The 126373-nt window shown below is 41.5% G+C and overlaps 1 protein-coding gene across 2 annotated transcripts; it reads left to right on the top strand.

Annotated features, from left to right (window-relative positions):
• The first annotated feature begins 6606 nt into the window (after positions 1 to 6606).
• GAREM1 (GRB2 associated regulator of MAPK1 subtype 1) lies at positions 6607 to 108956 on the top strand. 2 transcript variants are annotated; one of them, XM_071418818.1, is made up of 6 exons: positions 6607 to 7138; positions 29627 to 29767; positions 84296 to 84426; positions 93769 to 94947; positions 99931 to 100097; positions 103492 to 108956. In XM_071418818.1, the coding sequence occupies exons 1-6, from the start codon at positions 7018 to 7020 to the stop codon at positions 104402 to 104404; spliced, it is 2652 nt and encodes an 883-aa protein (XP_071274919.1). In that variant the 5' UTR covers positions 6607 to 7017; the 3' UTR covers positions 104405 to 108956. The 2 variants fall into 2 exon arrangements, with proteins under 2 accessions (XP_071274919.1, XP_071274920.1); XM_071418819.1 differs by lacking the exons at positions 6607 to 7138; positions 84296 to 84426 and having other exon boundaries at positions 29638 to 29767.
• The last annotated feature ends 17417 nt before the right edge of the window (positions 108957 to 126373 follow it).

Genomic DNA, 126373 nt, shown 5'->3' with positions numbered 1-126373 from the left:
ACTCTGCAAAGGTGATGTCTGAAAGAAAGGGATAAACCATATAAAGGTTGGTGTTATAGAATGGTTTGGGTTGGAAGAGAGCTTGATCATCTAGTTCCAGCCTCCCTGATATGGACAGGGACACCTTCCACTAGAGTATGTTGCTGGACCTTCCTAAGAATTCTGAAAGCATGGAACAACAGAATACATCTGCATCAAGTAATAATAATAATGTTTCTGTTATTTAAATTTCATAATTCCTTAAAATAATTTACGTGTTAGCCGCATACCTGCATTTTCAAATGTTCTTTTTGTCACAAATGATCACAATGAAAGGCTTTCTTTGATATTGTGTTTATTGTATTTATGTTGTTTTCTCAAAGTGTAAATAGAGGAGGTATCTGATTCTGCTCACGTAGATTTGTTTTGTACAGACTTGTAATATCTTTAAAATCTGTAGAGAATATCTTATCTAATTTTAAACACGGGCAGAATTAGGATGCTGGTTACTTTTTCTTTAATCAAAAGCAAAGCAAGCACAACTCAAACCTGCAAGATAAGCAAAAAGCAAACATAGGTTAAAAAATCTAAAGAATTGTGGCGACTGTACTGTCTTCTTTTTTTCTCCTTGCATAGGAGATGTGGTTGTTTTATTATCATTTTAAAGGACTAATGCTGTTGTGCAGAATTGTGTTTTGATCCATCCCAGCACATCCAAAATAACTAGCCCCACTGGCTTACTGTTCTGAAATGCCACTAATCTTCTGAAATACTCTTGGTTCTTCTTGAGGGCTGTTTGCAGATTGTAATAATATCAAAATATTACTAAATTTGGTATTGAGAAAGGGAGCTCAAATGGAGCACGTGGGACCAAATGTGCCTGAGCATAGTGCCAGGTTTATATACCCCTAGCCCAGTTAGTGTGCCTGCAGAAATGTTACAAAAGGATGGGCTGGGCTCTGTATTTACAGCTGCTCCTGACTACTCATCATGGCCAGTCACTGAAGCTAGTGCTTTTCACAAAATATGAAAACAAGGAACAAAGGATAATCCCTGCCTTCATTAAAACCATAGCAGAGGGAGGAAATAGTGTTGGAAGGGATTTTGAGAGTCTGTCTGGGTTCTCATCATATCTCAACCTCTGATCAGCTGCCCCTGATGAAATGCAAGAAGCTGGTCAGAGACCTGCAGTGGTAGAGATTTCAGAGTGTCTCTGAGTGGCAACAGTCCTTACTTAACTGGTCTGGTAAGCCGGAAATTTCCTAATACCTAACCTAACTGGTACACATGGAAAGTAGGTTCTCCCTTTCCTCTTGATGCAGGCGAACACCTCTACCTGCTCTCTTCTCTTCTCTTCTCTTCTCTTCTCTTCTCTTCTCTTCTCTTCTCTTCTCTTCTCTTCTCTTCTCTTCTCTCTCTCAAGAATTCCCAACCTTCCTACCTTCCCTTGTAGTTTGGATTTTCAGAATTTTTGCCCTTTTTGTCTCCCTCCTCTTAGGGTTCTTCAGTTGGTTCTCAGCTATCCTGGATTGTAGACCTCAAATAGAGCCGACTATTCCAGTTTAAATAAAAATGGATAGATTTAAATTATGTTTTCATTATCTTACTTGTGATACTCCTATTTATGCATTACAGCATCAGCATAACGCTAGGTAGCCTAGCACCACTTGTGATCCATAGAACTGCTTTTTTTTATCCTGCTACATACTTGTGCAGTTGATTATTCCTTTGGATGTGTAAAACCTTCTGTTTCTCCTTGTTCAGTGGCATTTCAGTTGCTCCAGTCTGCCAAGATCCCTCTGAATTGTAATGTTGTGCTCCAAGATAGTTGGAGCCTCTTCCTATAAACACTGTCTCCAAATAGAAGTGCACTCTGTTCACTCATCAATGATGTTGATGAAGGTCCTGGATAGTTCTGGATCCAAGATAGATCTCAGTGAAATTCTGTTCAATGTATCCTTTCAGCTTTGTAGTATTAATTATTTCCAAATAATTTCATATTTATATTGCCTAGACTGTTCATTTGGAGTTTTTTTGTAATAGGAACACATTATAAGAAGCTCTTATGATCCTCAGTCTTTCTCCCCATCCACAAAGCCTGTTAAAACACCTTTATTTAGTAGAAATTCACTTGATCAGTTTGTATATTAGAGCAGTTTGGTATTTCCTTCCTTCCTTTGAGAGAGATGCAATTCCTTTTGTGTTTTCTGGAACCTCATTCTACTAATTCTTGGAAATAATCAGTAGCAATTTTAACATAATTTGAACATAAAGTAGTTTCACCAGGTTCAGTCTGTCCAAGAATCTTTAATTTGTCTATGTATTTTCCAGTTTATTTGTTCCTTTTTCTCACCTTAGACTTCTGTTGGTAGTGGTAGAGTGAAATCAATTTGCCTTCTAAAATTCAAGGATGAAGTTGAAAGTATCAGCATCACCAGTGATGATTAAATAGTTTCCCCTCTGTGGAATAAGAGACCATTTTTTCCTTAGTATTGTTACTATGCATCTTATCAACAGGCTTGCTATCTTTAAAATCCAATTTTCCAACTTTCTGGGAGCTTTCAGGGTTTGTCCATACATAATCTATATATTTATTAATAATTTAGTAATTTGACCTACTTTCTATTTTATTTCAGGTCATTGAAGATCTCATGGATCACCCAACTTAATCTTTATCTCACTTCCTTTCCCTCCTCTGTATAGATCAAATTCTGAAGTTTTGCCTTTCAACAGTAGTTCTGTGATAAACTTTCAGCTGTCCTAAACTCACAGTTCATCTACTGGTTTTCTAGGTTAAAGCTTCTTTTTCTAACAATGAAAATAGATTTAAAAGGGTCAGATTAACTTGTAATTTTGATTTCTTCTCTTTATAGCTAATGAGAATTTCAAGTTAGGAATTCCTTCAATGCATTTTTCCTTCCTGCAGAGTTTCCTACTACTTGTGCTTAGGTTTGATCCAGTCCCGCCTGAGGGGGGTGCAGATACTCAGGTTCCCATGGCAGGCTTTTGTAGGTGCTCTCCTTTTCACATCTCCTGGAGCAAAACAACTGCCTTTTTCCAAAGATACTCAATGTAGAGTACAAGAGTGTGCCAGTGGGGAATAAACACAACTCTAACTAGAAAGGGCCAACAAAGGTTCAGGTTGGGCATCAGGAAAAATTTCTTCATGGAAAGGGTTGTTAAGTATTGGAACAGGCTGCCCAGAGAGGAGGTAGAGACACCATCCCTGGAAGTGTTCCAAGAAATAACTTGTGGTACTTAGTGCTGTGGTTTAGTTGACAAAGTGGTGTTTGGTCAAAGGTTGTGCTCAATGATCTTGCTGGTCTGTTCCAACTGAAATAATTTTATAATTCTGAGATTCAGAGAAAGAAATTTAGGATCTCTGAAATGATCACTGCATCTTCTGTTATATCCCACTTTATTTGTAAATATTGGGAAAATTGGGCCTTTGGTATAAAAAAAAATATAGGAACAAGGAATGCAAATGATTGGGGTTTTTCTTAAAGAAATACCAAATATTATGGTTTCCCATGAAACTTACTGTATAAAGCTCAGTTTCATTTGATGTATGCACACAACACTGTAAAGCATGTTACCAGACTCATACTAAAATGAATTTGTTGTGAACAGTTCCTTTTCAGATGTTAACACATATATGAACTGAGGATGAAATGCTTTAAAATAATGTTACTGGCAATGGAATACATACATACTACAGATTTGACAGACTGTTGCATAAATGTGTTGTGAAATCAATGTAAAAGTCAATTCAAAATGCATTTAAGAATAATTTCAGGGATTATTCTGGGTCATTTTGCCACTGCTTATGGGGTTTTATGGCAAGAATTTTCTGTTGATTCATAAAGACTGTCCCTGAACACCACCTGAAAGGCACATAGACAAAAACTAAGATGTTGTGAAACTGAGGCCCTGGCCCTAGGGTAGATTTGCTCTTCAGGTCTGGTGGCTTCATTAGCATTTTACACCAGTAGGAGACTGCTAAGAGATCACACTAAGGCATTGCTAGACATCAGGAAAATTATCTCTAAAGTGTTAATTATACATAAGGCGCAGTTAGAACAAGAAATTTCTGTTATGTGCTGGTGATTTGAATGCCATTTATGTACTATTAGAATATATTCCAAGGAGGTGGAGCTGGAGTACAGTTAGGACACATATAACAAAGTGACTCCAAGAGCAAGACATTTAAATACTAGTGAGCATTATGAACTCTCTGCCTGGAGACAACTGAATGAAATTTAGATAGTATCTAGAAGTTACAATTTTTTTAAATGTACATTGTTCCAGTAAAATGGTTCAGAGTGGGCTGGTTTTTTCACGGGTTGGAGAGAGCACAAACACAGTTATAGGAAGACAGATTAAAGGCCCTAGGACATCTAGTACAGAAGAATGAAAAAATGTTTCAAGAAAAATCAACAGTAACTATTTCTGCATGAAAGATGCTTTTCTTCCCAGACAGCAGAAGTGCATGATGTCTGAGAGAGACACATGCTGTGAGATGGTATCTCTCCTGGAATTAATGGTACTCAAGATAGTGTTTAAGAACAATTCCTGACGGACTAGTGCTTCAAGTCCTGGTGAATCTCAGTCTGATCCGATCTGCTTCATTTTACATACTGCACCTGGAAACCTCATCAAACCTGAATGAGCTAAACCCATGCATTCCATATTTCAGCAATAATGCTCTTAGCAACAGTGCTCAAGTTCACTGATGACACAGAGATGTGTGGAGTGGCTGATACCTGCTGGGAAGCAGCTCTGAGGAGAAGGACCTGAGGGTCCTGGTGGACAACGAGCTGTCCATGAGCCAGCAGGGTGCCCTGATGGCCAGGAAGGCCAATGGTATCGTGGGGTGCATTAGGAACACCATTGCCAGCTGATCCAGGGGTGATCTTGCCCCTCTACTCAGCCCTGGTAAGGCCACATCTGGAGTGCCGTGTCCAGTTCTCAATACAAGAGAGACATGGAGCTTCTAGAGATGGTCCAGTGAAGGGCAACAAAGATGAATGAGGGGCTGGAGCATCTCTCTTATGAGGACAGGCTGAGGAAGCCAGGCCTGTTAGCCTTGAGAAGGGAGAAGAGATAACTGAGGGGACTTTAAAATGTTTATAAGTGCCTGAAGGGAGGCTGTCAAGAGGATGGAGCCAGGCTCTTCTGGGTGATGCCAAGCAAATAGGACAAGACGCAACAGGCAGAAACCGAGGCATGGGAAGTTCCCCCTGAATGTCAGGAAGGCCTTCTTTACTGTGTAAGTGACCATGGACTGGAACAGATTTCCCAGAGGAGTTGTGGAACCTCCCTCAATGGAGCTATTCTAGAACTGTCTGCATGCAATCCTGTGCCATGTCCTCTGGGATGACCCTGTTTGAGCACAGACGTTGGACCAGATGATCCAATGTGGTCCCTCCCAAACTGAGCCAGTCTGTGATATTGCTTTGCACTTCAATAGCTTGATTCACTGATGTTGCTGAAAAGCATTTGGTGAACTTGGTAACAGGAGAAATATTTTGAAAAGAAATATATTTTCAAGGTAAATTTTAAAAAATCTTAAAAGCCATCTATTCTGGTAGGTAGGATCTAACAGCAGAAAAACCTTCTTTGTAAAGAACGAAGGTTTTTCATAGTGTTGGGAAAATCCAGTGCCACACTTTAGAGCTAAACCATGGACCCTCAGTAGGATGAGCTTCAAGCCAACCTTGATCCACATAAAGCAAGAAAACTTGGGTTTTCTGTAATCTCCTATCTCGACTAGTTTCCACGGGCTTTGTTTCATCTTGGAGGCCATGGATAAAGTCCCAGTCTCTGCGGCAGAGCAGAACAAGAGCGCGTCTGTCTCAGCCCTCCTCGTGCTGGCAGTGCTGTGCCACCAGCAGTGACAAAGGCACGCAGCAGTGTCTGGCCCTTTACCCAGGCCATGAGGAAGGGTGAGCTGCGGGAGGGCTCTGGAGCCACAGCTCTTCCCGGAGCTCTGCCATCCCCGGTAGTCTCAAGGATAGATAGAGAAGCTGGAGCCTGGAGAGAGATGTTGGCTGTGGATGTTGTCAGTCGTTTTGCTAATCACTGCAAGGCACTTTTATGTCTCTAGTCAACAGTAAAGGCTTAAATGTAGCCAAGTTTGCTGCAATAAAATAAACAGTTTTGACACAGAAGGGAGCAAAATAAACTTGAACACAGTACAGTGCAACCACCCAGGAGTTTTGCTGGTTTCATTTCCCAGAGTTTTTGCAGTCTGGCAGCCTGGAGATCAAAATGCATAAAATAAAGGATAACATTAAATAAAATATCTTACGAAGATCATATAAGATTTCATCACAGAAGCCACTTTGAAGAACGAATATCTGCAAACCTTCCCATGGTGTGAAGACCTTTGAATACGCAATGTGTGTAATACCTGCGTGTGCAGTAACAGTGCACAGCCTGTATGCATGAACTCACACGTATATACATGACTCACAGGTGAAAACTAAAATAAGAGATGCATAGCCCAAGTGCGGGCTGCACGTCGGGCGAGCGGTCGGAGGGTGGAGTGAGAGGGACGGGCTGGGCGGCTCTGGCAGGCTCAGGCTCTGGCTCTGGCTCTGGCTGTGGCTCTCCGCGCCGGGCGGGCGGGCGGGCAGCCCGGCACTTTCCTTTTCGGCGCGGGGAGGAGCGGCAGCTGCGCAGGCGTTGCTCGCACCCTGTTGATTAGTCAGTGCTGGGATGGCGCTTCCTGGGCCAGGCGCGGCGGCGGCGGCGGGCGGCCCCAGCCGGTCCCGGGGGGCGGCGGGAGCAGCAGCAGCCGCAGAGGCAGCAGCAGCCGCCGCAGCAGCAGCAGCAGCGGGCGCCCGGCGGGCCTCCCTCTCTGCCTAGCCCCGCGCGTCCCGGGCGCCTGGCGCGGAGCGAGCCCCGCTCCCTCCCTCCTTCCCTCCCTCCCGGCGCCCCCTCCACCGCCCGCCCCGCTGGCAGCCGTCCCGCCGGGTGGGAGCACCCCGCCGGCGCTGCCTGTCTGGCTGCTCCCTCCCCTCCCGGGCCGGGAAGATGGACCCCGGCCCGCCGCTGGGCTGCAATCTCAAGGACGTGAAGTGGAGCGCGGTGGCCGTGCCCCTGGACCTGCTCGTCAGCACCTACCGGCTGCCCCAGATCGCCCGGCTGGACAGCGGTGCGTGGGGCGGGGAGCGGGGCCGGGAGGGCGCCGGGCTGCGGGCGGGCTGCCGGACGCGGTCCCGGGAGCGCCCCGTGCCTCCCGCGGCTCCCGGGAGCGCTCTCCCGGCGCTCCTCGCACTGGATCCGCCGCTGCCGGGGCTCGGTGCGTGGCTCCCGCTCGCCGCGGAATCCGCGTTGCTGTGTACCAGCATATCTGGGTAATGTGCCCCCGTGCCCCCTCCGCGGGTGCGGAGGGCAGCTCGGTGCAGCCGCTTTGCTGTCGGCAGCCTGCCCCACTGAGAGAGGTCCTCGCCCTCCCAAATTAAGCGTGGAAGGGCACTTTCAGCACTGGAGACCCGGGGTTTTGATGAAGTGATGCTACAACAAGGCCAAATAAGAAGGGATACAAAATAGCCAAGTGGGCTAAATCCCTTGTGTTACAAGTCCCTAAGAAGGCCACGGACCTGTAGAAAAAAAAAAAAAAAAAAAAAAGGAGTAACATATGAAGCCTTTGCAGTCTCCAGACAACTTTTTATTACAGTTCACTTGGGTGCTCACCTGCCGTTTCCAAGTGTGCAGCTTTTTGTTTACTCCAGGAAATATGAATCAGGTCTGACAGAACAGCTATGACAGCACCGTTTTACCGTTCCTAGATCCATGCCTTGAAAAGTAATGTGTCGGCACAGAGAACCAGGGAAATATGGGAATTTTTTTATAAAGGCTCAGACAGCTGCTTTGTAATAATGTGTATGTATGTGCATGGTAGCTCCATGAAAACTGTCCAGCACTCTAAAGGAATGCAGAAGATAACTCACAAATTGTAAAAAAAATCTAGGCTTTTTAATTCATTAGCTTATGAAGTCACCATGTACTTTTACAATATAATAGAACAGCTATTGATTTATCAAGTTTTGTATTGATTTGAAAAGTTAAAAATGAGCGCAGGCATTATCCTCTGTTACTTCCCAGTGTACAGGTCAAGACCAAGACTGTTTTATTACTTAACTGCAATTTCCATACTGCAGTGATGATTTTTGACTTTGCCCCTGGATTATGCAGTATTTTTCCTTTCACTCGTAGTACTTCCTCAGAGCTGGTACTCAGGAGCAGGTTAAAGAAAAGGGGGTTTTTGCTTTTTTTTAACTGCATCTGCCTGTTCATCATACTGTCAAATGTATGTTGTCCTGTGAGAATGGCAAAGCTGGTATGTTAAGGAGTTCCTCGTGGTAGTACCTCCTGTAACTAGGAACAGCTAAGATGGCCTCCAGTCACTGCACTTAAGGCTGTTAATTTACTTGAGGCTCCTGGCACTGACTCAGGCTGTAACAGGATGTATATATATTGATGACTTATTAATTTCCCTCTCTGTGTGTTGCACCTCCAAATCTCCCCGCTCCTCTTGTCTTTCTTCGTTGGAAGGTACCTGAAAAAGCTTTGTGGGTAGAGAAAGTTTATGGCTTTTGAAGCAGGCAGCTCTTGGGGTTTTTCTGGAGGGGAGTCCTTGTGTTGGAGCTGTTGATGGGAATATCCCATAATTGTTGGGGAGACAAAGATGTTGTGGCATTTGTGCAAAGGCTTCTTTGTCCTATGTGCCACATTTAAGAGCATATGCACAGGCAAGTGGATGTAAACAGACCCGAGCTCTTCTGCCCATGCCCTGAGATGGCCAGACAGGAGGCAGCTGTTGGTGTGGGTGTCCTGCTGTAGTGGTTCAGCCCTGCACTAAGCCCTGCCAGGAGGCAGGCTCAGGTGGGGCTCTGTGTGAAGGGCTTCTGGTTGGAGCTGATTTAGGGCTGCCTGGTTCAGCAGCTCGTGGGTCTGGTTTTACCTACTCAAATGCATGTACTTTTAACTTGGGGCACTACAGACAGCAGACAAATCAATATTTTATAAAGAACGCAGACGCCGTGGTCTTGGGGATAGGAAGAGATTGCTTTTCCTTTTTCCAGAGAAGCTTGTCTTGCAATAAGAGAAAGCAGCCATGAATCAGTGCATAGCCTTCTAAAAGGAGGAAAGTTGGGAATGTGCAATGCTTGTGGAATTGACCCGAGCATGGGCTGTTACGGGCTGGTTGCTCTGCATCCCAGTTCTTGTCTTGCAACGTTAACAAGTGGAGCTCTATTGGAAAATTTCTTGATGCAACGCTGAAGAAAATAAATGCAGAGGCCAATCCAAATGTGTGTCATCCAGTGCTTTGGAAGTTTAAGGCTACCTCTGTTAGCAAGGCAGTGTTGTCTGCCAGTTTTATCAGGGTGTGGCTCTTATCTTTGGGTCAGGGTTTGTTTGCACAGAAATGCCCTCGTGTCTTCTTCAGGTGCTGAATTCCTCTTCAGGTCAGTGGAAGCTGCATATGTTTCATGCTGTTGGAAATCAAACCACCTGTAGATGTCTGTCTTCAGTCACCTTTTGATTCTGTGGTTAGCCTCTGTCTGTAGCAGCAAGTTGTTTCTTGGCTGTTGTTTCATTTTTCACGAGGCTTTGTGAAAGCCAGAATCTGTTTCTTCTGGCAAACCAGGATGTAGGAGAGGATTGTAAAGCTGGAGCTGTATTCTCTACAGAAGATGCCAGTCTTACTGTGTTGTTTCTACATTTCTTCATGGAGTTTAGCACTTGGTGGATAATGTTCTTAGATGACACCACACAAGATGTCCAGTTTTGCACTGTTGCTTCACCTTCTGGCCTTTCAGTATGAAGCGGAAGAATGGGTATGATCAGTTCAGTTTTATTCTTCGAGCTTGGATGTGCAGCTCCTGGAAAATTGCCCTAAGTAATTCAGTTTGATTTCTTGACAGGATGAAGTTATGAAATATTTATGTGCACTAAATTTGGTCCTCTGCTGAGAAGGGAGGGTTTTTCTTGATGGTATGGGAGGAAGTAGTCTTTTGTTACATCAAGATATAGTTGGAAGTAGTTAGGCATTCATGCCTACCTTATCCATCTAAAAATGATAAATATATCAACTTCTGGTTTGGTTTTTTTTTTTCAGAGTTTGAAAACCTGAAAAACTTTTCAGTTTTTTTTTATTTTTAATTTTAAGACTAGTTGTGTTTCAGGTTATGCTTTTGGATGCTGTTAAGTCATAAATCAAATTTTTTTGGTTTCAATGTGTTCATGTGTTTTATTGTTTTCCTGGTGAACATTTTATATTAATTGAACAAATAGACCGAAAGAAACCCAAATTTGTCACTCTTGAAGGGAGCAAATGGTTTTGTATGCGTTTTTTTCCCAACCTCCATACCAACTTAAATATTTCTAGATGATAATTCAGATACAAAACTGCTAAAAAGTGCTTGAACACCCTACCAGAGAAAATGCATGGACTTGATCTCACACTGTGGAATTCACTGAGTGGGCTCTTTCAGATGAAAAGAAGCAAGACTTGAAGAGCAAGAGAGGAACGTGCTTTGTGCTGTGTTTTTCCTGTCCTCCCCACTGTGTGCCCCCTAGTCCCGATTTGCATTGTCACAGCTGAATACCACCCCAGTGAGAGACCTGTGGGTGGGTGCAGTGGGGGAAAGATTTTGCTCTGGGAACCCGAAGCAGAAAGAGATCTTATCACAGTGTGGTTTTTGCAACGGGGCAAAAGGTGAGCATGGCTGGCCTGTGAGAACCAGGGCTGCACGTGAGCCTGGGCTTGGCTCTCCTCAGACCATCAGGAGAAAAAGCTGATGGCGAAGCTGGGACTGTGTCTTGTTGCTAGTGCATAAATGATGTTGTGCCTGGTGATCTCAGGGCTTTAGATTTCTGGTAATTATTTTTCTAAGGATAATTTTGGAGGGTAAAAGAGAAATGCTATCAAGGTTAAGATTGAGAAAATATTGCTTTGCATAGAGCTGAGCTTTAGGCCAGGCTTTTTTTTTGTAAGCTTACTGCTCCCTTCAGACTCATAAGAGCCTGTCATTCTTTTTCTTAGTGGAACTCCCTTTTTCCCAGACAGTCTTGATATGTTTTCACAAGTAAAGATCAGCCTTTGCTTGTAGGTATTTTTTACCCATATACTGAATGTGAACTGGAAGAGTTCACAGAAATTCTCAGTTTGTGTACAAAGATTAAGGTTTATGGGATTAATAGGCCATGTGGTCCTGTGATTATTTTTATTTTTTTCCTAAGTGATATCTTGGAAAAAAAAAATGTCGTGGTGCTGTTGGGATCACATACAGTGGCACTTGACCTCAACTGACAGAGAAGTGATTCCCTACTGTGCATGGCAGTGAAAACATCCTGAACTTTACTGTGGAGGAGATGATGGATCTCAGTGAGCCACCAAGGCAGTGAAGGAAATTCTTCCTTACGCATTGTAAATGTACTGTAAGATGAAGTGGCAGAATTGGTGGCTATAAAGAAAAAATCTGTACAGGAAAAATCTGTAAAATGGGTAACATTTAAAAGGTGATTTTCTTCTTTCTTACCCTTAAGTGAACTCCTGTGCATATCAGTAGTGGGTGAATAGTGAGTTTGTACTGCTGTTGCTCCTGGGGACAAAGGGATTTTATTTAGTTGTATTTCAGGTTCTCTTTTTCTCTTCCATTTCAAAACTTTCTCATGGTGACAACTGTCTGCCCCAGTCTTGTTCAGGGGACTATTGTTCTGTTCAGCACATTACTGCAGAGCTGATTCCAGTTCTGGAAAATAAGCACCCTCACATCTTATCAAAGAAGATCATACTCAATAGAACAGCGTGGCCATGTACATAATGAAAATTTTGCATTGCGTCACTACACAAATGTGGGTTATCTGTGCAGCTGAACAATACTTTGAAACTACAAAGAGACTTATTCTTTAAAGGTCTGAATGCTGCTATCCGTGCTTTGATTGTCTTGAATGACCTCCTTCTTTTGCTAAGCTAGTGCAGCATGTCTCAGTAGTCTGCTATTGAAGAAATCTTTAAAAGGCATCATGTGGGAGTAGGGCAAAGCTTTTGAACGGACCAGAAAGAGGTTTCAGATATGCTCAGACCCTGGGTAATGGCCATGATCTGATTGCCAACTGTAGGTGTGGCTGCCTTGTCCACTGAGGTGTGGCAGGTGATAGTTCTTATGTATGGGGCAGACAAGACAAGTGTTTGATTTGGCAGCAAATATCCTCAAGATCCATTGTATCCACATGGCTTGATTTCTTCCTGAGGTGCTGAACAGCTTTGAAACTCTTGACTGTTTATACTGTGTGTTCTGCCATTCAAGAATAATTCCAGTAGCATCTCCTGCTTGCTTCCTCTTCTTTCTACCTTCACAGTGCGGTCTGCTCTTTCCATCAAGACAATTGAATGAAAAAAACAATTGACAGATTGCCACTAACCACTGCTCCTGGGTTTTTGTTTTGGTTGGATTGGTTTTTTCATTTTCCCCTGCTGGCAGAGATGTGTTCCAGAAACATTTTAGTGAAAAAGCTTTTAATTCATTTAAAACCTGCAGCTACTGAACGGTGTCTGTGAAAATTATCATGCCTTTCTGGAGATGGAAGCCAGTAGCTTGGCAAAACCTGCTCCCAGGAGTATCCTGGGAGAGGGTGAGATGAATAAAGAGTTCAGCATCATACCCATTTTAGTAGTGTGTATTGTGTGTTCTTAACCAGACATTTGAACCCTTGGTAGTGTGTTAGGGCTGCTAGGATGGAAAATAATTACATTGCTCTTACTTCTTGTGTGCTTAATAAATGTTCATATTCTTCTCTGTTATCCAAGGTGTGAAAGTACTAGCTCTTTGTTTCAATTTCTAAAGTTTTGACTTTGTGAGGTGAAGCCTTTGTGTACATAACTCGATAAACACTTCCTGGATAATTATGTAGTCCAGGTATTGGAAGGTGAAATACCATTAGTCTTTTCTTAACTGGAATTCAAGTGCTATAACTAAATTCTTCTCCACACACACACCCCCCCCCCCCCCCATTTAAATTACATCTAGCTTTCAAATAAAGCACAAGGTGCCCATAAAGTATAAGGTATTAAGGTGCTTCAAACAGTTAGTCAAACCCCTAAGCTTAAAACAAATGTAGTGTGATGAATCATATGCTGCTGTTGCAAGGAATGGTATAAGTCTAGCATAGGAAAGAAGGGCTTCGTTGTTTTCTGCTTTGTCTGTAAGTGCTGTTCTGGAACTAGGTGTTCCTGGCTTTGGTGATTACGTGAACTGGCACTCCCTGTAATGCCCCAGCAAAGGCAGCTATGCCAAGATGAAATGCTGGAGGATATTGGACAGCATGGTCTGGTGCAACAGGATTTGATGGAAGTTGTGGGAAGAGTTGCAGTGTGTTCCAGTCATTCCAGTGGTGGTTTGTCAGAAGCAAAGGGCATGGGTGTTGCTGTATTTCCTTTTGGCATTAGGAGTAACAAGTTGGTTGGATTAGGGCAGCTTAAGTCTCTCCCCTATAGGAAAATATTCATCATCTTAATGTGGATTGCATATGACTCAAAATCAACCTTCATAAAACTCAGTGAGCCAATATTTCAAGTCTGAAATTTTTTGCTTTTAATGGTGCTTCTCTTTGGAAAGAGTTTTACGTAGCATTTGTGGTCTGCGATTTTCATACCATTTGCAGTATGAAAAACCTGTGGAGCGAACTTCACTGTGCCTCCACCTGTAAGCCACGTCTGCTCATCTGAAGGGCTTTGCACAGAAATGCAAAATTGAGGTGTATAAGCAGATTGAAGAGTGTCTTTGCTGAGGATTAGAGCTACATCTGCACTGCAGTCTTTGAGGTGGTGTGCAAGTCGGCATAAAACGAATAAATCACAGCTTTGTCAGGGCACCTGCGTGCTTGGCTGAGGCTTTGCACCAGCAAGAATAGCTGCTGTGTGATGTACTGCCCTGCCAGGCTAGGTGCTGCATGCTGGTGGGGGGAGAAGGGTCTTCCTGGGGCTGGGGAGGCTGTGGAGTCCAGCCTCCTCATCCTTCAGGCTGCCTGTTATGTGGAGAGAGATGCTCCTGAGACTGCAAGGTGCACACTGAGTGGATCAAGCCACGATGAAGATGTGAAATGCCAACCAGTATCTGCCAGAGCTGTGTGTTTGGGGGTGTGGGGAGCCCTGTGCCAGGGATTGCAGCATCTGCATCCTCAGCAGAGGAGTGAATGGTGGTTTTCCCAGGAAAAGCAGCAAATCTTGTTGCTGTGGGGAAGGTCACTTGGAGCTTCCTGGAAGTGCAAACGTTCAAGTAATGCAAAATTACTTGAAAAGTGTCCTTTTTGGTTTGGGGGTTTTTCTTTTAGGATGTTGTAATCCTGTAATCACAGAGAACTTGGATGCGTGTGGATTTCCTTAGTCTGTAAGAATGTCCCTGGGCTTCTAAGAGAACCAAGAATAAAGATCTAAACATGGTCTCAGAGGCTGGAAGATGCCCAAGAGCTCAACCTGATTAAGTTGATACTGGAGTTGCTTCATAGCAGGGCTGAACCCTAGTGACTCAAATGTTATATAAAACACAACATGCTGCAATTCTGTTTGTGAAATGAGCAGGGAAAACATTGTGGTGGAGGCAAGGAAGTTGGGGCATTTCTCCTTACAGTCAGAGCTGGGGGAGTGGGAAGAAAAGCTGAGTAAAGAAGTAGAAACCCCTTTTGATGGGCCATTTTGTGCCATGTGCTAATTTGCTCTCTGTCTTGGTGCCCTCATGGCAAAACATCTACCTGACATGGGTAAAGATGTGTCTCTAAGGGTGACAGGTTTCCAGGGACAGGCTGGGAGACTGCAGCCACTGTTTAGAGGAGCAGCAGCTGCTGGCTGGGATACAGTGTGGGGGTGTGCACCCTCCAAAGGTGATGTGCTGGACAAGAGGCTGTGTGGGGACACTGTTCTGCTCTGCAAGGAGCATGTGGGCTAGGTGCACAGAGTACAGAGATTAACCACCCTGAATAGAGTGCATAAGCCTTCACTCTGTCCTGAAGGGACAGGCTGTGTGCCCGAGGCTGAGCCAAGGGCACAAGTGGAGGGAGGTCCCTGTGTCCAACCACAGCCATCATTTCAGAACTGCCCCCACTCGGTGTTGCACTGCCAGGGCTGCTGCTCAGCACTGCCTGACCTGGGCAGCCACAATGAAGCAGAGCAAGTTTGCCTTGCAGCTGGGTTTGTAAAAGCTATGCAGTCTAAATACTCGAGTTACTAACTTCCAGGAGCTATTTCCAAGTAGTCCACAAATGCTTGGATACCCCTTCTCCTGTGTTTGTGTTTCAGTTTGCAGCTTTTCTGTTGTTGTGGTTCCAACTGGCAGTTTTGCTTATTTGCCCCACTGAAAGCTAGTCTTGTTGCTTCCTGGCACCTCACCATTTTGGATATGAAGGAGGGAAGATTGGAGTGGAAAAATAAAGGAAACTTTTTCTTTAAGGAGGGGGAGGAAAATGGCATTTGTGCACAGATCTCTTTTTGTCCAGCTTTCCTGTTACATCTTTCGGTGTGTCCCTTTAGAGCATGGTGGGTTCAAGGAACCCTTGGTTCCAATCTGTGTCATTTGTTCCATGCCCTGTCCTGCACTTGTGGGCTTGCAGGAGGTGTTGCAAGGTTATCTTCAAGGTCACTGTCAGGTAGAACTCCCAGCAGTGGCAGAATGGAGCAGCAAAAGGAGCTGCTTCTCTTATCCTTTCTTTTCTTCACATAGGATAGTCCTTCCTCTTACCCCTTTCATCTGTTGTGCTGTTTTCTTCCATCACCTGTGCAAACTCTGCTTCTCCATCCCTCCATGCCCCTATCTTTTTGCTCTGCCCTCTTCTTTTTCCCTCAGCATGAGGGAAGTCAGGCTCTTTGTTGGACCAGAGAGCAGTGTGGTGCTTTGCTGTGTGTGTTCCAGGAGGGACAGCTGCCTGTGTGCTACCTTGTGGGAAAGCAAGCAAGCAAAGTAATTTTAGGCATTTCTAGAGACTTCAGTGTTTCTGGTCACTGGGAGCAGAAGCTGGAATTGCAGCTCATTGCTGTTAAAAGGAGCTGCAATTCCTTCCCTGCTGCAGAGGGGTGGCTGCTATCAGTGCAGAAAATGTGGCATCTCCCCCTGTGGAGTCCTGCACTGTGCTGCTGACATGATGTTTTCTTTCACTTTGGTGAAGGGAGTTTTGCTGGCAGGACTCAAATGTGAACTGATAGGCTTTGCATGTAATTCTTCCTTTTCTTAGCCCACATTGATTGCTGGCTTGACCTAGAGAATGAGAGTGGGCATGCTGTGTATTTGTAAGAATAATAGTAATCCTTGTCAATTTGTGGTATGATGTGATGAGCCAAAAGGAGAATCTTAGGTGTGTATCCTCGCTGAAAGACTGGCTTCCAAAGCACTTTATTATATTCCTGCTTCTTTCTTAACAGTTTTTGTTTAGGCTTCTATGTATTCCAAGGACAAACTGCCCTGTTTCCTCTTTGAAGGGGCCACAGGCACACACATAGAGTTAAATCTGAGATCTTACCCGAGGTGCACTCACATAATTTCATTATGGTCAGACATATTTTTTTTCCTATCTTAGTCTCTGAATGTAAAGCAGAAAACTCGTAGCAGGAAAATATAAAAAGCATCTGCATGTGTGTGACTCGGAGAGATGAGAGGGCTCAAAATACAAAATGTAGTAACCCACACATGCTGCTGCAGCCCCTGGACCCAGCAGCAGCAAAGCTGTGACAGCACTGCAGCCAAATGTAGGACAGGCTGGAGGAGAAGAGTTTTCTGTTGCATGTCTTATGGGTTGCAATGTCAAATATCATTTGGATTCCTGTCAATATATAATGAAATATCTTTAGACCAAATTGCCTGTGGGCAAAGATAAATGTGCCCTCAAGGGGAGAGTGAAGCATGATGGCCTTTTTTTATTCACTCTGTGTTCTGCATGCTGCTTACCAGAAGTAAAAGCTTTCCTTTCCACAGGAGGGTGGGTTGTTTTTTGGGTTTTATTTTTATGTGTGTCTTCTTAAGGTGATAGAAATATTATCAAAGAACTGTTAAGAGCTGTTATTCACTTGTCCCTTATGTTTCATTAAAAGCAAAATCCATTCTTCTTATACTTTACAACTGAAGTATAGATTTCTCTGAAACAATGGAAATAAGCTGCATTCAGGATTAAGACTGTTCTTATCAGAAAAGGTGTAGGGCTGGGAAGGTATAGGAACATTAAATATGTTCCTCCTGTTAGTATTCCTATATTACCAGGTACTGTTCCAGGATGTAAGCAGACCAAAGAAGTGCCTAATTAGAATTGAACATCCATACTTCTGTCCCTGGATGCAGTCAGCCCATGTTTGAAGAGGCATTACCTGTCTGTTAGTGACACTTGAATTTTTCCAGGTTGAGCAGAAGGGGTGGGGTGGGTGTAGCTAAAAAGCAGAGGCAATGGCAGCTCCAGCAATCAGGGGCCATGTGTGCACAAGCCATTAGTGCCTGCTTGGGCTGAGAGGGCACAGGGAGGTGGGCCAGGCCACTGGGCAAGCAGCCAGGTGGCAGCCCCACTTCAGAGCAGAGCTGAACTTCTGTTCACTTCCAGCTGTTTTTATTTCATCCTTAAACCCAGGCTGCAAGAAAGATGAGAGACAAATTAAATTGTAATGATGAGTTCTCTGAAAGCCAAAGAAAACTATGCTTGAGCAGCTCCTGCATTTGGGGTACTTATTTTTAATTGGGAACTTGTCCAAGATGCCCTAAGTTCAAGCAGGGATCACTGCTGTGCAACACAAAGTGCCATAGTGTCCCTTTAGGACTTGGGATAGATAATGAGAGGATAGAGCATGTTTACTTGGATGCTATTTTAAAATATCATCTAATTATAAATAACTGTCAATGAGAGCTCCGCAGCTCTCATGCTGTGCCCAGGAAAAGTCTGAATGAATAGACTGTTTCTCTGTCTGCCAGGGCAATCTGGAATCAAATTCTAGCTCTTAAATCCATGAGGTTGGTAGGGTTAACATTTTCTTCATTGGCATCCCAACTCTGGGGAGCTTTCCCCAGCCTTCCCTGACCTCACTGCACAAGACCTGTACAGCAGCCAAAGGTGTGCAGTTGCCTCTGGCTTGATCAGCTGAAACAACCACTCTGTATCTGTGCTTGGACATAAATAGGAAGTCAGTGACAGTGTGTTAAGTGCAATGCTAAATGCTGACCTCCCACCTATTAAGTATTAAGCTTCTCCAGCTGGGCACCTGATGCTAAACAGGCACTTGGAAGAGTGTCCTCCAGTGGACCTCTATTTTGTAGAGTATTTATAGACACATCTGAGCAGGAGCTCTCCAGAATGAGGAATGCCTGCCTCTAGTGAGAGAACCTCAGTTCTCTGAATGAAGTGTCTAAAGGAGCTTATTTGTATGGCAGCAAACTGCTCAGAGGTCTTGTTACTGCTGTGGTTTTCCTTTGGTCAGGTAGTGCTGTTGTTCTCTTTACCTATCAGACTGCTTTTGAAAGCTGCTCTTTGCATCCTTCATTTCCAGGCCTGGTGCCTTCATTGTAAAGGGCAGATCAATATTTTAACTTTTTTACCCCTTTGACTTTGGCCATGAGAATTCAACAACATATGGGATCAACACAGTTCCTTTCTCTCACTCCCTATGGTAACAATAAACTAAGTTGGAACCTCTCTTGCATGCAATGAAAAGTTATTTAGCTTTCTCCTCAATATTTCTAACCTGTGACCATTTTAAATGCAGTTAAACTTGTCATTCCTTGCTGTTTTTCTTAGCACTTCAGATTTGTGGTCTTAGGTGACTTCAAAACCAGAGAGGACTCTCCTGTAAGAATCTCATTTTTTTTTAAGGAATTGAGTGGTTGTATGATTTTTTTCCTTCCTTTTTTTACCATGACAAATAGTTGCCACTAATAGTTGGCAGACATTCAACATGTTGCAGAGTATCAGAATAGTTTAAAGAATTGCTGATATTTTCTAGGCTGTTGTAAGTAACCATGGTGTTTGACTGTTTTGTTTGATCAATCATAGAATTAAATCTGTCATGAGGATACAGCAAATCTGCAGTTACATCTGATGATGCTCAATATTAATAAGAAGAGTAATTATGGTAGCAATAGCAAGTTACTCTGTTTTGGAATGTGAATGTTAAGATGTTGTTGTACTGAGTGGTTTTTTCCCCCTGTGTGGGAGTGAAGAGCAGTCTGTGTTGAAAGATGTGTTTTGGCTTGTTTGGCTTGAATTCATAAAAAGTAAGGTTTCTCATTCTGGGATGTTAGTTCTGAAGGCTTGAAATAAACACAAACAAAGCTCAATGAAATCTGTGTTGTTACTGCTCTTTCTTTTTTTTTTCTCACTAGTTTTCTTATGAACACAAAGAAAGCAAGATGCCAAGGTTCAAACTGTGAGATTGCTGAAGTCAGCAGAGAGTTTACCATCAGCAGCAGTGGCACCAAAATTCCAGTTACTGCTAATTTAAAATATTTGTCCTTCTCTTCCCTGCAGTAGGTCAAAGAGGTTTTTTTGAAGACTCACTGAGATGCTGTCTCCGTATATTTGCAGCTAGGGAAAAGCTTGCCTTGGAACAAACTGGATTTTTCAGTGGATTAATCTGTCCCATAGCTTTGTAATGAGATTATGGTTTATGCTGATTTGTTGCAACAGTACTGGTATATCCAGTCATTCCAATAGCAAAATTCTAATCCTAGAGAAATAAATCTGTCTTCTTGCTGGCAGGCATAAAAAGAATAGGTGGCTGGGAGTCTCTGCTCTCTTGTTAGGTATTAGTGGGTGATAGCTTAAGTTCAGCATCAGTTGGATTGAAGCAATTTGATTTTATCAGGCTTTTGCAGAGGGATTGAAAATTGCAGAAATAAAGCCTTATCTGCTTTCTCTTGATTGTGAAATATTTAATGGCTGCCCAGAGCAAAGTCTGATCACAGTACTGTGAGGCTGAAGGATTACATCAATGCACAAAGTACCCCAGGTAGTAATACAAGGCACTCTGAGGGTGTTGCTGTCCTTGCTCCTTCCTTGCTGAGCAGGTAGGGTCAGTGAAGTAAGCTGCATTCCCTGTTCAGACAACTGAAAATTATTGCAGTGCAGCCAGCAGCAGTTGTGTTTCAGCCAAGGTGTACGGTGGCAAGAGGCTTCATCTGGGACAAACTATTTCTTGGGTAGATGCATCTTGCCCAGCTCTCCCTGAAGCTGCAGAAAGATTCAGTATCCTCCCTCCACCATCCAAGGTGGGGACAAGTGTAATTGCTGGTGGCAGACCTTGATGCAGATGAGCAGCTTTTGGGCAGCACTGGATGAGGTTGGGCAAGTCTCATGGACATTTCCTACATTGTCTCAGCAGTGAATTAATGAAGAGATGATGTGAAATTGTTGAGTTTGTGAGACACAATCTGAGCTGACTTTGATGCCTAGCTCTCAAATAAAAATAATTTTTAAAACCTTTTTTTAATCTCTTTTTGTGATTCAAAAGCAACACTGAACACCAGTAGATTGAGTCTTAATCTGACAGACAGCACAGAAGAATTTAGACTAGTTTTAACTGGACTTCCATGCTTACAACTTTTCGCCACTTCTTGTTTTTGCAAAAGGAAGTATGTAAGTCATCTTAAAATCAAATTAAGTATGAATCCTTATGCTGTCAAAGGAAACTTTTCACCCACTGGAAGATATGAATTCTGTGCTGCTGATGGAAGGTCAAGTCAGTATTGCTTTGGGTTTATTTTTTTTGGAGAGAAGAGTGTTAAGTTGCAGTTTGAATCGTGACAGAAATGCTGGTTGATCCAGATAATGGGAAGCAGCACAAATGAATGTGCTGCAGGAATGGAAGTGTTACATGGAAGCACATATAGAAAACTACTTGGGAATTTGTTTGAGAAGGATGAAGGGAAACTGAAAAGTGAGGCTGATTATCAATAGATATAACTGGAATATTTTTCTAGATCTTTGTGTTGAAAGCTCAAAAGATTGTGGAGCTGGGTACAGAGCCTTCTGTTTTCATCTCTTCCACTATGCTCAGACACAGAAAGTCAGTTGAGACCACTGTCAGGCTTGCCTAATGAATCTGCCCACTTTAAATTAAAAATTTAGTACACTACATTATATAGCCCTGAGATGTTTAAATTTTAATGTGGTTTGTTTTGGTTGGGTGTTTTTTTTTTTCATCTTACTCCTAGAAACTACAATATTTGCTCCTAGAAATTATAATATTTACCCTTTTAACTTACTGGCAGGCTGTATTTAGACTTTGCATGATATACTCCCACGCAGGTTGCTGTGCTTTCTTTTAAACAAGGAAGTTTCTCTGATCAGCTTGATTTTAATTTTTTAATCAACTGCTTTTGGGTGTCTGTATGAAATCAGAAAGTCAGACTGATAACATGAAGTGGCTTTCAGAGAAGGTTTTTCTTCAGTAGTAGTAGTGTTTTCTCCAATTGCATGCTCTTTCTTCTTCTCTGCCATTAGGCATTTAATGCAAGAGTAACTCTTTTGAGCATCTGTTCAGTCACGGTGACAATAAAAAAAAAATTCAATTTTTGTAGGTCTAGTGTTGCTACAAGTGGGCTTCATCATGTAGCAAAATATTTCTGGGATGTTCTTCCCCTTCCTTTAAGAAACATTACAATTATGTGAATTTTTCCCCTACAAATTTCCTTTGCTACTTCAGACTTGAAAAATTCAGATGCTCTTCCCTACCTAATGAACTTTTTCTGCTGACCTACATCTCAGACCAGTGCTTTTGCCAAAGAAATAGCACTGACAGGCTGAACGGAGATTTGACTCAGTAACAGAGGACAGTGCCAAAGCTTAAGCAAGCAAACCACCCTAATTTAATATTTATTAGTCTTTGACATTCATTGAGGTGCGTCTCCATAGATAAAACGCCCAGCAGATAGTGTGCAGTATGATGCAGTGTACAGAAAACAAAAGGTTTGACTTTCTCCCTCCACCCTTCCTCAGAGTTCAGATGGAGTTCTCATAAGGAGAGGTGGTACAGCCTGCTAAATAATAATAAAATAACTTGTCCTAATTGAAATATTCAGACTTAGCAAAAACTTTTTGTTTCTTTGCCCAAAATGTAAATCCCAGACTCATCATTATAAAAGAAGAAAGCTCTAAGTATCAATGAAATGGTCTGTAGGAGAAGAGGCAGCTGTTGTGCCAGGGAAATGCTGTGGCAGTAACGCAGCTGAGTGCTGGGGGTGGTGAAGGATCATGTGTTGACAGCACTGTGCAAGTTGGATGGAAGCTGCCCCGTGCACTCTTGCAAGGAACTTGGAGTTCTCTTTCAAGAGCTTGTTGCCCATGCTAACACTGAGGCTTTTTTTGTGTATGTGTTTTCAGAGAATTTGTATTCTTAATACCATGAAAGCAACAAACTCAGTGCAGTGGTGCTTGAGTGCTGCTGGTGCTTCTGTGTGTCCCTGAATCAAATGAGTACAAATTCAAATCAACACTGAATGCTCTTTGTGATGCAGCCTGGTGTACATATTTTTGTTGTTGCTTACTTGGTTTGTGTGGGACAAGAAGTTGCCATCTGCTGTTTTTTTGTGGATGTTATGCCTTGTTTTTTGTTGTGTTGTGTTTTAAGAGATCAGAAGCTCAAACAAACAACTGACTAAACAAGAACTAAAGTGCTGAGACCTCTTTGAAGATTATGTAAAGGATTAGCCCACCAGTGAGAGGAAACAAAGACTCTCAGATAGGAATGGCTCTTGAGTTATGATTGATTTTTTTTTCTTATTTAATTTTTTTTTAAGACAAAAATATTGTGGTACCCAGCCTTGTTTTAACACCTGGTGGTACCTTGGAAAAGCTTGCAGGTATCTGTGCTGTTCCCAGACCCTCATTGCCAAGGAGACTAAAGTGTGTGTGATGCCTGCAGTTCACAGCTGCCCACAGGTGCTGGGTGTTTCTGACCTGTGTGTGGTCTCTTCAGATGTGCTGTCTCATCAGTGCTCAGCCCTGAGCTTCTGGTTTTTAGATGGGGTCTCCCCCAAGCTTTTATGCTGAGAGGAGGCCTTGGCTTCAGCTTTTATCTTCTGTGGAACTCCCAATAAGATGAAAAGAAATTGAATTCATCTTAAGGTGTTGCCTTGCGTGGGAGCTATGTGACTAGCCATGTCTGTTGAAACACAAATTTGCCTTTCCAGAAACAAGACAGCTTTTATTAATTTGCTAGTGACAGATTTTGTAGGTTCCTTCTTTTGCCATGAAAAAGCAGCACTGGCATTTATATTTGTCCTAGCAGTGTGACCTCCCTCTGACCCAAAACATCTCCTTGCACAGAGCCATGCAAGTCTGTAATACTGTCTTTTTTTCTTTTTTTTTAAACAAGAGCTAGATTATAACTTTATTTCATACTGTGTGGGGCTGTCCTTTTGTTTTCCTGATGGGGCAGGGTAATGATAAGGTTTATCTTAATGCATGGCTTGTTTGGTCCTCAGCTAGGGAAAGTCCAGGCAAGCTGCATGCCCAGTGAAGCAGACAGTGTGTGAGTAGGGCTCTGCAGTGCAATGGGAGCACGATGAATAAGTAAGAACCTCACCTCTTTCTTTTTTCTGGCTTCTGATCATTTTGCTTTCTCTTAGTTTTCAGTTTTTGCCAGATAGACCTCCTTCCCTTGTAACACTAGGCACATGCTGATAGTTCTGCCTAATTATTTCATAGCACAGGTGCTCACCTGACCAGCCAGCCACCTCTTTTTCCAGTTGACATGTCATTCCTAGCAAATGTTAGTGCAAACTCGAGGGGGAATAAGGTGGATGTTATTCTTTTGTGTGGTTTGGTAGGTACCTGGCTGAGCACCCAGTCATGATTTTTAATATTGCTGAGATTTTTCTATGTAATGATATGTAATGTGATTATGGAACATTAGATGGAATAATTAAACTCACCACCTACTTAACTGACCAAGACAGTCCGGGTGATGCACTTAATTGTATGGCATCTGTTACCTTGCATGCAGATGGTGTTCAGGCTTAATGAAAACACATGGCCCTAAGTCTTGCTGACTTTTCCCCGGGGTTTTCCCAGGCATCTTTTTCATCAGTTATTTCACAAAAGCCATCTTAAGTTTCTTGTGAGCTCCTGGTTCTTTTCTGGAAGCCTTTTCATTCCAGAAAGAGCAGGTTTAGCATGCTTGAGCTGATGTGCAAGGGACAGCACTAAGCTCACTTTGCAGTCCTCTGTGATGAATGAGATGAGTGGAATGTGTCCATAACATCTTCCTGGCAGGAGGAAATGGTATCTAGCTCACCTGGTATGTGTAAATGGAATCTCTTGTGTTACTGGAACCTTGCATGAGACAACTTCTCTTTCTCTGAATTACCTTGTTACCTACTATTTTAATGTCTCCAGACGCAAAGCTTGTGCTTTAAGGCAGTGATGCAAACTCTTAGCCACAATGACAAAGTATGTGGCATTATAAAGCATTTATATTCCTGTACATCACTGCCTATTTTTAGCTGTGTAGTTTCTGTGAGTGAGTAAGTGAGTCATATTGGCCTGAACATTTTGCAGTGACTTGAATGTTAGTTTTTCCAATATTAGGAGAAGAAACGTAAAAGTTTTCTTGTTGGTTTTTTGGTTGGTTCTTTTCATTTCATGAATTTTCTTTAGTGGTTGGTGTTGAAAAGTCATTGTTGTCTTTGGCAAGCAGAGTATGTGGGACCTGTGAGTTTTCTTTTATGGACTGTAATGGGACAATAGGAAAAGACTCTTCTCTGAGAGGGTGACCAGTCACTGGAACAGGCTTTCCATGGAAATGGTCAGGGCACCAAACCTGTCAGAGTTCAAAGAGCATCTTGATGATACTTACCCATATGGTTTAGTTTTAGCCAGTCCTGTGAGGGATGAGCAGTTGGGCTTGATGATCCTTACAGGTCCCTTCCAACTTGAGTATTCTGTGATCCAGGAGGAAGCAAAGAGGAGACAGGAGTGCTCAGACCCTTCAAAACTGAAATGGTCTTCAGTTCTTCTCCCAAGGCTTTGGGGGAATTCACAGACATTTTGGAATTGTGAAATGCTAAACTAAATAAAAATGTGTGTGTCTTTAGAAAGTAAGCAGTGACAACAACTTGCGGAAATGTCTCTTTTCAAGAGAAATTACTTTCTTTCTGTGCTGCAGCATAGGCATATATAAACTGAGTCCCTGCATGTAATTGACTTCTGTTTTCTCACCTGGCTCTCAAAAAGTGGAGGTGAAGACATAATTTCATCTCTGAATTTGTAGATGAAGGTATCCTGTTCCTCCTTCATCAGTCTTGCTACAGTTGTCAGCTGTTAAATTGAAATTAGAATATTTACAATGACAGAGTCAAGATTTGCCAAGTGTGGATGATCCAGTTTTGGAACTAGAAAGAATTATTCAAGTAGTATTGGTATTTAATGTAGATAGTATTTAATAAGAATGGGACTCTTGATTAAGCAATTACCTCTTTTTTTGTAATGACTGTATCAACATGTGAATGGTTTTCCTTTCCTGATCAGTGTTTCCCCTGCAACTACCCTTCAACAAGCGTGATGTTGGCAATATTAGAGTGTTTTAGGAATTGTACAGAAATGGGTCATGCAATTCAAAAATGATCATGAATCTTATTTGCAATGAACACCTGAAGACCTATTACAGTGCTGCTTTGGTGGTGCTAAGTGAAGATATTGATTGTGGTCAGAGTGCTTGTGGGAGATCAGCTTGTGTTAGAACATACTGGCTAAGTTTTCAGTTTAGAGGTGTGAGGCTTTTAATCTCCGGCAAGGATGGGTGTTGACACTTCACTTAGGGTTTAGGAGCTGCTAGCAAATCATGGGTGTCTTAGTCTCAGGCATTATTATGAATAAACTTGACTCATATTTTGGAAGGAGGGAGGCAACTTGGGGAAAGGTGGGGAATTGCATGTGGTAGTTCATTGCTTCTCTTGACTTTTATTTGGGGGAGTAAAAGACCAGCACAAGTATTTGCCTGTCGATTCTTTGTAGTGGTTTAATTATATTGCAGGCATGTGGGGCAGGGAGGAGAGGGTGAAAAGATAGAGCAGCTAATCCACACTGGATCATAAGAGACAAAACTGTTGCTAAAGATGAGTGGCCTGTGTTCTCTGTTTCCTCATGTTGTCTTATTTTTATGTAAGCAGCAGCCTAGGAGTGTGTTGAATAGGTGAGAACTGAGTTGCATAGCTGGTGAATGTGAGGGCTGCTGAGTTCTCTCCCACACAGCTAAAATGTGATTAATGAAAGGCTTGCACAACTTGTCCCACTGGGGCGGGGGGAAATCAGATGGAGTGTGTGTGGCTGTTTTGCAAGGTATGGCTGGCTGAGAGAAGTGTAAAGGGATAACTGAGCCTGGGCTGGGACAGGAGTCTTGTAGCAAGGGTCAGAGGGGTCTCCAGCCTGGAAAGTCCTCCCCTCCAGGAAGAAAGCACTTTAAAATCAGTGAGCAAGTCTTATGGGGGAGACAGAGTAGAAGAAAAGGGAAGAAAGAAGTGAGTTGCTTTGTTGTCCTCAGTCACATTTTCCTTGCATAGATTGGATACCATGATCAGCCAGGTGTTTTTGAAAGTCCTTTAATCCCTTGGTGACAAGGAGCCTCTTCCTATAAAGCAAACCCCAGGAATCTGTCTCACCTATGGTTAGGAAAGATCAGGGCTTGGTAAGGGCAGACCTGCCCTTTGTTAAGGAGCCAAGGGGAGTGTCAACTCCTTGTCACATCTGCTTCACCTTGTCTCCTCCAGTCTCCTGTGGCATAGCACAAAATTCATTTCCGATGTAATCGGTTGCAGCAAATAATTGGTGTAATGAGAATTGTGGTTTCCAAGGTTCTGTTTAAGAAAATACAGCTACTTCCAGCTGCAGACTCAATGATGTAGTCACTCTTGGGCCTGCCTTACTAATTTTTTTTTACACTCACCTGTCCCACCCAGTTTTAGTGGAGCAACCACTTAAACAGATCACAGCATGTGAGCCATGGCTGGAAGCACCTTTTCATAATGGGTGTCTTTATTTTCCTGAGAATATCTTCCTCAGATTCTTTGAGGGTGACCCATACTGTAATTATTTCCCTGCAATTCTGGATATAGAGTCCAGCCACCCTTTAGGTAATATTCTGAAATTATACCTACAGATTATAAGGCAGAGAAAATGTATACCAGAGATGCTTTGTGTTTTATTCCAAATTTGTTCACCATTGTCAATGAAACTAGTAAAATACTAGGCCTTCCCTTAGGTGTCATTGGTTGGATTTTGTTGTGGGACAGAATAATTACTTGTTGCTATGGATTATAGGAAGCATGAGTGTAACTCTCAAAACTGAAACATGAGTTTCAAATAACACCATTTATTATTATTATTATTATTATTACTATTATGCTTTCCCTCAAAATCAGAAAGCTTTGCAGCAAGGTGAAGATAATTTTTATACATACTGGAGGTTACCCTGTCAGCAGAAAACAGGAGATGCTCAAAGTCTGATAATTTGCTAAAACTTAGCAGATGTGTAATTCCTTCAGCAAATATATCTGAATTTCTTTCAAGATATGGATGGGAAAAGAGTTCTCTGGTGCTGCATGGTAATTTTGCCACTCTTCCCTGGGCTTTACGAGATCCTTTATCCCACTGTGCTGTGGGTGGAGGGAGTGGTGCTTCCCAGGGATCAGGAGCTGGTGTTAAGCAGCTTGCCTGTCTGGGCTGCCAAGGGATGTGGTCCAAGGAACACCTGGAAGCCAGTTCATGAAATGGCCTGTTTACCTGGAAGCTACTTTCTGTGCTGTGGAAAAGAAGGAAACCTAGAAATGTGCTTTCGTATGAGCAAGCATAACTGGTCCAAAGGAGCTTTGTATTCCTTCTGGCTTCTTTTTGTTTCTCCTTTACACTCCCATCATAGCAGTTTACCCATGGTTATAAGTTAAAGACACAAATGGGCAAAGCAGGAATGTTTTTAAGGTTTAACAGGCCATGGAACAGCAGACCCATGGAAGTCCATCTATTGGACTCTGCAGGTTTGGCCCTGTCTCTCCCTTGTTTAGCCAGATCTGAGTTTCTGGAGGAGACAAGCAGAATCCTGTGGCCAAAGGCTGTCAGAGCAGATGGTCCTAATGCTCTCTTCTGATTTAAAATCTTAACAATTCTCACACACACCAGTTGCTCTGTTTAAAATCGTGTAGGAGGGTGCTTTCTGATAGAATGGGAGCATGAAATCAGGCAGGAATGGGCTATGTAGAAGCTGTTGCCTACGGTGGAAGAGCGCCTGTTGCCAGCAGAAAAAAAGCTCAGTGGGAAGTAGCTGTCCTCTGCAGAGATTGAACAGAAGAAATGTCTGCTGCCCAGGCTGAGGAAATTCTCATTCTTCCACTGAATTTTAGGGATATCAGGACAATGTGGAGAAAGTTCAGTTTGTTGTAGTAACCGAAGGCGATGGGTTTTGTCCAAACTTGATTCCAGGGCTAAACTATTTGTGTTATTTTTGGCTGTAACTGCAGAGAGCTGGTGGGAGAGAAGTAAAATGAAATTTAACGTTTCATTATTCTTGGACCATGTTTAGTGTCTACTGAGTGTTCCTGAAAGTCCAAGTGACTGCTTCAGAGACACCTGGAGAAAGGCTGTTTTTTTGTGTGCTTAATTCAGAAGTGTACTGAGCAGGACTGCAGGTGTGTAAGAGCAGTTCTGTGATGATACACAGAACAGTTTCCTGCTCTGTGAAATTTTGTTCACATATCATATCACACTTGAGATGTGTAGCTGGCACTTTAAGTAGTCTGTCTATTATGGCTCTTGCAGTTGTTGGAAAACCTAGCAAAGCACTCTAGACCTGATCATACAGTGCAAATTGTAGAACAGGGGAGGATACTCTCCTGCAGAAATGCAAAGTTGTGAGGGGCAAGGGAAGAAAGGAGAGCTTGACTGTGTTTGGGATGGGTTTGACTGACACCAGAGTAGGAAAGTATAAGAGAGTGCCTTAAAAAGTTGAGAAACACGTTGTCTGGGTAGGCTTCTCATTGAATTTCAGTCTGAGAGGGGACTTAGATGTTTGTGAAAATTTTTTAAATATTTATTTATTAATTTCTCTTCCTGAAGTGATAGGATTAAGTTTATAGACATCTGAATGGCTAATTAAGCAGTGGCTTGCAAAGGGATAGAATGACAAAGATGAAATCTCTGTGTATGAAAGTAAAGTAATATCCAGTTACTACTGTATGGTAGTGTGATACTTCTCTTTTAAAATATGGAAATGTGTTGGGTTTTTTTTTTTTCTTTATTTAAAAACTAAAGGACCTCTCGAGTATTTGTATCAAGTGAGACAGGCAAACTGAAATAGAAATATGAAAAGTATGTTTATGCAGAAAGTTGAAAAAGGAGCCCCAGAACCGCTACTCAGTAATCAGGATTGCATCTCTGTGATATTGTATGCGTGCACTGAGGTGTTTTGATTCTTGTTTGTTTTCTGGAAGGTAAGGCGCTTAAGTTGCAAAAATGAATACTGGATAGAGTTGAAATTTACTTAATTGCATTTTTACTTATCAAAAAGTCTGGAAAAAAATAAACACCAATAAGAATAAAATGCTTGTTGTGATGTTCTCCTAATTCATCATGCAGTAAGTGTGGTTTGTTTTATTTTTTTTAAAAAAACCCTACATCTGTTTTACAGGAGAAACTATAGAAGGTCTTCGGGAGAGCGATTATCTTCTGATTCATTCGTGCCGGCAGTGGACAACAATTACAGCTCACAGTCTGGAGGAGGGTCACTACGTCATAGGGCCAAAGATAGAAATCCCTGTACATTATGCAGGTAAAGCCAATGTTCACCAAAATACAAATTCCAAAAGAATGAATTGCCTACCAGTCATACTGATCGTTATATTTGAGAGGGTGAAGCTAAGCCTCTCATGCCATTGTCTGTGGGTTAACTTTTTAGTAATGTTACAGAGCAAGAGATACTGACTTGCTTGCAGGGCTGCTAAATAGATGTATTTCATTGAGCAACACATTGGCAGAACACGTAGCTATCTAGAGGAATTGATTTCAATTTGAGCATAATGAGTTGCCAGCACTTCTCATGTGTGAATGTGGAGACGCAAGTGTGAAAGTTTGAAATTGCCTTGAAATGTTTGGTCAAAGATGGAATAGATTTTACATTCAAGCTGGGGGGGATTTTCTGTTGTTTTCATGTTAAACACCAGGGACTCTTTATAATAATACTGCAGTTTTAAAATAATGCTCCTCAGTAGTGCCTTATCTTTGTCTGCCTTCTTGAGTGATAGAGTAATACTGTTGTTCCAAGTAGCTATGATCCAACTAATCCATATTTATTTTATTATTTCAAATTATTTTTACTTTGCTTGGAAATTATTTTTAATACTTTTTTTCTGCTGTTTAGTGTTCTTATTCACAAGCTGAACAGAGCAATACAATGAGTGGGAGCTGCTTATGTTACAGCAGTACATAGAAAACTTTTCAAAGCTGGAAAGTGTGAACTGAAAGAGCCATGGCTACAAAGTAAGGATGTGGGCTTAGAGTTTTCATTAGCCTTCTGTATAAACAGTTATCAATTGAATAATGTGTTTGGGTCTGCTACAGTCTCCTTTAAAACACTGTGCACTGAGGGTGTGCTGAGTTGGACAAGACCTGACTGAGTTGCTTTGTGTCAGTCACACAGTGCTGCAGCAATGCACCCTATTCCAGTGATGGAAATTACACCACTTGCCTTCTTAGGTATTTTTTCTCCTTAGAGTTCACTGCTGGAATGTTAATTTTTCTAAGATATGTTTAAAAGCTTTGGTCTGATGGCATATAGTGTCATAATGCATGTGGCTTTAAAACTGTCTAAAGTTAACTTTCTTAGGATAAACATTTTCTAGTGCTTATGCTTAGTAATGTTTTTTCTTTTTTTTTTACACCTCCTGGCTGCATAAGCTCCAGTGGTGTGGACAGATAAACACTTCACTTTCTTTGAACTGAATGCCATGTTCTAAAATCCTTACACTGATTCCTGGAAGGAGAATGGAAAATAAAATGGTTAATGGCATAAGAGATCTTAAGGGGTTTACTGAAGGCTTGGTTTGGTTCTTAATTTTTTAAGTTAACAAAGATATGCTAAGCAGGGTTTCCTGACTCTTCATGTTTCCATTCATTCATATCTTAAATTTACACAGACACCAGAAAAATAAAAATCCATGCCCTGAGATACAGCAAAAGTGTCAATGTGCTTTTCTTCCTGGCTTGTGTTAATGCAGGAAAAGAGGGTGTGTTTAGTTAGCAAAATACATTTTGCTATCAAAGAAAGTTCCCTGCCACAAAACCCTCATTAATGACATGAAAATACCTGAAAGTTCAGAAGCTTCCACTAGTGAGGACACTTACTGAACACGAGATGAGCTCCAATGTTGCCAAAGGACCGTCACAAAAATGATCTGGGCTAACTTGCAGAACCAGAGCATGTCTGATGGGCTTGCCTCCATGAAAGGAGAGATGAATCTACACATGTGAAGGGTTAGTTAGTGAAGCCCTGCAGTTTGGCACTTGGATGCTGACATCCAAATGCAGTTAGAGGTGCCTTCCATACCCTAGAGATGAGCTTGTGCTGCTGTGGGGTGCCATCCAGAGGTGTGTGAGCCAGCACTGAGTGTGCTGGCAGTGCTGCCCTGTGCAGTGCCTCATGTTCACTGTGCTTGGGATCCAGAACCCCCCGCTGGAGAGGCCAGGTTTAATGGAGCTGCCTGAGCCAGCCTGCTGGGCTGGGTGCTGACCTGGATTATGGCACTGATTCTTGCATGATTAAACTGCAAACTTCTGTCAGCTAAAATGTACTGCCTACCAGAATGACCCCTACAGATGCAATATAAGAGTTCATTGAAATGACTTTCAGGGTTTGTTTTGGCTTTAATAGAGTACCTTTTTTTGTTCTTTAGCCCTAGAAGAATTTCAATGTCACAAATTGCAACATGATTTTCATTGTAACAGTTGAGCAGGAAGAGACCCTGAAACTGATTTTATTTTCCTGAGATTACAGTTTAAGTACCACAAAGTCATCACTCATGTATATATAACTATGAGCATAAAGTAAATCTTATTTTGCTACTTGCTAAATCAGGTTTTGATACACTTATTAAACAATACAATAAAACTAATACAAAACAAATACAATAAAGCCTTACTAAAGAAGGGGAATGCTTTATTTTACATTTAAGTGAAATTTTATTACCAGAACCTGAGTTGTGCAGTCTTGCTGGTGGTGCTTTCCCTACTATGAAAGTGCTATCCTGGTTGTTTCTTTTGGTGGTGGAAGACATGGTTAACTTTTGCTGTTAAAGATCATATATGACAGCTGTTAGTGTAACCATTCTCTCTTGAATATTCTCTCCAGTCTGCCTCTCTTTAGAGTAAAACTTAAAGTTAATGTAGCATCAAGTTGAATTTTTATGTAATTAAAACCAATAACTAATGTGTTTCTGGCGCTTAAAACAACAAGTCTTCACATGCAAATGGAATGAAGAACATATTGAAATTAATGTCCTGATAGTGCCCTGTCTTGGCCTGAAAGAATGGGTTTCACAAGAATCCAAGGTAAACCATCTCAGCAGATGGACATTCCTTTGGTGGTGTTTCCTTTCTTCAGGTTCACAATTCACACTTGATACTTACAGGAAGGTCTTATCAGCTCTCTGTCTGAACTAGTTCTGTTTTGTTCCTGGTACTCTGATATCCTTAATTTCTACTCTAAAAGCAAGTGTGTGTTACCAATACAGTCTAGCTGACATTAAATATTACTGTTAGGTTTTGCTTAGGCACCACAGTAACCTTTACCTTGATAGATGTCTCCCCTGGTAGCCTCTGGAAAATACTGGTCTGTGATCTCAATTTGGAAGATACAGGGCATGTTGGTATTACACTTTGCTGTGCTGAATTACACTTTGCTGTGCTGCTGCTTGCCAAGAAAGATGCTTTTCAGTCTTCTGCAAAAGTTCTGCATAGGAAGATGTGTCCCAGGGACATGCTGGTGACCACAACTCAGACATATTCTGTGATAACTGAAAGGCACTGAAGACACTCTCAGGGTTTTAATACTGTGGCCCTCAGGTGTTGTCTGATTCTTCTTGCATTACTTTCCAGGACTCTACAGCTCAAAACTACCTTTCTGAGAATTCTGAGGTTTGTGTGTTTGTGTTTCTGAGGATTCATCAGCTCAAGTCACAGAGGTGTTCTGCTCTGACTGTAAATGGCTTGGGTTCAGTCTGTTGTAAATGCCTCTGCTACGTGGCCATAGTTGTTTATGTGTGCAGATTATTGATGTGAAAGTGGATGATCAAGTTGGATGTGGTTGCTTAAAACCTGCTGCACAGGAAAAGTGGCACAGAAGGCTGTGGAGTGTGTGCATACCCCACCTACACAGTGCAGTCTTCTCTTTCAAAGGCCATGCTAGTGTTGGTGAGTGGATGCAATGAAAGAAAAAAGTACTTTGGGATGAATTGGCAGCATCCAGGTCATTTTGCCCCAAATACTCACTCCCATGTTTAATCAAATCATAACAGGACTTTTAATGTTGGGGTTTTTTAGGGCCTTATCTCTGTTGTTGCAACTGATGGTTCATCTTCTCAACTGTTTGTTTTTTCCATTCTGAGAGGAAAGCTGTTCCTTTGAGATGATGTTTTAAAAAAAAGACAGACACACAAATGTAAAAATCCTTTTCTTTTTCTGTAATCTTCTACTCAGTTTTGCCCAGAGTTTGGAGGGAATGCCTCTTACATCTCTGCTGCCATCTGTGTGCACACAGGAGGCAACTAATAACAAAAATATTTCTATAAAGATATTAGAAAGTAACACCCTACTCCAGGGTGTGCCACACTGTAACACATCCAGGATGTTGAAAATACTCCTGTGAACTCACACCTCCCTACCACAGACTGAAGGTGTGCAGTTGCTAATACAGAGTAATCACTCTGGTTGCTTACCTAAGTGAGCTGATAGCTTTCTTAATGTCTTTTAAATGAGGAAATATAAAACCTTGTCATGTGAACCTTCCACAGGTGGGGTGTTGGGTGGGAATGAGTCAGAAGGCCCTTCTCTGGTGTTGGAAGTGGTGTACAACAAACACCCCACTGAAACCTGTTTCTACTGGTTTGATTAGTTAATCACGGAGCTGTGCCTGCTCCTCCCCGTGTCCTGCTAACACAGAGGAAGACGCTCTCTGCAGGTCTTCTCAGGAGTGAACTTGCCTTGGCAGCAGGAGAGCAGGACAGCTCCCTGAGATTTGGCAACCTGCAGCTGCAGAAGCTCTCTCTCAGGTCCAAAGGCATGGCTGCCTCCAGTGCACATTTGGCCATTCCTGTAGGTTTATTGCTATCCACTCTGGAAGAGCCATCCCTTGGACACTGAGGGAGGAGGGCAGGGTGTGAGTTTAGTACGTCCCAGTTGTCTTGAGATGATGACAGTGACAGCAGCTGCTGCTCCTCATTAGCCACCCTGAACCTGCTGCAGGGTGGTTTGGCAGGTCTGGAAGAGCTCAGGTATTTCCTTCAGTGATGCTGTGCACTTGGAGATGTTTATAAATTTGTTGGGTCTTCTGTAGGTTTGCTGCAGAGCTCTCTGCCTGGCCCTGGGGAGAAGAGCGAGCATTAGACTGGCACGCATCCTTTGCCTGTCAGCATTATGGTATCTGCTGCCAGCTTGTGCTACTTGGGGGACAGAGCCTGCTTAAGTTCAGTTCAGCCTCTCCACTCCCTCAGATGCAATTTCATGCTGTCTGCTGCTCAGGGAAGGTGGTGCTGGACAAAGAGCGCTTTGTCCTGCGCCGTGCCTCCCTTGGAAGAGCGGGTGGTGCCAGGGAAAGTGATGCCTGTTCTTCTCAGTGAGCTGAGCAGCACAGCTCTGATGGGGTAATTTTAAGTTCAAAGAGGTGGGTGAGATCTAAGGCAGGGAGGGACACTGCCTTAGAGAGAGAACTGAGTAAAGAACTTAGGTGAGTCCTTTCCAGCCAACAGGCACACCACTCCCTGATATGAAATGTTTTGCACTTTAATTTGTGTTTTGCTTTGAACTTGACCTGGCACCGAGCTATCACATAGTTCTCCTGAGGCTTTTGTGCTCTGCAGCTGAATATCACTTTCTAGAGAGCAGGGCCCAAACGCAATGCTCCTGAGAGAGGCAGGCTGCCATGTGTACGTGGGCTGGTAAATGATTAATGAATGGATATCTTCTTCCTCAGAAGAAAACCAAGAAAACAACCTTCCCACACATTTAATCCCCCCAGTACTCAAGTTTTGTTTAGTTTTTGTTCTTTTTTTCTGAAGAGTTGCGCATCTGCAAAGCAATCTGAGGTTTGAAAACTTTTCAAAATACTTCTAATAAAAGAAAGCATTGCCACCAGCATATAGCCTTCATGCTTTCAAAAGAGAATTCTGACTTCTGTAGTTCTGAATATTTTACTGTGTGAAGTTTCTTAAGAACAGCAACCCTTCTTTCCCCATAAACATGTAGAAGAAAGTGTATTTATTATTCATTTAAAAGTCTGATTGTAAAGTAGTGCCTGAATATTGCAGAGAGAGAGGGCATTCATTTTATTGAACAGTTTGTGCCTCCTCAACTCTGAGATCAGTAATGTCCATAACACTTGTGATTGCCCATACAGCATCATTACATGCTTTTCTGGAAATGTTTATACTTTAAAATATATTTATTGACTTGATTTTAGTTTGTTGCCACCTCATTTTCTCCACAGAGACTTAATTTTTTTTAATTCTAGGAAATCACAGCTTTGTAGTCTGGAAATTCTTCATATTCCTGACTTCTCTAACCTGTCACCTTGAAAAACTGGATGAACTCTTCTAATATACAAGCAAATATCCATATTTGTCTTCTTTTTTTTTCCTCAGGGAGTTACCTTCAAGTTGTCAGACTTTCCCATGGTCCTGTCTGTTACTTTACTTTCTGTGCCCATTTAAATTTTGGCAAACACTTCTCCATTGATCTACAGTGCAATATCAAATGGCTGAATCAAAATGCAGTCGATGAGATTGCTGGCAAAAATTGCTTATTTCTTTTGCATCTCTGGGTGCACTTGTTCTTCCTGTTCTTTCATCTCCCCCTATTAGCCAGTCTGGTGAAGCAGCAGCTTTTTACCTAATTTTAAATATTGAAATATGAAATATTCCCCTTTTGTCAGACCACCTGTGTTGGAGAATCTTGTCTACTTCATGTTTTGTTTTATAACTGCTAAGGAAAGTATACATATGACTTCTCTCTTTTATTTTTTTTCCTGTTTCTTTCTTTGTGTATTTACAACCTTATGTCTATGAGAGATTCCTGGTATCCCCTACAGAACTTGTAGAATTTGCTTGATGTTCAGTTTGGTGGGTGGATATATCAAAGTTTGTGTCCAGCTTTTTAATGATACCACATTCAACATTGTTTTAGTTGAAATTTACCTTTCAGATATTTCAGATGGGCCAGACAGCAAAACTGGAACTGCTATAAGAGCCTGCAGCCCTCAAAGACTGTTGCTCTTTGATGTAATGAAAAAAGTGGCATTAGTTCACAGGGTAGTCATATTCCAAGCAATGGAGGAAAAGTCTGTGTCCCAGAAGTTCATGGAAAGAAAATACTTATATTTTCTCTCTTTCTTTCTAACCTAGAGTAAGAGTCTGTGGTTTGTAGGCACCAATTCTACTCTAAAATATGCTTGGTGCCTTAAAGGGACCAAAAGCTTGTGATGATGGGGACATTTTTCAATCCTATTATTACAGTGAGGTACTACATGGGAAGGGGTGTATGCTTTTAGATACAGCTGTCTTGCCCTCATCTACCTCAACTTCAGCACAAGTTTAGTCTTATCCTTGTTTTAAAAAGAAAAAGCCTGAGTTTTGTCTCAGCGTTGAAATTTGTATTTTATTTGTGAGAAAAGGAGGTAGGAAGAGGGAAAACTTGCAGGTTTTACAACTAATGACTCCTAATATCACATGTTCCTCTCAGACTTCCACAGTTCTTGGCTGTTACTCAAAGTCTGCAAACTTGAAACTTGCTGAAATTCAGCTGACCTTACAAGCATTCACTGTAAGGTGGTTGGTGGGTTTTTTTGTTTCATTCTGTTTGCTTGTTTCAGATCTCCATGAGCAGCAAAAAAAGCCAATTGGAATTGCATCAATTAGGAAAAAGTTCTAGAGGCTTGTACAAAAGAAATTAACTGGGGAGGATGACTTTTTGAAAGATTGCAATTGAGGGCAGGGTAGAATAGCAGCCAGGAAACTGGTTCCCAGAAGACTGGGAGATGGCCTGAATCACACAGGATTTGCTTGGCATTGCTTGAATTACTTTGCCTGAGCTCTTGGCTGGTACTGTGGAGTGCTGGGCTCATTTGCATGATGCTGGAAAGACTTAAGTGCTTGGGAGAGGGTTTTAAAAGCTGCCTAACTTAACCACTGGGAAGCTGAGAGAAAAAGGCTGATCCCCACTGGGAATCTGAGGTGTATTCAGTGCTGCACTCGAGGTTCTGGTCTGATCCCACATTTCTATCGATTTGAAGCTACCCTAAGCACTAGCTACAAGAAAATTGGAAATGTGGCTCCTGAGTTCCCAAGAGACAGCTGTTCTCCTCTTTCATGGGGTCTAACTTCAGAATTCAGAAGGGAGGAGTTGCTTGAACACTACAGCCTACCCAGCTGGTGAGCTCCTGCCAGCAAGGTTGGGGCAGGGAAACAGTTCCTGTTTCTAGGCACTGAGCAAGGCATGAATAAAGTGAGGAGCTGCTTCACTCCTTGCTTACCTGACAGGCCTGTAGAAAACCATACAGTTAAAAGTCTTTAAGGATAGTTAAGGAGCTCAAAAAGAGGGTTTCTTAGTCTATACTCTGTAATTGCAATCTGGAACTTCACACCAGTTTTCCTAAAGTAGGAATTTTACAGTTTTAGCACCACCCATCTGGCTTTGAAGTTATCCCCTAATAATGTAAAGGGAGTTGTAAAGGCTATGTTTAATCAGTTAAAAATATGCTTTCTCTTCTGTGCAAACTTGGGGGGAAGAATTTTTATTAAATTCTGAGAAATGGGATATTTTGAGTTGATGGTTCATATGGGCAGTTATGCCTTTTGTTAATCTCTTATGTAAGGCTGCATGAAATTTCATTTTTACAGAGTACCAGGTGCAGTAGAAAGCCAGCACATGTTACTACTAGGAATGAAGCAGTCACCAATGCAGCTATCCCATGACTCTTACCTGAATCACAGTTCATGCTAGTAGAGGATGAAGACTTGCAAAGAAATAAAGCCCTTAATGCTTGGGGAATTTGGTTATGGACTACTGCACATCTCTTTTCATTTGGTTGATTCTTCTGCTTTTGGTTTCACTTTGTTTCAAGTTCATCCCCACTTTTTCCTTTACTGATGACTTGTTACATGGACTAAATCTGCATGGGAATTTGTGAGGGAAGAAATTGCCATGAGCTTTCTATAATTAGTCTATGAAATCTCTTTCAGACAGACTGTCCCTTTTCCTTCTGGGGGCCGGAGGGGGAACTGTTACAACTGAGCTGACATGGCAAACAAGCAAGGCAAAAATTATTGATGTCTTTCCCTTCTGTAAATACAGAACCCAGCTGGCAGGAATGTAGAGCAGGAATTTTGATAGGTCATGTGTGCTTAGGGAGGGAGCTGTAGAGAAATCTTACAGGGTGACGTCGTCTTGTGAATTTTTGTTTGGATGCCCAAACAGATGTTTTTTGGGGGTTTTAGGGTTTTTTTCATTTTGGTTTTTTTTTTTTTTTTTCCCTGCTGGAGCCAGTATTTGCTGCTGAAAACAACTGATAGGAAGTGTTGTAGGAATTCTTCAGTCAGCATCCTCCCTATGGAAACCAGCACACTTCATGTCTGGGAACGAGAGCTGGTCACGTCAGTGCTGCCAATTAAAGCAGCTGACATCACTGATGTCCTAAGCTTTGACTGAACTACTGTGCCAATAGGAAAATAAAACCATGCTATTTAAGTCATGTATAACTGTTTATATGGAGAATGTAATTTGTGTGATTAATTTAGCCTGTGATCCAAGGCAGTGATTTTGCTGTGTCAGGGAAAGGCACTTCTGTGAGCTTTGAAATTTAAAGAAGTGGAAAAACTGGCGTTTTCCTCTGTTGTGGGCTGTTGTGCAGAGATTTTCTGTTCTCACTTGGCAGAGATTAACTTGTTTCAGTGGCAGGGAGGGGAGGGAAGCTATTAACACTAATAGCAAAGGTGACCATTATTACCTGCATAGGAGGAACATGGATATTTAACTTCTTGCTCTGAAGGACCTGTGCAACGGAGAGAAACTGAAAGCCTGTACTTACTTTTTTGCAGCTTTATGTACAGACATGAAGCTCTGTCTTCCATTCATCCCCTTTACTGCAGGTGAGCCTCAACTCTTCTGTTGAGCCCAAGTGTGCAGTTTGGCTCCAAAGCTGGGTGGAGCAGAGGCAAAGAAGGAAATCCATTGTACGCTGTAAAAGGGCTTCCATAAATGTCCTCAAACTAGGAACACCGGGCTGCTGAGCCGCCTGTCATGAAATCTACAGCACTGACAGATGCTGCTGTCATCTTGGATGGTTGATAGCCTATGTAGAGTTAAGAAAGACCTTTCAAATCAATGTGTTAAGGTTATGTTTTACAGGGGAGGCACCTTGACATCACGCTCTTTAAATGTTTGTCACCAGTTCAACCTTTCCGGTTCATCTCACATGAATCTATACTGCAGTGGACTGGGACTAGCCAGCCAAGGCTGGCTGGCTGCATTTGAGTGGCTGAAATAACTCAAACCAGCTGCATCTGTTCCTTGTTGCCTTATTTCATGGCCCTCACCTGATCCTTCTTTTGCTGTGTGTGGACCAGCTCAGCATGTGAAAGGTCCCATTTTTGTTATGAGGGCTGCACACGTGCTCAAAAAGGAAGAGGGATGTGTGAGTAGGATGCAAGATCCCACCCGAGGGTCTTCATCAAAATGATTGGAAGTGCATTTGTTGTGTTCTGCCAGAATAATTGGTTTGTGCATTTTATTTAGTTTTTTAAACAATTTATAACTTTTTGAGCATAGGTGAGTGTAAGGTGTGTGTCTGTGGAGGAGAAAGCATTCAGCAGAAGGTACTGACTGAGAAAGCTGTCTCTAATAAAATGCTGCCTAGGCCTCTGCATTTCCAGACACAGAAAGTAAAGTCTGTGTAGGCCAAGTGGGATCACTGTGAAGCTTGATGGGAAAAGGGAAACAGGTGAGATGGATGGGCAGGATGACTTGAATAATCCAGTTCTTTAGCTACTGTGTCTCTGCTGAATTAATTACACGGGCTCAAAATTTATGGGAGAATTAAGACATTGGCTACACAAATGGCATTGCCAAAAATAGAAGAAAAACAAAGTAGTGCTGCATTAGATTCATGGATCTGAGTTGAGAGATTCTTACAAATGTGGCTTAGAAACCCAGAACCAGCTGCTGGGAAGGATGTGCCCCTCAGAGTCAGTGTAGGAAAAGAGCTAAAGCAAGCCCTGAGCTGTGGGATGAGAAATACTCTGAGTAGGAATGAAGTTGCTGTATGATACTAAATCAGCCTTAGGCTTCACTAGACACTGTGGAACTTTGCATAGGGGAAATGGTCAATACTTGTAACTGTTCATGGTATCAGATCTTTTCTGTGCAGTGCTGTTGAACCATCCAAGAGGAGAGTTGCTATAGAAACATAACATGAGAATTTAGACAAACTTTCGAAATAAAATCAACAGAAAACCTGAATTTGAGTTCAGGCTGCTAGTGTCTTAAAACAGAATGTAAATAGAAGAGAGAGGGACATTTATAATAAGATCTAGTATGCATATGTTCCTATCTGAAAAACTGCTTTATTTGAGTGTAAAAAAGGCTGAGATGGACTCGAAATCCTAAGGGTTGGGGTGGATTGCTTGTTCTCCTTTTTTTTTTCCAATTTGATTGCTGCTGACTGGCCACTGTCCCACTTTAGGAATTTGTGGCTGCCTGTGGGTTACCTGTTTGTCTACTGGTGTGTCAGTACACACACTGTCAAAGACACACAAAGGTGTCAAAGAATCTGATGGATCTAATGAATCCAAAGGTCTGCAAGAGCTGTTCTAGGCAGATGGCTGGGACCAGATGTGCTTGTGCTGGCTTTTGTCACCCTGCTGGCTGTGGGAGTGTTAGGGCAGTAGCAGGGAGGCAGAGGTGTAAGCAGGAGGTGCTGGTGGACATCTGCAGCGGCAGCATGGGTGGTGGTGGATGGCAGCAGGAGGAGGAGATGGAGGGACAAGGGCTCCCTACTGGGAGGTCAGGAAACACCAGCCTTGCAAGGATGAGGCATTGTGCCAGCCCTGCTTTGGGGTCAGGGTTCCCCTGTCAAACTGATAACTTGCTCTGAGCACGAGTAGCTCTCAATGCTCAGCTTAGGAAAATTTCTGGTGCCATTTTAGCAAAAGTTGCTTTGCTAATCTGCATTTCTGGTCAAAATTTTAATGACTAGAATTAGTCTGTCTAGAAGAAAGAGACATATGGCAAGCAAATGGCCTTTTTAAATGAGCCTCCCACTCAGCAGTTGGCTGCTCATCCAGTTTGCGTGTGGCACAGTCTTAGAGCAGCATCTTCTTGCCAGATTTTAAAATTTAAAAAAAGTTAAAATCCTGCAACTTTTTGGTGAATCTCCTTTCAGGAAAGGGGTTAGGAAACATCATCATGTAAGTATTAGAGAAAGACAAAACTTCACTGTAGCTTCTGCAACAATTTGTTACCAAAGCTGTAAGAAGATATTCCAGAGGCTGGTTTAGAAAACTGGAAAGCACAGAGTTCTTTAGCTCTCAGTACCATATATACTTTTTGGCTGGGTACCATATATACTTTTTTAGAGCATGTGAAATTTTCAATGATAAATAAAACAAAGTAACATAATGTCTGACTTCTGAAAGTCACAGTAGTCTGAAAGACTGTAGTAAATGATTGCAGCTGGTCTATAAAATCCTATTAAAATTAATTTCAATAAATACTTGTCAGAAAATACTGTATTTGATAGCCAGTAATGGGTCTGGAGGATTGATGGGACCATTGTTTCTGAACCATGGGTGCCACCAGTGTGGGAGCATAAAATTTATGATGATCAGTGTCTGCTGTTAGTAATGGCTGTGTGACTGATCTAAGAGAAATCCATTGCCAAGGTGTAGCTGTGTAAGGATTCACGCAAGTAAAAACTTACTTGTTTATGCCCAGCTTCCTCATTCAGCCTCATGACTTCAGATGAACTTGTGGCAAGGTCAGGCTGTCCTTCAACACTTAACCTTGCCTGCTGAAGAATATTCTGTGCTGTGGCAATGACTTTTAATATTGGCTCTGACATTAGTGTTTGTTCTCATGTTGGAATTAGTTTGTGTGTAGCAAAGGGAGAATGCCTCCTGCTCCATCACTTTGCTGCTTACCCCTTCTGAAGTTCTGCCTCACCTCTTGTGCAGTAGTGCTGCTTTTCCTTCTTGTTGTGACTTCTGACACTTGTATCACTTTTCACTTAGTGATTGCTTTGAAAGCGCAAAGTACTTTACCACCCTCCGTGTGCATTTGTGGCTATCCAGCCGTGAGCAGCCTTGAGTAAGGGCTGCTCGTGCAGTCCTTTATCTTGAGCCCTGCCATACATGGTGGGTTTGTTGGATCCTCTGCAGGAAAGAGGCTGGTTAAATACTTCTACAAGAAAAAAAGAGAGAGATGTTTCAGACCTGTTTCAGTAGGACTGCCTGAAAAAAAGAATGGGAGGAGTTCACTGGGGTGGTAGCAGCAGCAGTGTGCACCTAACCCTTCACCTGCTGCTATTTACTTTGTCTTTAGTTGCCATTACTAAAACCCTTGTGGCTCTTTCAGAAGAGAAGAGGAAGCTATTAGCAGCAATGACTGTGTTCATCCGGCTCTTTTGATAACTATGAACTCGTAATTGCAACTTAAAATAACTTCTCCCAGTCCATCCCTTGGCTGCACAGTTGTTATCTAAGCAGCCTGGAAGCAGAGCTGTGCTGCTGGCCTCAGGCACTGCCAGGTCTGGTGTTCTGCAGACTGGTTTAAAATCTGGGGATGAGCTTTTCAGCTGGCTAACACAGTCTGGGTGTTGGAGGTCTTTTTGTAGACTGTTAATCTTCAGTCTTGCTTCAGGCTTTCTTCCAACTGTGTGTGTCTAGCAGGGAATCTTGGGAAGCTCTCCCTCCCCAAGCTTTGCCTGGACATGTGCCAGCTGAGTGTGAACATACAAACCTTTTCTATGTCACATTGCTGGTGACCAATTATAGCAGCACAATATGGAGGGGGGGAGAGTGGAGGCATTTGGCCCTCTGTATTTGCCAAGTCATATTATCATAGCAAGGTGTGAGTAATAGCCTCTCTCTCTCTCTCTTTATATATATGTATATATACACACCACAGTAGCAGATCTTACTTTGCTTTGATTTCCATACTATCTGTATAGCTGAAGGCAGACTTCTCCCAGATACTTCTTCTTACTTCTTCTTTGTCTGTAAGCAGTAAAAGTCATTCAGTCTGAGTGGCTTGAACTTCTCAAGGGGGGGAATGGAAGTATATTTTAAGGAAGTTATGCTCTTATGGGCAAATAACTAAAAAAAGCAATGTAGCAAAATTGCCTACCTAATTTTAATGTTGCTAACCTAAACTGTGTTCTTTGCTGTTGGGATGCTCATAGGGGATTTAATTTTTTTTTTAATCTAGGTCTTCCATTGTAAAGTGTCAAGGGTGTGTACACTCCTGTAGCATGGTGAATTAAATAGGATCAGTGAGGAGCTGGTAGGTCCTGCTGACTGTACAGAAAGTAGTTGACAGTTTCCTACCTGGGACTAAGCTCTTAAGGTATCTAGCTTATTTCCATTGTCTTAAACTCATCTGAAAAAGGGCAAAGAAAATTTAAGGCAACTCAAAATCAGGTTTTTGCAATTTCTGTCTCTGGTTCTCCAAAACTAGCCAGAAGAATTCTTTCATGTGCAGTTTTCAACAATACTACAGTACTTTAGTATATTTCAGTATTTCATTTACTTTCAGGTGTTTAATGTCACAAATTTCAAGAGCACAGAATAAAGTTAACTGATATGTTTGAAGAAGATGGTGAAAAGAAGTACATGATGCTGTGAAATTCCTCTATGACATGTTGCCACAACTTGTATACATCTGAGTGGGTGTGCAAGGAAGCTGGTGTTTCCATTAGAAAGTTCCTGCAAAAGAAGTTTGAAGTCCACACTTTCCATTTTGGAAAAAGCTCTTAAAGGAGTGAGGAAGGAAGGTTAAGTCCTAGAATTAGAAACTTAGTAAGTGTTTAAGGGCTATGAAAATTAAATTTCTCTTCCCCATGTTTTGAAAACAAAGATACTATATGAATGCTTCTGAGGGGGTTGCTCTGCCCAAATCACACAGAATTATCTGCTGCCTTGCTTAATAGAAGGCTATTGTTTCAGGGTAAGAACATTTTCAGCTTTAAATGCCTGTTGTGCTCATAAGCTGCTCTGATGGATAGGAGTTGAACTGCATGTAAACAGAGACCCTCACTTTGAAGGGGCTGTGTCATAGGAGCCATATGTGTGATTTATGTGCATATTTCTAGTGTTTGCATTGTGTGTGGTGAGGATGGGTATTGATTGTTTTCCCTACTTGCTGGTCCAGTCACAGTGATGCTTAAATGCATTTATAAAATGAAGTGGAGGAGAAAATAAGCATTACTGCCTGGGGCCTCCCCTTGAGCACCAGTAAGCCCTGCTCTTCCAAATCTGAATCAAAAGTTTCAGCTGTTGCCTTTTGAAAGACAGCACTTGAGTAATACTTGATCTTGTTCATAATTTAGTTGGATCAGTTTAAAAAATACTCTCTTTGTAAAGGCTTAGTTGTTTATGAAGCTCAAAACCTTGTTTGGATAGCTATTTGGAAAACTAAAATGGGGGACCTGGTTGGTAAGCATTTGCCCAAGGCTTCAGTATCATTGACTTCAAAAGAAATCAACAATAGAAACCATTTGGGCTGGTTTTGGCAGATGGGGCTTTTTGTTTCTTGCTTTCCTCAGTTGGAGGGATGATCTTGGGAACAGAGACTGAATACTTTGACTAGTGATGTTATAAATATTAGTCTCCCTTGCAGGAATTCTCTGTACTAAACAAATAAACAAAACTGGTTTTAAAGTTTGTTCTTACATGTGAGGAACCATTGAAATGAATGCAGACACCCTCTTACCTATGTCCTCAGACAGTTTCTCTGAAATAGATTTAAAATAACTTTGTGTGTTGTCTTTTTATGTTTAGGCTCCATGTTGTTGCATGCCACAGCCTGTTGTATCATGGCTACTTAGGCCAGATGAGTTTCAGTAGTTAATTATGCTTAAAATTAACAAATGCTGTAACTCTGAAATTTATCTTGAGTGATTTGGTTTGTTGTTCTAGGGCTTAGTAACCCTTGTCATGTAGTTCTTCAGCAAGTATTGTCTTTATTTGAAATGCTCAGCAAGTTGTTTCCCTTGGTAATTCCTCACTGGAGGAAAAATTCTTCTTTCTCTGCCCTAAGAAGGAAATGGCTATGGCACGTGGGTGATGTCAGAACTTTTGGGGAATGTTTGGAGTAAATGAAAAGGCAAACAGCATCAGGGAAGGATTGGGTGAAACTCTTCACTGGCCTTTCAGGAAAACTTTTGTGGATGTATGTAACATTTCCTTAGCTGAGCCATTGATTTATTTTTTTATCTTTCTCTTTTTCCAAGACAGTGATAAAAGTCCCAGTAAATTCAATGGGAGCAGAGCTGGATTACTAATAAGGGCTCTTGAGAAGAGCCTATTTCTGAGTATTTGGAAATACTTGTATTCTCTCTCTGGTGTTCTGCTCATACTGCTGTGGTTCAAAAAGTGAGAAATATAAGGAAGCAATGTGGATGGTTTTTAGTTGTATGAACACAGTGCCCTGGATTTGTAGGTTCACCTCAGTGAGAGGAGGTGGAGGCTACAGATGGCAAAGTTTCCAAACCTTACTCAGGGACAACTAAGGTTCAAAAGCCTTTTGCCTTAAACATTTGAGCTTAATCCAGTGGCTATAAAAGAACATCCACCTATATACAGATATAAATGATAGCAATATCAGTTTAATGCCCAGGGATGAATGGAGATAATGCAGATAGGAGGGTGCATATATTTGTTTAACTGATTTCATATGAAATATAGTTCATATGTAATGGCAGCAACAACAAAAATGTGATTCCATATTACATTTAGTTTGGTTGTAATAGCAGCAACAAAAAATGTGTCCTTACAAACTCAGAGCATGTAAGTACAATTACTAATTTTAAGTGCACAGAATTAGTCACTCCCAACCACCCACAGCAATGAATTTGTGTGTGTTGCATTTTGGGAGCACCTTTTAGGTTCCTTACTCTTGGCTGCTGTATCTCAGAAACACTAAGGAGTGAACATTATAAATGTGGTTTCCACTGAAAAGAGCAGGTGCAAGATCATATACAAAGGATTTGTATTATTTAATGAGAGCACCTCTTGAAGAGTTGAACTGCAGACTCTTTGAACCATATCCAATCAAACATTTGGAAACAGATGCCTTCAACTGTTGATTCTTCTCTCTTTCCTTCCAGTGGATAAAATTGCAAACTTTAAACTAGCTGGTAGAGGTTAATAGGGTATGATCACTTTTTAGTTTGAAAAAGAACAAGAACAAAAAAACAAAAAAACCCTACACATCCAAACTGTAGTAGACAAATCTCTGTGTTTTCGTGTGCATTTGTAGGATTTTTCATTGTAAATGGAATGTGTACTGTGCAGAAGTCAGTAACTCAGTAAATGTAAAACCCCACAGTACTATTTTCATGGATGTCTTTCAGTCCAGTGGTGATGTTTTCTTTCTTCCTTTTCTGCATAGGAGTTATCACTTATGATTTGTGGAGACCTATTAACTTCACTGTTTGACTATTCCAGAAGGTCTGACTAATAGAGATGACAAAATTTTGTCTGTGAATAGTTACAGAAGAAAGAGTTCAGGCCAACATGGAAATCAAACTTTGGGTGTTGACATCAGTATTCTTCTAAACAGTGTAAACAACCAGACAGATTATTCTTAGCAATGATTTACAAACCCACCAGAGATTTGATTGCATCCAGATTATAATGCAACATTTCCCTCTGAGCAGCAAAGTCAGTTATTTTGTCAGTAGAGGCTGTTAGATTGCCACTATTTTATTTTTTTTCCTGTTATTTTGTGCCCATGTGTAGTATCACCTCAATGTTTCTGGCTGCTGAACAGTCTCACAGTAACTAAAGCAAAATCAAAGTAAATGTGTGAAGAATAGCTAAGAGATTGCTGAATTCATGTAAAGATTTGGTAAATTCCCCCAAACAAAAGAAATTCCCCAAAATCAAAAAATTTCTTCTGTGCCTGGCAAATTCTTTTACTGAAAATCTTTCCCCTTGTGTTATCAGACTGATTTAACTGTTAATTTATTTAATTATTTACTTTTTTTTGGTCTGCAAATGTACTCGCTCCAGGCATTGGCGACTAACCCGAGTTATATTTGTGGAGTTGATGTTTGTATTGTATTGATTGTGCTGCTCCTAAATATAGCAAAGTCACTTTTAGACTGTTCTCTCCCTCTTGTTTTGCAGTCATTCAGTGATACATGTTCATCTGTTAAGCACCACTATCCTGCAAGTTCAATACCTTAGCATTTAAGTTTTGAGTAAAAGATTTGTGATCTTGAGATCTGTGAAAAGCAATAGTGGAAAAAATACCTTTATTCGGTACTTGCCTATGAGAAATTTATAATGATATTTTTGAATAGCTCTTAACTGTGAAAGTAGATTTTGGGCCATTTAAAAAATCCCTAAACATTCCCCTATTTCATGGTGCAGTTAACAAGACCAACATATTGTTTGACAAAATCCATTATTAATTTCCTAAAAAGTTACTAGTATATTGTCTTAAAGGGTGCTTTGTGTTAGAATAAATCCTTCTCAGGTCCAGAATGGTGGCAGTAGGTTTTCTATGGTTTTTAAGTTCTGTAAACCTTCCAGTAAGAGGCTACTTATTGTTGTAGCCTTGTAAGGACAAGGCAGTGCGGCTACTCCCGTGGTTCTTTGTGAGATGAACTGCATTCTTGGCTATGAATGTGCCATTCAAAGTCTTCTTCTGGAGGCATCTCAACATTTAGACCCAGCCAGGAGAAAAGGAGAATTTCCCAGGTGAAACAGGAAGGCAGTTGGGGCTGAAGTTCCACAGGCTGGACACAGCAAGAAAGTGTTGTAATCCATGTCTAGATAAACTGCTCCTTTTAGATGAGAGACTCTGTATTTTTATTTACCAGATGCTACAGGCTGAGGTGATGGAAAATGAAGGGGAATTCCTGGCTCTGGGCTGAAGTATTTGTGTGGGCTTGTGTAATAGAGACCCAGAATTAAGAATAGTAACTGAACTAGCCTGATCCTGACCAGAGACCAGCTTTAAAAGTACTTGGTCTCTGGCTAGAAAGGAATATTTGTGAGAACAGTTGCAATTTGGCACTGAGTTGCGGTGTATTAATGAACACAGATGCAAAACTAGAAGAGCATCGTGTAATTCCAGTGGAAAATGCCTACCCAATGACTGACATTTCAGAAGCAGCAGCAGCTTTTGGTTACCTAGTGCTGGGTTCTGAATCCATTCTCATACCCCAGCTGTGCCTTGTCTCTGGAGCTGTCCTCCATCAGCAGAGGTGCCCCACTGCTGGTGTGTGGTCCATGGTGGCCAAGTGGGACACTGCTGCAGCACAGCAAAGTGGAACACCTGCTATATGAGTTCCTTGCATGCTATTTCTGTTTGGTAAACAGAACGTAAAGCACTAGAGGAAGTAGTAAAGACAATAATTTATAATCTCTTAAATTCATGACGTAATCAGGACTCTTGCAAGAAGAGATTTTGTAACCATCTTTCCTGTTTTATTAGTATTATCTTGTGTTGCAAAACTCTTCCTATTATCAGATCAGTTTGTAGGTATGTTTATTCTTAGGGGCTGGAGCTTCTCTTTCATCTACAAACGGAACTGTTAATGTCTGGTGCATTTACGTTACACCCATTTGCCATTTTTGAGTCTTTGAAAGATTGCAGTCTGCAGTTTAACATTCTTCACTGGCCATGTAGTATTAGAATTTTCTTGAGTCTGATTTATATGACCTTTCAAAGGAACAACCAGCCTAGTTCAGTATTAGCACCCCATGGTGCTAATAGCACCAAGGTTATGGAGTTGATTCCTGTATGGGCTGTTCAGTTAAGAGTTGGCCTTGATGATCCCTGTGGGTCTCTTTCAACTCAGAATATCCTGTGATTTGTGAATCTATACGGTGCATTTCCTCTAAAAATGCTTAATTACATAGCCTTTTCTAGTCCTTTCTTCATCCTGCTGAAACTAACTGGTAAAAATCCCTTCATATGATCTGTATGTTGACTGCTTACACATAAATGTGGATTTAACAAATCAGTTAGTTGTTAGCCTGCTGTATGTCTAACATACTGACAAAAGTTTTAAGCAAGACTGAAATCAATCTGACAAGGGCTTAAATCATACAGCTAAAGGATATGAATGCAAATTTGTCAAGTGTTATAGCCCTAATATCTCAATAGTCCTCTAAAAAGTAATTGCTGCTTTGTTGCCAAGATTTTCTTGAGGAGGTTTTTTTGTTTATATTTCTTTAACAGAGGTGGACAAGGTGCTTGGGCTGACTTTTTCCCCTATTCTTGGAAGGTAATACATCCAGAAGTACAAATGTGTACTTCTAACCACTTGTTTTTAAAAATGTATCATTTAAAAAGAATTCTTTGTGCTGCAGAACACTGTGGGCATCCAGAAAAAATGCTACTGTAACTTCAGAAACTTCTTACCTGAACTAAGCTGTGACTGGTCTTAAACTGTATTTAGTGGGTATTTCAAAATTAAAATAATACTTGCAGAAGCTGGTCAGAACATGGAGCCATGAAACCATTTCTTATTCCATGCCTTGTTCTTGCATGCTGACACTTAGCAAGAAATGTGTTTCCAGGTCTTTGTACATGTGTATATGCACCCAGTAATACCCATGATCAATCACCAGACTACAGCTCATTTTCTTACACCTAATTCTTTTCTGAAGAAAAGTGAGTATCTGTAGGACATGTTCAATTTCAAACTTGGTTTAACCAGTTAGAGAGCTTGACAGTCCTTTATTATTTCTCTCTGTAGAGCAGCCATAATACCTGAAGCACCATTCAGATACATAGGCAAGTAGTTCTTGTGGTGGGAAACTTTCTTCCTGCTAAAGGGAAGTTAACAGAGGAAAGGTGAAGATGGCAACAGAGTATATATGTTCAGGGTATATGCATGCAACTCTTTAGAGGTGCATGGATCTTCTTCAGATGGCTGTATGACTTTTTTTTAATTTTTTTTTTTTTTTTTTTAAATCTGGCAACCTCTTCCTCAACTGAGTGATGCTTCCTGCCTCCCTTTCTTGGTAGGGAGCCTGCGTGTTCTGCCAGAAAGCAGCTGTCACTTGACACAATCTGTTCTGTGCTCCGGCGTAGGCTGGCTGCTCAAAGGGGAGCTCTGTTGATTCTTACACATTAGGAGATTAGAGAGTGACTTCAACCTCCCTTGGTTATTAGGGCTTAAAGACCAGCTGCAGAGTAAAATATTTGGAGCCTGTCTCACTAGCTTTCTGCAGTGAAGTGTGTCAGGGTTATGTGTTGAAGGAGAGAGGGCTGTGCTATTCTCACATCTATTCCGACATCGACCGATGCTTTAAGTGTGTTGTGGTAGATGTGGGAAAGGGAAAGCAAGGGGAAAGAAGGTGTGAGATTATGGGTTTATGAAGTGGGGTTTTGGTTTTGTTTTTTGCAGGGGTTTAATAGGTAAGGTCCATGTTTTAAAATTTATGTCATGTCCATGTTTTAAAATTTATACATATATATGTATTCTCTCTATATATGCACTCATATGCTCATACATATCCAAATATACACACACACATCTGTCTATCTCTTTGAAATTGTGATAAGTAATTACTACTGCCACCTTTTTTTTTGTGCCTGTTAGCAATTCAGAGTTGCACGATGTTCTTCCTGAAGGCCAAGTTCTTGTTGCAAACAGAAGAAAAATGAGGTAGTAATACCAAGCTTCCATAACAGCAGCAAGTGAAAGAAAAAAAAAAAAAAAACTTCTGCAAAATAATTAAGCCTGTTTGGAAGGTAATGAGCTCCAGAATCATGTGCCAAGACCTAGTTGCAAGGAGTTTCTGAGTTACAAGAGACACTTGTATATAAGCTTTATTCTCTAGAATAAGCTTTAATTAATAATTGGCAGTACAGGGAATTTTGCCATCTACTGAGTCATCTGAGAGTCGTGTCTAAAATGTCTCCTCAGGTAAACTTTGAAAGAGTCAGTAGTACCCTACATAAATATCTCACTAATGCTCTGTTTCTGTGATTAATGTCCAGACAGTCTGATATGACATTTTGGGGTATATTAATTACATTTAATTGAAAAGGAGTGTAGATGAAGGATATAAGAAGAATTGATTATCCTTTGGCATTTTTCATACTCCTAAATCTGAATGAAAAAACATTATTTTTGTGTAATTTTAAGTCATCCTTACACTTGCAGTGTATGCAGTCTTAAATTTAGGAGAATTTCTGCTACAGACATCTTTTTTCATTCTTAACATTTATACTTCCATGCAAAGACAGCACAATTAAAGCTTATTAGCTAAACTAAAGTGGTTTGAGAAGGTAATGTGAAAAATCAGATTTCAGTGTATATTTAGGGTTCTCCAGTGGTCTCATAGGAAAGCAGATTGTATACAATTTGACCCATTTATTTTACTAGAAAAGCAATTGTAGACAACATGGGAGTGACTCCCATCTTGGAAAATGATGAAAAATATTTCAAAGAATGCAAATGGCTCAACAAGAAAAGTTGTCTGTTTAAATGCAACCTCATATTTAAATGACAAACTGTGACATTTCTTGGTTTTGTAAAGAAGTGGTTACTTTCTCCTTCAGGTTGTGAAATTGAGATTTGTCACAATAATTCAGAAAATTCATGAGTTCCACAGACATTGTCCATGACTGCTTCAGCTGTTCAGCATTGTTAGAGATCATGAGATTGAGGCTCCTCGCCACTTTCCCACCCCTTCCCTCTCTTCTGTCTGTAAAGACTGTTTTGTTTGTGTAGTTCCTTGGAACAAAATCCACTGACAGCAGTCTGTGCAATAGATTTATTAAGCAAATACAGTAGCTCCTTCTGTAGCTCCCTTTCCTGTATCGTGCCTGTGACCCCTGGAGTTTTTCCAAGATAATGTCAGTCTTATGCTTCATAGTTGGATCCATTAATTATGCTTATGTGGAACTGAGCCTCTTAGAGTTCATTCATTCATTCATTGCTTCTCATCACAAATCTTGCCAAGTTAGCTGGTTCCTAGAGGAGGTTGGTTCCAGCAGAAGGCCTTTAGGTTAGCTCTGTGGGACCACCTACAAGCTGGTCACTGGTGAACTGGCAGAGTGGTGGTGACACCGTGCTGCTCCTTGTTTCCAGCTTTTACCTAACAGCTGAAAGTTAAAAACCAGGACTACTCTGGAAGCTATTTTAGTACCATAAATTCGTGTGGGCTTGTGTAGCTGGAGATAGTCATGGTAACCTCACTGAAGAGGCTGGACCATTTACCTGCTGTTGAAGTTGTTCAGGGCTCTCTTTTTAATGTTACGCCTTTGACCCATTTAAATTTTTTTTTTCTGTAAAGATCCTGATATTTCTATGGCCAGTATAATCTGAATAACAACAACAGAAAAACTCCTTGCTTTTCACAGTTGCATTAAGTGTAGTCAATAAAACATTAAAACTCACTACTGCAGGGTAACAAACTTGGAAGTCTTCCTATTCCCTCCAAAGTCTCTTGTGTATGAACTGTGTGTACTCTTAACATAATTTCTCTAAGCCTCTGCAGGAAAATATAAGGCAAGTGGTAGAAAATTGAATGCAAAGCAGAAATTAAGGGTCATACCTCACTGATTAAACATACCTGAAAAAAATACCTTGTCTTTTAAGTAATGTGTTGATAACCAACTATTTGTCAAGCCAAGTAAAAGACAAATGTGTGGTGCTTCTCACCATGTTCTGCTGCTGTAGGTGTGAGCTGCTTGGTGCTGCACAGACCTGGAAATCTTCTGCAAAGGTGTCCACTGGGTTCATTTCTATTTAAGTGGTGAATTGAAGTAAGAACCTGGATGAAAACAGAGTGGAAATAGTGATGGAGCAAGCCTGGCAATACTGAATGATGACGTCTTTCATGTGATGGTAGGAACAGGAAGCGCAGCAGAGTAGGAGGACATAACTGAGCTCTGGTTACTAAACATGTTGATTGCTCTCAGTTCTCTGCTAGTCTGATTCTTCCCTAGTGGGTGAGTAGGATGTGCAGGGCTTGCTGCTCTGGAGGTTATTTCATACATAAAAACTGCATTTCCTTTGCAGGCTGATGTGTGCTTACATCAATCAAAGGGCAAGCTGGTCTAACTTGGATGATGAAACTTCTGTTTATGAGGACTCTTGATTGCATATTGACTCAGTTATGCCTAGCTGATTGTGATGACACCCTACCTCGTTAAATTGAATTAATTTGCATATTACCTCTGCAGTAATCAAGAATAACTATAACTACCAAGTGCTTGATTTTGTTCACATCATTACTCTGAAGCATAAACTTTCAGTAGTGACAAGAATGGAGAAGAGTAGATTTCCTAGCACAGTTTTCCTGGAAACTTGAAGTTTTTGATGAAGATGGTATTTGGGGCTAATGGATTTGCCCCATTATTTTAAAAGTAGTAGATGACAAATCAGAATCTGTAGTGGATGTTGATTGCTACCAGTAAAAGAATTGTTGAGGGCCTGCCAAAACATTGGGTTATCTGGCTTTTTCCAGGTGGGTTTTTGTTTGTGAATTCTCTTACTTTACTAAATGCTTCCTAAGGGCTTTCCTGGAGATTCAGATGTTGTCGGTAATCTTATAAAGCAGTTTGTAAACACATTTAATTAAAATCTATATAAGGACTTAAGGTTTATGGGTAATTATGGCTGTCCTGCAGCAAATGAAAAAACTGCCTGACAATTTTGCATGGGTGAATAAATGTAAGTAGACTGATGAAAGCTTCCAATTGAAGCTTAAAGTCTCTGCTTGTCCTCTGTCTGAATTGAAACTAGAAGCTCATGCCTTCTATGGGATGCATCAGTTCACATTCAGAGGCTGTTAATCCTTCACAGATGAGCCAAAACTGAGGAATACTCCCCATAGTGTTTATTAACAGGAAAACTAGCTTTTGATGGGTGGCCACTCTGTCCTTAGGAGAGTTGAGGTGGTTTTGACCCTCTGTTATCAGAGCAGAAACTCAGCCCTAGGCACAGGTCTGAGACTTAAAAATGGTGACAGATTACTAGTACTTGGCCTAGTTGTAGATGGTGAGGGAACTCAGGATTAAGATCTTACTGGAGTGACTCTTGCTTGGGAGCAGTGGTAGAGACCCTACCTGGAGCTACAGCTGCCAACCACCTCTTCCAAAGGGCACTACAGGGGGTTGAGAAGCCAGCCTGGCTCTGCAGGGAGCGTGCTGTCTTCTCTGGGATGTGAATGGGTTGCTTGGGAGAAGATGGAGGCCTACACCTTTGTCATCTGGGAGCACAAACTCGAGCTACTTTTCTCTTGAGGCTGTTGGAGAGCTACATCATAGAATTATAGAAGGGACCTTAAAGATCCTCTAGTTCCAACCCTATTGCCATGGGCAGGGTCATCTTCCCCTAGACCAGAGCCCCATCCAGCCTAGCCTTCAACGCTTCCAGGGATTCTTTGGGCCATCTGTCCCAGCGTCTCACCACCCTCACAGGAACCAATTTCTTCCTAAAATCTAATCTAAACCTTCTCTCTTTCAGTGTAAAGCCATTTCCCCTTATATGTCACCACACATGCCCTGGTAAAAAGTCCCTCTCCAGCTCTCTTGCAGACCCCTTTCAGGTAGTGGAGGGCTGCTCTAAGGTCTGCCCATAATCTTTTTTTCCTCCAGGCTGAACTACCCCAACTCTCTCAGCCCGTGCTCCAGCCCTCTGATCACCTTTGTGGCCTCTTCTGAACTTGCTCCAGCATAGCCCTCCTTTGCTACTTGCAGCAAGGCCAGTGCAAAATCCCTCTGTGTCCATAATGAGACAATCAGTGCTAGTTGAATATACTGGCAATTTTGGTGAACTACAGAGCTGTTACTGTGATGGTCTGTGATTGATCAGAAACCTGAACTTAATGGCCGTGGTGACTTTCCAGTCCCACATTTCTGTGGATTCTACATCTTGCTAGTGCCAAAATGCCAGCTGATATTTGAGGTATCAGAGAGCTTTGGCAAGCAGTCTGACCAGTTTCTGGCTTTTCCTCAGAAATCGAATAACTGACAGCTTTTTGGGTAGCTGTCTAGTCTCTGACTTTAAATCTCAGCTAAAGTTTTAAAACCTGGATACCCTGGAATGTCCTATTTCTTTCTCTGTGGAAGAAGTGAGGAGGAAGGAAGGGAATATGCAGGCAGAGAGGGGCAGTAGCTGTAGTGTTTGTAGGTATGTTGTCTCTGTGACAACAAGTTATATAGAGAGGCATAATATTTTTGTTAGACCAGCTGGAATTTCACAAGATACATTTGGAAAAGGCAGGCAGACTTTTGGGCACATGGCTCTTTGGGAGGAACAGCTATTTTTGCACTGCATGGGAGGGATGAGACACATGGAGTCCTTGGCGGGAAGAATAAATGGAGGATTTGAGTATTGAAAAAGGAGGGCAGAACAGTTTGATGTACAGCAGAAAATGTTCTCAGCCTCTAATCTCATCTCTACAGGGTGAGATTTTACACTTTCTCTTCTCTGTGACTAGGCATTGTTATTACTAGCAGATAGCAGTGTGGAAAGCACCCAGTTTAATCCTCAGGTTGTTTTTTATCCAGAGAGGTTTGTCTTGGAAAGGACTTTAAAGACCATCCAGTTCCAAGCCTCCTGCCATGGGCAGTGACACCTTCCACTAGACCAGGTTGCTCAAAGCCCAATCCAGCCTGGATGGAAAGTGGAGCCTTCAGCTAAGACTAGTTCTGAAACTTGGTTCTTTGGCATCTGTGAAATTTGCATTCTGTGGGAAGGTGCAAGTGAGGAGAGGAGGCTTTCTTGTTACACAGGGAGAAGAAAAATAGCTGTGTTGGAGACCTCCTCACAAGTAGCCAGCAGTGCTGACCTGAACATGAGTCATCTCCACTTCAATACCTGCTCTAGCTGAGTGGAAAGACACACTTCTTGTGTTGCAGGGGAGCCAGATGACTGCCTGGTTTTTGAGGCATGAAAGAGAGACGCTGCCTGTACTCCCAAATCTAAAAAGTGAACCATGGTGAAGGATGTTGTATTAAGAAAATCCAGTGAAGACTTCTTAGAAATAGCCATTATTTTTTGGTTTATACAGTTAAAATAGATTTTTTTTTAAATGAAGGTGTTCTAATAATATTTTTTAAAGCAAACAAAAAAGCCAAACAAACCCTGACTAATGTATCTCTGTGCTGTAATGTGTCACTAACTGCATGTGCCTTCCTTCCCTAATCTCAACCAGTTCTTCAGAAGAGTGAAGGTGGTTGCTTACTGTGTAGTTTTACACTTACTTGATAGAGAATGGATTGAAGGGGACTTCGCAAGTCCTCCTCAAAAGCATTCATTTACCAGCTACCAGTGTAAGAAGGGTTCAGAGAGTGGTCTGGGTGAATGTTATTTTATATTGCATGTGTTCACCATCTGTGATTAATCTGGATTAAAGAGGTCACACATGCAAGATTTTAATCTAGGCACTTTAACCATGTGAAAAAACCCTACTGGTATTTTCTAACAGGACAGAACTCTGAGTGATTTTAAGGAAATTTTGATTCTCTAAATAACATCCTAGCACCATTTTACTGCACACCCTAAATAGTGTAGTCACTATAAGCATTGTGTGGGAGGCATGTAACAGAAGATAAGTGTGTTAAGATGTCTTACATGCATATAGAGTTCTAGATTTGTTTTGTTAGTCTTTACTGGGAGTAGTAGGCTTAGTAGTTTTTGAGCAAACAGCATCCTTAAAAGTCAGATGAGCCAAGGAGCTTTTAAAGATTCTTCTTGTTGATGGTTAGGGGGCAGGGGGATCTACTCACTTGATTTAAAAGAATATCTGCTGGACATCTAGAAATATTTCTAGAACTCAGAACACTTTCCTATGCTGTTTCCAGACAAGACTGTTGTGGAAATTTATATAGTGTTTATGTTGGTAAGAATAACACTACTTCCATAAAAGACTTTGAAATGTTGGCTGTGGTTAAGTCAGTTTCACCCTACACCTGGAAATGGGTTCACATCAGGAAAACTGGAAAAGTTATGGTTTAATAGAAACCTGTTTAGTAAAATGTGAAAAATAAAGTTGTAGAAAAGGCTGAACTGTGTTCATTGACAGAAAGTGCAATTCATATCTGTTGGTCTCATGTAAGTCAGTAGCATCTTTCATTATAAATGAGCATGCTTCTAATAATATTTACTACAGTTTAAAAGCACTTCCCTTTCCTGTCAGATTTGAGTGTTGCACAATGCTGTATTTGGACATTTTTGATAAAATCTACGTTAAGTAGCAATTCAGAAACGAGCCAGGCAGAGTTGTTTCTTAAATGATGTTCCTTTTTAGAACCAGGAGGACTTGCACTGTGTAGCTGCTAATACTTGAAAGCAGCTTTGAAATTCAAGCTGGTTTAAGGATGCCCTCTGCACTCCATGTACAAAGGAGAGGAGCTGGCTCACTTCAACTCCTCCATGCTACTCTGTTTACAACAGTTGAAAGAAGAATCCAGGGATTTTTATTTCTTTCTTGAAAGGATATTGCTAAGCTTCTAGAACTTGTATGGGTATATGAGGCAAGGAAAACACTAATCATTACTTGGGAGGCACCATGGAGATGTCACATTTTGTAGCTCTTAATGTTATGGCTCATTTCTGCCTTTTATGGTATTACTTCAGTTGTTATTTCTGTAAATTCTTACGTATTCTTAATGCTTCTTGTGACTACTTTCCTTAGGAGGGGAAAAAAAAATAGAACATGTTTGCCTGACACATTTCAGCAGGAGAAACACATTTCAACAGAAGCTTCTTTGGGTTTTTTTGTTTGTTTCTTGGACTAATTGACTTTGAGGGATTCAAAGCCCATGTCAAAACTTTAGGAAGATTTTAACAGCACCTTACTAGGTGATGAACAAAGACATTCAATTGCTTCAAGCAACAGATTGTGTCTGTCACTATCTGTCTGCCCAACAGCATTTAGAAAAAAATAGGAATATTTTTGTATCAAAATGAAGGCTTTTACAGTTTCTTCATTGTGTTTTTTCATCTCTTTCATTAGGAACTATTGAGATTTAAGACAGACACACATATGCATGATATATCTCCTACCCAATGCTTAATGTATTGAAAATGCTTCTTTTGATTCTTCAACTCACTGGCCATTTCACTGCTCTTGCACACCAGCATCCCTTTTGGAAAACTATTGGATGTTTAGTACAAACATCATATATTCTGTGAAGCTGCAATACAGTACAGTTTGTAGTGCATGTTATTTACACACATTTCTAAAACATGGGGAGTGCATGTGAGATGACAACAGTTGTTGTTATATGTAAGGAGCACAGGCTCTCTGAACTCAGGAATGTTTTGGAGGGTTGTAGCCTGAGTGCTCCCTTGCTGGGTTTTTATAGTCTAATTTGGTGTTACTACAAAGATGGAAATCTCTGTGTGCTGCTGAACACTTTGCTTGTTTACCTCAGTGATCATTGCTGGTGCCCCTTTTTTGTAGTTATTGGTCATTTCCCCAAGATGTTCTGCCTCACAAAGCTCTAAAGAAGAGAGCAAATAAAGAATATGTTTCTTTTGCTGTTCCATGTGACACTTGAGTTGTTTTTTTAAAATTACAGTGTTTGGCACCAGTAGCTCTTTCACCCTGGTCTTTCTTTGTTGTTTATTTTAATGATAGATTTTCTTTCTCCTGAAGAAATAGCAGATATTGTCCAGTGGACTTGGTATGTTGGAGGATGGCTGGGGGCAAGGAAAATGAAATGCCCTTTCACCCATACAGACAACTGAGATTCAAGCAAGACGTGTTTATGGTCTGCATCTATTGCTTTGCTCTGCCTTTTTTTTTATTATTTATTAAGAAAGTGGTCTTTTGATATGTCTGAAAATCAACCATCCAACCTCCTGATTGTTCCAGTTTTAGAGTTCTTGACAGCTGAAATGGAATCCGCTTTAGAACAAGAGCATGAATAAAGGTTAAAGGCAGGCATCAAGCACATTGCTGGCAGCAGACATCAAAGATTTTATTTTCAGCTGGATATTTAGAGATGGAAAACAAATTTAGTAATAGTTTACTTCTGTTTATAAATCTGAACATGAGTCAACTGTGTCATGCTGCTGCCTCAAGGAAAGAGGAGGGGTGAAGTGTCTGAGATGGAAGTCAGTCTGTGGGATGTTATGGTTCTGCTCTCCCAGCTCTTGGTAAGGCAGGAGCTGAGCTGCATGTTCACTTCTGACACCAAATATCGAGAAAAGTGCAGGCAACTGGAAATCCAGATGACAGCAGCAAGAATAACCAAGAGCTGGAAAGCACAACCTCTGAAGGGAAGAGTCCTAGCAAGGGAGATTTGAATAAGTTATTCCAAGTAACCCGAAAAACTTTTCTGCATGTGAGGATGCTACACATTGGCTTAAAGTGCCTTGACAGTTTGAAACATCTCCTATGTTAGAAGCTTTAAAAACAGGTCAGATATTTGCCAGAATTGGTTTAGAGATAACAAATTCTGCATTGGAAATGAGAGAAGGGAGGGAAAAGAGAACCTTTGGACATCTGCTCTTGTTTCCTGTGATTTAAGGAACTGAGCTATTTTAAAGTTCCATTCATACCCATTCTTTCTCAAATGTGTGTGTGTTTTTTAGCATTTTTATTAATGAATTGAATATCTGACAAACAAAGGATCAGGCATGGGTAGAAAATTAATTTAGGTTCAATATTATTCTAAATTAAAACAGCATGTATTTCATTTTAGAGAGATACAAAAATTATATATGGGGGAACAAAGGCATGTAAGTTACATTTACAGGATCAAAACAGACTATTTTAAGAAGCATCATTTCTGAAAAGGTCTTAATTATCCACTGTGAGATTTTTTTAATCTAATTTCTGTGGTAAATGGGCCTTATAGTAACCAATGGGTTGAGAAAACAGAGGCATATACAGATTTCTCTTTTGGAATGATGTGACTGCAGCCAGAATACAATTTATGTCTAGTTTCCACAGTGGAGCAGATAGTAGGGGAAAAGCAGGATTCCTAGAAGAGGCACATTAACATGATGGGCTGGACAATAATATCACCTGCAAACTCTGGGAGCTTGGAAGGAAAGTTGGTTTTATTCAACTGTAGTCTTGAAGAGCTTTCCCTTATTGAAGCAGTGAGATTAAGCCATGCAGTGTTAAAGCTAGAAGAGCCTGCCAGGCCAAGTCACATCAGAACTGGAATTGAAAGTAAACAAAATGGTAGCAGTCAGCACGAGGACAAAAACACTAATTTGAGGGTAAAACTTCCTTCCCTGGAAACATTTCAGTCAAGATTGATAGGGGATTTTTTTTCTTCCTTTTTGGAATAAGCAAAAACCTATAAGCCTTAACTCAAAAGAAGTGATTCATTGCAATCCTCTGGCTTGTTCTATCAAAGAGATAAAGACTTAGATGATTACATTGGCTCCTTCTGGCTTCATAATTTATTTTGCAAAATGAGGGAGAGGGGGAGGATTAAATGGGAGATTAGCAGCTCTGGTGGGAGTGAAAGGAGGGTTTTCCCAAGACTGGCATTTTGTAATATCTCTCTGAAAGTGGTGTTTTCAATCTTTGTGCCTGTTCTTTTCAGGTCATTAGTATTTCTATGAATTTTCATATCAGGGAAGTATATTTTAGCTTTTATCCTTCTCATAGCAGGGAGGACACTGTTTATTTACCATCAAGGGAATCCCTCTCAATTCTTGATTTTTTTTTTTTTTTTTTTTTTAGTAATTGTTTCATTTGTTATTTTGTGGAGCACCATAGTTTCTGGAGTCACATAATTACAAGCAATCTTCTTTCATAGTAAAGAAACTATTATACAAATATGTCCTGAAAACTGTAAAATCTGACCAAAAGGCAGAACCAAGTAGTTGATGGTGTGAATATTGTACATGTTAAATATATATATTTGATTTTTTTTGGGGGGGGGAGCTGGGTAGAAAAGGCTTGGTTTACATTTCCAGGAGTTAACTATTTATAGATAAAACTATGAAACTATACATCCTTCATGTTGAGGGGAATTGCAGTAATTTACTATATAAAGAGAATGTCAGAGAAGGAAAGTTGCTAACTTCAGAATTATTTTACTGGCAAGATTATTTAGCTGTGAAGAGCTCTCTGCAAATTTTGGTCTCTCTGGAATTAGTGATGAGCAGTAAAAAGTCACTGGAATAGCTGAAGGGTGTAGCATGTGGTGTTATGAGAAAAGCTGGAGGAAGTTAGGCTTGTCTGGCGTGAATAAGAGAAACACAGGAGGTGGTGACAGTGTCTGTTGTCATCTTATTGCAGGGGTTCCATGCTGTTGTCTCCTTATCACACAAGTTTCATACCTTCTTGGTGTTTCTCGTGGGCAGCTCCTCGGAGCACTGACTCTTTCTTCTTCACAAAGGAGCCAACCAGCCACCCCACTCTTTTATAGCACTCTTCTTCTCATTGGTTACAGCTGTGGCCTGTTAAAGTCAGGCCTGTTCCTAATCTTTGATAATTGGCCCAGCTGCAACTCCTTAGGGGTAAGATTACTTTCTACACTATTTTCTTATATTCTATCTCCCTACAAGTGTCCACCAGCCACAGGGAGTTTTGAGGCAAGACAAGTGAAACACTTTGAGGTGCACAATGGAAGAGCAATGTATGCCATGTCCAACAGAGAAATTTAGGCTTGGATGTAAGAAAAAGCTTTGTCACCAAAAAAGCTGGGAAAGGATCTCCCAGAGGTGCCATCCATAGACACCTTCCAACCCTGATGGAACTGAGTGCTGCAATCCACCTTTCAAGTTAGTCTAGCTTTGAGCAGTTCATGACCTGCAGAGGTCCCTCCCTGATTAAGGACATTACAGATTTGTCTTGTAAGGATAGACATCCCTTCCTGTAGCAGCCTGAATTGCTGCTAGTAAAGTCCAAGGTAAAGAAGCAAAAAGGGCCTTTGCATAATATTATTTCCTGTTTATTACTAAATGCTCAATCTGTAGCACTGAAACCTTACTTTGAAATGGACGATTTTATTCTCATGTTTGTCTTGTTTTTTGAGATGCTCTTAAGAGTTGGACAGCAAGAAGAGGAAAAGAATGGACCTGTCTTTATCACCTGCAGTATACTGGTGATGTTTCTTTCTGTGGGAAAGGAAGTTTGGTGGTGTACCACAAGGTATAGTGGTAAGGGTTATGGCCATGTAGTTTCTCATGTTTCCCAGCCTTCTGAATTACTGCCTGAAATCTGGAGCTGGTGTTGAGATTCACTGTTTTCTTCCTTTCTGTAGGGAGCTGGGGATGTGTGTGGGAGGCTTTTTGTCTCACTCCCTTTTCTTCTTGTATCTCTCCAAAATACTTCTTCCTAAACTTTACAAATGCTGCCAGGAGAAATTTTGGAACGTAGCATTAACTGTTCTCCTATTCCTGATTGATGAGAATACACCTTCAAAATTACTAATAATTTTTTGCTTTGGAGTTGGTTGTAAGGTTTATTTTGCATCTAATATGTGACTAACTGGCTGTAGCATTTATTTTAAAATAAGACACCTCCATGTTTATTTCTTTTTTTCAGTTTTGTTGATTTAAAGGAATTTTTATGTTTAGCTGTTGGTGTTTTCTGGACACTTCTATTAATGTTTGAGCCTAGTAAGGGCAGGTCTTGAGTTCATAGCTGAAGTTCACTTAACAGATGGCCTTCCTTGGCTAACTTGCTTTTTCTCCTCCCCCTCTCTTCCCTTCTCTAGAGAGAGAAGGTCTCTCCGCTCATGGCTGTGAACTTGTGAAAACTGGATTCTACTGGTTTAAGCCCTTATGCATCCAAGCTGAGAATACTCATGTTCATCTGAGTAGTTGTGCTGATGTACACAGTTTTCTTTCTTTTTCAACCTCTTTGTTTTCCTGCTTCCACCCACAAAAATCTTCCCCACCCTTCCAGGTTGCCTCTTTGGCTACTCAAACATCCACCGTTTCTCACAGAGCGACTGGGTGATTTTCACACAGCAGAAACTAAGCTCTGTATTTTAGGATTTAGGGTTTTTTTAAGAATAAACAGCCTTTTGCCTATTTTTCATATCACCCCCCATAAACTATCTGTACTCTAAAATTTTCTTGCCATCAGACGTAATGACCCCGATATCCTTGAAACTCACTGTTTCCTATTTTGTAAGTGTGGCTCCAGATTTCCCTCTTAACTGGGGCATAAGTTAGTTCCTTGGAAACTCTTCTTTGTGTTCTGGTGGGTTGGGGCTTCAGGCAGGGGTAGAAGGAGAGGGCTTAGCAGTTCTCTGGGATGGATGCCAAATAACTTCCTCTGAATCCTCACCTCAACTCTCTTTTCTCCTCATTTCTTGGAATAGAATAGATTAACTGTGCTAAATGGGGTAGAGTTTCCTTTTTGTAGCTGAAAGACCACGATTTCTAAGCTTTGTAATTTTATAATTTTATGTGAATTTAGTTTCTTGGTAGATATGACCATTAATATCACCGATCTTTCTTTTTCTTTTTCCTTTTCTATCTTCCACAATTTCTTTGTTGCAGTGCTGATAATGACACTTGCCAAGAGTTGCTAATAAAAGACAAAATTAAATACGTCTCAGTGCAGAATTTTGTACAAGAGTGAATCCCATGTCTCATAGCTCAGCGTAGGTGTCCTAAAAGATAGGTTAGTCACACATTCTCCTCAGGGGCAAGTGCATGAAGTGCCAGTACTGTGTTTGGGAGCATTTGGGTTCAGAGACCTGAAGCTGACAAGTATGACTTCAAGATAAGAAATGAGTAAATGAAGTCTTAGTGTTCTGGAGGGGTTCACAGGACATTTTTGCTTTAGCATGCTTGAACAACTCTGTGCTCTGTCACACCTGCTTCACACAGCAACTTCCAGCCTTGCACCAAATGGCAAAAGTTTGACATCCTGAACTTCCTTACTGAGCAATAAATTCCATCCTGTTTAATGAAGTATGAACAGAGGTCTCCTGCTGATCGTGTTCAGTCAGGTTTTTTCTTGAAATTAAGGATGTCTTTCTGTTTATTTTACAAAACTTGAGACCAATATTGTTTTAGGGAGCCAAGTACTTTTTCCTTTACCAATCCGAAGTGCTCTAAAGCATTTAATAGTAACCAAACCATTTTACAAAGTGCTATCTCAAAACAGATTCAAATGCAGCTTTACCTAGGAAAGCCATGGAAACACATTTATTTTTTGTTTTTCATATGGAAACAAATGTTCTGTTCTTGTACCATGTGAAACTGGAATAGATTCAGGTCAGGCAATGCATATTCATTCCTTGAGACTCCTTGACAGTTTTAACTACAGTCATTTCCCTCTCCAGCCCACTCCTTTCACTTCTAACTATGAGAATGGGAATTCCTTCATCTTTTGGGAATTGTGCTTGCATGTCTCTATGCCTTTATGGATAAAAATCTGTTAAACTTTATCTACATTAAACAGATTTAGCATGTGAATTGTGTTCTTGGGTGTTGTGATACAAAAATATCAGCATGCACCAAAAATGGCTTTCAGTGATAGGCTTTTTTTCTGGATTATTGTGGGGACTTTTTATACTTCTTTTAGTATTACAAAATTTGTTATGGGAAGTATTAATCTCGGTGAGTCATGGTAGACAGCAAGGGTTTCTCAGCTGTGATCTAAAACGTCACTGATAAAGCCTAAAACCTTGTCCTTACATAAATGAATGTATCCACTAGTCTGCAGTGATGCCAATTAATCATGTGCAAGCAGACATGTAATGCCTGTCCTGTCTGATCTTCACCAAACATCTGATTGGAAATATTTTCAGGACAATAGTAACTGTCTCTTTTCTTTGGAAAGCTGAGAAATACCATAGGGAACGTTTGTACGAACCACCAGGTGTGAAAAATATTCCATAAAAGCTTTTACTAGCCCTTAAGCTGGGATGTGACATTACACCCAAAGGAGACTCAAATCAGATATTTGCTTTATTCATTTCAAAATTGTTCTTCTCTCGCCTGTTTTGAGGGTTTGTGGGTTCAAGTGGCAGCATTAGGAGCTGAGAAGGCTGTATTGTACTGAACAAAATGAGGGCTGTTCTCCAAAACCCTGTTCCCTGTTACACAGGGTCCATCTATACTGCAGGAGAAAAGAATAAGTAACAACAGATTAGTTGTGCAGGGAGCCACACAAAACACATTGCCTGTGTGGAAGGTTCAGGCCTCTTCTGAACACTGAATTCATGTGCTGCTGAAAAGGTCTCCCTTCCCCCAGCTTCTGTGAACCAACACCTCTTCTCTTCTCTTCTCTTCTCTTCTCTTCTCTTCTCTTCTCTTCTCTTCTCTTCTCTTCTCTTCTCTTCTCTTCTCTTCTCTTCTCTTCTCTTCTCTCTTTTTTCTCTGTTACAAAACCTTAATGTGCTGGAGGTGGTTTGATATTTTTCTTATTAAAATTTGTGTTTTGAATAGTTACCAGGTCACCAAACTGGCTAAATACAAAGAAGGAGGATTTAGATGAATCTGAGCCAACCATTTACAAATAAATCTCTTGGGGTCTCTAAACACTGGTGGATCTCAACATCACTTTGATTTGAAGGCAGATTAAGGATTACAAATACTTTCTAAATCTATTTTGAGCTTTGCTGCCATTACATGAAGGTGAAGGATTCAGTGCTACTTTTTCACCCTTTCTTACCTCTAGCAGCAGACTGGAATGAGTTATTTTGATAGGCTGAAAAATGTTAAATGTTTAAACTCCATCTGTACCCAGTGTATGGAACAGTGGTGAGTGGTGTGGCCAGAACGCATTGCTACAGAACTCAGGGAATTTTGGTATCACAAATTGGGGGAGACATGGGAAAAAAAAGGGGTTTACCTGGTAAACTTCTCTTTCCCACAAACTGGATATGGATGAATAGTGGATGAATATTTCAACTTTCATGGCTCTTTGTCTAAAGTCTGGGTACTTGTGCCTGATTCCCACTGAGGAGCGTGGTCTCTGTGGGATACTGCAACTCCTTGACACATCACTCCTGACTTGCTCTTGTGTCTGGTAGGGAAACATCTCTTGCAGTACTTTGCCATCATCCTCTTAGATACAGGGATTTCTAATAACAATAGAAATTGCCAGGTGAGTTTCTGTAGGAATAAATAGGGGTTTGGATACAAGGTGATGGACCTGCCTGCTCCTACCATATATGTGATCTGCCTTTTCCAGACTTCCAGGAGCCTGCTCTGGCAGTGTGAAACTGCAGGAATTCTGTGAAATTCTGTCACAGAAAAGCCCTGTGCACAGGGCTGCACAATCAGCATCCTTTAGTTCCCCAGTGCATTACACCTTTTCCCCCTTTCCCCTCCTTGTCATCTGCACCAGTTGTTTGAACCATTTTGCTCTGCTGTGTAAACTCAATTCAATCTCAAAGCAGAGTCAGGAAGGGGTGGGAGAGGGCTCCCATTTCTCTGAAACCTTCTTAATTTGGTGCTTTATAAATTTTAGAAATAAAATTCTGAGATGATATGTAAATGTTAATGAGCCTTAGCTGGGCTAAAGGCGTTGAGATTTGCCTGCAAAAGCCATCTGGATATCTGTCAGCACAATGTTTGTTCTTTGTATTATTCTTTCAACCTGCTGTAAACAATTTCAATGGCTTCTGGATTTCCCCTTGATATACAAATGAATTTTCAGTGCTGATCCTCCCTTTGTCTCTCTGTATCAGTTCAGATGCCAAGTGCAAACAAAACTCCCTTCTGTGTAACTCTGAACTGTGTGCTTCTGTGGGACTAGTCCTGGCAGGGAAGGAAAGGCAGCCCCAGCCCTTTCTCTGCCACCAGCCTTCAGGAGAGTCAAGCCAGAAGAGTGCAGAAAGTCAAGGTGGAGACCTGATCCTTGAAATCTGTCTCCAAGGCATCAGCTCTGGCACCCCAGGCAAGGAGGAAAAACAGGGCAGAGGGCGAATTGCGCTTGCCCCTTCCACAGCTTTGTACAAAGGCTTTGAACCCTTGCCCTAAGGGGAGCCAGGGTGCCCCTGCAAGGCAGGGGGCTTCTAACAATGTGCCCCTTGTGCTGGCTGGCTTCTCCAAATGCTGCAGCATCTTGGATTATCTTGTTAATTGCTTCATCAGAAGAAACTCCCTTCTGATGTAAGAGCAATTTCCTACTCCTGTTGCTGGATGGAAGCTGAAATAAAGCAGTTTCATCTTTAGAAAACTATCAACGCTGAAAGAGTTGGGCTATTATTTTAAGTAATGTAATGAGCAAACGCTGCTTGGAAATCATTAAAAGAACATATTCACAGCTCAAGCCCCTGCTGTCCAATGTGTATTGATGAAGCTTTTCCTGAACCAGGAGGATGCAGGTTAATTTCTTCTGCTAAATTGACAGCAGTGAGGGCAAGATATTTTGCTGCTGCTGTGTATTGCATTTCCATCACAGGAAATCTGCAGTCAAATACAGGCTATTAGTGTAAGTGTGGGTGAATGGTGTGAGGGAACATTCATAATGATTTCTTTGTAGAGGTGTGAAATGAGACTTGGCAGAATTAATTTTTAGCTATACCATTTTTTTTCCTGGGAATGCTGAACTGTTCACACTTTTGTAGCATGCTGAGTTCAATCTGAATAGGTAGGCTTGTGGTTTGGTTTTGGGGTTTTTTTCCTTAATTGAAAAGCTTCTCAGATCTGCAATAGAAATAGAAAATCATACCCTACAATAACTAATGATTTAAAACTTTTGCAGAAAACATATAAGATGTGTATACTCCTGCATTCCTGCTGGATGTGGAGCAATGACTTGAAGCTTTCCATTCCTTGACCATAAAGATGTATAATCAGTTACCCTGCCCCAAGGATTGTATTTGGAGCAGTTATTTTCTTTTTATTCTTAGCTATATACAGTTCTGTCTATGGCAGAAAGATTGAACTTGTACCAGGGATGTAATAAATTCAGGTTTATAGCTCAGCTGAAACAGAAGAGGGGTAGACTGAGCTCCAGCTGCCCACCACATCCATCTACCCAAAAGATGTAGGCTTTTCTAAGCCTAGTTGGTGGCACTGAGTGCATGCAGGCACCCCATGCAGGCTTTAAAGCACTGGGAAAGTATCTCAGAATAATTCTCTTGCAGAAAAAAAAAGAAACAACTCTAAAACTTCAGATCAGTATGAGGGACAGAAAAGTTTCACCAAGTTTCTGAATACAGAATTCATCTGTACACTCAGTGCAATAAAGTTTTCAGAGGAGCTTCAAGATCCTTTGGAAAGAGGCTGCTGAAAAACATGGCAAGCAAATTACTAGCATAAGGTAAAAATGCAGATGGAATATGCAGGCTTGTGCTCTTCCTTCAGAAAAGCACTCTTCTTTTTTGGTGTTACAGCTTTGTAAAATAACACCTACAGCAACTGTTTTTTGGAGCTATATCACCACCTCCATGGTTCTCCTTTGTATAGATGTTGTTCAGCTGACAGGAGCTGGAGCACTGATATTTCTGGATCCTCACAATGGGCAGGTTGCTTTGTGTTGCTCAGTGGCAGCAGGGGACGGGTGCTGAAGGTGGCAGATGAGCTGATCCAGCAGAAGCACTGTGTCATTGCTTTGTCTGTACCTCACACATGTGCAGTCTTTCTGCAAGGTTTTCTCAAGGAGACAGCCAAAACTAGTGAGAGAGCACTGCAGTGTGGGAGAAATTGTTTAATAATGGCTGAGACCCTAATTAGCTGGAGTCCTAAAGAGAGAAAATGAAGACAACTTAGGGTATATTTTTTGAGGGGAAAAAAAATCTGATTATTCCTGCATTTCACTATTGCTTTCACCTGTGAAGAAAGAATTATTGTATTCTAGGATTTTTAGTATTTAGTGATTGAACTCTCAGCTATAAGGCTAAATCAGATGACCCAACACTTGTTCTCTTTCACTCACTTCTTTCCATCAAAGATGAGCTGAGTTTGCTCCTTGAGTTTGACCATGGAGGTGGAATCAGATTTCATAAGGGAAATGAAAATCTCATTTTCTGACAGATGTTGGATATTAAAACCAGACACATGTTAGGGAGCTTGATCTGAAGAGCTGTGCATATGGTTTAATTTTTTCAGTAGAAAATGTAATTAAATTGTCTGGTATTCCCGGATTAGCCCATAGTGCTTCATGCTGTAATCTTGCACGAAAATCTAAAGTATGTGGTTTTGATATTTCTGGTAAATATAATCTTTTTTTATTGTGAAGGATTGGTATCTGGCTCAATTTATTTACTAATTAACCTTTCTTTTTTTCACTGATTGTCAGAGTTGGTGTGCTATGTGGTCATAGATAAACTTATCCTCTGTTGTTACTTTGGGAAGAATGTGTTTAAACTTTGATTTCTCTAAATATTAATACTAACTGTGAAGCTTTTTCAAATGGTAGAAGAAAATAATAATTTTGTGCAGCATAGATTTCTTTACTCTATGTTTTTATAAGTTTACTATGAAATTTGGGTCATACTCTGATTCCAGGGTATGCCCCTTCCTAGAGGAGAATCACAGAAGATAATTCCAAACATACTCATTTGCTTGTTTTTCTTTTTCTTCAAAAGGAAATAATTGTGGATGAGGGAGAAGGGTAGCAGAGAGGCATTGGTGCACATGATTTTTGTCAGGGAAAAAATGAGTAAATAAAATATAAAGGGCCATGCCTTTAGCATGCATGAAGATGTGTGCAGGCTTTGCAGATGAGCTGTTTGCAAGGGCTGAGACTTTCTCTAGAAACCATGGAAGTGAAGCATATAAGGTCTGGTCTGAAAAAACAAGTTACCACATAGGCCATGGATGTGTAAGAACATCTCCTTGCCTGTGTAACAGCAGCAGGGACAGAGCAGCAGCCCCACACGTGATGGCAACCAGGGTCTGTGTGCTGGGTGTCCCTGGAAGGGAGGCATCCTGTGCTGCTGGGGGAGGAATGTGCTGCTGCCATGTCTGCCTCGCTGCTGTCACACGTGCTGGCTCAGGGGAGCAGCAGAGGGTGGGATGTGACACTTGTGTCTGGATGTGCCACTCGTCTTCTCCACTGTGGAAAATGAAAATAGCCACCTTTTTTCCCTGTAGTGCAGGTGTTTGTCACTTTGTGGTGTTTGGCTACTGTAAGGCTCATTTAGTGCGGATCAGATGGAAAGTGTGCAGAGTGGTTTTCTGACTCCTGTCCAAGGAAAACCTTGGGTCAGCTGGCATAGAGTGTTCTGAGAGCTGGCTCAGCTGAGTCTTCCTAGAGCTGGCAAATGAGCTGCCTGTTCACCATGAGGAGCCTGCAGCAGGCAGGGGTGCATCACTGGGGCACAGTAATACATGGGTAAGACATCAAGTAGCTGCTGTAGGTATTTGGACTCCCAGCCACTTGGGCAATTCCATCTTGAAGAGTGGGAGGCCAAAATAATACGTGCTCAAAGCATGGAGAGTGACTGCAAAGAGGAAAAGTGAATTGCTTGCTTTGATATCACTCAATGCCTCAAGAGAGCCCCCAGCAGACAAAAAGACAAAGATTATAAACCAGGTTGTATCTGGCTTTGCTTAGGTGGTCACAGTCTTTCTGATGATTTAAGTAAATGTACTGATCTATTTAGGCAGGCACTGAAGCTTTTTTCTGTGAATCCTCCATGTACTGCTGGCCAAGCTGAGACCCTCACCCTCAGTGGCAGGGTTTTGGTGGCATGGACACTGTCCCCTCAGGACAGCTTGGTGTGGTAGGAGGAGGTGGCAGAATGAAGGGGTAAAATGAGTGTTGGTCTGCCTCCTTGGGGCAGGTGACCCTTCTCCCAGTGATGTTCTGCAGCACGGTGATGACTGTGCCACTGTGTGTCTGTCAAGACCTTGTGTGCTGTTGGGTTTTGCTCCACTGGGTGTGCAGGAGTGCAGTCAAAAAAAGGAAGGGCTGGACTTCTCTGAGGAAAAATGTGCTTTAAAAGAGCATAATTGATGTCATTTCAAAGGCAGGAGTTTTTAAACATCTCTGAGTCTCTGTTTCTGTTTTTAAGCATCTTTACCTCTATGTTCAGAAATCTCAGCTGAAATAGTCGTTTTCCTGAAAGGAATATTAAGCTGTTGGGAAAACTTTGTAACAGGTCTAGCAGACTGATCTTATGATGGGTTTTGGTTTTGAGTTGCTTTTAGCTTGGGATGTCCCAATTTTTCTGGTCTCTAAGCACCATCTGCCTCCCCTTCTAAATACCTGCAGTAACCAATTCTAGTTGTCTGAAACCCTAATATGGTTTTTTCCCATCCATGGCATCTTCACAACTTTAAATCTATGTGCTAAGGCAAATTATCTAGTATTGATTTAGCTTCATTATTCAAGGAATAACTTTTTTTTTAATGGAAGTTTTAATATTTTTCCTAATCTTAGAGGCAGATTTAAGATCACCTTGTTTTACAACCAAAGTTCTTTTGCAGAAATTTAAACCACAGAATTTCCCTGGAACACTTGCAGCTGCTAATGTTAGATTTTACACTTAGAAATCAGTATGTAATAATATATCTCATGATAATCTAGCAGCTGGAGAAGTCCATGAGCACTCAAAAACAAACAGGAGGCCAGACTGTCAGCCTCTCTGATAATTACCACTTCACAGCCCTTTCAGTGAAAGGCTACAAAGTGAGATTGGTGCAAAAATACCTTTTAACAGGAGATGCCCAGTACTAGAGAGAAGTTTTCACTAGAAATACATAGAGGGAAAATATTCACTAGTACACTCCAACTCATGAATTATCATTTAGATGGAAAAAAACAAAATCCCATAAGTGGTGGTCTGAAAACATTTTTGGAATTAAACCACCCCATGTGTAGTCTGTAGCATTTTTTTCCGTCAAGCTGTTTTAGGCTAGGCTGGCAGCCTCTAGTAACGGGATTCATTTGGCTCTCAGCAAGCTGGCAGGCATCTTACAAGAGGGAAAATTTGGCTGGGCATTCTGTTTCTTTATACCTTTTGGATTCAGCTATGGTAAGCTGAGCTGCCAGAGAGAGGTTTAGATGGTACCCTCCTTATTTAAGGTGTGTGATGGAATGCATTCAAGAGAACTGAGGCAGATGCATATCTTGCTTAGATCTACATTTTAGATTTATCATCTTTGTTGCCTTCTTGAGTAGCAGTGAAAATTAAATGAAGTGGCAGTGCTGAAGCGATGTGCTCTTACTCATCATCTCTATTCACCCACCTTTTCAGCTCATCTCTCTCTTCTCCTTTTTTTCCCTTTTTTTTTTTTTCTCCTGGTGACACTTCAGCACATGCTGTGAACATATGCCAAAAAGCTCATTCTTAAAAGCTGCCTTCATTCATCTTGAGCTGTTATCAAGAGCTTTGTCTGCTCTGTGGGTAAATTGCACAGCGCTGAATCAATGTCCTCTTGTACTGGAAACCAGACAATTCTGACAAACTCTGTTGCATTCATAGGGAGTGAGTGAAGAGATGGCTTAGCTCATGCAGAATGCAGGGATCAAAACACCTTCTGCCTCTCAACTGAGGCGGTGACACAAACGTGACTGCTGATCCTAAACCAAAAAAAATTAGAAATGTTTGCTTGCTGCAAGTTACTTTGTATGCTTGATAGATATTCCAGCATTACAGATGACAGTTTTTGGAGCATAAGCTCCTATGTGTACTTCATCAAGGTGATTTTCAGATCATGTATTATTTTGGCTCTGCACTTGTTTCAAATTCTCCTTAATGTAATTTTAGCTGTAGCATGAATGTACTTAATACTCTCCTTGACAGGAAACCTCAGATGAATAAACCAGACCTATTGTGTAATTAAAGAGTTTCTTTGGAATTTGGCTGCATTTCAGTTTTTAAAATGTTGTTTAATTTGTTCCAGAAGTAAAGTGAACTTGTTTTTTCAGAACTTGGTCATGATTGCTGGTGGTCGAAGCTATAATAAATTGAATTCCTTCCTAATAAATTTAATTCCTTCCTAATTTAAACACATTATAAATATGTAAACTGAGCTATAGTCTACAGGCATTGACAGATATTGGCAATACAAAGTGATGGTACCTTTCCAAAGAAAATTGTCTTTTTAATTACACAGAATAACAGAAACTGCTTCTTCCCATTGCAGATACACAAATGTTGGAAACTTGTTTGAGTGACAGGTTCTGCAGTAATTTGAGTACAATAGTTTAGCAGATTTATGTTTAGGGAGAGGAGAGAAGGGGAAAAAATACAGGCTCTGCTAGAAACTACATATATATTCAGCAAGCAAATGAGATACAAGCTTTGAAACAATAAGCTGCTCTATAATGCACAGACAGTCTTTCAGGATACCAAGCATCAGCTCTGAAGTCTCTCTACACGTTGATAAAAATGTCTAACTGAATGAAATAAGTTTATTCTGTCTCATGTTAAAGCCCTGTTAAGCTACTGAGAACTGACTGAGCTTCTGACTCAGTCATTGTTCCTGGTTTTTTGCAACTCCTCCCATTCAGTTAATTAAAAAACCTGTTCCTGAGCAGGGAACAAAAGCACTTTTTATACAGAATTGGTCTATGTGCATTTTAAAGATTTCTGCCTGGTGAATGCAGTATTTCTTTAGCTTTGTTTACCGCAACCCAAGCGGCTGCCAGGGGCAGTGCTGTGGATGTGGCTGCTCTCCTTGGGTGGAGGACACGCCGTCCCACGCTTGGGCCAGGGTGTGCTGCCCACGGCCTGGGGTCAGAACCTGAAAGGCACAAAAGACTCTCAGTGAGCAAGAAGTCAATGAATGGTGCTCAGGTCAGGCCACAGAGATGAGGATACGCACGTGGGAGTAGCAGGAGGAAAAAGATCTGTCAGCAAAAGAGCAGAAAGCGTAAAGGATGGTCGGTTTGCAACTGAAGAAAAAAGTGGCTTTGCACTGAGGCAGAACCATTAAGGGCTTGAGTTTTGGTGAGTGCTGGCTTTGAAGCTTTTTGCCAAACCAATAAATAAAAGCTGTTACTCAGAAAGGCAAAGTTAATGGTTAAGCTCAGTGGTTGCTGCTGTTATTTTAGTGAAAGTTTTGACTTACCAAGAAATAGAAAAATGTGTATGAACTTGTTCAGGAGAGCTGCTCCCACTTTGCAAATTTATTTTTTAAGAGATGGATACCAAATCCAAAAAGTTGTCTGGTGTAAATCCACAACTTGTTTGTGGTTAGGATCCCTGGAATCCATATTGTGGTAAAAATGCACTTCTGCACATCTTAAATCTCTCCCTATAATTGCACTCTCTCAGTTTTTTAAATCAAAGTGAAATTCTAGGATTCAGAACAGGCCTGACACAGAGGCTGGAACTTGCTTGTTTCTAATTTGCAGAGGTTGGCTCTCGTCAATGCAATCAAATTTTGGTCCCCTAAAATTATTAGCCCTGTTCTCTAAAAATGAAACCTCTTCCACCTGTACTATAACATTTTTCTGTTGCCACAGGTGAACACAGTTTCTCTTTTGAATGCTGTCTGGTTTTTATCTTTTTGTCAGTGCAAAAATTAATTTTCATCTTTTTGAAAAAATTTAGGCACTGGAATTAAAAGAAACTGTTCCATTAGAACTGCACTGAACTCAGGTCCTGAAATATTTATGCCCTCAGAAAATATTCCAGTTTGTTTCATTGACACTTCATTTGGACAAGGAACTGAAATTCACCGTTTAGCAACCAAAATGACAAGGTGAAAAGGTGGATTTTCTGTGAGGAGGCACCTGCTGAGGCAAGGGGAAGGATGTCATTGGGTTTCTGTACTCATTAGGTGCTTGCAGTGCATAATCCCCATGCAGATTATGGACTACAACTGCACTGTTGCTGGTGTGGGCATCAGCCCACAGGAACATATTGTGTTATTGTGTTTTCTCCAAATTATTAATTAAAAATTTGTTCTGAAATAAAAGGAAAAGGGATTTTCTCTGCCAACATTGAGGAGGAAAAGTTACACATTCATAATTTCTTCTGAAATCAGTTTTAATGAGGTGAGTAATCTGTGGTATAAAGGCAAAATATTTGGATGCATCTGTGATAGAGAATCCCAGCATGCTTGGCTAACCTTTAACAGGTATTCTAGCATAGTCTGTTTGAGCCTGCTTGAAACTAGTAATATTAATTTCAAATTAATTAATTTACTTGAAACTAGTAATATTAATTTCAAATGTTGACCAGGAGTTTGTTCTGTTACTCTCATCTCAACTTTCTTCTGTGCTTTAATTAAATGTTAATCTGTTGTAGACAACCCTGTTTGTTTAATGTCTGTATGTCTTGGGATGGGTGTACACTGATGATTTGGGAGGAGATCACCTAGCTAAGACTAGATCCAAAGGCAGATTAGGTCTGTGTTGCTTCTTACTTTTAAAGGTATGTGATGTCTTTCACTCAAATAGAAAAATTTATGAGCATAGCAGTGTTCTGTTAAGGGTCTTATCTGCCACTCCGTGAAGGGTTTCTTGTTCAGTTTGCATTGACATATCTAAGCTCAGTCTCTGCTCCTTAAGATTGATTTTTAGCCCCAAATCAGCATTAATGTGTAAATAAAAGCAATGCATTTACTTAGTAAAGCAAATGTTTCAAAGTATAGTAAGAACTGTAACCATAAATGTTCTCACCTTTGATTGTGCCCCAATTTCTTTTCTGGTAGTTATTGCTAAAGGCTACTAAGTGAGGGGTTAAGTTGTGTTTGTCTTCTTATTAAGTTTTCCTCTCTGGTGGCAGGCAGTTCCATTGGATGTTCCCAGAAGGATCCTGGATGCTGCTGCAGTAGGTTGGAGCCATTAGCTTTCAGTGACTATTAAACACTGTCATAACTGAGATCTGCATGGATATTATCCACTCCAGTACCAAGGGGATGATGCTCATACAAGGAAGGATTTTGCCATTGGGCAGCTGCTGTAAAATGGAGTCACCTCAATACTGTTTCATGCAAGCTCTGGGTTGGTTTAGCTGGGCTTTCTGTAACTCTTTGTCTTTGTCTCAATCCCTTTTTGAGCTGTGATCAGGGTAAGTGCTGATACTCACCAGGAGAGCATCCCATCTTCATCTGTATGTCTTTATATTCTTACTCTTCAACAGGAAACTTTCCACAGCTTTTGTTTACAGTAATTAGGAAAGTCAGACAGTGTGGTACTCATCAGAGTCCTCTGCATGGTCAAGTGAGTGTGTGAACTAACACACTGCTTAAGGAACATACTCTTTATGTCTGTTGGAAGCACATGGGAAAGGAAGAAAATTATGCTAATTACAGGTTAGATTGATGATAACCCAGTAAGTTAAATCTAGTTAACTTACAGTCCAGACACTCAAAAACATGTGACCCTGTAAAATGGAACATTTCATTGTGGTAATCTTGTATTTGTGATGGTAATAACTTATGAAACAAAGGTTGGAGGTTAGGCTTGTTTTCCCTGTCTGTCTTTTTACATGATCTGTAACCTAAAATTCCCTCTCTTGCAATATCTATGAGTTAAATCTGCTTTAAGCTATCATCAGTCACCATTTGAACTGATTTTTCTTTGTTATGCTGCCAACAGAATCTTTCTCCTTTTTTTGTTATGCTACTTACGAATCATAAAAGTAAGATAAGACAAAAGGGAATGCTAGGCTGTACCATCCCCTTTGCTTTGCCTGCACAGGATCAGAGGGTTTGATTAGCAAGCATTGCATTGCTGTGTGGGAAACTTGGTTGGATTCCCTTCCTTGATCTCTCAGATGGTGTCTGTGCATATGCACAGGTGATGTGTCAGTGGGCTGATGCTCTGCTTCGACATGTCTCACCAGGTTGTGTGCCTGACTCATTCTTTCTTGTTTGATTGGGTATTTGTGCCACAAACATGACACAGTGAGGAATAAAGGCATTTAAGCCTTCAAAATCTTCATAAGATTTCCAGGAAGTAAAACTATTCATTCTGAAGGGCTCCTTCGCCATGCAATGTTACACAATATCTACTGACTGAATGTGCCTTTGTGCCTTGCCCTCTGCTTTTCAGTGCCATAAGTTTAGCTCCAGTACACTTGATGAATTCTACTGGTGTCATGTTTACTTAGATCTGTCTCTAGTTCATGTTCCATCTATTTTTTTTAATTCATTCCCAAAATTTCCAGAAGATTGGGTCTAGATTGGGGCACACGAGGTCCTCTTCTTCACCCATCTCCTCAAGAAAAAGTACTGACAGGCAGTTCTTAAAAAAACAGAGGGAATATTTCTGTTTCTTACACCTGTTTCAAGGTGATTATGCCTTAAGAATCAATCATAGCATTTCTAGTTTGTATCCCAGTGGTCATCCTTTGGAAGCTGTGCACCAAAGATATACTTGTGTATTTCCTATTGTATTCTCCACACTTTTATAGTTTCCTGTATGCCTTCAGCAGGCTACAATATGAAAATAAACAAAGAAGTTCTCATGAATAACTTCAAAAAATATCTTCTCTGCCCCCAAGCCGTTTTTTCCGTAGCTCTCCGAAGCTATCAGTGTGGCAGACAAGGATGAAACTGTGCTGCTGGGCTATCTTGCTCTTTCTTTGACTGAGGGGTTGAACTTACCATGGCACTGCATCCATGTTAGTTTGCGGCCACATCCCAACCTCAGATGGAATCAGCAGCTCCTTCAGTGGAGAGTTCAGAGATAGCAGAGCAGGTGATTCACTTTCCTGTCTTCTCTGTGAGCGGCGAGCCCGCCTGCACTAGTCCATTTGTGGCCTGCTGTCTGCTCCTGCTGTTGAAAACAGCATTCTGTAATTCCATTTACACTTGCAGTTCCTCTCTTTGCAGTGGGACTCTGCTGCTGAGTGTGCCTGCACTCTTCTCTCCTCTGGAGAGCTGGGAACAAATGCTCACTGTTGACAAGCTGGAAGATGACAAAAGTGAAGCAAGGCATTTATTTCCCACTCATCATGACTTCTGCATGTCTGCCAAACCCTTTCACCTTGGCTTAGTGATAGGTCCCTGAAAGAGCTTCAGTATTAATTTTACTCTCTGGTCCCAATTAGCCACATGATAGCCCTGTCAAAGATTGTGATGGGCTTTTCTTCCTTTTCTCAGGTCTAGACAGCTACAGCCACTGCTAGGACAACACTGCTTGCAACAACAAAATGCCACATTTTGGTTCTGTGCAAAGACATAATGGCAGTGTCAATTTAAATTAAAAGTTGACTATTTTTCTTTAAATTGCAGTGTTGTGGTTATAGCTTAATCTATTATTTTGGAGTCTTTATTTTGCTATGCTCTCTCTTGACTGGCTGCCTTATCTAAGGACTAGTTAGGGATGAAATAGCTCTACCGTATGATCTAGTTGATGGACTGACAGAGTAGACCATAAACTGAGATTTCCTTCCTTTGTCCCCCCACTAAAATGAATTTATATCTTTATCAGACATTGAGGAGAGTTGTACACACAATCAAATAAAGACTGTACATCAAAAACCAAATCTGCTAAAGTGTACTTTTGGCTTATGCTCTTGAACTCTGCCCAGTTATATCAAAGATCATCATTTTGTGAAGAAAAACAAAGTAATTTGCTATCAGTGTTATGCACAGGAATGCTGAAAAATGTAGGCAAGAACTGTCTTTTTCCAAAATGATGTTATTCTGGCAGGTAGAGCCTTTCCTTTTTGAGTAGCTCTGCAGTTCCTTGAAATACTAAAATGCAGTCAGCAGTCAACAAATAATATGAAACATAAACCTCTGCAGTACTTTTGCTACCCTGCTGTGCTGTCTGCGCATTCTTGAGGAGCAGTGGGCCTTGCACACAGCCTCACAGAGGGCTGTGAGACTTACTAAATAATCAAAGACAGACAATACAGCTCCTGCCTCCTTGGAGAAACATTTAGCAGCAAACACAGCTGAGCAGATGTTTCAGTGACCTTCCATGTTTCCTATTGGTGACATGCATTTATTTTTTTTAAACAGAGTTTATTTTTACAGTTTTTCTTTGTAGTGAATGAGCATAAGCATGCTCTCATGCTTTTATATCAATGAAAACTTGACAGTTTGTCCAGCCAGTGAATGCCTGCCATAGATAAAGAGTGCCTGGGTCTAGGTACAGTGCAGTCACTGTACAGAATGTTTCTGTTTCAGGAACATTCTGGACTGTTGGAAACTGCTGGACTATTTGAGGGTAAGGGGTAAGTCACTGCAAAAACCAGGGGATCTTACATCACAGAAATAACCTGGATGAGCTGCTAGGTTGGAGTTAGGAACATGTGTAAGCCTGCAAGAGCCTAAGCAATGGAAGCAGCAGAAGCTTGGACAGAAAGGGCTGATTAATGCCCCTGCTCACAGCCATTCCAGGGCCAATCTGGCAAGAAGGAAGATGGACTGATCTTCCTGCTCCTAATGGGTTTTTATAAATGCCTTCATAAACTGGAGAATAAGCACTGTTTTAGGTCCTTCCTTGCCTTTTTATTTTTCCAGACTCATTTCCACCAGTAGTAGATTTACTGTCTTTGCTGTAAGTACCTTCACAGAGAAATAAGAATTCATAATCTACAGAGATAATATATACTAGGATGAAACTGTTTCCAATACTGTGCCTGCCAGAGGCCAGACAGAAAGATAAAGAGATATAAAGGTTGCAGGAGTTGTTCATTTCTCCCTAGCGTTTGGCTGCAGAGGAATAGCCATACCTGCTCAGTGGAGCATGCAGGTATTACGAATCTTTGATCTTTCTGAACCTTCACTGATTTACTACAGAAACATTTCATTATTCTTTTTGTGCTAGTGAGAGAGAGGGGTGAGCTTCTATAAAAGTATAGTTCTAGCTTTATATTTTCTTTTTTTTTTTTTTGTTAAATTCCTAATTAACACAAAGTGAAATTGCCCTGTGGTTTGTTCAGGCTTTCTGTCAGTTTTGTCAAGTGTCCCAAGGAAATTGTGGAAATTGTGCCTTTTTCAAAGTGGAAGAAATTTCCACTTTAACATGCAGTCAAGCCATACTTATGTCCATTAAACTTGTGTTTCAGCCATGCTTTGGTTTTTTATGGAGGCTTGAATAGAGACCAGGTAGAAACATGGGAAGAAATTGTCTTCTTCCTCCTCGTTAGTTAGTTAGTTTAGTTAGTTTAGTTAGTTAGTTACTGACATTTGGTTCAAATGCATATTGTAGGCTCTTCAGCCCTTCTTTCTCTCCTTCCAATAAAAAAAATTCTGCTTTTTTTCAATGAGGAAATAAATTTTTAAAAGCTGTCTCTAGAAAATCTCAAATTATAAACCCATCTTTTTCACGGAAGAGGCATTTTAATGTCTAGCCCTGACAGCTCCCATGCACAGCATACTTCTTGATTTTGTAACAGGCAGAGATTAATGCTGCCCTTCTCTTCTGTGCTTTGGGATCTGTGTGTACTCCTCTGTCGTCAACCTCCTCGTGAACTGCTGCTTATTAGCAGTGAGGGCACAGACGGCTTTGTGTTTGTGAGGCTCAGCTGAAGGACGGGGAGGATGGCACAGATAGCGACACAGACAGCTCTGAGCGTCGCTTTGTACCCAACCAAAGCTCCCAATGATGATTTTCTTTTTTTCTTTTTTTTCTTTTTTCCTTTTTTTTTCCGCAGGAATGTGTAATTCTGCAGTAAAGAGCAGACTCTGCTCCCAGTTGCACACAGCCTAAAGCGTTTGTTCTGTGTTGAGGAATTTGGGACTTTTTTTGTAGAACTCTGGGTTGCAAGGAGTAACTGGCCCTGTCTTGCCACCAGATTCACTGTTGTTAAATATAAAACAGTCATAGAAAAATAGTATTATTATGCTTCCAGACAGAGTAACTAGAGAACCTAGAATTAAAGGCCACTGTCTCATTCAAAGGGCTGGATGAGTATTGTTCATATCATGTATTACTATTCAGTATTTTGTTTTCCTTCCTTGTTCATGTGAATTCATGCTTTGTTACTGTGGCCAACTCAGTTCCCACTCTGAAGTGAGAATTCTCAATTTCTTTCTGAACTAGTAAAATTTTATTACTGCAGTTTCAAAAAACTGTTTAGCTTCCATGCAATATCATATTCACCTCGGTTCTGTGCATAAGCATGGAGTATCAAACCAGAAGTAACTCCACTGAGTTTCGATCTGTCAGAGATGACCTAAACTTGCTGTAGTTTCAGCTTGGGGTTTTTTTGTCATTAAAAACTCTAATCACAGCTTGCCTCAAGTGGTAGCCACAGCCAGGAATGCTGCAAATCAGACCCCTGGATCCCAAACTGGGCAATCAGTTAGGGCTGCTTCCCAATGGCTGTGTCAGTAGTCAAAGAGGATAACAATTGAAAATAAACACAGCCTTAGGTCAGCCCATGGTGAAGGAACACTGTGTGACATCTGTTAAATTTAAGAGCATCCTGCTCTTAGTGACTATCTGAAGTACATCTACTGGCTCTGTGCTTTAGAGTAGTGGTTTTTCTGTGCTGTCAGATGCTCCCTGGTGCAGCTCATAGTCCCTGCTACTACACGATGCCCTGACACGTCCTGACTCCATGCACAAGGACACCTGACTTCACTCATCTTCCCCACTCCTCATTTTCTTTTAGAGGAAAGTGGGGTGCCTGTGAGGGAAAGGACCTGTTCAGCCAGGGAATGTATCTTCCTCTTGGTTAGGCTGTGGCTGAAAGGGAAATTCTTAAGACAGGATTTTCATGGTTTGTGGCAGACTGGGGATTGAAAAGCACAGCTCTCTCTTCGTCTCCATGTGCGTGCTTTGGCATCAGTCATGATGCACTTCTCAGCACCAGTTAACTGAGCAGCTTCCTGCTAATTTTTCAGATTCCCTTAGCCCAAAGGTGTTGGCTGCCTGGCCCCTCTATTGCTTTGCACCTAAAAGGGCTCAAAGCAGACAGGCTGAAGAATTCAGCTTTAGTATGCTGGCATGGTTCTATTGAGTATATGAAGCATTTTCCAAATGCTTGTCTGCTGTCAGGTTTCCTGTGGCTACCTGTCTGCCAGGTATAGCTTTATCACTCCTACAGTTTGTAGTCTTAATCCCAGAGGTACTTTAAAGTTTGTGGAAAAAGAATTTGTGAAAATTTCTCCAGACAAGAGGGTATGTTGTCTACAATGAAAGTTTACCATCAGTAAGCAATTAAACAAATTTAGAGGGAAGAAAACCTCTTCTCTGCACTGGCACTCATCCTTCAGCCATGAGTTCCTCTGAGAGCTGGGAAGGAGATTCTGGATAGTATTGCTAACTGTGCATTTACTCCAACCTGCTTACACTGCTGTTGCTTACTCCTGTCTAAGGTGGAATGCTGCATGACCTGTGGTCTGACCCAGAGAAGCCATTCCTGCTGTGGTACACTATAGGAAGAGCTTCCTCAGGTCAGACTAAAAGTCCTGTGGCTTCTACCCCTGTGCTGGTCTCCAAAGTACATGAATTGCCTTGGTTGAACGTCACATCATAGCATGTCCTGAAGCAGATACAAAGCTGGGAAACTCAACTGATTTTAGGAAGTGTAATGAAGGTTATTAAAACATTTGAAAAATAGTCCTGCAGTGAGAAATACCAGCATCTGTAGTTACCCTGCTGATAATACTTCAAAGTTACCATGATCACTTTAGAAAGACAAAACATATGGAAGGGTATAAAAGGAAGTCCTCTGCCTTGCAAGTTGATTTTCAGGGTTACAATCACAGAGCTTTTAACATACTGATTAAAAGGGTGTGCCCCTGGCAGCAGGTACAGCTGGGGATGGGCAGCAGTGCTGAGCCTCTTGCTCTGGCACCTCTCCTGAGGGGTGGGTGGGTGGGTGAGTGGGTACACGTGTGTGCACACACCTGGCAGGGGCAGGACAGCTCTCTCTCGTGGGCGCCAGGGCTCGCGGAGTTTGCGTTGTCTTCTGCTGTTGTGTGGCCTGAAATAGTTCAGTGTGGGTGAGTTCTCCCAGCCTGTCACAGAGGTCTCAAGCCTGATGGGATGGAAAGGGGCAGCAGGGTGCTGAGCACAAGAATGCTGAAGGAGTGAGAAAATATTTCTGTAGGTGGCTGACATCCTCATGTACTGGATGTATTTTAATGAAGTTCAGCGCTATTTGGGAACAATAATCCAGTGCATGCATTGCAGATTTTAAAATGTGATTTACAGGAGCTGCACCAAACATAGATTTTATTCAACCTTTTTCTCATTTTCTAAAGTTGTTTTTTACATCAAGTCTTGCTGAGACCAGCCTTTAACTTAGTAATAGTTACCATTTCTAAATTTGGAAAGATCACTCCAGTGATTTTAAGCTTAAGTCATGCAAACAGTGAACTGTCTAAACTTTTCTTATCTCTGTATTTATAAAATAAAATTTTAAAACTTGTGTTCATAGTGCACACAGGTGATTGATGTGCCTGGCTGTCCCTGGCAGGTCTGCCTGGGGTGGCTCCCTCCATGTTAGTTCTTGCCTTTTACAAGAGATAGAAAATAGCCAAAGTTTTCATGCTGGAGGGAGGTAAAGTTAGCAAGAAACACTTCTTTATCGTGCTCTTCTGAAGGCAGACACCTTCAAAAGAGTTTTAAATGTCTGTGGTTTAATATCTTATGTTAGCTAAAGTTCTCAAATGGTTCAGTTTATCATTAAGGAAAGTTAGATGCTGTTCCATTCTTAGGGAAGCCCAGGGGTAAAAGGGCTTAGGTTTAGCCTGCTGTTTGATGACGCTAAAAACAAACCCAAATTCCTTATGTTTATTGTTTTGGGGTTTTGTAGGTGTGGTTTCTTTCTGTAAAACTTTTAATATTAAAGGCCCAAAAGTGCTATCTGTACAGATACTATGACACTGAATTAAGTACACAAATGCAAATGCCTCCATAATTATTTACTATTTCTAGACAGCATGTGATAAACCAATCTTTTTTAATTTCACTTTGGCTGCCACATGTTCTTTTCATTCCAAGGCAGTGAAAGTGGGTGTCTTTCATGGCAGGTTCAGGAGACTCTACAATCTTTCGTCTTCTTGTTTGGTTGCTAATAACTGGAAAAATTGACCGAGCAAAATGGTGAAGAAGTTGAGCCAGCAGTTGCCACAGTGACAGTTGTCCAATATAAATATCTTACAATTCTTCTGTTTATCATCTGTTTTCAGGGCAGTTTAAGCTGCTGGAACAAGACCGAGATATTAAGGAGCCAGTGCAGTATTTTAACAGTGTGGAGGAGGTGGCTAAAGCATTTCCTGAACGAGTTTACGTCATGGAGGAAATAACATTCAACGTTAAGGTAGTCCCTGAATAAATATTTGTCCCTGTCTAAATGATTAACTGTTGCAACCTTTATATACATGGCAAGTGAGCAGCGGCGCTGAGTGGGAAGTGTGATTTTTGAGACAAACGAGCCTTTAGTGTTCCACATTCGGTGATGGTGCTCTTTGGGATCATTTCTGCAGTCTTAAATCAACATGTCCTCTAAGGGCTCTCCTGCCCTATGGCACTTTGGGGAGCAATCCTGATGATCCATTCAATAATTCATCTAATTAGGATGCTCCTGCCAGATTTTAAACAAATGTTGTTTGTTGCCCCCTTCCTCCTCCCCCTCCAGCAGTCTGAATTTCATTCTCTGCTAAGCAGCAGCTGCTCAAATCCCTCTCCAGAAAGCCTCTTTCTCAGAGAGCACACAGGGTGAAATGATGAGGTTGCTTGTCTCAAAATTACTGCAGCTAAATACCATTGTGAATAAAATAACAAAAAACCAAAAAAAACAAAGAAAATAAAACAAAAAAAAAAACCAAAAACAAACCATGCCAAAATAAAAAGACACAGTTGTTCTCTGTGTGCATGTGTGTGTTTGTTTGTGCACAGCTCTTGGGCACATGAAAGGGTCACTGATCCCATGAGAGGGTTTGCTATCACCAAACATGCTGCAGTGCAGGGTCACGAAACAGTGAAATCACAGCTTGTTCTTCTTTGTCCTACCTACACATGTGACACTGCACAAGGTAGGTCAGCTCTGCTGTGAGAGCAGAGTGGTCTCCAGGCTTATCTGGTTGGTTTGAGCAGCAGCACCATCTCAGACTGGTAGAAGAGCATCCTAGAGCTGGTGTGCAGTGGTGGAGATCCACATCATATACCCTGCAGGGGAAACTGGCTAATACTGGTGGTGCAAAACCAGCCTGGAATTTCCTGGTTCTTTGTGTATACGGTTGGGCTTTGTTTAACAACCTTTTAATGGCTTTTTCCTTTTTCTTGCACTGCTACAGCTGGGAGACACCAGCTAGTTCACAGTTTTTATAGGTGTAAGTGGAAGAGCTCATCAGTTAATTTAATCAGTGACTAAGACTCACACCTTGCAAGACAGTAGGTTGTTTTCATTTGTGCTCTGCATTAACCTGAGCCTGTAAAACAGAGGCTTTCATTAATGAAGGCTAGGTTAGAAAGTTGGAACACTTCTGTAAATTTAGGCAAGGGAGCAAGAAAATTTTATCTCTGCTCAGAAAGAATCCTTGTGACTGCTAGCCTTATCCAGAGCTGTGCTGTTATTTCTCTTTTGATCAATGACCAAACCAAGAGAATGGCACAGTAGAATGTGCAGCTTTGATTTTCTAGTGCAAAAAAGTATTTGTCTACAGGCCTCTTTAAACCTAAAATGCCATATCTTGAGTTTACCATGAGTGGTTTTAAAACTCTTTTTCATATGTGGCAAACTGAGAAATAAGCAAAGCTTTCTGTTAGATATGAAATCCATTTTTAAAGGTTTTATAGTGATACTCCTTAATGTAAATAACAGTAGTAATAATCCAGGTTTAACCTAGTTACACAGTTATCTTGGCAGTATTCCTCTTGGCAGTTTTTCCAGTTTCATAGAAGTCTATTCCAAGGTTATCATCTTCCAAAAAATAAATGAACTTAGCAGGATTTATTAAAGTGTTTAATAACCCTTTACATGCAAGAGAATTATGTATGCTAAAATTTTAATATGGGAGAGATTTTGTCAAGCTGATTAGAGCAAAGGGAGGAATACTAAGTACAGTTGATTCCTGTCCAATGTAGCATGCCTGTTTAAATTCAGAAGAGAGTATCAGAAGGCAGCTAATCCAATAGAAAAAGAAAAAAAAAGTGCCCAAAATATCTGATGAAGCACTTAAGATGAGAAGGATCTCTAAAGTCTGGGAATTATTTCTTATTCCAAACACTCAACTCTTCAGTGGATAATTTTTGAAGAAGGAGCCTGTAGAGTTCCAAGGTGACCAGACAGTCACTGTGTTCTTTTGTCTGTGCTTGTTGAGGTGTGCCTGCATGTGCCAGTACACCATGGTTATGATTCCACTTGGTGTGAACCTTGCTCCTGAGTGTAAATCCTTGGCAGTTCCAGCAGGATTTCACAGCTACCGCTGCATTCTCCAAACTGCCTTCTCACTGAGATGGGCTGCGAGATCATTTCCAAGGGGCTTACTTTATTTTTGCTTCCTGTAATAGTCATTGAAGGGAAAAATCAGCCACCTTATCCTGGCAAAGCAGGGGAGATGGTTCTCCCTTCCTTCCCTGTGGTTTTGCAGATGGACAGCTTCTCTGGGCAGTGCCCTGATGCAGAGGGTTGAGCACCTGATGGGTGTTTGAAGAACAGCTGTAATACATGCAAGCAAGTGCCACTAGGAGGGAAAGGTGGTATCTTTTCAGAGACTAGCAAACAAAAATTTTGGGTTAAATAAAACTTTTGTAATGGCTAAAAGTACTTAGTAACTTTTCTGGCCATATGTACTGCACTGGATACCCACTTGGTCATTTCGAGTGGTAGCAGCATCTACAGGCACAGTAATTTAGAGTGGGATAAGTGGGATAATTTATCTGGGGATAAGTGAGTTTCATTCAGTCAATAGTTTAATCTCTTCCTGATCAAAAAATAGAGGCATTCTGTCCTTTCTTCACTGACCAGATAGGTGAGAACCTTTTTTGTATTAGTATTCAGTGCATAATTGAAGAAGATTTTATTTATGTTACAGAATTATGCAACAAATACATGAATTTTTTTTTTCCATTGCTAGGAACAAAATACTAAAAATGTTGAGCTACCCCAGGACCCTGTCTTTTGCTGAAGCAACAGCAGTAGATGTCTGCTTTCAACTGCTCTGGTCTCATACATGTGGCAGTATGTATACAAACACCCAGGAAGCTGTTTGCACCAGGTCTTAAAAACAAGACAAGGAACAAACACACCCCCCCACCCAAATAATACTGAAGACAATTCACAAAAAAGTTCCCTTAAAAAAGCAGCAGTATTGTCTGATAGACTGCACAGTAGACAAACTAGGAGTTCCTTCACTCTAAAAACCAGCTCACTTAGTGTGGCAGGACCCTTCAGATCTTCCAGAATAACATTTTTCTTCTCAAGACATCACTTGGTCTCCCTGGAGAGTCTGTGAAGCTGTTTGCAGACACTTTCTAGAATGGACAAACGGGTTAGAGAATTAGCCTTATAATGATTCTTTTCTTACCTATCAAAGATATTGTATGACTGATGTGAACTTTTGATACCTGATTTGTTCATATTTTTTAATGTAATCTTCTTTTCACAGTGATTTAACTGTGTTGGCCCATACAATGTGCATTTTGGCAGAAAAAAATCTGTAGTGAAAACTTCGCCCTTTTTTTTGGTTTTGTTTTTTTTTTTGGCAGATGGTAATGCAGTACAGTGGAGCAAAATTGATTTCCTGATTGTAATTCTGGTGCCTCTGATAAACTCACCCTGAGTTGCCATAAAGCACATATATAGGAGGCTGTAACTTACAGTGACATTCTTAAGTGCTGCAGTAGTGACTTGCTTGAAATGAGGTGCTGTGTAGATTTTGGCTCCGGAGTTTCAGGCAATTCATAATACTTCACCTCAAGAATTAGTGCTTTAGTGGCCTTGTGGCTTGATGCCAGCCTTACAAAGCAGCAAGAGTCAGCTCCAAGCAGTTTGGGTTTTTTCTTTTTCCCCTTTGCCCCCGGTACACACAGGCTCAACACCTCGGTGTCTTGCGTTGGCATTGCAGTCCTGTGGCTGCCTCTTTTCCTCCTGGAAAAAGGTTGGGTGGCTTGAGTAAGAGAAGCACTGGAAGCAGAGCTGCTGCTGCTGTGTGCCTACATTGAGGTACCTGCTCCAAAAGAAGCCTGGATGGCAAGTGCCACTGCCTCGGTGGATCCTGACGTCCCACGTAAAGAGACACTCCATGTTACAGCTCTGCTGTGTTATCTGCCACATTTTGGGTCAGTTTTAGATCACTGATTTATTTGAGACATTCCTTAAAGAGCACTGAAGCCAGCTGTTAATGTAGTAATTAGGCAAAGTCCCTCTTATCCCAGAGGGAAATGCATGAAGACTTTTACTTGCTGATCCTCTCTTGGGAAACAGACATTTGTAAAAGAAAGATGGGATACTGTCTCACTGAATTGAGCCAACTTCCTTGGAAATGTTTGCTCTTTTTTTTTTTTTCCTGCTAACAGCTCTCCTGAAGACACTGTTTTACATTTTAAAAATCTTTTCCAATTTTTGTGACCTGTAAAAAAAAATATATATATATCTAATATATATGATCTATTAAATATATGTGTAGTGCTACAATTGGTCCCTTGGCTCTAATAGTAAAAAACATATGTTGTAGCTATGAATCAGAGACTTCACAGTTACAAAGAGCTCTAACAATTAAAAAAAAATCCTAATTGTATTTTTAAAGTGAATGCAATGCTTGCATTACTCTAATAAAGTCTAGTAGCTATACCTACCTATATAAAGCCACAAATCATTTTTATAAAGGTGTTCTTATGTGTCCAATTAAAGACTTCTGCTCCAAACTATAACAAATTAGAATAATTGGAGTCCAAGACAGCATATTGACTCAGGTGTTACCAAAATCTATTATTGCTAGTTAGCCTTTCCTTAAGCAAAAGGAAGATTATACCTGAGCTTTTCCAAAAAACAGTTTCCTAAGTAATCATTCCTTGCTTTTCTGATGCCTGTCTTCTGCAGGACTTTGCAATGGCTTTTCAATGTTACTGGAATTGCACGAGTCTTAAAATATAAAATATTATAGTGACTTAGACCACTGCAGTTTTGCAGTGTGTTTGGCAAGGTGTCTGTATGCCTGTAAACTTTCTGGTTACCATCCTGGCATCAGCAGTGAACAGATAGTATGGATTAACAGCTGGCAGTCGGAAGGGAGAAGGCAAGTACAACAGGGAGGAAGTTCTGGATCTGTGGGTCTTGTGCATTCATTTTTCAGCTTGAATATCTACTCCTGATTCCTAGATGGCATTGGGAGTGTAGTGTGGCAAGCACTGCCTCTTTCACAAAGCTGGGGTCACTGGTTATTCTCACCTGTTACCAATGAAAACTGGACGAGAGGAGCAGAAGAGGGGCGAGTGCAAAGGAAAACTGCAGGAGTTCTTACAGTGCAGGAAACATTGTTGAAATGTATAAAGCCCTCCTTGGATGTGTGATGCAGCTGAATGAAAGCCTCTTGGTGTTTTCTGCCTTCTGTAGTTGTTACCTCTTCTCCAGAATTATTATGAGACTTTAGGAGTTTACCACAAAAATGTGTGTTTATTTCTGAACTAATCTGTGATCTGGACCACCTTAACTCTGCCACTGTGCACTGCTGTCTTGAGTCCATCATATACCAGGGATATGCACACATTCACCAGCTGGGACCTGCCACTAGCAGGTCCAAGAGTCTGAAACAGTGTAGGGCTCTGCTACACCCCAGCAGCAGCTGCATTGCAGGAAGCAGAGGGAGCCCAGAGAATGGTCTCAGCAGGGTTGTGAAGATGCAGATCCTGCTGGGTCAATGCTGAAAGCTTAGAGGGTAGAGGGAGATAAGGCTGATGTGGGACTACCCCTTCTGCCTTCTAGGAATAATTTATGATATGCACTTTCATGTTGTCTATAAGTGTACTATTTGGCATGGAACCATAGAATCATTTAGGTCAGAAAAGACCTTTGAGATCATTAAGTCCATCCATTACCCCAGCACTGTCAAGTCCACCAGTAAACTATGTCCCCAAGTGCCACGTCTTCACATCTTATAAATGCTTCCAGGAATGGTGACACAACCACTTTCCTGGGAAGCCTGTTCCAGTGAATGACAACCCTTTTGGTAAAAAAAAAAAATTTCCGGATATCCAATCTAAAGCCCCCCGGTGCAACTTGGGGCTGTTTCCTCCTGTCCCATCTGTTCTTAGGAAATGCTCTGCATGACTAATTCTTGGGCTTCTGGAGGCCCTGTGAAGCTCACCAAAGGCAGTGTAAAACCAAGCTAGAGTCCATGGCTCTTTGTTGATTTGTCTGTAAGTTTTGTGGCTGTTGATAAAGTGAAATGTTTGAACAAGACAGAGCAAGTCTGATTTTCATATGTCGTTGCTACAAAGACAAAGCAAGGATCATTTAGCCTAATGATCCTTAGCCTTTGTAATCTTGAGAACAAAAGCTGAGCAGTATCTGTGCACTCTTATGTTTTTTGAGAGAGATATATATGATATATATGGTATATCTTTGTTGCCAATATGCTGGAACACCTATTTACCTGCCATTTACCTACCAATTTTAAAGTATAAGCAGCCCAGTGGGATGTATCAGCAACCTTAACATCACCATAAGTAGAATTTAGTAGATAAATTTCTGAGGTCTTAGACTTTAATTTCATGTTTTTGGATTTTATTATAATTTTGATTTTATTATAATTTTGAGCAGCAACCAACACCTTATATTTTTGTTTAGAAGAAAGAATGCAGAACAGTATTTTTCTCAGTGTGCTAAACTAGAACTATGGCATCATCTTTCTTTTCATAGAATATCATTGAATATACTGAGTTGGAAGGGGCCCGTGAGGAAAATAAAATCCAACTCCTTGCCTTGCACAGGACACCCCAAGAATTGCACCATGTGCCTGAGAGCACTGTCCAAATGCTTCTTGAACTTCTGTCAGGCTTGATGCTGTGACCACATCCCTGGGGAGCCTGTTCCTATGCCCAACCACCCTCTGGGTGAAAAGCCTTTTCCTGATATCCAACCTAAACCCCCCCTGACACAACTTCAGGCCTTGAGTTCCTGTCATACAGAGAAGAAATCAGTGTCTGCCCCTACTCTTCCCCTCATGAGGAAGTTGTAACTACAGTGAGGTCTCCCCTCAGTCTCCTCTTCTCCAGGCTGAACAGACCAAGTGACCTCAGCTGTTCCTCATACAGCTTCCCCTCTAGGCCCTTCACCATCCTCTTTTGGATGCTCTCTAAGAGCTTAATGTCTTTTTTACATTGTGGCACCCAAAACTGCCCCCAGCACTCAAGGTGAGACTGCCCCAGAGCAGGACAATTGCCTCCCTTGCCTGATGCTGGCAGTGCTGTGCCTGATGCACCCCAGAACACAGTTGTCTCTCCTGGCTGCCAGGGCACTGCTGACTCATGTTCAACTTGCCATCATCCCAGGTCTCTTTCTACTCTGCTGCTCTCCTGTGTCTCGTTCCCCCATCAGATTGAGGGTTAAATTCAGCCTTATTTCACCTGCAATGATCCTGTGACTGTATTTTTTTAACAATGAAAAAAATGTTTTCCAATGTTTTTAATTGAAAATAATTTTGTCTTTAAACATGTCAGTTGGCTCTAAAAGCCCATGTGCTATTTGGCTGGTTGAAGTGGATGGCATCAATAAGTAGCTGCTCCACAAGACCCTCATTGTAAAGCTCAGCCATTTAGTTACCTCTGTGGTTTCACATCTGACCCACCGTTTCCTCCTACAGTGGATTGTTTGTTTGTGAATCATCAGAGAACTGTAAGCTGCCCAAGGAGGAGCTCCCACAGCTGCAGGTTGTGACACCTGCCTTGCTCCAGACAGTGTCCCACAAGTAGTGAGGAAAAGCTGTGATGCTGCAGCATCGAGTGAAAAGTCCAACAGTGTAGCTGGCATTGTCAAAGCAGCCATTTGCAGGGACTTGTTGATTCTAGAAACCAATATTCCTAGAGAAAACACCCTCTCAGAAAGAAAAGGGGGAGATTGCATGGTACAGGCACAGAGCCCTGTGTGTCCTCAGCCCTTATCAGCCCCTCAAAGACAGGGCTGTGTGGCTGCAGCTCCAATGCAGCGCTCTGTGGCAGTGTCAGGAGAAACCAGCAATGAACATCACATGGCCCTTATCAGCAAAAGAGCTTCCAGTGCTTTCATTTCATGTCATGGTGTTTCAAATGCTGCCAGGCCACTGGTGCAAACTGTGAGTGAGTATTACGTACCATAAACCCTAGTGGTTTCCTGGATTAGACCAATTAGTGTTTGTTTAGATAATTCAGGGTTTGAATGACTTCCTCTCCGGAAGCCCCGAGCCTGAAGTGCTAAGGCGGCGCACCTCGCCTGAGCTGCCTGTGCAACTGCAATTCTGGCTTGCAGAAAATAATCACAGCTCTGCAAATATAGAGGGATTGCAGGTCATGTCTTAGAAGAGGAAGCATTATTCACTGCGCTTGTCAGTTATTGACTTACTGGAATTACAGCTTTGATTTCATGCAGTTGTGTGATGATACCAGGGTTTGAAGCCTGGAGTTTGAACTTCACTCAAGTCCATGAAGTCTTTAGGGGTTTTGGAGGTGAGGAAGGGATATACAATTTTAGCATATGTTTTCATTGGCAATTTCTTTAGTATGTTCAATTTCTCAAATAAAATAGTTGATAACAGACCAGTAGTGTTTATCTGGTACACTTTCATTTATGAGTAGGGATCTGCTGCTACCAAAGAATTGGGTGGGTTCTGTTAGGTCCCTGAAAAGGGCTTTTCACATTAAACCACTCAAATATGAAGCAGAGCAATCTTGTCTATAAAGAGTTATTTCAGTCGTAAGGAAATAACTTCAGAAGCAAATGAGCCTTGGACATCTGTTTTGTTGGGGGTTTTTTCCTGGTACAATTTCCATACTAGAAACGCTCACACATGGCTGTGCATATGTTGTTTAATCTCTTAAATTGCAATTATGATCAAAAAATGAGGAAGGAAGTCTATGACTAGGAGAGCAAAGCAGGGAGGGGAGTTAGGCATATGGGATAGACCGATATTCTTGATTTCTCCTTCACGGAATAGATGTCATCTGTCATTCCCCCTAGCCTGGAAAAAATTATATCAAAGGGATATGCTTCATCTGTAATGATGAGATCACCTTTTCTGCTCCTCAGGGAGCTGAAGATGGTAAAAGACATTTGTTTCCCTCAAGAGCCTGGCAAATAAGTTCTAACAAACAGCAAAAACAAAGGTGGGAAAAGATACCCGAGGGAATCCAGACATAGTCTGTCATAGCTGAATGACACAAGTGGCTATTTGAACTGCTGGGATATGTGGATTTGCCCTTTCTGATTATGGTTATGTTTGTTCTCATGCCTCCTTTGGCAATTTCAGGTGGCTCTTTCCTCTCAAGTAAAATGCAAGAATGAGCTGAACAATTTTAAAAGGTTACTTCAGCTTAAACACCTTGCACTTGACCAGTCAGCTGTTCAAATAAAGCTACTTTAATGTTTTCCAATACATAGTCTTGTAAGTTCAGTCTCAAGAGATTTGATGTGATTTGAAGTATTGTCTTCATTGGGGGGAAAATCAAATTTTTCATTATTATTTTGCAGGTAGCTTCAGGTGAATGCAATGAAGACACTGAAGTTTACAACATTACCCTTAGTACTGGGGATGAGCTCACTTTAATGGGGCAAGCAGAAATCCTTTATGCAAAATCTTCTAAGGAGAAGTCACGGCTCAACACCATCTTCAAAAAAATCGGGAAGCTTAATTCAATTAGTAAGCTAGGCAGAGGCAAAATGCCCTGCCTCATCTGCATGAACCACAGGACCAATGAGAGCATCAGTCTCCCTTTCCAGTGTAAGGGCAAGTTCAGCACCCGCAGCCCACTGGAGGTGCAGATGCAAGAAGGCGAGCACACGATTCGCAATATAGTAGAAAAAACCAGGCTGCCTGTGAACGTGACTGTGCCAAGTCCTACACCAAGAAACCCTTATGACCTGCATTTCATCCGTGAGGGGCACAGGTACAAGTTTGTCAACATTCAGACCAAGACTGTGGTAGTTTGTTGCGTGCTTCGTGGAAACAAAATCATTCCCATGCATTTTCCTTTGCACTTGACACTTCCGAAATTTATTCTGCCCGATAGCGTGGTCAAGGGGGAGCTGTGGCACGAGCCTCTCATCCAGCACTGGTTTAATATATGCCAGGAGCAGTTTGACATAGACGAGTATTCGCGTGCCGTGCGGGACGTGAAGACTGACTGGAACGACGACTGCAAGAGCCCGAAGAAGAGCCGGTGTGCGGGGCACAGCCACGTGCCCAACTCCCTCAGCTACGCGCGGGACGAGCTCACACAGTCCTTCCACCGGCTCTCCGTGTGTGTCTACGGCAACAACCTGCATGGGAACAGCGAGGTGAACCTCCATGGCTGCAGGGACTTGTGTAACGAGTGGGCCCTGTTCTCTCACGATGCTCTTCAGTACCAGGAGTCGGGGGACAGTGGCAGTGATTACCTTTTCCCTGAAGTTAGCGAAGAATCCATGTTTCTGCCCACGAAACCGGAGCTTCCTTACGAAGAGCTCTGGTTGGACCAAGGGTCTGGAAAGGGTGGTGATCAGCCTCTCTCATGCTCGCTAAGTGAGAAGAACAAGTGTGAGAACTACAGAGGATCCTTCCGATCAAAGTGTGGTACCGCGCCTCTTCCTGTGCCTGCAACCATCGGAACAACCACGAAGTCTTCAGATGTTTCCCTACCTCCACCTCCAGTGCCTCCCAAATCAGAAGCAGTAAGTCAGGGTTGTTTATGTTTGTTTGTTTCCTTTTCTAGGTCGTGAAGAGTTTGCATGCAGATCTTTTTAGGGAATACTTGGTGGAGGGGGGAAGGGCACATACAGGGCAAGGGAACAGTCAGACTTGGCAAGATGTGCCAATTCAGCTAGTTTCCTACTGTGTGTAAGTCATGTCTTAAATATCACTGGAGTATATTTAATATTACTGATCTAACAGCTTAATCCTGATACTTAAAGATGATATTTATTGTAGGTTTCTTGCTCACACAAACAAGGTCTAAGAATTGCTGAGTCACTTAATTCTCTTGCTTTCCACATCATCTCTCCATGTGACCTCATTGTTTTCTCATGCCTTCTATCTTCTGTGGCCAGAGTGTATGGGGCATGACCCACTTGGAAATACCTCATATTGCCTTAGTGTGTCTTCAATTAACAGGCTCTGATAATGAGAACAGCTAGAATTTTTACAGATTTTAAGTGTTTGTTAATGAGAAATTGTCTTATCTATTGTGACCCTATAGCAGATTTTGAAGAATACTGTGTCATTGTCCCCAAGGAAACTTTATCAAACTAGACCTGAACTAATTGCTCTGTACTGCTTATTGAAAGAAAATATGTTTAAATAGGAGCTCTGCAGAATTGATAAATGAGCCTTCTAGAGGACTCAGTTTAAACAGAGCATGTTTCCTGGCCTACGGTTTTTAATGAAAACTCATGGGAGAAATCACTTCTCCAAACCTGAAATGTCATGGAGACTTAGGAGGGAAAAATGCAAATGTATTTTATCAACAGGAGCTTATGCAGGCTGGCTGGAGATTCCACTCATTATGTGGTCTCTTGACATAGTCCTAAGCATTATTTAAGAAAAAAAAAAGGAAGAAAAGAAAGTAAAGGAAGAAGATTCCCTAAGGAAAGAGTGTCTAGGAGTCTTTAGCAAAATGTCAATGATACATATATCACGTGAATCTTGGTGTATATCATTATTTAACAAATTTGTTTTGCAAGGGTTTTTCTGGAACTAAAAAAATATTCCACTTGAAAGTCCTATGGTGATTTCAAGAGCATGGCTGTACAGTAAATTAAGACTAATTTGAGACCAAACTGCAGCAAAACATGATGATCCCTTACCTTTCCTATTGCCATCTAACAGTCCAGTAGTGTTGGCTGTAGCCTTGCCCTCATGAGTCAGGTCACAACCTGGTTGAAAGCTAAGAAGTGTTCATTCATGCTGGGTCAGCCTGCAGTGGATTTCTGTGGGGATGCCCCTGGCCAGGCTCTGCAGTGCCTGGGGAGGTGCAGTGAGGAGAGGGGAGGAGGACACCAGGCAGGCACAAAATGCCCAGCTACAGCCCTTGGACTGTGCCATCAAAACTTCCCCTAAAAGCAAATGCAGGATCTGGAGCGGCCAGGAAAGGCAAGACATTCTCAGCAAAGTGTTTACGTGCAATGTTAAGTGCAGGAACCCAAGAGCACTTCCTTGCCTCTGAGGTCAGGTATGCACTGACACTTTGTCCAGACTCTTGGACAAGTGCCCAGCAGCACCATATGGAGATGAGGCTCCCTGGCAGCCTACACTGGTGTTAACTGGAGTGGGGTTGGTCCCACCCTCCTCCACCTCCTCCTCCTCCTTTCCCAGACACATCGTCCTGGCTTCCCTTTTGTGCTGGCTCTGGCACTCCTGTGCCTGGGCAGGCAGCCAGGTCTGGATCTGGAAAATGATTCGTTTCCTGCTGATTTGTGTGAGCTGAACTGCTTCTGCACAGGGTCAGAGGAGTGCTGCAGTGTTGGGGGTGGGTGGTGGGGGAGGAAGGCTGTCCCCACAGCCCTTGTGGCATGGGTCATGCCTGCAACATGAGGGTCTTACCGCTGAGCTGTGGGCGCTGGGAGAGCTGTGGAGCACCTGCACATCATCAGTGTGGACCCTCAGACCTGGGGAATCCTTGGGGTAGATGTGTATGTTGCCCTTTAGAGTTATTTTGGAAAGTGTGCAATTTTGTCATGTGTGTCTTACATTACTGAGGTAATGTGTGACTGCTGTCAGCAATCTCAGTGTATCTTTCTAGCCATTTTGGAGAAATAACTTCTGCTAAAGATATTAGCTGGAATTTAGAGGTGGGCAGGGGGTGTAACCCCATTAAAAATAAAACAAAACTAAAAACCTACATTTCCATAGATTATAATAATTTATACTTGCTTTTATGGCTTCCTGGAACAGCTTTGGAGTGAGTATCAGTGACCTACAGAATTTGTCTGTGGGCTGGGGCCGAGGAGATGTTTGCATGGTTTCCATGTAGGTATTTATAGAGTAAGTAGATCTCAGGAGCTGCTGGTTTAGTCATCACTCCCTCTAGAATGATATTCCATAGCATTTCTGTGTAAAGGTTGGCTGGCAATTGTATTTTTGCACTAAATTTAAAATGTGTGTCCAGGAGCTGTTTGCAGGATGGGAAAGGACATCTGGGTATTTCAGAAGCTGTTCTGGTTTTCTTCTCTCCAGCAGGATGAAGCATTGTGATACATTATGCGTATTTTCTAAATACCTTTCAGAAAATCAAAGTAGCATGAAGGCAGAAGGCAGAAGAGGGGGGAATAACCTCTGAATTAAGGCCTGTAAATTAGTAATTTCTTCATTCCCCAAACACTAATTTGCATAACATCAGAAGCTGTTTTCCTGATTGATACAAAGCACATCCCTAATGGAGTGCGCCGGAAGCTCAGGCTCCTGTGGGCGAGGAGTGTGGAACTGCTCTGTGTTACACTCACAGTCAAGCTGGTGACAGGGCAGGTTTTATCCAGGCAGCCTCAGAGCTGGTCATTGCAATGGGCACCTGTGGTGCCCTGATTCAGCAGTGGCACCCCAGGGCCCAGGTGCTGCTGGCAGGGCTTGGGCTGGCAGCAGGGAAAAGGAGCGGTGGTCTTAAAATCAACATAGCACCTCATGCCATTGGAAACAGGTCACCATTCCTAGGTCACAGGAAGGAGGGTTGGAGCATGAGAGAGCTTAATGTCTAACAGAAGTTTCAGGTTGTGCAGTGTAAGTGTTTTATCTGTATCTGACAGCCATGTGACATTTAGTGCTTCCAGAGCAAAGAGTATTTCCAGCTAAGAGCAGCAGCCATCGAGGTCATTGTCCTGTCACACCGTGGCTGTTCCACTCATCTCCTGCATTTATTTCATTGCCATTCTCTTGGACCTAGTGAGCATGGCTTTCCTGAAGCTTCCCCTTGCTCATGTCAGTTTAATCTGCAAAATTTCTCCTTTTTATTCCTCTGCTGGGTTTCCTGGGGGCTGCGTGTGGCAGCTGTAATTGTGGTTTTGTGACAGGGACCAATTGGGACTGCAAACAGGTATTATTTATGGCTTCATTCTGATCTGCAATCTGGGTCAAGCAAGGGAGTTTGGCATAGTTTGTTATGCCAGCACCTTTGAATTCCTCAGTCTTCCAGGAAAGAAAAGCTTTAAGCCTTTGACCATCTGCTGTGCTCCAAGAGCTCCCCTGAATGGTCCCTCTAACCCCATGGATATATATTCAATAGCATTCACTATTAACTTTGCCTATTCTGACTTGGGGGGAGAAAAAGTCTTCAGGCGTCCTTGGGGCACAATATTAAAATGGTTGAAGAATTTTATGCCTGAATTCAATAACAAACATGAATAAAATTGATTCATTTTTTCCCCTTTCCTTGAAAGAGCAAATAAGATCCCTTAGAACAAGATTTATTTCAGTGTTTTATGCTGACGGGCATTTCCTGTAATTTTGACTTGTTTTGAATTAGGGAAAAAATGTACTACAATGTCCTAGTCCCCAGTTTTCCATTTCACTAAAGTACTAAATATGTTGTTGCATTTTGAAAGCACTGAAGTGGATTGCAAAAGGTTCCACATTTATTTTGTTTTTAAATAAATTAAATCACTTTAATTGCTAATTATGTGTTGCAGAACTGCTAAGATAACTTTTAGTTCTGCATTGTTGTAAAATTTAAAAATAAACTTCAGCTTTCAAACACAAAAATAATTTCCTTTTTCTGATGCATCTAAGACTGTTTCAGACAAGGAGAACATAGAGGTCTCCTCCTGCCCAGGGGCAGGTGGTGAATCGTTAAAAATCCTGCCTGGCAGCCGAATTCTCAGCAGCCTTCTCACCTCTAGCCCTACTAAATAAAGTTGCTCTCTCAAATATGTCCTGATGAGATTAAGTCCTTAATTCCATCATATTTTTTATGGGGACGGATCCTGACATTTTGCTCCTACACAGGCACACCACAGTAAATTTCAGGTGATCTGTGCTACAGCTGTGTGTTTTAAGCTGTGAGGTTGTCTGGCTGCACAGAGCAGACCTGTAGGCTGGGTGTACACCTTTCCACTTGTACATTTTGGACAACCTTATCCTGCACTGCTTTGGCAGTTACAGAAGGACTGAAGCTCCTAGTTTGAATCCAGAAGCTGGTAAATATGAGATAAATTACTATTCCTGAGGGAGGGAGGCTGGGAATCATAGTTGGATGACTGACTATCACTGGTGAAGTAAGTCAGGAAACATCAAAGTATATTGCGATCTTTTCATTACATAAGCTTGGTTTATTACATCTAAGTAAACAACACTAATGAAGTTTAGGTGTAATGAATTCCTCCTTACAAAATGTATAATATCAGGAACAGTCTGTCTGATTTTCTGTGTTACTGGAAGGTTCTTTTACATAGTTTCATTGCTGCTACTTTTTAAATGAGTGGCTGTCAAACTGCTGAAATGTGCCCTAAAAAAGACTGCTGGTAGTTCTACCAGTGGCAAAGCGTTCCTTTGGACTTCCTTGACAGATACGCACTGTTGCAAATGTATATACTTTTTCATTTCTCCCTTCTCCTCCCTATTTAATTATTTCCCTTCAAAGAATAAGGCAGAACCAGATGTGCTTCATCTGGTTGAGGCTGCTGTTGCCCAGATTTTCCTGCTGCTTGCTTACGTGTTCTTCTTTTGTGCAGGTAAAAGAGGAATGCAGGCTCCTCAACGCTCCCCCAGTGCCGCCACGGAGTTCAAAGCCGTCCTCCACCAGTCCTTCCATCCCTCCTCGCACAGCGAAGCCTGCTCGACAGCAGACCCGCTCTCCCAGCCCCACTCTGTCCTACTACTCTTCAGGACTGCACAACATGTATGTGTTTGAGCTGTGGGAGCACTGTGCTAGCTCTTTCTGAGAAAGTTAAATTTAGCAGCGTTCTTTTTGAAGGCACTTGTTTCTAAGGCACAGTGTCGTGTCAGACTTGCAGTAAAATGGGCTAACCTGTCAAGTTGTTTTCAAAGATTGAAAAGGAAGGAAAGCTCCAGCAGAAACTCTATTTTACTAGATTGGACATAGCAGTTTATATTAAACACCTGCATACATTGCTAGAGGTAATATCACTCTTAGGTGACATAGGCTGACTAGTTAAGAGATCATGTATAATTCTCCATGTTTCTTGAAAGGTTTGAATCTTCAAACCAGCCCACCTCAAAGCTAGTTTTTGGGTGGGATTTCAGTGCTGCATGCAGTGCAGCCAGCTGTGATAATCAGAGACACAAAAAGAGTGTGGTAATCCAGAAATGTGTTGTGCTAACTGTATGGACACCTGCGGGGTGGGTGTGATGGAGGACAGAAAGACCAGCAGACACCACTGAGTGCTAAGTGAGGTGTAGCAGAGGGGGGCCAGACAGCTCCCACATCAAACACACTTCAGCACAAACCCAACCCACAATCCAGATAATCCACCCAGGCTAGCTGAAAGTTGTCAGTAAATTCTGAATTATGTGGCTGCATAGCTTTTCTTAGTGGTACAGTGTCTTTCCTTCAGCTTCGGAAAGTATATGCACCTTCTGAAGCCTCACCTCCTTTTTGCCTTGGATGTCTTCTTGCCATTATTTTTGGTACCCCTTCAATGACACAGTGCTACCTGTGTGGATACTATAAATTCATCCAAAACATCACTGAATTAATTTCAGCCTAGATGCAGTTGGTATAATAACTTATGCTGAAATTGCCTTACTAAGTCATTCTGCACATTTGTAGCTTAGTGTTGTGGATCTGGCAATGATCACTCTAAATCAAGGCTGCTTGCTTATTTTATGAAAGCCTGTTGGGTAGTTCTGTAAAGGTCTACTCCACAGGAGGCTGAGCACAAGACCTCCCAGCTTTAGGGGCCCACCAAATGCTGCTTTCTCTCTTTGTAGCTAAGAATACATCTGCCTCCCAAAAACTAGGGAGAAAACTAAGAAAACAGAAGTGAAGTTTCACAGGAATGCAGAAAGTTACAGTGAAATTGGGGTCAGTGTTTTCTCCCAACTAACAAGCAATAGAATGAGAAGAAAAGGCCTCAAGTTGCACCAGGGGAGGTTTAGATTTGATGTTAGGAAAAATTTCTTCATGGAAAGGGCTGTCAAGCATTAGAACAGGCTGCTCAGGGAAGTGTTAGAGTCACTATGCCTGGAAGTGTTCAAAAAAAGTGTAGATGTATCACCTGGGGACATGGTTTAGTGTGGACTTGGCAGTGCTGGATTAATGGTTGGATTGATGATCTTAGAGGTCTTTTCCAACCTAAATAATTCTGTGATTCTATGAAAAGAAAGCCTTGACTTTCACAGTGTTTGCATGAAATTCATCTCCAGCTGGGTCCAGATCAGATGTTTCCATTTTGGTAGAGCTTACCTGGTGTTGCAGAGGAAGCTACTAGAAAATTGCCATTGTGCAGAGTAACCAGATTGCTTTGCCATTTATATCAGTAAACTTGTTTTCTGGATCATGAAGGGTTGCAGACAGTATTTTAAACAGAAAGAAAGTCAGTATGATTTGTCCTTATCTGCCTCTAAAAATGCCTGATACCTGACTTCAGCTGTATGTGAGGCTTGTCTTGCATCCTTTTGCACTGAGTCCTAGGCAGTTCATTTTAGTGGAGGCCAAATAAGGAAGCACTTCGAAAATGTTAAAATGTTTTCAGAAATTCCATTAATCTTTGAACTCAGTAATATGTTCCAGTTCTAGTATGGAATTAGAGAACAGAAACAGGATCAATCAATTTAATTGCTCTGCATTGTTGGTTGTTTACGACACCTCACTGACTATTGTCTCAGCTTGATGGCTTGGTTTGTGAAAAATGATTTGCACTGTGTGCAATACACCAGTTGGCCTTTAAGCAGCCAGAAATAACTAGTTGATGGTGTATCCCTGTTGAGGGGGCAAAACTCCATGTCTCATATTGAAAACATCCAGCTGCTTTACCTATCAGACTTGTATGAGTGACATAAACAGAGGAAAAGTTTGGAAGGCACAGAATGGAGACTGAGAGATGATTAGAAAAAGGGAAACTGCATTTGTTGGGACAGATATTTTCCAGTGATGTAGATTAGAACTGTTTTTACACATCTGCACTTTGTATTTGATCTGGGCAAGTCCAGATTGGCCTCTCTGATCCACTGTAAGCACACAAGGAAGTAATTTTGTGTCAATCCATTGAAAACTGTGCTGGTTTTTTGATAGCTCCATTGATCCATTTTGATAGCTTGATCCATTCTCAAGCAGTGTTCACTGAGCTGTCATGGGGTGACTACTGAGTTTTTACTTGAGTAGTTAGTTTTCAGGAGAGAGAGGCAAGTCATTAAAACAGTTTTTTTCAGCTGTTGGTTTCTGTCTGTTGTGTTGAGTAAGGGTTTTATAAGTCTGCTAATTGTTTTTCCAGTGTTCTGGTTTAGTTGGCCAAAATTCCAAAGATCAGCACAAAAAGATTTTCTTTTAGAAGGTGGCATAAAATCAGCAAACATTTGTTGTGTGCTTTTGTTGTCATCCCCATCACTTGAGAATACCTGGCTATAAACCATCAGTTCCCTTGGACAGGCTGAGCTTAGTTCACCACCTGGAAGTGGATCCAGGGTAACTTTCTTTAGGTGCCTTTGAAGAGCAAGTGTTTAACATCAAAGCTTTTGAAAGATCCAGACACACCAAGAAGTTACTCTGGGTAAGCTTAAAGCCTGATTCTTCAGCACATCCAGCCAGGTCTGCTTACCTGTCCAGCTAAAACTCTTCCTTTGGCCATGAGCATTGACTCCCTCTGTGTCTCTGTACTCTGCACTGGTTCACATGGCCTAGGGCAGTGGTGACCTGCCCTCATATGAGTTTTGCATACCATGACACATCTGTGGTATATATATAGAAAAGTGCTGGGTTGGAACATCTTTCTAGTGTATGTGAGACTCTTTCTTATCCGTGGTGGTATCCCTCAGGAATTCAGCAGTGAAAAACTGAGTATTTGTGAGATGACACAGAACTGAATTGAGGCATCAACTTTTTTATGAGCTTGAAAAAACATGACATGGGGCTTTTGGGTATATCAGCATCTTGTCAGGCTTGTAGAAGGGGTAAAGGATCTGTCAATACATTAATTCAAATATGTTAATTCAAATGTGAAAAGTTCTGCTGGAGGAAAGAAAGTGATGGTCACCTTCTATCAGATGATTTATGAGTTTATTGAAATGTCAATTTTTTTCTTACTAACAACATCCTTTCTGCTTTGTTCCTTAAGTAATGTCACAGAGAGCGACAACACCAACCCGACTGAGAGCACACCTGTTTCCTGCTACCCATGTAACATGATGAAAACTGAATCCAAAGAGCCTGACAGCACAATGCCTTTGGGAAGCCCCTCAGCTGAAGCTCTGCCTTCGAGGTTATCTTGGCCAAACCATTTTTCAGGAACTGCTGAAAGTCTGAATAGGAGTGATTTCCTGCTTGATCCAAGCAGGAGCTACAGTTACCCCAGACAGAAGACTCCAGGTACGCCAAAGAGAAACTGTCCAGCACCTTTGACTTTTGACTTCGATGGATGTGAGCTCCCAACAGGGTACTCCCCGCTGACTCCAACAGAGTTCACAAACACCATCTCCAGCTGTCCAAAGTCAGCAAGTTACTCTCTAGACTGCACTGATGAGAAAACTCTGGGAGTCAGCAACACAAAGCAGAGCCATTCGTGTCCTGCCTTACCTCCTCGGGCACCGAAGTCAAGCGAAGATAAGACAGTTACAGATATGTGTCCCTTGCCACTGAAAATCGATGGTGCCGAGGAGGAATCAAAAGCCGGCTCTCCAGCCGTCTTGGAAGATCAGTATCTGGCTAAAAAGGGCATGCAGGATACGTTCTCTGTGTCTTACCCCTTCTCATCTCCCCTCCACCTCCAGTTAGCACCAAGGTCTTGTGGGGATGGCTCTCCCTGGCAGCCACCCACTGACCTTTCTGGACTCTCCATAGAGGAAGTGTCTAAATCGTTGAGGTTTATCGGTCTGTCAGAAGATGTCATATCATTTTTTGTCACAGAGAAGATTGATGGCAATTTACTGGTTCAGCTTACAGAAGAAATCCTATCAGAAGACTTCAAGCTAAGCAAATTGCAGGTTAAGAAAATATTACAGTTCATTAATGGCTGGCGGCCCAAGATGTGATGCTGGCTAGTTTTTAGTGAAACTGTTCTCGATACATTTGAGCTAATACATCACTTCCTGGTTTTTTTGCACTAAAAATCCTTCTTGTAAATAGTAGTAGAAAAATTCTTACTATGCAGATAAACATTTTTCAGTGGTGAATGGACTTTTTTTTCTATGTCAATAATAAAGGTAGAGAATCTGCAGAGGTGTGCCTTTGTGCATCCCTGAACATTCAACAGCTGCTAAAAACAGGACACTAAGGGAACTTTGGCTCCATAGTCTGTTAAGACTTAGTCGTATTTATTGCTGAACAATTTGATGCTGAAAGACACACACCAATCCAGTTTACAGTTTTGTGTTAACTGCAAAAAAAGATATTTCTTACGGGATTATTTCTGTTCACATAATATTTGGCAACATGCTGTGACTTGCAGATATACAAAAGCATTGGTTTTGACACTACATCTGAAAATGTTAAGAATTGCTGTGAAGTGCCACTAATACACTGTTCTTGCAGCATTATTTTTATTAACAGTATCTTCCTGACTGTCTGTAACGTGGATGCATTTTCCATGTTACTTTGAGCAAAAAAGAGTTAAATGTTTTTAAACCAAGAGTCAAGCTTAGCTCGTTGCCCAGAGGGGAGGGAGAAGGGGGATTTTCTACTGAGCCACTCTGCCCTGGCCAATTAAAAGTTTATGACCTGTAGATTTCAAAAGTTGCTTTTGTCGTCGGATGACTGGAGTAAATAGCGTGACTTCTGGTCGTGCAGCTTTCTCATGAGAAAAGCAATTCAGTGCACAGCCTCTTTTCTCAGCAGATCCTGCCTGCTGCAGCAGCCTGCTAGCACAGCCCTTGCAGGAGCCGTGCTGTGGTGAAAGGTAACAACTCCTTGTGTTTCTTCTGCTGCTGTTCTGATTGTCTGGAAATGTGCTTGGTCTGCTCTCCTCTTTCTGCGGTCAGACCTGTGTGGGAAGGTGGCAGTGCTCCTGTGTCATGCCTTTGAAATAAAGTGCTGGCAGGGTGGGAGGGATTGGAAACAGAGCGTGTCATGCTGCTGAGAATGGGCTGAGGGAGCTTTTGGGCCATGCCACAGGAAATGCTTGTGATCTTTTCAGTTCACCTGTCTTGTTTGCAGTGCTAGGGGGATGTGGGTGTCAAAGTGGGAGGGGCTGTACCATCAAAGGATGTGCTAATTCAGTTGCCCAGCTGCAAAAACTCACTGCAGTAGATGTCACACAGAAGCAGCAGTTAAAAGGGAGCACAGAGATGGTAAGTGGGCATTAGTCTGCCCCTGGAGACCTCTCAAATTTAACTGCTCACAAGGCTAGGAGTAGGAGTAACTTTTGATCGTCCTTTGTGGATTTCTTGTAGTTGACAGAGCTCTCTGAAATGAGCCTAAATAACCTCAGGATCCCCCTGCCTTTATATACTGGATTTATGGAGGTCCTCAGGAAACAGTCTGTGTTATCCCTTCCTCCTCAGTGCACATGCCCAGGATCCTCAGGTGATCAGAGCTAGGAATGCTAGAGCAACTTCACCTTCCCTTACTGCTGAGCAGAGCCCTGACCAAGAGAACACCATCACCTGCCTTGCTTACCTTTTTGATGTATTAAAAAATATCTCCATTGGTAAGGCATGTAGTTGGGAGCATCAAGAGAAAATACAGAGCAGAGACAAAAATGCTAGAGTTGCCTGTTTTCTCAACCATATTGACTCATTGAAAATAATTTATTAGCAAATAGAGCTTTCTGTTGTTTGGGACACATTTCATGTCATGTTGCCATGCCGAAGCCAAGATGCATTTGTCTTCCAGTAATGCAAACCACCAGTTCCCACCTAGAAAGCAAAGCCCAGTTGTTGTGGGTATTACAGAGCCAACAAATATCCCAATAGAAAAACCTCCAAGAGTTTATAATCCTGTTTTTTGTAATGTATTCACTTTAAGCAACAGATCAATAGCTTTTTCCAAATGCTTTTTAATTAGCATTCTAAAATATTTTTTCTTCAAATAAGACTAGAGCAAATTCAGATACTGTTCAGATGTGTATACTTGTTGGTAGACCACATGCAAGTCAAACCAACTGCCTTTTAAACTTCACTTTGTCAAATGAGTGTTCAAATATGAAAGGGCCAAATCTTTAATGTCAGGTACATTGTTTTGCTCAGCTTGTTAGTTCCAGGTAAAAAACCCCAAAATATCTCAAAGAAAAAGAAAATATTACAATCTTGGTAATATTAACATTAAATATTGCTAACACCCCCCAGAATATTAACATCCCTCGGAAAATAGTCTTCTTTGACTGTGGATTCATACCAATTCTATTATCTCTGCTTACCTGCTTGAAGTGGTTATTCTTGCAAAGAGACTGGTGGAATTTGCATTCATGACCGTGCTGCATTAACATCCCATGTGCATAAACCAAAATAGAACTGGCTCACAGAAAGGCCTAGAAATGTGCATTGATTGCAGAAGCTGAGCCTGTGTGCCAAAGTACAGCTAAAACCTCTAACTGCAGACTTGCTATTGATGGTCTTCCAGTTGTCTCATTCTGCTTGGCACTTCTTACTTACTTTGATGCATAATGTATTAGCATTTAACTTTTTCTTTTGCCCTTAGCCACTCATTGCCTTCACTTTCCAAGCCGTTATTGGGGATTTAGGTGTTCCTAACATTTGTGTTCTGTGAATTATATGGCTCCGGTGTCGATCTGCCTGTTGTGGTACACAAGCTGGACTGAAGTGTCTGCTCTGGTGAAATCAGCAGAGTGATGAGCAAACTGGGTGTGTGGAGTGTTGTGGCTCAGCCTTTGGATCCTTGGTTATGGAAAGGGCTACCTTTCAATAGGTAGCCAGGCTATGGCAAGTCCCAAGCACAGCACTGAGGTTGGCAGTGGGGAAAACCAATCTGGTTTTGGACGGTGGTGGAGTCCAGCCATGTTGATGGGAGTTGTGTTGATTGTCTTTGGAGCCTGAGAGCTGTAACCATTGTGCCAGAGTGGGCCTAAAATCACTTACATTTTCAAGGCAGTCCACCAAAATAGGCCAGTCCTAACCTTGGATTTCTTTCCTCAGATTAAATAAATGTAAGGCCTGTGGTGCTTCCTTGGTTATCGGTGTCTGAGCTGTGTGTTGTCCTTGGGGTTTTTGTTTGTCTGGGGGTTTTGGTAGCAAAAAACACGTCATGTCATTCTGTATGGAGTTGTCTCTCTGTCCTGCACCAGGAAACACATCCTTTCTATGCAACTGTCATGTGTTGGCACAAGGACTGATGCTGCCTTCAGCAGTGAAAGCTGGATTCTGGCATGGAGGCTTTCCTGGAGGTGGACACCGAATTGGGCAGGGAAGGGATGGAGAGGAAACTTGAGGGGAAATGCTAGTTTCTTTCAAGTGCTCATTGTGCCCAGGATGATGATTCTTTGTCTTGCTGCCTGCCTGGCTAACCAAAGCTGTGTTGACAGCAACTCAAAGTGCATATTTGCATTCTTGTTCTTGCCATATTGTAAAAATTGCCTACGGCTAGAAACTTAGACGGAAAACATTTGGTCCATCCAAAATTAGAAGGGAAATACATTTTGAAGTGTTCTTTTCAGCTAGAAGCAAGGGTTAGAATTTACTGTGTATTTTCTAATAGAACAGGTTTACTTGCCACTTAAAAGAACTTTGTTCCTTAACAACAGCTTCAAGAGAAACAGCGTAAACAGCAAAGCTGCCTGAAAACGCGCTGTGTTTCAAATCTATCTATAAATAATTGTTTTCTCTTATCTTTTCATCTTGAATCAACTTCTTGGTTGTCCCCCACAAAATAAATTGTGCTGGCACCAGCTTCTTGTGTGCTTCCCAGTGGGCTGCCTGCCTGTAGCACAGGCCAGCCAAGTCCTGCCTGCAGGCCAGGCAGGGGGTCACACCATGGTACTTAAGAGCCAAACACCAGCCCTGTGAGAGGACTACAGCTTAGCCCAGCTCTCCTGGCTCCTCTTTCTGATGCTCTGAAATTGCAGCATTCCTGTATGCAAACCAGAAGGTACAAATGAAATCCTAATAAGCGAGAAGGATCGTCCTTTTTATTTATAGGGATGGCAGGGCAGTGGGGAAATGCAGGCCCCTTGCTGAGACCTAGCAATAAATGACTCTCCATTTTGTTATGTCTTAAGCTCCTGGTGGCCCAGGAGTTATTCAGACTTCACAATTTTTGTGTGTAATAACCAAATTTTCAGTGTGAAAATCTGCAGAATGATTCTCTTGACTTGGACAATCTTCTGAATTGTATTAAAAATATGTTTGTTCTTAGCTCTTTAGATTCACTTTGGGTATGTCAAAAAAGTAACATTTGGGGAAGAAAAAAAAAAAAAAGAAAAAGCCCCAAAACTTTGGCTTAGTAATTTCCGTTATAAAACGAAGCATAGGTTTTGTGGAATTCTGTGCTGTTTTGGGCTTTTGTGTAAAAGGCTGGAGGCAGATTGTTATTTAAACCAGGTGCAAATAAATATCCCTGTAATGTATATGAACAAATTTAAACTGCGTATTGTAAGTATATAAACTGTATATTAAAGACACTATTTTCATGATACTTCAAATGCCTACAGATTTTGTTGTACTAAATTGGTCGGGTTGCATGTATTATATAAAAGGGTTGGTTTTCATTTAGTAATTTCACTGACTTATCCTCTTGCTCATCTCAGTATAATTTGGAAATAAGCACTTTTCAAATAGTGAATTTCACAAAGTAAGATTGGGATAATTGAGAGGAGTAATCAGGCTTTTGCATTTAACCTCTCAAGACGTGTTACTTTTCCCTGTCTTGTAATTTCACTCATTCCCCTTCAGCAAGAGCACTGAGCTGTGTTTCCCCAAAGAATTTGTTGCCAGACAGCTTGCCAGTCCTAGTAGACATCACCTAAAACATTATTTTCCCAAGCCCTATTATCTTTGTTTTGGAGGAAAGCATTCCATTATAATTTGGATATGCTTTCAAGCGCAAGACCATGCGCAAATATTCCTGCTTTGCAGAAACTTTCTGAGGCATTTATTGGCTGGGGAGGATAATCAGAGACAAAACAATATTGTGCTCTAAGGCTGCACATTGCCTGTTCTCACTCCCTTCGATATTGGCAATGGAGGGAAATGTCAGCTCTACAACCATCAAGGTGTTATGCAGCTAAATTGCTACTGTGCCAGATTCCTTTGGGCTGAAGCTTCATGGGCTGATACCAGGCCAAGAGAAAGTTTACTACAGCACAGCAGTAGTTGTGGGAGGGTTTATGGAAGGAGTCATCAATATATGTTTATGAGATATAAAGCAGGGCAGAATCTGACACAGTAGTTGCTGTTGGATTTGAGACAGATGGGGTTTACCTCCAACCCTCACACCTGAGAGAGGAAAGAAGTGTGTCTGGAGGCAGGATGTGCATCACAGAGGGGTGAGGAGAGGGACAGAGAGAAGCAGAATTTCTTTCACAAGTTAAAATAAATCTCATTCACCATGAGCAGGTCTGTCTAGGGCACATCTCTGCTGCCCTCTCCTAAGAAGGGAAAGAAAAATATTTAATTTTTTGAATGCTCAACTGGGTCCAGCCTGAGCAAAAAGATCTACAGGATAGCATTCATTGCATGTAGGGGAAGTGAAGGGCTGTATCCAAATCAAAATATGTCCATCTCCCTATAAGGAAAATGCTGTTCTAAACCAGGCAGGTATATTATTTTTATATATATATTATGCATAGCAGTCACCAAGCCTGACACAAATCTCCTGATTAGTCACCATGGCTACCTATAAACATGAATAAAGAACAGAGGCAGTGTTGGGCTCTCTTCTCACAGCTCTCTTCTCTTTGGAAAGTGGAAACTTAATGCTCTTGGACATGCTCCTCCTCTAGGTGGGATACAATCAATTAGATCTCTCCTGGGTCTGTTGGGTGTGTATATCCCCTGTCCTCCCTCTCACTGGGGCTCCTTGAAGCAGTCGTTGAGCTGCTATGGGACTCAGGTTGAGCTGCTATGGGACTCGGGGTGCTGACAGAGCCTGACATCCCATCTCATGTCGCTGCTGATTAATCCCTGAAGTCCTTGGTTGCAGAGGGCTGCGCTGGCTCAGGTCGTCACTAGCTCGGGGCACTCTACAGCACGCTCTGCTGCCCAGGTATAAACACATTCTCTGTCACCAGATGCACACGTCACATGCAACCACTCTCTGCTGTGCACTGAGTGACTCAAAGCTGCAAACCTGGGCGAAGCTCCCGTGTTCTCCCCTTCTTCTGTGCCGTGAGTGCATGATGGGATTTGCCATTGCTGAATGAACACGAAATCAGTCCTGCTTGGGCAGTTTGCCCTTGGTGATTTTGCTTAGGCCCTCAGTACTGCTGGACCATTTCCCTAGCAGCCTCACTTCTATGGCAGCATTATTTTTAGGGATTCCCTTGGCACCCCTTATTGACCACTGACCATAGCCTGTATGGGTGGCTGTTGGAACAGCAGCTCTGGTAGTTCCATAAAAACTCACTATTAATTGTACTCTGTATATAGAATTCTTTTCTCTTTCCTGTGATTGTCTCACTCAATGAAGATCAATTTTTGTTGAAAGCTGGCAGGATTTATATTTTTATTCAGCTGCCTGGATCCAGCATTTCTCCTTTCCTCCCAGAATAAATCATTTTATATTCATTCTTACTTGGCATAATGAAGAGCTGACATGAAGAGTGGCTTTGAGAAGTAGGTGTCTTCTCACCATTCTCTCCATCAGATTCCAAAGGTGGAAAGCTCAAGATGGATAACCAGACCACCACAATGGGACAACAAAAATAAGACTCAAATATTTATTTATTGCTCAACAAGACCTCAAAATGCCCTTGACTCCTGGGCGGGACAAAAGGAATCTCTTGCCAAACACGCTTGGAATAAATGAAAACCACTCCTCACAGGGAGTCTGGGGTAGGAGGAAAGAGAATAAACGGGAAAAAAATAGAGACTTTTTTCAGGACAAGGAGAAAACATTTCTAAGGTGCCAAGTCTAAGGAACTGGCAGTGAAGTGTAGGGACATGTCCCCTGGCTGTGTGTGGCAGCGGTTGCTGTAGTACTTGTACGTGCCACACAGGGTCAGAGTGGCACACAGCCACTGAGAATGGAACCTGCTGGAGGGGCTGCCATAGGTGATGGATGGGTTCAGGGACCTCATTAGGACTCTCTGCCAACCCCACAAGAGCTTTGGCATGAGAAGGAACTGTTTTAATTGTGCTGATGCTGTTCCATTGTACAGAATCAACAATTATGGTTAACGAACATGAGGGTCAGCGAGGCAGGTCTCCAGGGCTGGTTTTCCTGTGGATTAGTGCAAGCAGAAAGCAGGAGGAAACTCTAGTAGGTCAGCACTGTTAGACCTGGCAGAATGTCTGGCAGAGCCCTGAAGAACTGCACATATCTTGGCTAATCTTACTTATTTAACTGCAGCTCTGCAAGTGGGAGAAACATATGACAGCTAGAAACTATCCTAAGTGCTACTCCTAGACAGTAGCCTCTGCTCCTGATGAATGAAGCCTTGGCCATCCTGGTAACTGGCTCTCCAGTTTCCTCCTGAAAAACATGGGTGTTTTTATCCCTCAAAAAAGTCTGGAAAATTGCACTGGATTAGTATTTCATTGAATGATAGAACCATTTGGGTTGGAAGGGACCTTTAAAGATCATCTCTTCCAACCCCCTGCCTTCCACTAAACAAAGCTGCTCCAAGCCCCATCCAACCTGGGCTTGCCTACTTAAAGGGATCCACAACTTCTCTGGGCAACTTGTTCCAATACCCCATCATAAGAAATTTCTTCCTTCTGTCCAAACTTAATCTAATCTCTTTCAGTTTAAAACCACTACATTTTGTCCTCTTGCTACAGACCCTGATAAAAAGCCTCTCTCCATCTTTCCTGTGATCCACCTTTATATGTTAAAAGGCAGCACCAAGGTTACCCTGGAGCCTTCTCCAGACTAAGCAACCAAAACTCTAGGCATGTCTTAATAGGAGAGGTGTTTGATTTTCATGGCTCTGAAATTTCTCCTTTCATAACAAATCAGTGAAACTGCAATAGAAATGGGCACAGTGCTCCCTCTGCATCTTTGTAGGTCTGCAGTTACTCTTGTTTTATTGTTGATTGCTGAAACATTTTTCTCTTCTGATTCCTTTAATAAAAAGCAGTGATATTTAACATTTTTTATCTTACCTGTTGAGTAAGGCTTCCAATAAATCTTCTTTCCTGATTAAAAAGAAAAATAAATCCAATATTGTTTCTTCTTCTGATTCTTCTCTGCTACAGTTGGTTTACTGAAAAATGAAGTGTCATTTCACAGATTCCACAATGTTCATTTTTATTTTATACAATTCAATCTGAGCTTCTTGTACAATGCTAAAAACTAGGACTTGGAAACTGAGCTTCCAGAAGGAATGTGGCAGCCAAGGATAAAAAGCATACAAATTTTAAAAGCAATAAACAGTATCAATCCAGGTTTCCCAATTTCACCTACAAACCCAACCCAACATATCCTTTCACTTTGTCACCCTCCTTTGCTACCTTTTGGTCTTCAGAGCCTGACTGGCTGCCTCTTGCCATGGGTGAGGTGTGGTTACAGGGGTGGGTGGCTGCCCAATTCTGTTCCCATGTGGACCCCTGCTGCCATGTCCAGGCAAACTTCATCCTCTTCCTGATCTGCTGTGGCTGTCTGCACTCCTCCTCCTCCTCTGAGATCTTTAACCCCTGAGCTTCCACTGCAGAGACTTTGGTTGGCTCCCACCATGCCTGCAAATCCTGAATGAATCAGGTACAGTGATATTCACATATAAAAGCAGGTAAGTAATGCTTATAAAATATCCCCCACTGCTGTTTAAAAAAAACAGAGAAAGGCAAAGCACAAGTAAAATGAATTACATTTAGGCAGCAGATTCTTAATCTTAAACTTGAAATTTTAGGCCTGATCGTGAACCTGCCCAAAGCCATGAATTTCCATATCCAAGATGCAACTTCAAAATCTTTTTCAAAGCCTTGCCTTTGAACTGTGGAAAACCAGAGATGAGGACCAGTTTCTAAAGGAAGGAGGAGAGGCCTCTGTGTCACACTGCACCTTTCATCTCCAAACACAAAGGACTGACATATAAGAAAAGAACAAATGTAAGCCAAGCTGCAGCACTTCAGCCTGAGGTTGCAGCCTGGCATCACCTCCCTTGCATCAGCCCCAAGCAAAGGGCATGGCAAAGGAATGGGAGCAGAAAACACCAGAATGTTTTTTGTGACTGCTTTCCCCACCTCTAATGATTTACATCTCAGGGGCTTTCAGAGACAGTAGTGGTATTTTGTGTTTAAAAGTCACTGTCTTCACTAATGAGCTTTGAAGTCTCATGCTAAAATGCAAATTTTTACCTGTGACTTGTGTTGGATTTTGTTCAGAAGCACTAAGCAAAAATCTAGGTTATAGGAACAGATGCATTCAAAGACCCCAGTGCCACCACTAAAACTGTGACAGTATGTTGTGTTTGTAAACAGTATGTGACTCTGCCTCTGGTATTTTTGTCCTTGGATGCTTTTCTAAGGTGTTACAACTTTCTGTTGGTACTCACAGAGCTTGACATTCATGCAATAACCGTGTGGAGCACTTGGAATTAGGGGATGCTTGTTTCTGACTGGTTAAAAAAACCCTCTCAATTGACAAAGGATGCAGTTTGCACCAACTCATGGGGATCTAAAGGAAAAGTGCCAAATTCCAAGGAACAAAGAAAATGTTGCCTCGGACCCTAAATCTCAGCATTTCTCAAGTTCTGTATGAAACCAACTGTACTGCATGGTTTTCTGCATTTATATCTAAGACAAAATTTGCCTTGAAATGAAATTGGATTTTTAGAAGCCAGAGGGGATTCCAGCCAAGAAACTAAGGTAATGTTCATCAGCAAAAATTTGACCCAAGGCATTATTGAGCCTCTTAGGCCTGTGTTTTATATCAGAAAAATTCTTCCCAGAGAGCTGTTCTCCAAAACAGCAACTGCTTATTGCTCTCCCTTTTGCCATAAGCCAAGACAATAAATATATTTTTAATTGATGTAATGTAAGTCTTGGAGTTTTTTTGGGGAAAAAAAAGAACTGTAATTTCTTCAGTTACGCTGAAATACTTGTGAGATCATTTTAAATAGGTGTCTTCTAGAAAGCTTTGCTATTTCTTCATTTTTAGTACTTACCACAAGCTATTTCAGATGGAGCTGTCAGAGCATCAATAAAAAGTTGTTAAATGCAGGCTAGCTTCCAGTGAGCTCAGGTTTCTGCTGAAGCTGTGTTATATATTACTGAACGCAGATGTTTGTATGCACCTGTGTGTCTGTCTATATATGCATGTAACTAACAAAAAATTTACAAATAAAAGATTCATCTGCTGCTTATTATACAGCTTAAGTGCTCCTGCAATACTGAAAGCTCGAGTTTTTCTGGCATGTGAGAACAAGCAAGTGAACTTGCCTGATAGATAGAAAGCAAAGTCTGCTCCTGAAGACAGACTGACAGTTCAAGAGCAAGGAAGTGGGGAAAGGGTAATCCAGGATCCCTTTTAAGTTTGCTTAATAATAAGGTTCTCTCCTCTTCTGAGAAAATCAAAGATTACATTCAAAGAGGTAAAAGGCTTTTTAATTTAATTGTTTTAACTGAGTTTCTTTATGCAATTTTCCATTTGATTTAATTCTATTTAGTATGATAAATGCTGCTTAATCTGAAATTCTTTTCCTTGTCGTTTTCATGTATGAAAACCAGAGATGAAAGATTAGCTTCTAGTGACCTGCATCAAAACATAATTTGGTTGGAAATGAAATGAATTTGGATTTAGCTGTATCTCTTGGATAGTTGTGCTGCAACAACAAATCTTCATAAAGTTAAGCTGCCTCTGCTCAAAGAGTGGAAGAGGTTGTTCAGACTGAACAGGCTCCCGCAGTCTCTGCCCTGCCTGTGTGTGTCTGACTGGGAGTCAGTGCCATCAGATCCTCAAAATGTAAAGGAATTTAGGATTTTTAAGTAAGATTACTGCAGCAGCTTTTCATGGTTTAATTATTTTATATTAGAGGCTGCTGAATGATGCGTTCGGTGAGCTGATTGCTTTTCGGAGAGCATTAAAAGATTTACTTGCTTGCCGTTTCAAACATTTGGAAGTTTTTTGCAGTGGGATTGAAGGGAGCCATGGAGCAAATCATGTCTCTCCTTGGGTGCTGGCAGCTCGCTTCCTTGGTAGCTTGGACTGTGTGGAAGGAATTGTGACAAAATGTAATTATTTTGGATTTAAGCTTTGTTGTAACTTGGTCTGTGTTTTGTCTCTCAACTGTATAAAAAGCAATATGCACTGGTTGTTGGGTTTCCTTACCCAGAAAGTATTAATGGCAAGAATTAATACAGCATTTCCCCCTGCTCTGCTGGTAGCACTGGTCTCGCTGGGTGCCCACTGTCTGGTCTGGTCCTGTGGCTGCAGTGGGGAGCTGCTGTCCCTCACTGGAGAGCAGGCATGTCCAGGCAGATGTCTCTTCATATCCTGGTGTCCTTATATACCTTTAAGGTGTTGGCTGCAGCTCAGGTTGGAACAGGCACTGGAACAGAAATATGGGCAACCTGTGAGCCATTGCATCCTCCTTTCCTCAGCGTACCATTTTGTAGCTGCCAGAGATGCCATCCAATTCCTCTTCAGTGGGGAAATATCCAAATACACTATGTCTCAAGAGCAAATGGTCTGCTTACAATATTACAGATATCATGTGGAAGGTATTTACAGAAAAATCTATTTCTTTTGGCCAGAGTGCAGGAGGAATAAGCAGTTATAAAACACTGTATGGACGGGAATGGCAGCAGAAGAGGCTGCCATCAGCACTGGCTTGAGAGGAACTTGGTGTCCCATGGCAGGGACTGGCATTTACCAAACAGTTAAAAATTTCTTCTCAGCATGATGCCAGTACTGAGAAGGATCCCACTGTTTCAGAGCTAGGGACTGGCCTGGCCTGTACCTGTTAGAGATGGTTGCCACACCACCAGTGGAGCTGACAGCAACCCTTTCCACCTAATGCCATCTCCTCTTTGACAAATTTCCTCCCAGTACCTAGCCCTGGGCTCTCCCCAGTAACAACCTGATGCCCCTTATTGAGTCCCTGCTCTTCCATGAGCCCTCTTTGCAGGGCTGATGTTGGAACTTCATTGAAACCTCTTGCAGTGTGGATTTCCCTTGCTGAGCCATAATAAAATGGATAAACCAAATTATTTATTCGAATTCTTTTTTGTATTGTGTAAAACAATGGTCCAGTATTTATTTAATATTTAATCTCATTACATTTCTCTGCATCTGCAGGAAAATGCCCAGGACAATAATGCTTCCTAATAATATCAAATTTATGAGCAAAGAAATAGCACCCACATTCTCAACTGATGATGTGGCAAAGATCAAGAAATTCTGCAAAACTCAAACCAAAGTAAGATATAAATTGCACTAATACTGGCTAATGGATAATGAGATTGCATTTAATGTTGGTAATGTGCAATGTAAGTGTTTGTTGTTTCTTAAACAGAGTATCTCTGACCATTTAAGCAAGCCTTTAGCACCAAACATTCATGGCCATGAGTATATTAAAAAAGCCATTTTTTCTATGCTACTGCAGGGTAATGAGAATGTTCTCAACAATGGGGCATGCATTAAAGGAGACATCAATATCTTATTATTAGGTAAGAGCGTGTAGAGTTAATAGTGCATTGATAAGTTATTTTATTATCCCCCCTCCTCATCATGCCAGCGTAGCTCTGTTATGCAATATTAGCAAGAAAATAAAAGCCAACCCAGTACAAAGACTCATTTTGCCTTATACAAGAATGTTTGTTAGTGTCTTAGGATCAATTTATTTTATCCTTGGGCACATTTTTACAATTATTTCTGTTTTGTCCCACACTTCCCTATTTACTTGATATCTGTTCTATGTTTCTAGCTAGCGCTGGCATGACGCGCAATCGCGTCTAATCCTGCGCTGCTCACTCGGGCGCGACACCCACTGATTTCACCAATGGGCTCCACTTCTCCAAAGTTGATGGAACTATTCTACTTCTGTCACTTGCAGTCACAGTAGCTGTTCAGTTGTGACTTCATTCCTAAATGCTTTGTTTTCAATAGCCATAATTAAGTTACATTAGCTGCAGACTCTAGCCTGCTCCAGAGCAGCTCCTGGCAGAGGTGTCAGCTTCCTTACATTAAACAAGCTCTTTGTTTCTCTGCAGAGTTTCAATCAAATATTTGATAACTTGCTTTAAAAAATAGAATAGCCTAAAACAACAATCCTTGTCAAATCTTTTGGGGTTTGTAGTTTCTCTCCTCAAGAGGGCAATTTGAAAATCTTCCTCCACAGGACCCTGCTGTGGCATTTTAACCATGTCAGTACAGGTGGGATCTGTTGGCCAATAACCCCCTGTCCAAAGCACTTGCTCAGCACCTGCATTGCCTGGCTGGGTACCCAAATGTGGCAAATGTGGAGCCATGGAAGTTCAAAGCAGGTGTCTAATGGCACTCAGCGACATGCTAATGGATCTGCTGCTTTCCAAAGGACTGTCTACTAAAGCTTTAATAAAGCCAGAAACTGGTCCCTTAATGGAATGCAAAACTAGGTAGAACATAGGCAAGCTTCTTTGAAGTATGGAACGAGATCTTAAGTTAAAAATTTTAAATATTTATTCTGGGAGGATTCTGAAGAAGGAACTCTAATTAGAGGAAAGTACATTTTGAGCATTTCTGTCTCATTTATTGAAACAGTAGAATTTCTGAGGATGTCTTTAGTACCCACCTGTGTTCTACTATTATCTAGAGGAGTGTTAGGTATGCAATAATATTGTAGTAATATAAACTTTGCTTAATAAAACAGATTTAGTTATTTTATATATACTTTTTAACAGTCTTGACCTTAGAAATTCCAGCTTCTGTTTCTTTTCCTTCCAGTTTGAGACTGAAATGAAAATTGCAATCACAATACACACCAATACAGTTGGTATAACCTTACAAGTGATTAAGCCGTTTAGAAGCTAATTAGTGTCGCAAGATTTCCAACTTTGTAAGGACTCAGGAGCATTCTAGAGAGGAAATGCTGGGGAAAAAAAAGCAAATTAAAATTCTGTATTCAGAACTTTTCAACTTTGGGAACTTCTTTAAGGCTTAAGCATGTGTTTCCCCAGTGCTTTGTCTTCTTCCCACTGCCTGGACCTGTGCTTTTGGAGATCCTGTACATGTAATCATGAAAAATGTTGATTTGATTTGCTTACAATTTTCTCCTGTTAAGCTGAAGCAGATGGGATATTTATGACATTTATATGGAAGCTGTGTTTTTGAATAATGAATGAAATAAAAGGAGGAATAAATATGTAGTAAAGATGTTTCAAGGTATTTACAAGGTTTAAGTGAGTGTTTTAAACTTTGTAAGTTTTGATCTTCATTACTTGAAAACAGGGAAAACTTTGACACTTCTCAACATACCCGGAACACTGTCAAAGGCATCTTCCTCTTTTCACAGTGAAGGAGCTTAGAAAACACTGGATAAAAAGTACTCACTTTGAAAATCAGGTGGTAGCATATAAAAGCTTCTGTAAATGTCATTCAGTTGCCTGGAAAGTTGCATCTTTTGACACCACATCCCACACTTCCTTGGATTTGGCAAGGTTAGGGTTAGCATCCCCTGACCCATCATCAGGGACTCCTGGTACTCCTGGTGCCACCACCTTCATCCAGCTATTGAGGTCTGTCATCTAACAACTGTAGGATTTTGGAGACCAGGAGGAAAGGAGTTTCTTGTCAATGACTGTGGCCATGGCAGAGCAGCACTGACACAGGCCCTGGGTTTGCTCCCCCCAGGTGGCGTTTCCCTGGTTGTGACTGCTGGACTAAACTACCCCACTGGGGCAGCAAAATGTCAGACCAGCAAACAGGTGCTGGTGGGTTGCCTTTTCTCAATCTGTTTTGGCAGGAATTTATTCTGTGCCCTTCCTTAAGCATCCTAATAGTATTGATTTAACTCTTTCCAATAAATGAGGAAAGTGATTTCCCATTTCCCAGAAGTATTTGGGTAATTAATGGTAAAACTACTTTGCAAGTGCTTGAACATTCATCTCTTGAACATTCCTTACCAGAGATTGGAAGTATCAAGATTCTGGTGTACTGGGGCAATTAGCCCAACACCATAAGTAAATATTTAGTGACTATCCCTAACATTCAGTTCAGAGGCCTGAACCTTCATCCTGCAGTCCCTGAACCTGAAGGAGGTGACCACAATGCTCCTCCTGCCCTTTCTTTTGCACATCCATGGAGAGGGGTCAGGGGACTGGCTGCTGAAATGCACATTTCCTTTCCATAAAAGTTTTTTTGCATATTTGTATGGAGTTGCTGTGCTCTTAGATATCACTGAAGTCTGAGGTTTATTGACAAATAAGCCCTTCTACAGATGGGAAAAGATCTTTGGCAAGGGTAATGCTGCTAACGCGTAGCTCCAGCTGAGATCATCCAGACCCTTGGGAGTGCTCTGCTATGTCAAACACAGTGACCTTTGAGAGAGATGTCCAAAAAATATTTTACTTCACCAGTAGCTACTGAAATTTCAAATGCCTTCAGCACCTCTTGTGACAAAAGACAAAGTGGTGGGGAAGGAGGGTTTTCTGCTCTCCTGTTTAACAAACTAATGGGAGTTGTGTACTCCCAGATACTGCACCAGTTATTCAGCACAGTTCAATCATTTGCATGTGTGCTGAATAAAATGGTAGCAAAGAAAGGTCAGGATTTCTCTACTGCTTATTAGGCTATTTTATTTTTCCCATTGCTCTAAAATCAGTGTGCAAAAGGCTGGAAGATGGCAAAGTGCTCTGCTTTCCCCTTTAAGAGGTGATCTTTGTATTGCGAAACATTCCCTAAACCACTTCCACCATCAGCAGGGGGCTGCCAGGAAGGCAGTTGACAGCAGCTGTAACTGCTGATTAAAAAACTGATGCTCAGCCTTGCATATCAAAGATATCAAACTTTCCATCTTCTGAGCTTTAAAACCCTCTTGTGGTGCAGGGGGCTGCACACTGTGCACCCATGAGCATCAGCCAGCACCCATTGTACCTGAGCTCTCGCACCCCAACCCATGAGGGCTTGGGTTACAAAGCCTCAAAAATGGTTTTGATGACACCTAATAAGAAGTAGGAAAGTGTTTTATAGTCGAAGAATATTTGTGGAATGGAAAAGAAAAAAAAGCAATTTTAACCCAGCCTTAGTCCTCCAGATCATTGAGGTGCTGTGGGAAATAAGTGAGTAAGCAAATGCACAAGTGAGCCTGACCACAGCCAATCTGAGAGCAATCTGACACACCTGCAAAGTGGTTTGTGCAGTATGGGCATAAATCAAGGCAAGTGGAAGCCCAGATGGCTTGCTTTTAGGAAAACAAGTATCACAACTGGATCTAGGCACCCAGGTATTATTATGGAGTAAAGAAAAACATTTTTATTACTTTCTTAGTACAAAGGGTGGAGTGGCTTTCCCATTTGAACCCCCAGGAGTAAAAAGGAAATAAACCTCTTTTTCTTCTCTTCCCATATTTCACTTCAAAAATGTCTTAGAGGCTGCTGGGGCTGCACTCAAAATGAATGCATCTGTGGCGATCTGTATTTCTCAGAAACTCAAATTTCTTCCAAAGCTCAGGATACACTCATGGGAGAAAGATGGTTGCCCGACAGAGATCTTCAGCTCTTCCTTGGACAGGCTGTTCCCAGTGGGGGAGGTTTGATGTTAATCAAATTGATTGGCAGTCACTTCTACCGTGTGACCTTGTGGGGACCTGGCCAGGGAAGCCAGTGTGGGGCAGAGTGCGGGGAAGGGCCAGAGTGGCTTCCTGGCAAGGGGTGCTGGATGTGGGATGGTGACTTCCCTCCCAAGGGAGCAGGACAAAATCCAGTCTTCAGTGTCTGTGTGAAACTGAGATTCGGTTTCCACCGGTTCCTCCAGGAAATCCTGCAAGGTAAGAACCACTTTTATTTATTGCTCCCAGCTGCAGCTTATGCAGGATGAGCCCTCCACAGGGACTCAGCAGAGCTGGTACAAAAAGGTACTACCACTGGCTTTGTCCATGGAAAGGGTTTTCAGGTTTTTCCTCAGTCTTCCAGCTCCCAGTGGCTAAGTCTGTTTTGTGTCATGCTCATGCCAGCTCTGCATCTCCCTGCCTGTCAGCTTCCCAGACCTTCCCCAAGGAGAGAGCTGCCTAAAGAGGCTTTGCAGCCCTGGGATTTGGGCAGCTGGAGGTCTCACCTCTGAGGGACATAGGCATTGCTGTAAGCTGATGGAAATAGCTTAAAAAGGACACACCTAGTGGCAATTGATCTTGCTGTGAGCTGGCAACCTGTAAAAGCAGAGCAAAAGGGTGGGCTGCTGAGTAGGGGGAGTCTGCTTGGAAGACATGGCCTGTAGATGGACTATCATGCAGTGGCCCATAGCAGGTATTCACTATCTCAATTTAAGTTTATTTCTTTTCCTTAGAGCTTTTTTCCCTTAAGAAAATTCATACTATGTTATCCCAGCAGCTTTTCTTTTCTGATTCCTCCCAGTCGCACCTGTTAAGGCTTAAGTATGCTCATTTTTCTTTTGGTTAAGGCAACCCTTTAATTTTCTTTTTCTCTCCTTACCTCCAGCTTAGACTGGTAAATCTTTTCTGGTGATGAAAGCATGACAGTAGCTGCTAGAATGAAACCTGACCCTTCTAAGGAGCGACAGAGACTCCTTCCACAGTTAATAAACAAATTTTATTAAACAACTTAATAGCTACCAAACTCAATAAACTAATAGCTTTCCTAACAAGCAAAACTGGAGTTGCAATGATACTTTTATGTAATTCATAATGTTCTGTTTTGAACAAGCAAATATCATTTACATGAGTGAAAGCTGCCTGCAAAGCCAAGTGTTCACAACATGATGAGAAGTATGGGGGGGCAGGGGAGAAAGTAGAGATGAAGAGGGAGATGTGCCTCTGGGAAGTTTTGATCTGGCTTTTTGTAGCATAGACTTCATAGATCCAGATGGAGTTAAAATAAAAAATCAAGGGCAAGTGCACATACACAGAGCTCCGGCAGAAGAAGGTGGCTGGTTCTAGTTACATATTAGTAACTGTGAAGTAGAAAGGCCATCATTAAGAAGTTGATCAAAGTATTCCATCAAATGGTTTAGAGATAAGATTCAAATCTCATAAAGAGCACACAGGTCTTTTTTCCCATGAGTATTGCATTGGAAGAGTGACCATGTTTATGTATTGCAGGATTAAGCATTGCAACCTTGGGAAACAATGAGGTTTGGTTTTGTTCTTGACATTCCAGTTAAACTGCTTTGATGCTATTTTGTTTTCACAGTAGGTGAAGTCAAAGGCATAGATCAAGCATGGAACTTTTCATCTCCAGTAGAAGTTTAGGAATTTATGAGCAAAAGAACTCCAGTGTAAACTTGTCTGCAGCCTTTATGATTCCAGTTGGAGTGTATTTGGTGTAAGTAGTAATCACTCTGAGTTGTTGTGGTCATTGTTTTTTCCTAGTTATTTCTGTTGATGCTTAGAGGAGGGAGAAGACAAGGAGAGCAATCACAGGCCATCTGTCTGCTGCAAAATTTCATTATCTTCTTACATGAAACAAATCCTTAAATCTCAACTTTAGAGTTTTCTTTTGCAATAAATCAGAATATATGTAATTGAAAGAAGTGGGGAAATGACATCACCATGTATTTCTTCCTTATTTCATAACACAGAGCAAAATACGGGTGTTTTGCCATTACTGCATCAATATTACAAAAGTCTCTAGGCAATAACTTTATAAAAGCACTGGCTGTTTCAGAAAAAGCAGTTTAATTGTTGGTTATCTTCTCCTTTTGAGACGTAACTGTCTGTACTACCAGCCCCAAAGATAGCTTGAAAATGCACTCCAAGAAGAGAGGAGAATTAAAATCATATTTATCAGAATCAAAGGTAGTTTAGCTGATGGCATCTGTGTCTTAGGAAAAGACCCTGAGCTTTAATAGCAGTGGATAAAGAGACCTGTGGGGAAAATAAAAAGGAAAAGAGCCACTTCTCTGTTCTGAATTGGACCTTAAGAAAATGACAAGTGACATGACTCCTGCCCTGCACCCTGGGACCGTGTCTGCCTGGCGTGGGTGGCACAAGACACCTGACACTCAGCTGAAACAGGAGGATGTAGGAAATGTGAATCCCACAGGCTGGTGTCTAGGATCAGTCCCTTTTTTGCATTTAGACAATGCTGTGCCAGCCAGACTGAGACATTATGACTCAGTAATTTGCTACTTGTGCAAAAGCTAAACTGAGCAGAGCTACTCTGTGTGATGCAAATAGCAGTGAGTTGGTTTGCCTGAATCAGGAACAGGAGGCTTCATTTGCTGTTTAGCATAGATAGTAGGTAGCAGGATTAAAAGTGCTGCTGAGATTTCTTGAAGAAAGACCAAGAAGTAGCTAGAACAATGACCCACAATTTGGTTTTTTCTTTCTTTATTATTCCACAACTGAGCCATTGACTTGAATGTTGGAGTTAGTTTATTTTTCAACCCATACTTGACTCCTGATAGGCTCAGCAGTGGGGAATGAGTCATGCCTACAGTTCTGGATGCAATGTGCACATACTCTGCTGGGTCCAGCTGTACAGTAAATCTGGAGCCCAGAAAAGAAGGAGCAGAGAAGAAAACATTCACTTAGATCTGGGTCTTTGCTAGAGATGCTCTTGAATGAGGAACAGGGCAGGCAACACAAGGAGTCAGTCCACAGCCCAAACCTTTGTACTGTATATTGTGGGAACACAGTAATTGGGTTTTCACACTAGTCCTGGTGTGTAGAGAGTGGAATGTGCCTGAGCAGGCATGTGGGCAGAGTAAATCCTTGTTACAAATCAACCTGGATCACTACAGCGTGAGGACAGGAGAGATAAATGGATTGGTGCAGATTTAACACTGGTGCTGTTTACTGTCACATTGACATCTCAGTGATTTTACAGAGAGACCTCTACAGTGAAGATTTTTAGTAAAAATTTCTGTGAATAAATTTGCTCTAGGAGAATAAAGTAAACAAATAAAAAATAAAGCAGCGTGGGCTGCAAGCCCATGTATAGCTCTCTGAGCAGCCAACACAGTATCTGACCTGGGATAAGTACCCATATTATCTGTAAATATGTAAAATGTACCTCTCCAAAATTAAGATCATTAAGTCATTTGTGCTAGGGCTTTTGAAGAAAAATGTACTTGTTCAGGAGCTTGAGCTAGTAGCATAACTTTTGTGATAAACAATAAAGTGTAATATTGAATCTCATTCTGCATTTCCTGAGTAATTTTTCTGCATTGTAAAATTGGAAAGAAATACTCCTCTTGAGTATTTTCAGGTCAGTGAAGGACATTAAAAAGCCTGTCTTTTGGCTCTACAGAAGTGAGTTGTTCACACTGGGACTGGGAGATTCAGTTTTAAATCATGCTCTTCACTGATTCCTGTTAGAAATGAATAAGCAGAAGCTTAAGATTTTTTCCCATGAATGTTTAGCATTTCAGGATATATCCTATGGAATTTGTATCTTCTGCAATGTATTGAAATTATATTGTAATACTGCTCTGCATATTAAGCTCTCTTCTGATGGAAGTACAGGTACTTACCTTATCTCACATAATCAGGATTTTAAAAATATAAATGATCTCAACTGTTAGAAATCTGGTACCTCACATTTGAAATTATCAAATGCTTGCAGTTTATAATGTTAAGGATTGTAGCCAGGGTTGAATTTATGAACAGTCTCATTTGTGTCTTCTTAACTCCATGTAAATCTATGTGCATATCTTAATTGAAGGCGCATTTGGAGGATTATTTGCATGAAAACTGCTGATGAAGACGTGTGGAAATAGGAAAGTTATTTTAAGACAGCTATAGTGGGGTATTTTCCTATCCAGGATGTTTGTTAGCTGTGACAAATCTTTGTTAATTTTGTCTGGCTGTTTTCATGAATCTTTGGATTCTAACAAAAGCTAATAAATCCAGCTATGAATGCTTTAAATACAACTACATTTCAGAGAATATGAATCAGTGAAGGACTACATATATAGCATTGATACAGAAGAATACACATTTGTTGCTTTGTGCTGTGCAGTAGCATTCAGAGGAAGACTTGCTCCCTCATCAAATTTCCATACATTTGAACTGCTCTTGCCCAGAGTTAGGGTAAATTGCATGACAAATGTTAAAATCATCAACACCCATCCCAGGCAATCAAAGTAGCTGCTGACCTTTAAATGTGAACACATTCACATACCAGTCTGCCGACCATCTGGTGTGACCTGACATTTCCATTACAGGCACTCCTGTCTCTCACAGCCCCCCTGCAAAACACCACAAATGTGATGATTTGTGCCCATGGTGGCTGCCATCTCCCTCCTTGAAGGGTCCTTAGGGAGGGACGTTTTGCTTCCTCTGGCCCTTTTATTTCCATGCTCACTTATTTCTCTAAATCCTACTGAATCATAGCTCTGTTTGCCAGGGGTGTTAAGGAAGCCACCAAGTCTCCCAGCCCCAGGATCCAGCTCCCCAGCCAATGTGCCCAGCCAGGACTGGTCCCAGGTGATCTCTGCATCCCAGTCCTAAGGATCTGGCTGCTCCTCCCAGGTCTGGCTGGCAGCAAGGTTGTGTCCAAGACACACTGACACAGACACACACAGGGGTCCCTGAAATAGCTGGTGGTTCAGGCTGCTGCACAAACACACACAGAGCTGCGTGGGCTGCACAGCCCCTCTGTAATGCTACCCAAAGTCAGAGAAGGGCACACTGCCCTGTCCTCCTCCTCCCCTCCAGGAAATCAGAATGCTGGTTCTCTGGTTGAAAAAATGTGTGCCCTCATTCTCCACATCCAGAAACACACTCAAACATGTACAGTCCCCTTAAATGTGAGCATGGCCTCTAAACCTGTTAAATATCCATGCTTGGGAGCTCTGGC

This window comes from Agelaius tricolor, unplaced genomic scaffold, assembly GCF_023055355.1.
Source record: "Agelaius tricolor isolate 1412-34295 unplaced genomic scaffold, bAgeTri1.0.p SCAF_2, whole genome shotgun sequence".
Classification (NCBI taxonomy): Eukaryota; Metazoa; Chordata; class Aves; order Passeriformes; family Icteridae; genus Agelaius; species Agelaius tricolor.
The sequence above is the reverse complement of the archived record's forward strand: the minus strand, read 5'-3'. Positions and strand labels throughout refer to the sequence as shown.

Coding starts and splice junctions, on each gene's coding strand:
- GAREM1 (XM_071418818.1), top strand. CDS start 7,018: ATGGACCCCGGCCCGCCGCTGGGCTGCAATCTCAAGGACGTGAAGTGG. Junction 29,768..84,295: donor AATCCCTGTACATTATGCAG/GTAAAGCCAATG, acceptor ATCTGTTTTCAG/GGCAGTTTAAGCTGCTGGAA. Junction 100,098..103,491: donor TCTTCAGGACTGCACAACAT/GTATGTGTTTGA, acceptor TTGTTCCTTAAG/TAATGTCACAGAGAGCGACA.